Source organism: Sciurus vulgaris (genome assembly GCF_902686455.1).
Source record: "Sciurus vulgaris genome assembly, chromosome: 12".
NCBI lineage: Eukaryota > Metazoa > Chordata > Mammalia > Rodentia > Sciuridae > Sciurus > Sciurus vulgaris.
This window is the reverse complement of record NC_136473.1, coordinates 19399534-19543712: the sequence shown is the minus strand read 5'-3', so window position 1 is coordinate 19543712 and position 144179 is coordinate 19399534. Positions and strand designations below refer to the sequence as shown.

The 144179-nt window shown below is 41.4% G+C and overlaps 1 protein-coding gene, 1 long non-coding RNA gene and 1 pseudogene across 4 annotated transcripts in view; 2 read left to right on the top strand and 1 right to left on the bottom strand.

The window, feature by feature from the left end:
• LOC306642273 overlaps window positions 1-1693 on the top strand; it is a 20425-nt gene extending 18732 nt beyond the window's left edge. Inside the window, exons 2-3 of the long non-coding RNA XR_013758463.1 lie at window positions 415-530; window positions 1422-1693. This is a non-coding gene — a long non-coding RNA (uncharacterized lncRNA). The remainder of the gene's footprint in view (window positions 1-414; window positions 531-1421) is intronic.
• A 31033-nt stretch (window positions 1694-32726) lies between these two features.
• On the top strand, window positions 32727-134171 carry CCDC3 (coiled-coil domain containing 3). 2 transcript variants are annotated; one of them, XM_079107047.1, is made up of 3 exons: window positions 32727-33402; window positions 35745-35919; window positions 109260-110163. In XM_079107047.1, the coding sequence occupies exons 1-3, from the start codon at window positions 33029-33031 to the stop codon at window positions 109443-109445; spliced, it is 735 nt and encodes a 244-aa protein (XP_078963173.1). In that variant the 5' UTR covers window positions 32727-33028; the 3' UTR covers window positions 109446-110163. The 2 variants fall into 2 exon arrangements, with proteins under 2 accessions (XP_078963173.1, XP_078963172.1); XM_079107046.1 differs by lacking the exon at window positions 109260-110163 and adding an exon at window positions 132122-134171 and having other exon boundaries at window positions 32768-33402.
• On the bottom strand, window positions 115255-116313 carry LOC306641337 (E3 ubiquitin-protein ligase RNF5-like; annotated as a pseudogene). The gene has a single exon. The product of its transcript is annotated as an E3 ubiquitin-protein ligase RNF5-like (transcript).
• Window positions 134172-144179: the final 10008 nt, after the last annotated feature.

Sequence of the window (144179 nt, the reverse complement as noted above, 5' to 3'; positions counted from 1 at the left end):
TGTGTGTGTGTGTGTGTGTGTGTTGTGGTAATAACCTTTACTCTACAAAATTTTAAGTGCACAATTCAGTATAGTCATTTATAAGCACAGTATTTTATAGCAGATCTCTTTGTGCTTGTTTTATAATTTAAGCCACACACGGAATATATTATTAGTATTTATTAATAAATTATAAATAGGCACACATATGGTAGGTACTTGATTCAATCAGCTAAGCAATAGACAAAGTTTGGAGAACATATTCTCCAGCAGTCTGCACCTCCAGGACCATCCTGAAGTCCCCTGAGGGCCACCCTCCTATCTTCATCCATAGCTCCATATATAGCATCCACCGGAGGTACCAGGGACATGGTTCCTCTACCCTGCCCCAGCAGGTTCCTTGGTTTCAGTCCATCTCTGCTTTGACTTGTCCAGGCAGAACTGTGGAGTCCTGAAGACTGTTCCCTTTCCTGCTGAGAGATGGCCCTCCCATCTGGTGGCTTCACCATGACACGTGGACTGTCCTCACTCCTTCATTTTCTGGCTCTGGGGTACCGATGCTCAGCACCTCTACCCCTCTCTCTAGCTGTCTTCCACAGACTTATGCACAGGGAACTTTAGTGGACAAGTGCTCCACCCAGTGACAGTGTTACCTTGACTGAAGGAAAATAATAGTACAATAATAATGTAGTGATGGCTGCCATTTTTTCTACCTAGATGTTCTATACTTTGGAAGATAACCTCCAGTTACATAACAACTTTATGAGTGACCTCCTAGGGACAAGACATTTGAGGCTGAGAACAAAAGCCCAGTATCTGATCTGGAATTGCCACAAATAGCCCACCTGTCACCAAAGCCCAAATCTTTCTGGCACACTCCTTTTTTAAAACTCCACTGCAGGACACAGGGTGGTGGATATTAGTTTATTTTAATGCCAAATTTGCACTGGAATGGCCTTGCTGGGTAAGAGGTCACACTCCACCTTCCCACAGCAAGCAAAAGGACAGACTGTGACTAAAATAGATAATACAATAAAACAGAGTAAAGTAAGAAGCTTGGAAATACTTGAGGCTTGATTGGGGCATAATAGGAATAATAAATTCAAAGAATCCCAACATTGTCTAACCCACTGATTACTGTGATCACTTTTCTCAAAGCCCAGAGGCCAGCAGTGACCCACACATTCAACCCTTGAAGAGACTTGGCTTCTTTAAGCATTTAAATACCAGCACCCTGCCCCCATGATTTGATTTCCTGCAGTCTGACAGCTTCACAGACTAACAGGGAGAAGGCATTGAGACTTCTGTCCACACAGACACATTCACAGGCTGAAAAACAGAAACCCGCGAATCTGTACCTGTAGCCATGACAAAGGATGCATATCTGCACACCACCACAAACACAGGCAAACACGGGGCTCTTTTACTTTTCCTCTTTTCAGGGTCCGCGATGTCTCCTATGAAATTATGATGACAGATTGATGCCACACTATGCCTTTGGGTCAGAAAGTGCTGGGAGAAACACTCCTGCTTCTCCTGCTTCTCCCCACCTTTAGCTGTTCCTTGGTAGGACTGGTGGAGAAGGAAACATGATTTCTTTTTCCTGCTGGCAATCAGTTTTAGCAATTGTTCTCACCTCGGGTAAGTTTTCCATGTGAACGTAGCGCACCAGCCCTCACAAACAGGGAACCAGTGGTGGCCCTGGTGGTGTGTATTTGGGGCCTTTTGGGGACAGCTTTCTCTGTGACCTGAGTGCTAAGACATTTTGGTCCCCTTTTACCTACCAAACTCTCCCTTCAACTGTAAGGAAAGTCCTGTTCCCATGAACAGGACTTTTAAAAGGTATAATTCTCCAAGAAATCTCAAGTCATCTTAAAATAAAAAGCTAGATTTGATTATCTCATTTCTTCCATCTAGTTTCTGTTTTGTTCTCTTTGGCTTCTGGAGGCTTATGGAAATTGGTTAGTTGTTTTTGAACTTTACAGGCAAAGATGGAGGTATCCAAAGAGCAAACTGGATTCTGGTGAGTCAGAGCCTGTAATCCACATCGTTAGCCTTTGACTCCATCAGTTTGCTTGCTCTGGATGGGTGAAAAGAATTAAGACACACAGGCAGAGGTCTCAGGGATTATGTATTGCAAGACGTTCTCCACGTTCTCTCCACAGCCTTTTCCAGCAGACACTGACTGATGATTTGTTTGAATTTTGAGCTCCGGTGGAGGATAGAGAGTCGGATTGCATCTCCATGCTACTCCAAATGTTCATGGCTAGTGCATGGACTGCTGACTCATTTCTAACCTCCAGTCTTCCCGGTGAATGAAGGGAAAGGATAACAGGAGCTGATTTACGTGTATCTTCGGGGATTAGAGACAGCAGAGGATGCCTAAGATGTCCTAAACTACATACTAAGTCAGGCGACCGGACCCTCATTCTATGCAATAAACAACTTAGGAGGTCTCTCTCCCCACCTGTGACCCTTGAAATTTGTATGCTCATCTTCATCATTTTTTATATAGCTGGCTCCTCATGTTCTACAATGAGAAATGGATGATTAAAACCAGATGATTAAAAAAAAAAAATGTGGCCTTGAGTGTAATGAAAGACAGGCCTATACTCTCTGACATAATTCCCTGCACCCCTGTAGAGGCACACACATATGGGACTCTATATATGTTTGTATTTTTACTCTATTCTTATTTAATTACAATTCCTCTTGGCAGGAAACTCATAAATGTATCCAGGGAATCACCACATTGACCATCCTCTTGTAGCTATTTGGTAACTGACAATAAGGCTTAGGAAGCACCTTCGAGTTCAAGGTTGCACAGAACCCTTCCTTTTACACTAGAACCTCCATCTGAAAATGGATGACATCAGTAGGAAAGCAAGAGCAGAAGGTAATGTCTTCTTTTTAATTTAATTTTTAATTAATTTTTTTTTTTTTTTGGCAGTGCTGGGGATTGAACCCAAGGCCTCACACATGCTAGGCATGCACTGAGCTATACCCCAGTCTTTTTTATCTTGAGACAGTCTTGCTAGGTTGCCCCTGCTAGCCTCGAACTTGGCAATTCTCCTGCCTCAGCTTCCTGAGTAACTGGAATTTGGAGGGTGTACCACCATGCCCAGCATGGTGTTTTCTGAGTATGTAATGGCCCATGGGGTGAAAAGCAAGGAAACACACACACATCAGATCTTAGTGTCTCAGGAGAGTTTGAGAGAGACCCAATTTTGCCATGAATAGCATTGTTCAAGGCACAGGAGATTTACCTTGAAACACTTGGGACCAAACCAGACTCTAGATCAGATGACAGCTGTTGCGTTATACTAAGTATTCTGCAGGGGAAAGGGAGAGAGGGACCGAGTAAATTTGTTAAATTTTGCATTAAACAAAATTTTTAACCTTTAATATGCAGATTTTACTGTGAATCTCTAAAGGGGGTGGGAAATAATAGGGCGTGTTTCTTAAATCCTTTTGTTCTAAGAGTTCCTTTCACTGGAAACCTCTAGCATTTCTCAGCTCACTAGGACCCGCACAACCCAGTGTAGAGAACACCACTCAGAGACAAGAGGGAAGCTCCAGCTGTCCTGTCGCCCAGCTCCATTGAGAATGAGTTTAGTGGGGACATTCCCACTCACAGTTTAGTGGGGACATTCCAAACCAGGGAGCCTCAATTTTGAGTACTGACACCCTTAGGCGTGCATAGAGACTTTCTAAGGGCACACAAGTACGTGGATTTTTAAATGAAATTCAATTAATTTACTTTGAGATGGGGTACCTCTGTTATCCAGGTTGGTCCTGAGCTCCTGGGCTTAAGTGATCTTGTCACTTCAGCCTCCAGAATGGCCAGCATGACAAACATCCACCACTGCACCTGGTTTGGATTTTTAGAAATATTCTAGGTACACTACTTTCTTGTGTACTCTTTTGCCACATTGTCCAGCTGAGAATGGGGTGGCAGTGAGGAGCCCAGTGGAATGCAGCCTCTCCTTCCTGACCTCCCCCTTTTAATAGCCACTTCTTTTTTTAAATTTATTTTTTATTTTTTACAGACTGCATTTTGATTCATTGTACACAAATGGGGTACAACTTTCCGTTTCTATGGTTGTGCACGATGTAGATTCATACCATTTGGGTAATCATACATGTCCATAGGGTAATGATGTCTGTCTCATTCCACCACTTCTTAGACACAAGAAAGCCCCTCGCTCTCCCTCAGCTTGCCAGCACGCGTGGTCCCTGGGTGGACCAAACTCTGGATGCCAGATAAATGCTACTTTTTTTTTTTTTTTTGAGTAAGTCAATTATTTCTATTGATGGAATAATAAATATCTTTTAAACTCAAATGATTCCTAATTCTTTGCTTTAATGAAAACTGAGAGAAGACCTAATTGAGTTGTCAGGGAATTAGATCATTATATAACTTTGGTGACAGATCATCACATCAGAAGGAGCTTGAATAATTATCATTGCTATGAAAAAATCTTTTCCATTATCATTTACTTATTTAGATGAAGGAGTTTTCATGGACTTGTAATAATAGCAGCAGTGACAATTGCGAAATAGGAATAATATTGGTGAAGAACCTTGTCTAATTTTGGTAAGAAATCTGATGAAGAGTGATTTTTCCAATAACATTCCACTTTTTGTGTTTAATCATTTGTTAAAAACCATACATTTCTATTGCTTTGATAAATTGTATGTTAGGACTACTTATAAAGATAATTCAGTCCAGAAGTATCTCTTTGCTATCTTGAAGTTCAAGGTCATAAGAAATTTTAAAAATTAATTTCAATTTATATTCATATTTTTATTTGTGTGATCAATAAAAGAATTTCAGTCATAAAATATAACCTATTAACACAAAATTACATAGTAGAAAGTAGAATGGAAATTAATTTTAAGCAACAATAATATATTTTAAGAATGAGCCCGTTCATGTATATTTAAATGAATTAGATCAATATCAAATTGTGCAAGTGCCGCTGAGTGCTATGTCCCCTGAACTGGGACCATCCAGGGTCACCCATCAGCATTCAAGTTCTGTAGATCCAAAGCAACCACTGATGGAGACTGTTTGTGGGTTCTTCATCTTAAAACATGTCTCCAGCTACAACAATGTCCCATTCATCTTGTTCCAAATTTGAAATATATTTTGCTAAAGTGGGAAAAGTGTTCAGAGGGTTTGACTCACAATTTAGCGTACTCCCCAATCCTGCAGAAGGGTCTGTCCTGAGCCAAGACCCTTGATGTTCCACTCTTCTGAGCAGCAGTTCTTTATGTTCCACAACCACTTCCAAGTTCTTATACAGCTCTTCCTTCAACAACATTGGATAATCCAAAAGATAAGTCGCAAGTTGTCCTGGCTAGAATGAGAAGAGGTGGGCTGGCAGAGGTGGCAGTAGAGAGAACATCATTGTCTGATCTTTCTCTTCAGCAAGTGTGAAGAAAAGTTTCACATAACAAACTAAGCATGCTCTTCAAGTCAACTAGACAGCCTCCTGACCAGTAGATGGCTCAGTAAGGATCACTGTGTGGCCGCTGGTCAGCTCTTTCCCACCAGGACTTGTATCTGAGGGTCAAAAGCCACAACTGGATTCAGCAAGTGAGGTGACTTCAGTGTTCTCCTCCAAGAAAGTTTTCATCACAGGTTCCAAAAAGCTTCCTGCTCCTCTCCAGGGATGGTGGCCCCTCGGAAATGGGAAACCACTGCTTCTTACAGCCTTCAGAAGGAGACCCCAGTGATTCCTGAGATCTTTCTAACCCACGCTCTAAGTCAAGAGTCCTTTTCCAAAATACAGGTCCTATCAGTGTGGCTGTTGCTAAGGGCTGCTCCTCATGGAGAGAGAACAGTGGTCTGTCTCCTCACCTGTTCCCACTGGAACCTCTGGATCTCTGACTTTGCTCTTGCCACAACCAGCAGGAAAGCTCACAGCATGAATGTCAATCACCCTTCTGACCCTTCACTCCACAGTACAACTGGGCATCTGAGTCTGGGTCCTGGGCTAAAGTGGAGGGCACAAGAGACCCATTGCAGGGAGGATGGTGGGACCATGTAGCCCTGCCCTCCATGCTTGCTGTGGTGTTCAGGTTCTGTAAGTCTTTGAGCTGTTCCTTCATTTCTTTCATATTTGATAACCATCCTTATTGACTTGACTGTAGGACAATTCTCTGCTTCACTTGTGTCCCCTGAAAAGCAAGTATTGGAAACTTAATCCCTAAGGCAATCAGACTGGGAGGTGTGTCCTGCTGAGAGGTGATTAGGGCACAAGTGCACTGCCCTCGTGGATGATTCATGCCACCAGTGTGGGAGTGGGCTCGTTACAGTGGGAGAGGGTTCCTTACAAAAGGAAGGTTCAGTCGCCTTTCATCTCTTACTCTGCGTTTCTGACGTGAGATGATTCAGCAAGCAGATCCACACTATATGCCAGCCCCTTGATTTTGGACTTCTCAGTGTCCTGAACCATGAGTCAGTGTTTCTTTTCATTATAAATTTCTCAGTCTCAGGCATTTTATTATAGCAGCACAAATAGAGTAAGACAGAACACTGCATGAAAACTGTCCTAGAGTGCAGGGTTCCCTGCCCCACACTTCCTACCTCTTTCTTGCCTTAAATCCTAGAAAGCCTCAGCCAGTAGGGAGCCCCATATTGATCCCAATTCCCAAACCCTAGTCTATTCATTGCCATCTCAGCAGTTAGCAGTAATCTGTAGATTGCAGTTTTCGACGTGCTTCCCTCTCTATTATCCCATTTATTCCTCACCAGAGTCTGCTGTGATAAATGGAGAAATTGGAGCTCAGGGGAGGTAAGTGATTTGCCTGAAATTACACGGCAGGAAATGGCAAAATTAATATTTGGATCCAGGCCATTGGTCTTCAAATTCTGTTTTGTCTATGACATCTTGCTTCTGGGGAGTCTTTTTTGGTCTAAAGCCAAAGCCTAACAATTAGGATCTCCTAGTCTTGGTGGCCCCCTCAGTGCCCTTACTAGCTCAGCTTCTGGAGATGGTGGTAGGTGATCCTAGAATTTTTGGCAGATGGCCAGGCCACTCTTGGGCATCCTCCATCAATTCTCTGGCAGACACTTGGATGGACTTATGGACAGCAAGAAAGAAATCAACTACAGACATATAATGTGAAACAAGATAGTATGGTGTGGAGCCAAGACAAAAAGAGTATAAATAAACATTCCCATAAAAATGTGCAAGATATGCCATAAGTGGTGTTTCAGTCTGTCATAGTTGTACCAGAAATAAGACTTGGTCAGATGTCAAAATACCAATCATCCAGCATTTGTTTGTATTTTTAATTGAAGACAAAGGCTTTTTAAAACCAAGAGAAGTGCTGAATCTGTTTCTGCTTACCTTAAAGTGTCCAGTTGAATAGGCCCTTCTGATTGAATCGGTCAACTATATACTTTCTGTATGTGAAAATTTTTGAGAATTTTTTTTATTGTATTCACTGGGAAGGCTGCAAGACATCCATGTTGGAAAAAATGATTACCAGTCTTTGGGGCTTGATATTTTGTTTCTTAGAGTGAGGTGTATCATTTGAGGCTGAGCCCTTAAGAACATTGTAAAGTCAACTGGGATTTCTAAAAAGGACTGCTTCTCCAGGCCTTAAAGGAATATATCTGTAGGTAAGAGGCACAGTAAATAATTTTCATTAACTTAATGCATGCATGAAATAATTTACTGAAGAAAAGACTACAGTTTTGTACCCGGTAGAAGGTCACCCTCAAAGTCTCACCCTCAAAGTTTGGGCTTGAAGATAGTCAGGAGTTTAATAACCTGGAACTTATCTCACTTGTCCTCACTGATTATTTACTTCTGAGCACAACCCACCCTGAGAGTTAGTCAGCCTCAATTTCTAGCTAGCACCACTTTCTTGGGTCAGAGTCTGACTTGGACTGGTGAACATATTCACATAAACATAGTATTACAAATATACAAAATGCTTCTCAACTTATGATGGGGTAATGTCCCAAGAAATCCATAATCAGTTGAAACTACCATAAGTTGAAAGTGCATTTACTCCAGGTAATCCACCAAATAGCATAGCTTCATGACATGGTACACTGGAAGGTATCCCTTGTGCTGTCTCATGATCGGGTGACTGATGGGGAGCTGTGACAGGCAGCTGGTGCCCAGCATCGTGAGAGGGTGTGGTAGGGCATAGAGTGAGCCTGGGAGAATATCAAAAGTCCAGGTTTAGTTTCTAATAAATGCAGACCCACCTTCACACCACTGTAAAGTCGCAGATTGTAAGTTGAACAGTAGTAAGTTGGGGACCACCTTTTAAATCCCATATTGTACTTGAAAGTAAATCTGGGGTGAAAAAGAGGGGTCTTTCCCAAGTGAAATCTGGGTAACCTGAAAAACTTGCAAATGGTAACTGCATCTCAATTTTCTGTTCACCTCCAGCTTTGAAATGTCTTCCTCATACCCATCACAGGCAACCGGAACTCAGAACTTAATCTCAGTGACTGGACTCTGTAGGCACCGAAAGACTGTCCAGTTGAGAAGACATTAGCGATCGTTTACCAGTGTCAGAATTCAGATCTACTTATTCATTTACTATACGTGGCTAGTGTTCGTGAAATTTAAAGTCTGAGAAAAAAGATACTAAACTATCCCAAATTATTTATCATTTGTTTATAGCTCAAGGCACAACTGATATGAGTAATTAATAATTTAGGTTGTAATCTACCTGGAAGTACTTTTTAAAAAAAGATAGATCAGGGATGGCTGAAGGAACACAGCTGTGCTCCTGACTGAAAGTTTCTAGAAGTCAGGTTGTGGTGCATTCTCTCTGTGTACCCAGCAGGCCCAGCACCGGCAGGGCCAGTGTATGTGCATCTGAACTGAAGCATGTGCATGTTGACCTTTGTGCTGTTTACCCAGATGTTTGGCCAAATGGCTTCTCTTGGGGCTTCACTTTTAACTACTCCAGGGACTCTATTTCAGGGTCTTCTGAATAGAGGTGGGAAACTAGGCCTTCATAAGTAGCCCAAAGACAGGGCACAATGGCACACACCTGTTATCCTGGTGACTTGGAGAGCTGAGGCAGGAGGATCACAAGTTTGAGGCCAGGCTGGACAACTTAGCAAGACACCGTCTCATAAAAAATAGTATGGGGGGGGTGCCTCAGAGTGCCCCTGAGTTCTTTCCCCTATAGAGGGGGGAAAACTAGTATCCCAGAACTGAATCAGGTTAAAGAGCCACCTTGCACAGGTGTGGCCGCCATGGGGCCTAGAGCTGCTGGGCCAGGTGGTGTAGTCAGAGCCTCTGCCTGCCAGTCTCCCCATCCCAGGAGCCCTAGCAGTGCCAGTGAGATGCTGCCTGCTAAGCGCCCTGAGCTGCCTGGGACAAGGGGCTGCACAAACATCCTCCTCATTATGGCTTCTAATCTGCAGATTCTGGGCTCTCTGTCTGTAAACAAAGAAAGGAATGGGGCTGGGTAGGGAGAAAGCTGTGCTTTGAGCACCCCAGGCTGCTTCTTGCTGTGTACCTTTCCAATGAGAAGCACTACGCCTCTTGCCTCTTGGTAAGCCTCAACAAGTCCTGTGTGTTTGTGGTAGGAGCTTCCTCTTCTGGAACTGAAATGCTTTTTATTTATTTATTTTTTTCACCCTTAAACAATCAGCTTTTGTTCTTTCCCAGCAAAGCTCCTCCATAGCCTACTAGGCATCCCCTTCTCTTTGCTGAGCTGTGGAGCTCTCTCTGGGTCCTCTAGCTCTCCTTTGAAATCTGTTGGACACTTCCCCTCGCGGGACACTCTCTCCTGCGGATCTAAGCCCTTGGCTCCGTTCCTTTAGGGTGATCCCAGGGAGGAGTGGGGCAGGGCACACACTCAGGTTACATGCTCTCCAGTGGCACTCTGAGGCAGCACTGAGTTCCACAGCATCAAAAGGTGCTTCTCTGCAAATTTTAAGTGACCAGAGTATTCAAAACTTAAGGAATGACTTTGTGGTCAAATTCAGAGTGTGGTGAGTTCTCAACAAATTTGGTTCTCTCAGTTACCCAGGGACATGGGAAGAAAGGGAGAGGTGAATGTGCTAGTGATTCTAGTGAGAAAGAAGTATAAAGGAGACTTAAGAGACATAATAACTGCATAGAATGTTTCAAATAAACTTAGGGCAAAGATTATTTTAGACATTTGGGGAACTTTTCATGAAGGATCTAGTATCAGTTGATTAATTTTGTTAGGTGGGTTAATGACATTATGATTTTATACTAAAAATATTCCCTTCTTTTGAGATGACTAATAAAATATTTAGTGGTAAAACGGCTTGAAAACTTAGATTTGCTTAAAAATGTTCCAGCTTCAAAGATGCGAATGCAAAAAAAAAAACAAACGTGAATGCAGATGAAACAATATGACAAAATGTTGGTGGCTATTGAAACTGGCTAATTGGTACCTTGGAGTTTGTTGTATTCTATTTTGGGGAATGTTTGGAGATTGCTACTAAAAACATTAACAAGAAAGGAAATTATACTTTTTAATTAGAAAATGTAGGAATTAGTTAGCTATATGATATAGGTACTCTGAGAACATAAGTCCTTCCCTCTCTGTTTAGCCTAGCAAGAGCATGGTCTAGAAGTTGTCTGATTTAAGCTTTTTGGGAAAAAGATTTCCATTTTCAAAGTTTGGGGTGGTTTGCCTGAAGTTTAAAATATATATGCTTTATGGATTTTTTAATAGATTTTGGGAAAATTGCTGAATTTCAGTGATGTCAACTGGTTAAAAGAAAGAGGGTGGAATTTACTACAATATTTTTTACTCCCTGCCCAAGCAATGTTTCTCCCATGTCCTCCTTTTTCTTCTTACTTCAGATTGATGGACAATTAAGCTTTTGCAGTATTAAACCCTTGAGCTCCTTTCAGCTTCTTTTCCTAGAGGAAGGATTTGGTTTGTTGTTTTGCCTATCCAATTCCATTTTCTGAAATGTCTATCCAAGTAGTGCCAATTCCAGGGCATCTTAAGTCAAAGAACCATGAATTGTATATGAACAGTAACCACAAGACCTGGATGTTCCTGGTATTTTAAAAAATGCCTTGGGATAATGTAGTCCTTTCTCTAACATGAATCAAACAAGCAGAGCATGCTTGGTTCAATAGAACATATATAAACATGATATGGTTCTTGTCTTTAACTGGTTGACAGATGTAACCAAAAAGACCATGAAAAGACACAGGAAAACTTCTGCAAGGGCCATGTGCAGGGTAGGAGAGCTGTCCTGGCAGTGTTTCGGAAGGATGTTGTCATTCCTTCCAGAACCAAGTTGAGACTTATCTTGGTTATTACATAGTGTTTGTTTAGTTTTGTTTTTGTCTCTGGTATCTATTGTCTAACCGCAGAGCTGCAAGATCCATTATTGTGGTTACACCAAAAAGTGAGAAGTTTTTTGTATAGCCTTCAGGAAGTGAGCAGAAAAAATAATGTAAGACATGCTAGAGCAAATACAGCAGAAAAGGAAGGGGTCACTGCGACCCAGCATGCCTCAGTCTGGAAGATTGCTACCCAGAAATACAGAAACTAGCTGGGCATGCTGAAAGGATGCCAAGACTGGCTTTCACAGTGATTTCCTCCAGTTCCTTTTCTACCCAAATTGGATAAGAAGAAATGGTCCCTGAGGCAGTGTTGAAACAGCTTTCCTAGGAACCAGAAAGTTTGGGAGTTGGAGTTGAACTCAGAGAGGTCACCACATGAGCACCCAAGGCAGAGGCCACGAACCTTTCTCTTGCATGCTGATCACGCCCACACATCCTGGTTAGCTGTGGAATGGGCGGCTGTCAGAAAATTTCACACACTGCTAAACCTTTCAGTGAGCCAATCCATCTTGTTGAGAGCTGATGATCCAGTTGGCATGTGGCAGGTGCTGTGGTATGGCAGGTTGCAGACACCATGCTTCTTGTCCTGCAAATGTCTGGACCAATTCCTTATTTTTCTCTTGTTTTCTTTGGTTTTTTTTTTTTTTTTTTTTTTTTTTTTGGTGCTGGAAATGGAACCCAGGCCCTTGCACATGCTGGGCAAACACTGTACCACTGAGTGACACTCCTGGTCCTAGAGCAATTTCTTACTTTTCAGGAGGCTGAATGTTGGTCTTGGTGACACAGACAGTGCCCTTTGACTTAGCCACCACAGCCCTCTGTTCCTAAATATTTATTCCTGTAAGCCATTAATTCATCCTCCTAGGACTGCAACCCACACCAGTTATATAGTGTTTGGGGCTACGGGACTAGCAATAGTCTACGAATTCACAGCAATATCATTTTTCTGGAGATATAGGATAATCCACTTAAAACCCTGAAATTTTGGTTCTGCCCTATCATCTGTGGGTGCTCCATGAATTGAGAACTGAGTAGTTCTTACATAAAAAAGAATGAACTTGAAAGCCCAGTGAGGTTGTTCAACTCTCTCAGTGATCTGGTTCTCTCATGTTCTAGATTCTGTTCTAGTTACATTGCTGATTTTGGCATTGAAATATTATATAGGGTGTTGGCCTGGCCATTGTAACCAAAGGGACCTGATTACACGTGTTAAACACACTACTGTGGAGTAATGACACCCCCCAAGAAGAGCATTAACATTGGTATCCAGCATTAATTGAGAAGATTGTACATGGGTTTATACATTGGCTCCAGTATTCTATGTGTAGCCATGAGATTTGGGCAAATTGATATAACTTCTCTAAATTATGACTTTGGTTCATTATCAATAAAATGGGATTGATAACAATTACCTTGTAAGGTTTTAGGGATTAAATGAGCTAACATACAGTAAGTACTCAGGGGATTGTTGTTTTACAATGTGGCCATTGGTGGATGCTCAGTAAATGATGGTTATTCATGAATTAATGGTTAGTGTCTTCACTAATGTCTTAGCACAGCAATAATTCAGAGAGAAAGGGATGAAGGGGAAGACTTTGTATTTGGGGATTGTACAAGAATTCCTGATAAATCTTGGCAAATGGGAATCATTTCTGATGGATGTTATTGAATCTCTTTATCATTCAACTCTTCAGAATGAGGCAGCATACATTTTTGGGAAGAGTTTGGTATAGAACCTGGAGTTTCTGAAGCGTGTCTTGCATTCTGGGAAACATCTCTTAGCAGAGGAATTGATGAACCTGCCCATGACCCTTCTCCTAAGCTCATTCCTCATTACAGTCTCAACTTCCAGCTTGCTGATAAACAACTCACTGATCTCACTCACTTTTGTTTTTAAGATTGACAGAAACAGAGCTAATTCTATAGCAGCACATATACGTTCTTTAGTTCTCTACAAGTTACTGAGATTGCCATGGAAACGAAAGACAAAATGACAAAACTCCAAGAGGAAGTATCCATTGCTTAATTGCTTATGAAGATATGTGAAAGGAAAGGAAATCTCAGGTCTGGTAAAGTAATAGATCTCATCAAGAAGAGGAAATGGAAGAATAGGTAACAACACCCCTGGGGAGGCCCCCATACAGCACTGCTGAAATCACCAGCTCTGTGGAAGCATTTTGATTAGAGTTGTACTTCAACTACCTCAGATTCATGATGGAGTTGGGGAGAAGCTTGCGTTACATTGACTATTATGAGATGAATCTCTCGGGGGAGAAAACAAAATAGGCAGTAAATATACTTCTTGGCTGGATTTTAAATCCCTTTAAAAACATTACTTACAGTTTCATTTAGGATTAGATAAGAATATAGAGAGTTTCCTAAGTTTTAGCAAATTCAATCCTTCAGGGTTTGTTCCTACGGCAATGTGTCAGGTGTTCAGTGCTAGGTGCAGAGCCCGCATTATAAAACATGAAGTACTCTTATTTTTAAAATTTGTTTCCTTAATGTTGTTATTTATTTATTTTTCTCATTTAATTTTATTTTTTTAATTTTTTATTTTAGATTTGTTCTAATTGGTCATACATGACAGTAGTATCCATTTTGAGTACTCTTATTTTTTAAAACTTTCACTTTAGGTTACATAGTAGAGCACAAAATTAAACCCCTGTTAAAAACTATACATTTGTTTAAAATCTTCTGTGTAAAAATCATAGGCCTTTTAGAATTCATTTTCGTAGAACTTTCATACTAAAGTAGTTTATAAAAGCTGCCGTTTTTAAGGCATGGCAAGGAAAGAGTTTGGATATAATTTCTAGTCAAACCTAATTGCCAGTGTCTAGTTATAAAGCTGGTGGGAAAGTGTCCATTTAGATCTTCTTAAAGAGTAAAGTTAAAACAAACAAAAAGATATTCATCAGGATGAGGGCTGGTATTTGGTGCTGTTACGATGGTGTTTTTTCCAGGGGCCAGCAATGTCCAGATTCTGTTTTATGACTCATTCCTCCTCTCCAGAGGATTCTTGACCCAACAGTGAGACTCAAGGTGCAGAAGCTAAATGGAAAACAAAATGTGGGACCTCTTTCTATCTGAGGATAACTGATCTAGAAAAGGACCACTCAAATGGAATACACTTAAAATCTTATAGCAGACATTTAATTTAGGTATATTTTCTGAAAAATAAAATGAAAATTTATAAAAAGTGTTTGTCTTAAAATTAAGAAAATGGTTTAAATGACAATTATCCCCAAATCATTTGTTCAACCAGAAATAAAGCAAGGGTTGATTTGAAGGAAGTGATAGACTGTGGCTTTGGTGACCCTTAATGAACCATGCTCCTTAGTTTTTGCACACTTATAAGTTCCCTCACTTACTGATTCTGTGTTCAGCCATGTGACTAGTATTGACCAATGGGGTACTAGTTAGAGTGGTGCAAGAGTAGGCTTGATAAATTCTTGCTCATTGAGGCTTGTCCTTTCAGAATGTTTCTTCTTGGAACCCATCTGCCATGTTGTGGGAAAGCCCAGGTAGTGGTTTGGAGAACTGAGGCCCCTCATCAACTTTACTTGAGTTTCAAGGCAGCAGGTAGCACCAATATCCAGCCAGGTATGTGAGGCCATTTGAGACCTTCTAGAAGTCCCAGCTCCAAGTCAATAATATGTGAAGCACAATCACCTTCTGGTCAATCCCAAGCCATTATAAGCAGTCATAAATTGTTACAAACCATTGTATTTGGGGGTGCTCAGTTTTGCAGCAATAGATATAACTAAAACAGAAGCTTAACTAAAAGTGGGATCCTGTCATAATATGGGGCATTGATTTTGAGTCTGACAGAGAAATGGAGACATTTGGAAGAATAAGAAGGAGACTGTTAGGGAGGGCTGGAAGGATGAGGACATTCCTATTGAGAGCTGGAGAAAGGAGAATCAGAGTTATTCAGTGGAAGAAAAATTATCAGAACTGTCGCCTGTGGTAATGTGGAAAATAGGAAGCATAGCTGGTGAACTTGTGGGTCTGGCCAAGGAGGTTGCCAAGCAGAATGCTGAAAGTGCCATCTGCTTCCTTTTAGCTGCCTGTGAGGAACACAGTGAGCTGAAGAAGGAACTCTTCAGAGTTCACACAGACCCGAAATGAAAGAGGAGCTAGGATGTGCTGGGTCTCATAATAAAACTGTTTCTCATTCCTAGTTTTTCCCAGAAAAGAAATTTCAAAATAAGACAGGGCATTGGTTGGAAGATGAAACACAGATACTGATGGTAAAATCTAACCTCTGGGTCAAGATCTCAGAAAGAGTTAAGGAATATCTTCAAGATCCTCTCAGAGATGCAAAAGACTTGTAAGAACCTTAGGGCTGTTCACTCTGATTTGCAGCCCCAGAAAAGAGGGTAGTCTTGGAGAGATCTGTGAATGCTGCTTCATTGCATGTAGTACACTACAATTAGATACACAGGAAACTACAAAGGAAAATCAAGTAAACTGTATCTGCCTGGACTAAAAAGGCAGAGAAAGTTTAAAATGAAAAGATGCCTCAAGACCTCCAAATTTCTCTGGGGAGGAGGCTAGTCATGAAAGAAATCAAATGTTCCTGGAGACCCTCCTTAGCTGGCACCCTCCAACTGTCCCAGTGATGAACTGCTATGAAGCTTTCAATGATCAAACTTAAACCTTCAACTTCTTGGGGGTGAAAAATCATTCACTGTTCACCTTACTGACAGAACTTAAATCCAGAAAATGTTTCCTTTGCTGTTTCAGGGTCCCTAAGGCAGGTGGGTGGTGACAGCACATAAATAGAAGTGACCTCACACTCCCAAGTGCTGTGTCCTCATTTGTTAATAGTGGGATATGTCTGCAATGGTACTCTCATCAACTTTATAAAAACTTTTTCCTTTTGCAATATATTTACAATTTCAGAGTAGGTTTCCACTATACTTGAATTTTTTTTTTTTTCTGTTATTAAGCTGGTGAATAGATACCAATATTTTGAGAGGAGGGATATTTGGTTGGGGATTAACATTATAAATGACCAGTTTATTAACAGATGGTTTTGATTTATCATGACTTTGTTTCTATTGAACTATCCAGATAGTGGATTCTCAGAGTCAGGGGTCCTTGCACTATTCAGTATATGACTGAACAGGGCCTAGTACCAACTGATGCTGGGCTTTTTGGAAAAGTCGAGATGAAGCATGTGACTTAGGCTCATGGTCTAAGAGAGACTTCCTTCTTTTCACCTTGGATTTAAATCTTGTCAACAAACCACTTGGGTGTAAGTTTGAGGAGGGAAAGTGTCAGAGAAGTCTGGATTCTTAGATCAGGTACTGGCCTGTTTTTATGCACGCTGTTACAGGTGTGGACAATGTGGAAAAGAGAGAGGGAAACTGACCCTGAGAAGAGAGCTTCTGCAGTCTCAGGAGGAGGCTGAGGAGAGAGAATGGCTCGCCTGTTGTCTGTAATGGAACCATGAGCCTGTTCACTTGTAGAGATGAAGTAGTGAATGCCCTAAGCTGTTATCAATAACCATGGTCATTCTTCATCTCTTGTGGCAGGATGGGGGAAGGAAAGTGCTAGAGAAGTGGAAAAGCAGGAAAAAACTCAATATTCCACCCCTCTGCAATATCCATCTTCTTGGAGAGAACCTACCCATTGGATGGTGGTAGTTTGGGAAGCTACAAAGAGAAAGGAGGAAAGGGTCATGTTCTGAGGGCTGATCACTCTCCATTGCTCACTTTGTTCTACCCTGTGGAAAAGAGGAAAGAGAACTGAACACAGGAAACCACACCTCTGGGCAGAATTATTTTAGCAACAGACTAAGAGCAGCTAGTCACAGGACTGAGCTCTTATTTGAGTAAAACTCTCAGAACTTATTGCTGAAAAAAACTGCAAGTATTTTTTGAAGCCAACTTTGCCTAAAGCCTGATACTGGAACTAGGAGAGAGTTGACTTCAAGAGAAGACCAAAGTGGAGAGAAAAGCTTTGAAGTGAAAATCTGGAGCGTGCTGTAGGATTAAGTTGTGACTGATAAGACAAAAAAAAAAAAAAAAAAGGAAAGGAAAGGAAATGATGATATTACTCTGGATGGATTAATTTTAAAAAGGGTTTCCACAAACACATCTACTTTGATTGGTAAATATTAAACTTTGTTATTTCCCAAAGAACTACATTTTGCAAATGATGAGTGAAACATTTATAGCTATATAGCTATATAGTCTACCCTCCATTTTTTAGCCTACATTTTTTTAGTTTGAACACACAAAGTGCATGATAAAATGTACTAAGGTCACCTGTACTAAAATGACAGGACAGAATTATCATGGGCTCAGTCCTGGAAGGATCACTTAAGCTAAACTAGATGTATTTAGAATTATTATAGACAATGGCTCATGCACTGAAATTACCTCTTAAAAATATGTATTAGTGTGCAGAGAACATTTAAGGTAAATAAACTGTTTTAGTGCCAAATGAACCTCCAATGGCACATTTATAGTTAGTTACAGGACATGTCCATTCAACAAACATTCAAATGCCTTGTTCAGGGTCAATTATCATATCTAGTGTTCATATTATGAATGCAGATTTGGGAAACTTAGTTTTAAAAGCAATACTGTGTGAAGTGCAATCACCAATACTAAGTTATGATAGTTTTAAATGGACCAAAGTCAGTAACGGAAAATTTTGACAAAGTAAATATCCTTCCACAAAGAAACTTTCCTTAGAAGTACAAGTTGCTTAAAATCCTGATCTCAATGCGCCTCTGTAATGGCAGCACAGATGACAGGCCAACACCTGCTGAGAGCAAGTGAAGAATCACTCAGGGAAAAGTGCTCTAATCGTGACAGCTTGGGGCCTTGTGAATGAACCAGTTGGACTTTTTCTTGAGGCCAAAAGAAGGCTGAAGTCTAGTTTTATTTCTATTTCAGAGCAATCTTTATTGACCCCTTTAATGCACTGTTTTTCCAGTCAATGTAAGAATACCAAACTTCATCCATACTTTCTATTCATTTCTCAACAGTCCATCAAGATGTCCTACCAAGCTGAAAATCCTGTGAGATCCTTCCCGGGAATGAGAAACTGTCCCTCCAGTAAGCTTTTCAACAGGATCTTGAGACTTTTGGGCAGCTTGCAGACACATTGAACAAGCACATTGAAATACACAGTGGTATGCATGTGGGGAGTCTTTATAAACTTTCCCATGTATGCTCTTCTACCAGCTTCACATATTCCCGGAGCAGATTGTGATGTACTGCGATGTCAGGCAATCCATCAGAGGGGACAATGTGGTCAGCAGCAGTTGCGTGGGGCAGCTGCAGGTCTTCCCTTCAGCAGGAAGACTTTCCCCTTTTAAGAACTTTGCTCCATTCTTCTACTCATCAAGACTTCTGCCACATCCCCAAGAGACTTCACTTCCTCTGGGAAAGAAGTCCTTGCTGGCAGCACATCAGGAAAGCCCAGAGCAGCTTTATGATAGTAACTACATACCTTTCTAGTCCTCTTGAACTTGGATTATTTTTTTTTTTTCATTTCATTCCAAGATGTGAAAGGAAGGTCAAGGAGCCCCTCCTCACTGTCAGTTAGAAGGTTTGTTTTGCTCTGATGTATGAAGGGAAGTTCTGCTTTGGACAGACTCACCTGGACTCTGGCATGCTTGTTCTTAGCCTTGTCGGTGCTGTGGACATTTGAATGAAGGCATTTCCTAAGATGTTGAATGAGATTTTCAAATCATTCTTTCCCAGGTGAAGGCCATATCTTCAGAGCTTAATCTTGTTCTCCTTACCTTATTGATCACACCAGTTTGACTACTGATGGCTGTGTGTGCAAAGCAGGCAGCTTTGGGTCTCATTCATTACTGTAACCCATTCCTGGAATCTTGACTGACATGTATTAGTTGACAGGTAAGTATTGAAAGCTATTTGTTGAAATATAAATGTTTAATGATTAACATCAAGGTCAAAATGCTCAGGTGATGCCTACTGTTTCCATTTGATATCTGAAAATTTGAACAAGAAGATGTTGGGAATTGGGTTTGATGGACTTAAAGCAGGAGCTCTTAAACTTCACATCACTTCCCTGAAAAAGTCAGCGAGTTCATTGTTTTCATTTTGTCACCATGAAAGGGCCTTTGGCAATGCTTCTACATGACCATAGAGTGTGGGGCAAGCGTGTTGCTTGGCTGAAATGCTTACAGCAGTTGACAAGGAGCAATGTATTTATGTGGATGCCTGTCACCTCCAAACCTAGTCCCTTCTTTTTCAGAAATGTAGATACTTAAAATGCAAAGATTATGATGTCTGTCAAGGATTTAATTCTTTTTTTCTTATCCTGCCCTGAGAGGACAGAGTTATCATGGACTCAGTCCTATAAGGATCACTTAAACTAAATTGAATGAATTTGGAATTATTATAGACAATGGCTCATGTACTAAAATTGCCTCCTAAGTACACACCATATATTAATGTGCAGAGAAGGAAAATGTGCATTTTGTCTCCATGTTCCCATAACAGTCCTTTTATAGAACAAGATTCCTTTGGAGGCTTAACTACTAAGTTATCTCTTAGAAAAGAAGCCCCATTAGGGAGCCAGGGGACCCCAGGCAGGAAGTCCTAAACTTAAGCCCATTCTCAGCACCCCCAACTGCCTATAGTTATGTGACCCCGGGCAAGGCATTCAACTTCTGGGGACACCAACTTCTTTATCTATGAAATAACATTGGTTTCCTGCTTCCCAAGGATATCATAAGGAAGAATGAGTTCACATTTACATTACACGTTGGGAACCTCCAAGAAAGGCCCCACAGGACTAGGAAATATGATCTATTTAATAGGAAGAGTGTCTTTTGTTTTTGATTTCATCTCTGTTTAGGCCTTCTGGGTCCATTCCCTATACACAGTATTTAAATAGCAGTCAACTAGAAAAGAAAATTCGGAACTCAAGTAGGATAACTGACTCATAGCTTCTGGGGGTTCTGCTTGTTTGGTCTATTGTTAACTTTGGGGGCAGGACACCGTGGGAGAGATAACTAGGCTGCTACCGCTGCTATCTGACTTTGGACCATGTTTAGATAATAGCAGAACAGCTTCTCTATTGAAGAACAATGGTAGCCAGAGATGGAGTGGCCTAAACTTGGAGTTCTTCAGGACGTTAAGCTCTGAGGGGATGGGAACAGCACGTCTTGTGTGTCATATCTCTAGAATCTTCTCAGTGCCTGCCATACAGCTGATACTGAGTTTGGTTTATTTATTTATTTATTGAATTATATTTAATTATTTATCTAGAAAAATATTGTACATTACAAAATATAATAGAAACTAAATAATTCTTTCCTTATATAGACAAAGAGTACTATATCTACCTAAGATATTAACTTGCCCAAGATCATATGCAAACTTTCCAGGATTTTAACTGCTTGAAGACATTCACTTTGTATTAATTTCTACTCTTTGTCCTATATTCAGATAGTTCTAAGCATCTAATAAATTCAATGAACAATTTAGTCAAAATGTCTCACTCTTCAAGCTCTTTTAATCATAAAAAGAACTCTAGAGTTATTATTATTACCCACTCACATACAATAATACAAACAGAATCCACGTTTATTATATTGCAAACACAATTTTAAATTGAAAAATTGCAAAGGTGTGATTATTCCTCTCTCATATGCTCAGACACCCTATTGACTGCAAGAAGTCAGAAGTGCTAACTTGTATCACTTCCCCATTAGTGACATGGAGGATAACACATATTTTTTCAGAAGAAGTAGCATTTAACTTAACAAATAGCTTGATTAAATGATTAGAGAATAGCATAGCCTGTAGTTAAATCTTGAAGTCCACAGGGTTTAACTTGTGACTGCTACATAGTACCTATGTGACAAGAGTTTGGTCTATTTAAATGAGAGAATTAACCAGACTGGCAATTGCAGCCTCATTTCTCACCGATTCTGCATCCCTTTTCCTTCACTGTAAATCGGAGGTAAGAACACCATCCAGGCTGCCGTCTGGGTTCAGCAGTGATATGTATAAAGTTCCCAGCACCTGGACACCCAGTCACAGTGACTGTTGCGATGATTGTTAGCTCTTGCATCACTAAAGCCAGGGGACTGTTAGTCAGTTTTGCATCACTGTGACCAATATATCTGACAAGAAAAACTTAGCAGGAAAAGTTTATTTTGGCTCACAGTTTCCGAAGTCTCAGTCTGTGGCCAACTGAGTCCATTGTTCTGGGCCTGAGGTAAGGCAGAACCTCTGGCAGAGGAAAGTTGCTTAGCTTATGGCAGTCAGGGAGCAGATGGGAGTCTTTGAAGAGGCCAAGGACAGATATAGTCCAAGATACACCCCCATAATTAACTCCCTGATGAGGTCAGAACCCTAATCATTGCCTGAAAGCCCCACTTCTAAACCTTGCTCTATTTGGGATCATGAGATTTTAGGAAAATATTCTAGATCCAAACTGTAAGAGGGGCCCAGGACAGTACTGAGGCAAGAGCATGGATAGGCATACATCCTGGCCTATTATTTTTCAGCTCCCAGAGAGCAATGAGGTCACCTTTCAGAATTTGGTTCTGCATCTATATAAACCAGCTCAACTGCTAGAATATAGTCCAGAAAGCTAGTCTTTTATGACCTTTAAAACTCTTTTATTATAGCTATATCAAGAAAATACATATATTATCTTTATGAAGCAAAATTAATAACCATGTAACTATCACCAAGATCAAGTCATGGAATATTGCCAGAAGCCCACCATGGGCCCACAGATTATTTGTACTCCACTTTCACTTGTATCACATGCCTGTCATTTATAATTTTTTTAAAAAATGTGATATGCCATTTGAATACATGAATGTGCTACAATTTATATACCACTCCCTGAATGCTGGCAATTCAAGCTGTTCCTACAAACTATATTAAGTTCTTATGAACTATGGTCTATTTTGTTCTCCTGATATTACTGTTGGATTTGCGCCAGTTACCATTTTCTTTAAAGTATTATAGCTGTACAGTCTATTTTAATGCCTGAACAGGCAAGTTATTCCTATCGATTTTCTTAAAAACTTCTTAGCTATTCCATTTATTTATTAATTTCTCTTTTCTTTCTTATTTTGAAATACACTTAAACTTATATTAAAGTTGAAAGTCCAAAATTTTTCTTCCCGTACTATTTGAGAGTAAGTTACTACTACATGATGCCCCATCACTGGTAATACTTTGTGTGTGTTGGGGGGTGGGTACTGGGGCTTGAACCCAGGGCCTCACATGCTAGGCAGCTACATTTCTACAACCAGTGACATTTCCCAGCCCTTTTAAATTTTATTTTGAGACTGGATCTCTCTAAGTTTCCCAGGCTGGTCTTGAACTTAGGATCCTCCTGCCTCACCTCCCAAGTAGCTGGGAATTATAGGTGCGCACTATATTTATAACTCTGCCTGTAATTATAGGTATACATAGCAATGGATTATAGGCATGTGCCACTGTACCTCATGGAGTATGACTTCTTTATTTAGCATTATTATTTTGAAATTCATCTGTGTTCTGATGTGTATGAATAGTTCATCGCTTTATTGCTGAGTAGTATTTCATTGTAACTCACAGTTTATTTATCCATTTATCTGCAGATGGACTTTTGGGCTGTTTCCAGGTTTTGGATATTATAAATAAAGCTTCTATGGACATTCATATACAAAGTCTTTTGTGTGAAATACGCTTCAGTTCCCTTGAATAAATACATAGGAGTGGAATGGCTCTCTCAGCTGTTTATTTTTTTATGCAACTGTCACGTTGTTTTGCAAAGTGGTTGTACCGTGTTCCCACTAGCTGTGAATGAGAGTTCTGATTCCTCCGGTTCTCAGCAATACCTCTTATGGTTCTCAGTCTCTTTAATTTTTGCCATTCTAATAGGTGCTTACCTAAAAAATGATTTAAATTTGCATTTCCCTAATAACTGATGACATTGAGTCTCTATTTATGTACTTATTTGACAACCCTACATCTTTTTGGTAAATTGTCTGTTCAAATCTTGCCTATTTCTATTAGGTTGTTTTCTTACCATTGAGTTTCAAAAGTTCTTTATATATTCTGGATATGCCTTCTTTATCACATATATGCTTTGCAAATATTTTCTTTTTCTTTATTTTCTTTGTGGTACTATTGGTTGAACTGAGCAGTTCTCTATCACTAAGCTACATCCCCCCAAAATTCCCCTCTCATTTTTTATTTTGAGATGGGGGTCTCACCAAGTTACCCAGGATCGACTTGAATTTGTGGTCCTCCTGCCTCAGCCTCCTGAGTAGCTGGGATTATAGGTATGAACCATCATGCCCACCATTTTCAAGTATTTTCTTCCTGTATATGACCTGGCATTTAATTCTCTTAACACTCTTTTGAAAGAGCAGAAGTTTTACTTTTTAATGAAATCCAATTTTTATCTAACTCAAGTTAGTGGAGGTTTTCTCTTAGAAATTTTGTAGTCTTTGTGCCATTTGTTTAAGTGACTGTCCTTTTACAATGAACAGTTTCATAGAAAATCAGTTCTTTACACATAAAGGTTATTTCTAGGCTTCCTTGTCCTGTTGGCATATTTGTTTGTGTTTTTACCAAATATAATAATATGTCTTGAAATCAGATTATGTTTAGCCTTCTAATTCTGTTCTCTATTTTCTAAGTTGTTTTGGATATTTTAAGTTCTTTGTATTCTTTATAAAATTTGGATATGCATGTCACTTTCTACCAAGATGTCCACTGCAGTTTTGTTTGAGGTTGCATCAATGTGGTAAGAACTGACACTTTAACAATATTGTATATCTTTACCTATGAAAAAATGTATATGTGTATATATACATATCTATAAATATATGTATTTTTCAGTCTGTAATTTAATTTCAGTAATGTTTAAAGTTTCCAGTGTACGTGTCTTTCAGATTTTTTATCAGATGTGTTCCTGACTTAAATATATTTTGATGCCATTGTAGTGATATTTTTTTAACCAACAAACTGATTTCCAATGTTTTTTCTTAGTGTATAGAATACAACTGACTTTTTACATATTGATCTTATATTCTGTACTTTATTAAACTTGCTCATTATTTCTAGTAGCATTTTTGTAGATTCATTTGATTTTTTCTAGAAAAATGATCTCATCACCTGAAAATAGAGTTTTACATCTTCTATTTCAATCTGCATGCTTTTCTTTATTATTATTATTTTTTTTTTTTTTACTTATTGCTCTGGCTAGAACCTTTAGTACTATGTTGCATAGAAGTGATAAGAGTTGACATCCTTGTCTTTCCTCATTTTAAGGAAAAGCTCTTAGTGTCTCATATTAAGTGTAATATTCTCAATAGACTATTCAGAGACATTCTCAGGCTGAAGAAATTCTATTCTATTGCTGGTTTTCTGAGAATTTTTATCAGGAATCTCTCGCTACATATATATATATATATATATATATATATATATTTACACACACACACACACACACACATATACATATTTTTGAAGCATACATTCTTGAGTATAGTAAATCTTGAAATTGCATTCAAGCTTTTTGGAACAATAATGTAAATTTATATACAAGTTTACACACAGCAACATTTATTTCTATGTCTACTTATTAATATTAAAAAGCATGATTTCGTATTTTAGTCCCACAAAGTCAAACTCTCTTCCTTACATATAATTCCCTTCTTTAATACTGGGAATGCTGGGGTCTGTTATCCTTAATATATTTATTGGACCCTTTATTTTGTGTGCCCATTCTCTCATCCCTGCCACCAACCCACAGCTCCTGCAGATGCCTCCACATCATACCTGGGCTTTGACAGTCACTGTCCTGCTAGTGCCTGGCCTGCCATTAACATTCTCCTTACTCTGCTTGCCTGTCAGCTCCCTGGTCTGGCTGCCCTTCTGTTGGACAGCCATGTCACCCCAGCCATGCTCTGACATCTGGCGCTGGAGTATCCCCTTCCACATAGAAGCCCTTCCACTTGTTCATGTACTGACATCCCATGTGGATGGCTTCTTCACCCCCGCTGCCTTCTGATGCTCATGTTAGACTGCGCCCTGGGAAGCCCCTCTTTACCCTACTTAGACACTGACTGAATCAATGCAAAGCCTGCCATCCCACTTGGTTGTCCTCCTCACCTTCTGGACTTGAAACCCTCATGTCAAGCTATTCCTATGCAGCCAGTCCCTCCTAACCCTGTTTGGACTCTAACATCTTGCGCTGGCTCACTCCTCTGCGTTGATGTCCTCCTCACCCCTCGCAGCTCATTCCTGCAGTGGGTAGTCCTGTGCAGAGGCTCCCCTTTTCTCGTCTGGACCCTCCATCCCTCCTCTTGCCCCAACTTGGAGACTTCATTTGCCAGCTCCTAACTAAAGACTTTTAGGACCAAGGTTTTTAGGAAAGGAAATGAAGAGGAGAAGGAAAAGGAAGAAATTACTCATTTATTTGCCACAACTAACTTTGACTAATTTTAAAATCAAACTCAAGAAAATTCCATGGCCTTTTGACATGGATTTTTAAAAGCTACATCAGGAGGAAATGACGTATGGACAGTACCAGATCTATTATTTTTCCTTCTGATTCAGGGTCTCTGGTTCCCTGGTTGGTCTTGAACTCATCTCTTCCAGTTTAAGCCTCCTGTGTAGCTGGGATTACAAGGCTTGCACCACTTCACCCTGATCCTTAGGTCTATCTTTAGAAGGTTCAGCTCCATCATTGTAGAAATGTCTCTCACGAGGCAAACGTGACCATAATTAAGGTCAATTAGTATAATTATTAACATCAGAGCTCAGTCCAGTGTCCAGAGAAGGCAGTGAAAACTGTGTTAGAGAGGAGAAGAACCTGCATCCTGGAAAATCTCTGTGATTGGTCCTCTTTTGAGGCAAGGTATGACTGTAGAAGATGCCATCCCTGAAGTGGGTTCCCTGATTTCAAAGGAATCAGTGGGATTCTGAAGTAGCAGGGGCCAAGTGGCAGTACTTAACTGCTGAAGGAGTGAAGTCTACCATAAAGAGTGGGAGAGTCATGTTAGTATTCAGAAGGTTTTGACTGGCAGACATCTTTGCCAGTGGTCATGATGTCCTCTAAACTAAATATATGAACATTCCTGGAGGAATGCCCGATCTGTATATTATAGGAAAAACTAAGTCTGGGAGCTGAAAAGCTGATCTAAGTTGCCACAAAGGAGGGTTAAAACCTCTTATTGGGTTTTCAAACTTAAGTAAATTCACAGACACAGAGCCATTTAGACAAAAGGGAAGGTCAGGTATCCTTGAGAAAGGACGTGCACCATCACCACATCATGAATCTTCCTTCAAGACTTCTCCAAAGGGTCCTGAGTTGATTGACTAAAAGTCCTATGTGTTGTAAAATGGGAATACCCAGGAGGCCCTTTGAGGATTATTAGATACTGGCTCTGAATTGATACTAATTTCCAGAAGGACCCAAGTACCACTGTGGCCCAAAAGTCAAAGTAAGATCTTATCATATTCAGATAAAATATGTATTAAGTACAAATCAGACCCATGTTGGAGTAAGTTTGTCCAGAAATTCTCCTAGTGGTTATTTCTCCAGCTTATGAAGGTGTAATTGGAATAGACACAATTGACAAGTAACAAATCTTGGCATTTGCTGTCTGACTCATAGGTGGTGGCTATTACTATAGAAAGGGCTAAGTGGAAATCTCTACAACTTTCATTCCTACCAAGAGAGTAAATCATAAGCAATTCTTTATCTCTGTGGGGGACAGCAAAAATTAATGCTGACATCAAAGATATGAAAGAAATGCAGGTGGTAAAGTCACATGCCCTCATTAATCTCCTTGGATTTCCAAGTTTGGCCCATGCAAGAGTCACATGCCTCTTAAAGAACAAATGAGGTTTACTGTAACCTTGATGACATGGAGACTAAAATTTTACAAACTGTCCCAGATGAAGTGTCTTTCCTGGGAAATCAGTGTGTCCCTTTGTACATGCCTTGCAGTTACCTACTGGACTTTCCCTCATACTGATGTGTAAAGACTACCAGAAATAGTTTGCTCTTACTTGTCAGGGTTAACAATATACTTTCATACGCTTGCACCAGGCTCCTGCTCTCTGCCACATTTATTCTGAAGAGATCTTGAATACCTTGATACTTCACAAAACATACATGGGGCCCCCACATCGATGACACTGGTGAATGGATGTGAAGTTCATAAAGTATCCGGTACTTTAGAGGTCTTAGTAAGATATGTGTGGAATAGAAGAAGGAAGGGAGATAAGCCCCATAAAAACTCAAGGACCTGGCACATCAATGAAGCTTCTCAGCGTTCAATTGTCACTTCTCCAAAGTGAAAGTAAACTGGTTGCTCCTGGGGACCAATTGCAATGGAAAAAGAGGAAAAATTTGGGGTCAGCCTTTTTGTCCTGTGGGGCAACATATATCACATTTGAATATGCTACTTGGATGCATCTATAACGTTACCTATAAAGCTGATTTCAAGTAGAAATGAGCAACAGACGGGTCTGCAGCATAAGACACTGCATCACTGGAGTATTGTCATTCATCAAGTCTGATGACACTTGAAGTGTCTATGCAAAATAGGAACACCATGTGAAGTCTCTTGTAAGCAACAATTGGATAAGCATCAACCTCTAGGATCAAACCCAGGTCCTCAACATTCTAAGTGCTTTCCCACTGAACCATACCCCAGGCCCCCATTTTTCCCAAAGGCATAGACAGGTTAGACCTTTAAAATTTTTATTTTGAGACAGGGTTTCACTAAGTTGCCCAGACTGGTCTTGAGCCTGCAACCCTCCTGCCTCAGTCTCCCAAGTGGCTGAGATTATAAGCATACATTACCATGTCTGGCTGAACCTGAAAAATCTATGTGTTATTATTGACATGAATATTTTCCTTTGGAAAAATAGCTTCTCTCTTGATATCAGCCCTGGTAGAGATTGAATACCATGGTAGGTTGGTGAACATGTGAACTGAACTTCTCATCATGAACTAGATTTTACCTGACCTACTGTGAGTGTAACAGTAGTCTATCATCAAACAGAAATGATATATTAGGGACTGGGCTTGGGTAGGTCCAGAAGGTACAAGTTAGTTTCCCATACAAGTGACTTATATTGTTTGATTCTGAAGATACATTGCCCCTTCTTCCTCCTTTGGTTGATGGACTTTTGGAGATGTTCCTTATGACAATGGATTAAATCTTTTCTGTTGATACAACAGAGGCTAAGAATTTTATGAAGAAAAGAGAAGGATACTTAGTTTACAGTTTTGGAGGCTAAAAGTTTAAGAGTGGGTGGCCCTATCAGTTCAGTGCCTGGTGAGGGTCTAATAACAGATGGCACTGTGGAAGGAGCATGTGGGAAAGGTAAAAAAATCACATGGTGAGGTGAGGCCAGAGAGCAAGGTGGGGGGAAAGTCTGGCTCTTTTAGTATAACTCACTCTCACAAAAACTAACTTGGTCCACAAGACTAACATACATCCCTTCCAAAGAGTAGTATCTTCAATGACCTAGTTACTTCCCACTAGGCCCCAGCTCTTAAAGTGTCCACCACCTCTTAATACTAGGGAACCATTGGGGACCAGAACATGTATCCTTGGTTACACACTAAATCCAAACCATTGAAGACCAATCGGCTAAGTTAGAATTAGCTCAAGTCTACTTTACTGTCCATTCTAATTTTATATGGTCCTGTTCGGTCTCACTCAGGGATGATCCTGAAGGACATTGGTGAAGGAAAATCCTCTATGGGTAGAACTCTGAGGAGTACATTTAGTTATCCATCTCATAGTCAGAATAAATGAGTCTTGGAATCAAGGAGTGTAAAGACCATGAGAAAATTGGTGACAAGGACATATGGGGAGGAGGGATATAAATAGACCTCTCAGAATGGTCTGATTGTGAAGACACTTGTGTCTCATGTGAATGATGACCAAACAGCATTCAGTGAAGAGGAGGTTTTTAGTATCTGGGTGGGAGAACCATGCACTCTGTGGGTGCCAGTCAGTCACGAGTGCTTGTTCAGTGAACCCATGAGCAGAGGCCATGGTGGGAGGAAGACAGGCTATTTATTGGCAACCACATGGGCTTCCCCTTTCCACAGCTGGCCTGTCTAACACTACTGCTGAGGGCCTACCAAGCATCAACAAGAAATCAATATTGACTTCCTAATATGGTCCCATTTACCCAAGTCACCTAGTCACCAGCAAGTCACCTAGTGGCAGGTTGATTATATCAAACCACTTTTATCTTGGAAGAGGTAGAGATTTTTACTGACTGGACTAGACACTTTCTGTATCTAGGTTTGCTTCCTTGCCCATAATGCTGCTTTTAGTAGTGCCATCTGTAGATTCACTGAACACATTATCCACCATCATGGAATTTCCTGTGGCATCACTTCTGATCAATAATTCCCATAGCATCACTTCTTTCAAGGCAACGAAGTACAAACTGAGGGCTTGTGGCCCAGAATGAACTGGTCTTACACCACATGGTACATCACATGGAAGCAATTAGAAAATTTTGGGAACGTGTAATGGCTTAGGAAAGACTCAGTTATAGTGCCACTCAGCAGTCAACACCCTGAAATCATGGGGTGCTGTCTTAAAGGATACTGTATATTCTTTGCAACAGAGAACAATGTATGATATTATGTATCTCATAACGAGAGTAGATGAGTCTTGGAATCAAGGGGCGGATGTGGCTTGATTCATGACTAAGTCCAATAATTCATTCATGGATTTTTTGTTTCCTATTCTGGCTACCTTGAGTTCTGTTTATTTGAAGGTCTTAGTCTTGGAAGAGGAACTGCTCACCAGGGACACACCAATGGCTCCACCAGGAAAAGCACCCTACTCAGTGAAGCCCTCTGCCTGCTCTTACAGAGAAGGAAGATATGACTGATGTCTCCTCAGAATCCACAAACAGGACAATCTCGAGAAAGGGCTTTTGGAAAATACATTCTGGACAGTACTGGAAGAGTTCTGATTCTGGTAAGTTTATGCAAGAAGAGGAAACACAGCACATGTACTGCTCTTTATTTATTTGCTTGTCTGAATGGAAAGAGAGGTTGAGGTTTTAAGGTTAGTAAGTAGACAAATCTTTTCCAGACCTCTGAGTCCCTTGAAGATGCAATTAAAAAGAAGAACTTTTCTTCCCCCTGTCCTGTCTCTCGTATAATGCAGGACTGAAGTAGAGCAGGGCTCATGGAATATAACATTAATATTATTAGGTCAGTCACTCACTTGTCCAGGTACCCCTAGGGAATGTGCCAAGTCTCTTACTAACCATATACTCTATAAGCATCCTAAACAAAGAGCCAACTTGTGCCTCTAAGACATTTCCTATCTTTACCCCTATTCTCATGTTGGAGTTAAGTTTTTGGACTATAGAATCTGATGGCTGGGGTTTGAATTCTGGCTCACTTTCTAGCTTTGTGATCTTGGGTAATCGTTTAAACTCTGTGCCGGTTCCTTTATCTGCAAAATGAACATAATAGTACTATTTACTTTGGAATTGTTTGGAGACTTAATTAAGGTAACATATGTAAAGTCCTTGCAACTGTCCTTGGCCCGTAGCAAGCTATGAATAAACATTAGCATTTGTTAATGGTATGATTTCACAATGCTTACTCTAAGTCTGCTCTCCAGAAAAACAAATCATTTTACATCCCCTTTCTATAGCAAACCTGCAGAACACCTGCTGAACAACTATTATGGGCTGCATTGTGTCCCTTGCTTCCCAGTTCATATGTTAAAGTTCTAACCCTCACTCCAACTGAATATATTTGGAAATAAGACCTTCAGGGAGATAATTGAAGTTAAATGAGTTCATAAAAGTGGAACCCTAATCCACTGGACTGGTGACCTTATCAGAAGAGGAAGAGGCACCAGAGATCTGACTCTGCATAGCACACAAAAGAAAGGCTACTTCTTGCTGTGAGAACCTGCAAGAAGATGGCCATCTACATGCCAGAAAGGAAGCCTCTTGGACACCAGTCTTGACTTCTTGAACTTTTAGCCTCCAGAATAGGAAGAAATAAACATCTGTTGCGTTAGCCACACCGTGTGTGGTATTTAGTTATGGCAACCCTAGGCGACTAATATAATAATATTATGAAATTTTATAATTTAAATATTCAGTAAGAGACAGATTAACATTCCAGAAAAAGTCTCTGGTATTATCCTTGGATACCATTTGCCTGTTTTGTGATAGTCTACCAAGGCAGGTTACAGCAAGAGAATCATACACCCTTGGTAATTCTGTCCCCTGGGTTACTTTTGACTAAGTTTTGCCTACAAAACTTCTAGGGATTCATGGTCTTTGAGGAGTTCACTCTTTCTTGTGCTTTTGGGTCCATCACAGCATGGGTGAGAATAAGAACTTGGTTGGCTGAGTCACTGACCAGTGACTAGGGTGCCCCTGGGGTTCCTTAATAGTGGTGTCTAGAGTCTTGACCCTTTCCTTGTCTGAGGACACCCAAAGCTTTCCCCTGGTTCCTTCCGCTCCCTCTTCTTTCTGAGTCCCTGCAGCCCCTCCTACTCTAGAGCATTTTTACCCCAAGGCTTGCTTTTCAAAACCTGTGTCAACAACAACTATTCACAAGTGGAATCATTCTAACTGCAGGTATAAGACTCCCAGGAAGAAGATTGGGGTCCTGGGGAAGTGAGACCAGCCTTGGAATTTTTGCTCCCATTTCTATATCCTCTCTCTCCTTCCAGATCTTCCTGGGAACTCTCTTTCCTCCAAGTCACAGAAGAATGTGACTAGGGTTCAAAGCTGGAACACACAGAAATCTAAATTAATATGTCGCTTGCAGAACAGAGTCCTCCACTTTAAAACAAATTTGCTTATGAATCTAATGTAAACATATAATAGGTATGATGGATGTATGATGATGTGAATATACATATATATGTGATATGCATGATAAAAGAATACAAGATTTAGTATTCATGTTTCTATCAATAAGCACTATTGTTTCCTCTTACTACATTAGTTATAATAAAGACAGTTTAGGGAGCATGTTGTTGAGTTTGGGTCTCCTCCAGATCACTCATTGACTCACAAAATGCTGTTTCGAATTTACTCTAGAATTTATTTCTCAGGTGTAGGGTATTCAGAATCTCTTATCAAGGCTTTCTGAAGCTCATCATTAAAACATAATCAGACTCAGAGACAGAACGAGAATGAATCTTTTAAGAAGTTTATTAGCCCACACTAAAAACTCGGATGATAAAATCAGATTCGATTTCTACGCATTTTGACTCTAATGAACTGTATAAAAACCGTACTGATGCAGAGGAAGCATGTAAATAGAGAGCAATTATTTGAAGTGCCGCGTTTGGAACTCGTGATACCTGGCCAGCCCTGACCCGGCGGGGCGCTAGAGGAGGGCTGCGGGGTCCCGACCCGTCCCGGGGCCACCCGAGCTCCCGGGTCCCCGCCAGCCCCTCCCCCCGCGGCCGCCGCCCCCTCCCCCGCCTCCGCCGCAGGGGGCAGGGCAGGAGGCGGGCGCGAGTCCCGCCCGGCCCCGCGACCCTTTTAAAGCGTGGCGGGCGCTGGCGGGGCAGGGCGAGCCCGGCGGCAGGGAGAGCGGCGCCCGAGCTCCCCCGAGCAGCCGCGAGCCAGGCCGCCCCGCCGGGGCCGCGCCGCGGCTCCCCGCCGCCCCTGCGCCCGGAGGGTCGGGCCATGCGCCCCGGCTAGCGCGCCCGCCCGCCCGCCAGCATGCTGCGCCCGCTGCTGCTCGCCGCTCTCTGGCTGGCCGGCCGCCCCGCGCCCGCCCGCGCCTGCCAGCTGCCCTCGGACTGGAGGCCCCTGAGCGAGGGCTGCCGCGCGGAGCTGGCCGAGACCATCGTGTACGCCAAGGTGCTGGCGCTGCACCCCGAGGAGCCCGGCCTGTACAACTACCTGCCCTGGCAGTACCACGCCGGCCAGGGGGGGCTTTTCTACTCGGCCGAGGTCGAGATGCTGTGCGACCAGGCGTGGGGCAGCATGCTGGAGGTGCCCGCCGGCTCCAGGCTCAACCTCACGGGCCTGGGCTACTTCTCCTGCCACTCCCACACCGTGGTCCAGGACTACTCCTATTTCTTCTTCCTCAGGTGAGCCCGGCACCGCCGTCGCCACCGCCTGCTCTGCCTATTGGCCCGACCTTACGGGCTGGGGTTTCCTGCAGCCAGGTGGGGAACTCCCAGGGGTCTTGTCCGAGCCAGAGTAGAACGTGCCTTAGGACGTTCCTCTTAGGCTTCTTTATTCCCTCCTGCTCCGTCAGACTTCTCTGCAAAGATCCTGGCACCCCCTGGCTAAGGCCCTTTTTTAAAACGCAGAGGATTTCCGTGTTAAGATACACAGCAGTGTTTCAGGTACAGGGTCAAAATGCTCTCCAACAATCCACTTGACTCATCTTCTTTTCAACTGGCTTCAAGTGGGAGTAGATTGGAATGGGCAGAAAAACAGTCTTTGCACTCAATCTGTCATTGGGATCTGGGCTCCACCCTTCTGCCTAACTGATACTTAAGATGTAGTTATTTCCCAAGAACTTTTGAAACTTCACTTGCATAGAGTGAGAATCAAGGCTGGTTAATGCTAAAACACACTAATGACTGCAAGGCACCTGGGACAGAGAAGTTGCTTAACCCATATTCATTCTCCTCACTTCTACCCACCTCAGTGCAGGAATGTAGCTCAGGTATCCTCTTGTTCCACTGTCTTCCATCAGCTACCTGGTTATTCAAAATAGCAAAGTTTTGAGGAGAGCCTGCTGGGTTCCAGACCCTGGATCACAATGTTTTGAAGAGTATAGAGGTGGAGGCTACAGATAAGTTTTTACTGATTCTAGACCAGCTTAGTCTTTGACAGTCCATGAAATTGACCTGTGGTCAGGATGGAAGCTCTGCCCAAGAGTTCAGTCAAGTTTTACTGACTATGAATGCTACAGAAATTTGAAATGCAGAACAGCAGATGGACCCCTAAATCCACTGGTTAACTGCGATTGAACTAAGAGTGATATAGACCATCTGAGAGAAACATCCAAATGAAATTTACTCTGTACTTCAAGATGGTGAATTAATCCAAAGTTGTCCTGATCAATGATAGTTCCAGACTTCCCAGTCTGAGGTGGCACTATGGATAGTTGGAATGACTCTGCCTGGGTTTGCAGATTCATTTTTAACTCACATTCTTTCTCAGAAAGAAAACAGTTCCACAGAGGGATGTTCATAAGCTCATGGCAACACGTGTTTTCCATATTGAAGCCAGAATATCTAAGTTTAGAATACATGTCCTGCTTTGTGTTGGCTTGAGTGGTTTAGCTAGATTAGGTTTTTTGTTTTTATAATTGCCAGGAAAGTATAGTTTCTAAATAAAGTCTGCCAGGACTGAGAGAATGCCCTTTCTGATACAGAGAAACTTAGGTTTTTTTTTTTTGTTTTTTTTCATGTTTTTATTTAGGAAAAATACTGAGAACCCAGCTCTAAAACCATTCAACTCTGTTTTTCAAGGGTGGGGATGAGCCCAAGTACTTGAGCAGACATTATTATTTTCAGTTTTTTAAATCATGAAATACAATTTTGTCCACTGGCTCTGGTGGCCAGCCAACTCTTTCATCTTTTGCTCTTACATATTTAAAAAAAGTTAGGGCAGACATACAAATGGTAGTCTGACAGATTCTCATTTCACAGGGCTGTCTTGCCCTGAAGCGTGTTGACAACAGCATACAAATCTTTCCTCCTTTGTTATTCTGGGATCCACTAGATGAGAACAGACTGGTCAGGCAGAGTGGCAGCACAGGCTCACTGGGGAGTCTATCATGCTCCCTTTTACTCAGATTGTAATTCACATCTCCCTTTTCTTTTTCATGACTTAATCTTTCCATCAAGTGCTCTACACTAGGTTCTGTAAAATTAGCCATTGTTTATAAACATAATCATACACACACACACACACACACACACACACACACACACACACACGCTACCCTCACTCTGCTCAGTTTTATTATATTTTCTAGTGCAATTCTTGCCACATCACCAAGAAAGTAGGCACTATTATAATCTTCTTTGAACAAATCAGAGGCTTAGAGAAATTGAAACATGTGTCAGGTCTTGAGCCTGTGTCATTAGGACTGGCCTATCTTTCACCAGGAAAGGAGATCTAGGAGAAGGAAGGCCCCTGGGACACACAAAGAGACAACCAGGCATATGCACACACTTCCCCCCACTTCTTTGGCCAGACACATTCTTTTGAAAACCTTAAGAATAAACCTAAGTAGTGAGAGGCAGAAAAACAATTAGAAGTAATAATTGAAGCAGCTCTTTCACAATAGCCATGCCAGGCATCATAATGAAACTGGCAAGACCCTTGCACCCTAGATGATTCTTGATGGAAGCTGGTCGGTCCCCAGAGATCATGTGTATATCTCTGACTTTCTCCTCTTCTCTATTAGGATGGATGAAAATTATAACCTCTTGCCTCATGGAGTCAATTTCCAAGATGCCATCTTTCCAGATACACAAGAAAACAGAAGGATGTTTTCCAGCCTTTTCCAGTTTTCTAACTGTTCCCAAGGGCAGCAGCTGGCGACTTTCTCCAGTGACTGGGAGATCCAGGAAGACAATAGGGTAAGAATTGACTGGACCCTGTGCCATAGAGCAAAACAGTAGGACAGCCCCATCTTGTATGAATTTTGTGACCAAAGGAGTTAAGGGTACTGTTCGAAAATCCAGACCAAAGCCTCAGTCCTCTTCTGTCTCCTTCCCACGTGGTAGAAAACACTGCTGTGAACTTTGAATTCCTAAGGCTTTGCTGTTTGATAAGGGACTCTTCACAAAGTGTGGAAACAAGATGGAAGGAAGGGTGGCACGCCATGCCTCAGTTTCCCCTTCTGCAACAGGGAGACAATGGTAGCATTTACATCATAGCATTATATGATTTATATACATAAAGTGTAAATGTGTAAATCCTTTGGCATTGTGCTTAAAGAGTAAGTGCTCAGTACCCATAAGTCATGATGACCGTTGTTATTGATAGTCGGGTTCTAAAGAGTTTTCTTTGGGGAATAAAAAGTCTTTAAGGAATTGAAACAAAACAACAATCATAGCTCACGCTTCTGTGACTTTTTTTAAAAATGATGCTTGCCAAGACTTATAGGGTGACCATTGTGGTTGTATAACATAAGGATCAGGATTATTTGTGGTATAAAAATATAAAAGGATCTTACAGTTGCCAAATACAAGTGTGGGGACAATTTGAGAATTCTTATTTTTCCAAAATTAGGAATTCCCACAGCAGAGTTGAGTGGAGAGTGGGTGAGATCAGTCTAGCTTATGGGGTGGTGACCCATCACTTCCAATCCCCCATCAAAGGTGATTCTAGGGTATTGTGAAGACTGCTGGAGAAAGTTCTGATATGGGCCATGCCTGGAATAAGGAGCTTTTTTTCACAGGTTAGAAATCACCTTGCACACATGAGGTGGCATCCTTCTTTCCATCTATGTGGGAAGTGACTTTTCTTGTCTGATGGTTTGGCCTGGGTAGCTGCCTTGTTCTGCAAAACCTCCTTACCTCCTGCCCAGGCTCCCTGGTCCCAGAGGTCTTCTTTATACTCTAGAACAGGAGCTGCTATTGTGATGGACAGTGTAGATGGAAGATATTTGTTCTTTCACATTATCAAGTGGTTCTTTCCTCAATTCTACCCTATTGACAGCAATCTAGATTCTTCTAACACCTCCTCCAGGCTTTGCCTGACTTTTCTGAAAGCCTATCCTTTATTTTGGCCCCAGCATGGTTCCAACCACCTGTTTTGGTTTTTCCCTTCTTTTAAACTTGACTGTTGGCCACTCCATAGTGAATTGCATGTACCAAGGCTAAGCCTGAGTATACCAAGCCCGAGTCACACCTAGTATGTTCCAAACGCAATCATTTTAGGCCTGGCCCTTTGACTCTGCATCGCGTGGGAGCTTTGCTTATATAACTAGACCCTTGATAACAATAGATCTGTCAAGAGAGCAGATATTATTCTAAAAATACTTGATTAGCCCCAAAACTCTCGCAGCATAACTTGTTAGCCTTATGGTCACATAATGAAGCCATTAACATTTCTTTGGAATTAGATTTTTCCATCATTCGGGGAGCGGGGAGGAGCAATGGGACTATGGAGAATTGCTTCGGTGTGAAGGCAGAGCTATTTCTGCTGATTGGATGTTATGTTGGGGAGAATTCCTTTCCTTTCCCTTTCCCTTTAGTGGCCCTGGCCTCTTCAATAACTAAGTGTGGGAGAGCTACATACATGGAGGAAGAGTCAAAGCCTCAGGGGAGGAAAGTAATTGTTCCAGAGTGCTATGCTGCTGGGCAGTTGAATCGAAGGCACCCTGAACTTTTCCAGACCTTTGGCTTCTTCCATTTTTATTTTTTGCCCATATCGAAAGGGACCACATACAAGTTAATGCAATTAGCTCATTTTAAAATTTAACTTGAAGCTAAAATTAAATACTTTAAAGAATTTTGTGATGTTCCTGGGGATATTTTTGCACAGTCTGGAGTGATTAACTGTTGTGATGCTTGCAGAGTTAGATGAAGAATTACTGATAATTACTTGCTCCTTTCATTTAAAAAAAAAAAAAAAAGTGAAAAAAAGATAAAATGTCTGTCTTTTTCCTTGGGAAGGTTAGCATCAAGTTATCTTTCCTACTCAGGCTGAATGCATCATGCAATCTTGGGAACAATCTCTGTTTTTCCCTGAAGCTTAGAAGGGATCAAAACTGCTGCTCAGTTCCTTTTTATTCCAAAGGGAATTGGTGTTGGGAGACTTGTTAATCAGCACGCTAAGCCTTCACGTGTTCTGAGAGCAGTTTTGAATGGTCCTGAACTCTGCACCCATGCCCTTCTTGCAGCAGATCTGGGACTGCAAATCCTGCAGGAATCTAGCAAGCTCTGAGCTTCCCATTGTTAATGACATTGTTAACTAAGCTTCTGTTCAGCCTCGACAGTGGATCCAGACTCCAGCCGCAAAGGACACATTTTATTCTCTTTGCTAATAGTTCTATCTTTATCTTGGAGCGTCACATGAATCTGGGGCTGTAGAGTAGATCTGGAGGTGAAGACATGGAACAGGAGGAAAATCTTACATAGGGAAGATTTTGTGTTGCACACCCAGGGTGCTGTACAACTCAGTCCTCGGGAGCAAATCCTTCCCACACTCTGGTTCCTTTCCAGTGCCTCTCCATCTTCACATATCCCACCCACCCCTCAGTTAATAGAAACACAATCTTGCTTTCAAAAGTTGCCAAGAAGTCAATAGTGTTACCAAGTGCTCAGTGGCTCTCGGATTCAGTGTCATGGTGTTAATGGGGCTTGGGGGATGTCCTTGGCACAAGGGAGTGTTTCCTGGCAGGATTCTCTCCACGCTAGCCAAGGACATTTTTCCTTCCTCTTTTCTCCTGCTGGTTGAGTCTAACAGTCAAAACAGAAGTTGGGATATTTTTCTTTCTCTGCCAGCGCTGTCCCCTAGGACCAAGACCTAGCTGACCCTTACTTACATAGTCTCTCATAAAATGCCATGAGATCGAAATAAAATCGGTGAAGGTTATGCTGCCATCATGTCCTCTTTTCCTTTTTTGGAGCTGGGAAGCACGTTGGAGGAGCTGCCTTAGAAGGAATGCAAACTCTTAATCAGAAGATCTAGATTGACTTCGCTGTCTCTGTGGAATGACCTTAGGCAGGTCTCTTCGCTTCTCAACTTCAGTTTTCTTATCTACGGAATGGGACTCGTTATACAAACGATCTAAGATTGCTCTGTCTAATCAGGACACACATTTGAAAGCACTTTTTTTAAACTCTGAAGAGTGATATGCAGTTTATTACTATACACAGATCATTTAAAAATGTTCCTTTAAAAAATGACATTTAAAAAATTTAAAAAGCTTTCTGCTTTAAGCGGTCCTAAAACCTGTGGTTCCTTGTGAGAACAAGGAGAGGGATACGTATGGGAGATAGGAATAGATAAGGTCTTCATGCCTAGTTTCTTTTATTTAGCAGCATTTAATGGTTTCTGGTCAGGAGCACTTTTTAAAGAAACAGATAACAGTCACAAGGGTTCAAATCTGAAAGTATAAAATGTCAGGCAGTAGAGTTTCTCTGCCTCCTTCCAGATGAGTAGCTAGCATTGCTAGTTTCTTATGTAAACAGTCAATGTTCTTGTCCAACATATAAGCCAGACACATTATTCACTGTTGTCTTGACATACATGGCTGCACCCCAGGCACACTTCACTATTCCTTCCTTTACTCAAATAGACATTGAAGATTTTTTTTGTATTGATACATATGAAGTTGCCTTAAATGTCTGCATAGTATTCCATTATATGCATATGGAAACATATGTAACCAAGTCCCCTACTGATGGGTTGTCAGATCGGTCCCAATATGTCACTATTATGAATAGTGCTGACATGTGGCATTGTTCCTGTGTTTTGTAGAATTGCTCAGTCTACTCTCTGGCACCCACTTGAGTATCTACTCAGAGGCAGCTACTGTGTAAGACCCTAGAGTTTCAGTGTTTAACAGACTACAAAGGCCCTGGGGATAGAGCTCATTATTCTAATGTTGGTGATTGGTAATGACTATATAATTTTAAGTGGTCAGTGCTCCAAGGAAAGAAAGAAAATAAGCAGAGGATCTGGTCTGGACTTGAAGGTGAAGAAATCTTTTTCTAATGAACTGATACTTAAGATCTGATGGGTAAAGAGGCAGCCCAGTTAAAGTGGGGGTAGGAGATAGCAATCCAGAGGAGGAGAGGAATCTGTGCAAAGGGTCTGGGGTGGCAGGGTACCTGGGGCCTTTGAAGAAGCAAAGAAGAGCCTATGTCTGGAGCAGAGGGGGAAAGTGGGAAGGAAGGACAGGTGTATTGGCAAGGAGCCTGGCCATGCAGGGCTTGATAGAACCTGGTGAGGAGCTAGTCTTTGTCCTAACAGCAGTAGGGAAATCTTTGACCTTTTGAAAGAATCAAGTTTGCATGTTGAAGAGATAAAACTGATAATCTGGGAAACTGGGATGGAGGAAATCCATGCAGGGCAGTGAGAAGACCTAGTGGTAGTTTGGAGCAAGCAGGCACAAGTTCTGGGGAGGTGGCTGTGACTGAGAGTAGAACATTCCTCACCGAAGCCCATGAGGCACGTAGGGGGAATCAAGTAGGTTGTATCTGGCTGTCCCCTAGGGAAAGTGGCCACCAGGAGGCAGGGGAATAAGTCAGGTAACTGGATTGACCACATGAAGGAACTGGAGGAGATGGAGAACTAGAAACCACATCAAGGGTGACTAAGCCCCGCTTGTGGCATAAGAAAGTTCAGCACGTATTGCTCAGCATCCATTTTGAATATAAAATCCCAGGTAACAGTCGATAGGTGTTAATGGTGGTTTGGTCTTTGATAATAAAGAAGGAGAGGTGGTCAGAGGTTATGCCTATATTTCTGGCAATGTAGACCACCTGTCAGCACCAAAACTAAAAACCTGTGTGGGACAGTGTGGTAGGGGAATTTGAGTCTTGTTTTGGACATATTGAGTTGAGGTTCTTTAGGCCATCCAGGGGTGATCTTGAATCCATTGTTGGGTCTATAGGTTGGGAGACTTGAGCTGATCTCTGAGTATACAATTTGGGAGCTCACCACCAATCAGACGCCAGTTAAAACTGGATAAGACTGAGATTTCCAAGAGAAAGGGTTTAGAGAAAAAAGTAGAGGTTCATGGGTTGGTAACATTGGTCAAGAAGGAGCAGTGAGAGAGATTGAAGGAAAACCAGGAGCATCAGGGATCCGTGTTTGAAGGAGGATAAGAAGAATGAGTGATCAACAGAACCCAAAGCTATTGAGCAGTCTGTAAGAGGAGGGCTGAGAAGTAACCGTTCAACTTTGGCAACATAGAGGGAGGACACTCCCTACAGAGGAAGAAGAATCTAGATGGCGGTGTGAGGACTGAGTGGGACCAGAGGCTGTGGAGTGCTGTGAGAATGTCCCTTCCTTTCAGGCAGTTTGGCTGTGGATGGTCAAATACAGATCAGGCTGTTGGGGAGGGGTATATATAAGGGTTGGGGGAGGGGATTCGAACCATCTTGGTTCTCATTTCTCTCCTCAGACTCTCCCTATCCAAGCAGGCAAAACTAACCACGGGCAGGAATACGTGTTCATTTACTATTGTACCTTTGGTGCATTTGTGTCTTACACATTTGTTACACGAATGGCCTATGTTCTGGTTTGGATGTGTGTGTTCCCCCAAAGGCTCCTGTGTTAATGCAGGAACATTCAGAGGTAAAATGAGTAGATTATGAGGACTATAACCTAATCAGCCCATTCTAGCCTGAATGGACTGACCGGGAGGTAACTGTAGGCAGGTGGGGTGGACTAGAGGAGGTGGGTCACAGATGCACCCAAGAGACAGAAAACCTCCATCAGAAGAAACCTTTGTACTGTCTTTGGAAATCAACCCAACCAACCCTTCTTAGCCCAAGCTCCTGGCAACTGCTACCTCTTCATCGATACAGTTTTGTGTGATATGAATGAAATCCTCAGTGGGCTGCATTTTTTAGTTCAGCTTCTCTACTGAGCATAATGCACTTGAACCTCATCCATCTTGTATATGTGGATAGTTCACTCCTTTTATTGCTGAGAAGTATTCGTGTGCATGAACCTTGGTTTCAGTTATCCATTCACCAGTTGGAAGACATTTAGGTTGTTTCTAGTGTTTGGTTACTACAGCTGCTATAAACATGCACATACAGGCTTTTCCTATGAACATAACCTTTCTTTTCTCTTGGGTAATTGCCTAGGGATGGGATTGCTGGATGGTAAGTGTATGTTTAACATTATAAGAAGCTGCCAACCTGTTTTCCAGAGTGACCATCATCTGGCATTTATATCAGCAATGTGTGGGAGTTCCAGTTGCTCTGCATCCTCATCAGTAATTGGTATCTTCAGTTATTTAAAAAATCCTAATAGGTATATACTGGTCTTTCATGGTAGTTTTAATATGCAGTTGACTAATGGTATCGAGCGTCTTTTTATTTGCCATCTCTGTATGTTCTTTGGTGAAGTGTCTACTCAAATCTTTTACCCATTGTTAAGTTGGGATTTTGGTTTTCTTGATCCTAAATGGAAGTCGTATGTCGGGAATGTGCTCTTCATATATTTTCTTCCAGTCTGTGGCCTGTCTTTTCATTCTCCTGTTCACACCAGGGAGTTTGGAAATTATGTGAAGTCTAATGTATTCATTATTTTTCTTTTCTGGATGGACTCTTGCTCAAACCCTACAAAGATTTTATTTTTTTCTTAAAAATTTATATTTTTATATTATGTGTATATATAGTGAGTTAAAGTTTGCACAAGTTGTGAGGTATAGGTTGACTTTTTATGTTGTTGCATATATCTATATACAATTTTTTTGTGTGTGGTACTAGGTGTCTTAGCTTTTTCTCTGCTGTGACTAAAAGATCTGACAAGACCAATTTTAGGGAGGAAGAGTTTATTTAAGGGCTCACAGTTTCAGAGGTCTCAGTCCATGGACAGTTGGCTCCATTTCTTGGGGCTCTAGGTGAGGCAGAACATCATGGCAGAAGGGTGCTGTGTGTCTATCCTTTTATCAATTTCACAACCATCTTGGTTGTTGGAATTTTATAGTGAATCTTATGATCAAGTAGTGTACAATCTTCCAATTATGTCATTCAAAACCATTTAGTCTAATTTCTTTGCTTTTCCAAAGAAATTTTAGAAATAGCTTGTTGATGACTATGAAAAAAATCCTAGTATTTTGAATGTTACTGCATTGAATCTGCAGGTCAATGGTACACCACATGCTTACAGAATAAGCCCTAGTTTTTATTCAGAAGGAACTGACACATTAACAGCATCAAATTATTCAATCCATGGACTTCATATCTCTTATTTGTTTAGACCTCCTTTGATTTCTTTAATCAATGTTTTGTAATTTTCAGCATATATCTCCTACACATATTTTTAGATTTGTATTCCATTTTTGCTGCCATTATCAATGGTATGGTATATATTTTCATTTAAATTTTTATTGTTAGCCTATAGAAATAGTTGATTTTTGTATATTAATCTCAGAATCCACAACTTGCTAAAGCCACTTATTAGCTCCAAAGGCTTTTGTATATTTCATGGCATTTTCTTTTCTTTTTTTTAAAACTGGTAATTGAACCCAGGTGTGCTTTATCACTGAGCCACATCCCCAGTCCTTTTAAAAAAATCTTTTATTTTGAGAGAGGATCTCACTAAATTGCTGAAACTGGTCTCACACTTGGCAATCCTCCTGCTTCAGCCTCCTGAGTGGCTGGGATTGTAGTCATTTTCCATGTGAATGATCGTGTCAGTGGACATGGCTTGACTTTTGCCTTTCCAGATCACGTGCCTTCTCTTTCTTTCTTGTTGCATAGACCAGGATCCTCAGTATGAGGTTGCATAGGAGTGGTGAGAGTGGACTACCTATTCTAAACGTGTCAACTATAGATTTTTATAGATACCTTTCTTGAGATTAAGGGAAGTTGCCATCTCTGAGTTTGTGGAGACTTTTGCCATTATATTACTGCTGGGTTCCATTTGCTAATATTTTGTTGAAGACTTTCTTATCCCCATGTTTATAAGGAATATGGGTCTGTAGTTTAACTTTCCTGTAATTCAGAAAAGTAATACTGGCCTCACAAAATGAATTGTGAGGTGTTCCTTCTATTTTCTGGATGAGATTTTGTAGAATTTTCTTTTCGCTGTTTATGTATTCATCTGCTAGAGCTGCCATAGCAAAGCACCACAGAATGGGAGGTAAAGAGAAACTTATTTCCCATAGTTCTGAGACTGGAAGTCCAAGATCAAGGTGCCAGCAGGGTCAGGTTTCTTTGAGAACTCTCTCTTTAGCTTGCTGATGATCAATCTCCTTCACAGGATTGTCCTTGAGCATGTGCAACTGGTGTGTCTCTGGGTGTGTCCTGGGAGGGCACCAGTCAGATTGGATTAAGGACATACAAGGATTGATTAGGGCCACCCTAAAGGTCATTTTAACATAATTACTTCTTCAAAGAATAGTCACATTCTGAGGTATCAGGGGTTAGAGCGTCAGCGTATGAATTTTATGGGAACAAATTCAATCCATAATAGTTTGGTAGAATTCACCAGTGAATAATCTGGACTTGAAGTTTTCTTTCATTGGAAGATTTTAAATTACTAATTTTAATTTTTTTCTTTATGTTCTTTTTCATACAGTACCAGGAATCAAACCCAGGGCCTTATACCTGCTAGGCAGGTACTCTATAATTGACCTACATCTCCAGCCCCTAATTCCATTTCTTTAATAGATTTAGGATGATTCAGATTATCTGTTCTTGCCTGTGCCATGGTGGCAGTGCAGATGGAGACTGTGTTGACCTTAGGGCTACGTTGGATGAGAAAAGAGATGAAATAAGAGACAAAACCGAAGGACTTTCTCCATACTCTCTGGTACACGGGGCCCCTTTACTGTGTATCCTGGATAGAAATAAGAGCTTTCTCCTGGAGATGTTACTGAATAGTTCCATGATTCACCCTCCTTTGGGTCAGGTCCTCATTGCCTCTAATTAATTTTTTCCTAAAGTTTAGCTTTTGTATTAGTTTTGTTCCTAGAGTTTTGCTTTTCGTATTATATGCAGAGATTTTTAGTTGTAATTAGAAGGAGTTATGGGCTATGGTCAGCTTACTTCATTTTGACTGGTACCAGAAGTTCATGCTTCTGACTGGGTCCATTAAGAACATCTGGTCAAGCTTGGTTAGAATGTCAACAGGGCAGGAAAGAACAGTATTTTCTGATGATCTCAAGCAAATAGTAATGGGAAGTAGGATCTGTAGCTTCAAAAATGAGGTTTGAACTGAAAGTAGACCAAGAAAGTCAAAGCTCAGTTCATGTGGATCTTCCCTAAAGAGCCCTGGAGCAGTCTGATTCAAAGGTATGTCTGCAAGTGTGCCCAGGTGGTCAGACACAACAGACCATTTGATCAGAAGCAAAGGGGTTAATTCTTCTGGGAGTATTTGAGCACCAGCTAAGTATCCCCTTTTCTTTATTCTTCTTTGATATCCCAACTCAATAAAGTAATTTCTTAAAAGTGAGTTGCAATGTAGAATCTAAGACTTTTCAGTGAAACTTTTCATATTCCTGTATGAAAATCATCCATCTTGTGCCTTTTAATGAATTTTTTACATATGATTTTATAACATGATGCATGGACCATTCAGAAAACATTAGTTAAGTGCATAATTCAGATATTCAGACACTGGATTGTGCAATATAAAAAGAAAACTTCATTAACATCACCATTGATCTCATCAGGAAAGTCTTTAAATATTGAAAACTGTCAAACCCAGCAACAACTTTCCTAAAATTCCAATTTTTGCTTGACAACTCAAATTTTATCATTGGGAGAAAATAATTGTTTTCTTTGAAGTGACATGGTTATTATATTTATTTTTCAAGGAATTAACGATCAGATACTCAAACTTGAATAAATATAGTTTGCCATTCATCCTTTTAAGTAGAAATAATGTTTGCTGGTGGAAGCCTCTAGTTTGGCTGAGTACTTCACTAATGGGTCCTGTCCTTAACACAGCTGTGCACAGAAGGGCTTTATGTGCACATTTCACTTTTTGAAAGTATTAAAAATGTGCATTCAAGAGTCAAGAATTAATCAGTTTATTTTACTGCTTCATCAAGGACATTGCTAAATTTCCTGCCAGCCCACATGCTGAAGAAGACCATGATCATGAGTGTCTTTTGGTGCCACTGCCTCGGCACTAGGGAGCCAGGAGTTTAATACCTTTGCTTGTGCACCAGCAGTGTACATGTCAACACGGTGGAAAGGAAACATGGTACCTTGGTATTATTCAGAAAATAGTTTTGATCTCCTGGACCACCTGGAAGAATCACTGGGTCCCCTAGGACTTTGTAGACTTTGAGAACTGCTGCTCTGGACTAACGTGGAGGATGGTAAGAGAAGAAGCATTGACTTGAACTGAGTATTTAAGATTGGGGGGCATGTAATGGTCTAAGCAAATGGAGGTGTGACCTCTGTGTGGGACCCAGAATTTCAGAAGACCTGGAGTAAATCTTAAGCTTGGAATGCTTTCAGAAGCTGGACTTATAGCACTGAAAAAAGTGGGGAGTTGCGTAGGTAGGATTGGGTTCAATTGTGGAGGGCAGCAAATACCTTTGAGAAAGATCCAGACAATCAGAAGAACTGAGTTCCAATCTGGACCATGCTCATTAACTCATGGTGATCTTGGGAAAATGAGTTCACTTTTCTGAAACTTTTTACTCTTCACATAATTAGTACATGCTTAATACATAATTTATTCACTGAAATTAAATAGTTTCCACCTCTGGAAGTCAGAGGGGGGTCATGCTTTGTTTTCCTGAGGGCTCTGTACACACTAGATGTCGATTCTGTTCTTCACATCACGGTTGAGTTAACTGAGATCTGGCCAGGTTAAGTGAGATATGGGTCAGTGATGACCAAGCAGGAAGTGAAATGGGGTCTCCTGACTTCAAGTTCATGGATCTGTACAGGGTCTCTGCCTCCCCAAACTGAGAGGCTTTTGTCTCACAACACAATTGTTCCTTCCCTGACCCCCTCCCCACCTGCTTCCCTTCCTTTGCCCTACTGGTCTGGTTTTATCTTCCAGTGATCCATTAGTGCACACGCATTCTTCTTTGCGTCTCTTATCACAGCTGTAATTAAGTGATGGTTTGTGAGCATATTGGTTTCATGTCTTTGTCCCCCATAGTTTATAGGATGTAAACTCCTCCTTCACCATTATGTCCCCAGGACCTCACATGGTCCCACACACTAAGTAGGCATTCATGTAGTTGAGTGACAGTATTGAAATGAAGACAGGGACTATCATGAATGCTGTTGACAAGAGAAGCTTGAGAAAGTTGGAAAGCCGCTCCAGGGGATGATGTTTGAAGTATTCCAGGAAGCCCTAGGAAGTGGGTGGTCCTTGCTGCAGAACTTATAGAAAGATCATGCTGTTTTCCAAGTGCTTTCGAGGCATGTAGGGTTGGATCATGCTGCTCCCTGCCCTCTGCATGAAGGCTGTTCTCATATTCCCACATCACCATTCATTTGGCCAGATGTAGCCACATCTGTGAGGCAGGTAGTCAGTGGCCTTTCTCATTCATTCATACTTTCTTTCTACATATACACACTACGTACTTATTATGTGTCTGGCACTGAGAATACAAAAAGGAATAAGAAAAAATGAGCTTCCTGTCTTCCTGGAGCTTACATTGGGGGAGTGGGGGAGATAAAGTAACTTCATCAGTCTCAGTCACTAGATTAGTCACTACCTCAGGCTACATCAGTCACCCCAGAAAACCTGCTCTATCAATTGCTTCAAATAATAATATCCAACAATGATAGATTTTTGGCTAAGAATTAAGAGGATAATATGGTAGAGAGGAACTGGCAGCTCCCTTAGGTTGAGGAAATGCCTTTAACTCAAAATCTGATGACCCAGGCCCAGCTGTGCCAAGATCAGGTAGGAAAGCATTTCAGGTAGAAGGAAAAGCCAGAGCAGTTGCCCTGAGGTCAAGAGCTCTGGGAACTTGAGGGATGGAGAGTGGGGACGGAGCATCGTTGGTAAGGGAAGAAGGGGACAACTCAGTTAGGAGAGGTGAGCAAAGGCCAGCCCATTTGGAACTTTCCAAGCAAGGATGAGAAGTTTAGATCCTTGTGCCTCAGGGAGCCATTGAATGGAGTGATGTGGTTAACGTGTCAGAGAATTAACACTATGGCTGCCAAGTGAGCCATAGGTAGTTGGGGTGGGGGAGCAGAAGCAGGAAGACCAATTAGGAAGCTACTGGAATAATCCAGGTCAGAACGAGGAAGCCTTAGCTTAGGGTCTAGCAGTGGGCACTGAAGAGAAATGGAGGATTCAGAATGTTTTCAAAGAGGGGCTTTCCTGTGTTTCCTATTTTGACTTTCATCACAAGCCACTCCTCCGTCTCCACTTTCTTTGAGGTCTGTGTCCTCTTACAGGGCCTCAGCCACCTCTAGGGTACGGCCAGTGACATATTTTGTGCTGTAAGATGTTACACTGCCTTTGGGAATATTTGTATCTTAATAAAATGCCTTGTTGAACATAAAGTTTTAAGGCAGCAATTTGTGTCTTGATAGGGCCTTAGAATGGAGTTCTGGGTTCTCACTCTGACTCACCACTAACCTTGTGACTTTGGATATCATTTGACCATTTGAAACTCAGTTTCTTTATCTGTAAAATGGGTCTAATTGTACCTACCAATTAGAAAAACAGAAACATACTAAAAAGTATGAAATATGGATGCCTCCAATTACTCCATCCTCTGTTGAAAATATCCCAAGTCAAAAATGCATCTAACACACCTGAAGTGCTGAACAGCACACCTTAGTCACACAGCGTGAGGTAGAGCAGCAGATATTCCCCTTGTGACCATGTGGATGACTGGCAGCTACAGCATCACAAGAGGATCAAACCACATGTCACTAGCCTGGGGAAGAACAGAATTCCAATACAGTTTCTACTTTATCCGTGACACATAGGCACTGTTGTAAAATCAAAAAGTCATCAGGTGAACTGTCATTAGGTTGGGGACCGTGCATACTGGTTACACGTCTCACTGGTATCTTACTGGTGCGTCTCACATGACCCCATCAACATCCATGGGATCTTGAGGCAGATGGACTTTGCCCCACCCAAGAGAATTTTCGAGTACTTCCCTTCCTTCTTATCACTGTGTCGTGGATTGGGGAGAATATAGCAGTAGGCTCAGACCTGGTCTCTGAATTCAAGTGACAGGGTACAATTAACCCATGTGGAAAGATGATATTCCTGCTGGGCCTCGTGAGATGGGAAGGAGTTGGTGGAGAGAGGGATTCAGACAGGAAGGCGAATGCAGGGCAGGGAAGGTCCATGCTGGGGAATGGCAGGTAAACCAGGTGCGCAGGAAAGCCGGATGAGTTGTTCTGGAGTGTAGGCTGTTCACACAAGGAGGTGGGTGCCCCCAACATGTGAAGGCACGGGTGTGATTTCATAACCTGTGACTGTGCTGCGCAGGCTGTCCCCCACTCTCATCGGAACGAGTTTCATTGTCATGCAGCGGTTACTTCTGAACACTGACCCATGCTCTCGCTGCTTACTGAAAAGAACTGTTTTGGAATACTTGGAGATTCACAGGCAGTTTCAAAAACAGGTCCCAGGTACCCCTCAGTCATGCTGCTCACTGTTGACGAACGTCTTGTGTGACTGCTGTATGTTATTAAGAACAGGCCATATGTTGGTCAAATCCAGAACTTTTCCGATTTTGTGTGTGTGTGAGTGTGTGTGTGTGTGAGACTATACAATTCTGTCACCTGTGTAGCTTCCTGTACCAGGACCACAGTCAAGCTGCACAACTTTCCATTACCACGCGGCTCCTATCCATACCTCCCTTCTTGCCCATCACTATACCCTGGTGACCACTGACCTGTTCATACCTGCATCCCTATTCCATGTGTTATGTAACTGTAAATATATAGCATAGGACTTTTGAGATTGTCTTTTCACTGTGTCCTTGAGGCTCCATCCACATATGACAGGTGACTACATTGCTGCTCTTTTTACCTTCTAAGTGCAGAATTATATCATGTGATGACTGTCCCTTCTTATTAGTACTATTGACATTTCTCCTTATGGTATGTTGAATTTTGATAGATTTTGATCCATGCTAGGTCAACTGTCTTTTTTGACTCGTTGACAATCATGTGACCTCACCAGCATGATCACTCTAAGAAAGGCTATAAGCTAATTTTTAGACTGGAAAAACAGTGCAGTGATTATGTGGTGGTGATGATTATGCAGTGAAATACGGGACATCTTGTGCCCCAGATTTCTAGAATATGTTTATTTGCTATTATTGAAACTCTCTGCCCATAAACAGCAACTTCCTTTTTCTTCTCTCCACTCCAAGCCTATCCCTCCAGCTCCTGGCAACCAGAATTCTGCTTTATGCTTCTGGGAGTTTATGTTTGATGTTTATATAAGCAGAATCAGGCAGTATGTGTCTTTCTGTGTGGCTGTTTTACTTAGCATAATGTCCTCAAGTTCCCTCCATGTCATAGTATGTGACCATAGCTATAAATTTTGATTCATGCCAAGTCAGCCCTCATTTTTTGTCAGGGGGGGTACCAGGGAACTCAGGGGCACCCAACCACTGAGCCACATCCCCAGCCCTATTTTGTATTTTATTTAGAGACAGGATCTCATTGAGTTGCTTAGTGGCTCGCCTTTGTTGAGACTGGCTTTGAACTCACAATCCTCCTCATGATCCTCCTGTCCTAGCCTCCAAAACCCACTGGGTTGCAATCCCAGTGTGCTATTGTGCTTAGCCCCTGTCCTCATTTTAATGATTGGTAATCGTGTGATTGCACCATGACTCAGTTACTCCATCAACAAAATAGATAATAGTAAGCCATAAACCTGGGAGTAACTAAAATCAGAGCTTTGTAAATAGTTGGTACTCTAGTCCTGGGCACCGCCTCCAAAATGCCCTCAGTTCTAGCACTGGTGCCAGAAAGTCTGAGGTCAGCAGGGAAAGCTCCTACCCTGGCTGCCTGAAGAGGCTCCTCTGGGTGACTTTGTCTTTTCCTTAATTTGTATTCTATTCTTGTATAATGAAATCCACTCTTCAGTCCCTCAGGCCTTTCCAGAGAGCCTCAGATTATGATATCCTCAGGAGGAAAGGGAGGGAACCAGGAAGGAGAGTGGTCCTTCACAGAGGGTCTTCTCTACACCCAAAGAGGAGACTCCTGGAGCCAGTCTCCACCTGGCCCCCTGAGCACCCTGTTCTGGGTTTGTTACTAAGGAAATGTGGTAAGGGACTAGAAGCAAAACTTGAGAGACAGAAATAAGCATCCTGGGAGTCTCACGGGTAGTAAATGGAAGTTCTGACTGCTGCTCCCAAAGTCTCCTGCAGTTGCTGACTTCATTAAATTCTCTCTCAATGTCTCATGGTCCCCACGGGGACACAGGTGTTCAATGTGTTCACCGTCTTTACAGGGGCGGTGCAAGGAGGGATAGGAGCCTCCTTGGTTCTCTTGCCATTAAGTTGTGGCTTTAAATCAGAAATGATCATTCATCTCCCCTTTGTCTCAGAAGCAGAGTTTGAACTCTCCCTGTGGACATCTCAGCTCATGCCAGTTTCTCTGGGGAAGAGGACAAGCATCTGCTTTGTCCTTGCCTCTTCCCATGCCCTCTTCTCCTGAGAGCCCTGTGCTTCTGCATCCTCTCACCTAGGACTTGGCAGTGGCTTCAGCTCTTCCTTTTCTCAGCGTGCTCGGGAGTTTCCTCAACCTGTAGGGACATTCTGGGTTTGAGTGCACTGGCTAGAACAAATGCTGCCTGTGAGTCTTGGGCCAGGGGAGATGTCCTCATGTTTCCTCATACTACTTTTGCTCTTTCTGGAAGAACCTGAGGGATGCTGTCAGACTCCAGTCCCCCTGGCTGGTTCTTACCTTCCTTTGGTAAATGAGCTGTGACATTTGGCAGATCCATGCATTCTCCAGGGCTCTAAACAAACCCTAGATACTTCCAGCATGTTCCAGGGGCTCAGGGCCCCAGACATTACCCAGCACACATGAGGCCAGTCTGTTAATTTTGCAAAGACACATGGTGAAGAACGTCTGGGCTCCAAGGGACCTGAGAGATTGTCTAATCCAAACCCTGAACATCACATCACAAAGACAAAGGCCCAGCGTGGCTACTCCTGTTACCATGTCACCTAGTGATGCTGATTTGGATGTTACATGCAATGATTATAATTTCAATGATAAAACTTAAGAATAATTGTAGACTCACATAGGTTTCAAAAGTGCACAGGCCTTTGTCACAGCTTTGCAGTAGAGCAAAACAGTCATTGAAAGTCCAGCAAAGTATCTGGGTATGGTGGTGCATGCCTGTAATCCCAGTGACCCTGGAGGCCGAGGCAGGAGGATCACAAATTCAAGGCCAGCGTCAGCAATTTAGCAAGGCCCTAAGAAACTTAGCAAAAACCTGTTTCAAAAAGGGCTGAGGATGTGGGTTGGTGGTTAAGTGCTCCTGGGTTTAATCCCTGGAACCGAAAAAAAAAAAAAAAAATAGTCAAGTGAACCCAAATATATACATATATACATAAGCAAAGGAAGAACAGTTTTGTACAGTAAAATAGTTTTGCACAGGTGATAACTCTGTAGAGGCTTTCTAAGTTCTTTCTGATTATCTGTTCAAAGGGACTTCTTTCCATTTCCTTATTCTGAGCTGGAAAGAAGAGTGGATTTTCCAGTTTTCAGGGAAGGGATTGGAGCTAGGCCTGGACACCAGGCTGGCTTCTGTCTGCTGTCTGACTTCCTTTCCATCAGTCTCCTCTCTGGTTCTCCCTGCAGACCCCAGATTGGCCACCTGCCTTTCTGGCCTCCCTCCCAATTCCTAGGCATACAGTTCTTCTGCTCCCCCAAATACTTTCCTGACTGTGGCATGTAACCCCAAGTCTCTGCTAGACACTGATTCCATAAAATAATTCAAGTGAAAGTGTGAAAAAGTAGAGCTAAAATTTATTGTGCCCCATGAACACTGGCATTTGAAAACTTTGATCCCTTGACCCTAAAAATATAAATGGAGCAGACACTTCAGCAAGAGGGCAAAATAGTCATTCCTTCCTAGATGACATGTCGTGCCCCTTAAACGGCAGAGTTGACGTCATCCACACATCCTCTGTGCACAAAGCCAGGCCTGGGTTATTCCTCGGCCCTGTTATTCCAGAGGAAGATTAAGCCTGTGGTTATTCCCAGCATGACTTTTATGAATATTTATCTGAAACTATTAGCAGGTTCTTCTTTTAGCCCCAGTTCTTTTTATGAACTCAATATGTGTCTGTGTATGATGAAATACTGTTGATGGAGTCGGCAATAAATCTTCCTAGTGTTTGGAAAACTTGTGAAGATTTAGGAAAGGCTCAGTCAGGGCTTGGATTTTATCTTATATGAAATGCTAATGAAGGAAATCCTCTGTGCGGGTCATTTCTTTAGCCTGTAGCCAATCCATGCTGCAAGGATGTTTCTCTCGCGCTGGGGGTTTGGTGCTTTCTGGAGAGACCTGAGAAAATTGGTTGTAGATGCTGTGGTTGTCAGCACTGCAGTCGGCAGCCACCTCCATGGGGCAAGTTTTGCTCTCTTCCTTTTAGCAGCTGAAAGGACTCTGGTATGGGCAGGCATTTAGGGACATCAAAGAAAAACTTAGAAGTTACAGCTTTCTCTCACATGGATGCTTACAAGTGGTGGGTTCCTCCTCAAACTTTGGACTGGGGCAGACTGGGGTGGACTCTGCAGTCCACCTATTAGTCCATGCTATTAGGCGTCTCTGAGCCTCAGCTGCTTTAGCTGTAAATCTAGGATAACGAGCCATTTTCCTGGGTTATCTTGAGATGTAAAATGAGATTTTTCCTCATTTCTTGGTATGGACAAGAGAAGGGCCAGCAGGCGAATGAGAGCACTTAGGGTTGGTAAATACCAAATGTGGCTGACCTTGGGGCCCATCTCAGAAGGATGTTCAGGGTACAGTGTGCAGACTGAGGGATTTGGGCCTCTAAGAGCATGTCTCTTTAAATCTTGGATCCCAGTAGGTAGGCACCGAGGCTGGCATGCTGTGCAGCGGCATGTGGGATTCTCTGCCTCGGTCCAAGTGTGGGTTTGACAGGGGATGTGGAGAGGACTCAGTTTTGAGAGCACACTTGGGCGTGTGGGCTGGCTGGGAACCTGAAACTCTGGTCAGTTCCTTGATTAAGTGGGATTATGGGATTTTTGAGACATAGATTGTATTTTTAAAAACAGTTTTAAGTTCATAGAAAAATTGAACCAAAGACAGAGATCCCTTTTACCTCCTGTCCCCACATATACACAGCCTTCCCCACTATCCAGACCAGCTGGAAACCGCCAGTGTTCATTCATCATCTCCCGGAATCCATAGGTTACATTTGGGTTCACTTTTGGTATTGTGTATTTTATGAATATGGACAAATGTATAATGACATGTATCCTCCCTTATAGAATCTTAGAGAATAGTCCCAGTCTTAAGAATCTCCTGTATTCCACCAATTCCTTCCTCTAACCTAGTCTTACTGGGTTTTCAGCAAGAATTGAATGATTTTGCATGTTAGGGTGAAGTTAGAGGGCTGCATATCTATTTCATCTATCTGTGTTGTCAAAAAGTAGGCTCATGGATCAGAGGTTGAAAAGCAAATCCCATGAGATACCCTACTTCATGACTGGATTCTTAAGAGTAGGGACAAATGTACATGACACGTGTCCTTGACCATTCAGCTTTGCGTGGTGGAATTCTTCGTCCTAAAATTCTTGACCACTACTTTCCCCATTCCTGTCACCTCTACCCACAAGCCACATATTCTCCCTGTTATTCTGGGTACTCTTTGAAGGTGGGGGTGTGTTTTCTCCGGCTGTGCATCTGCAGCCTAGCACATAGAAAGTAGCAAATGCTGGGTAAATGTTGAGCCACCAGCTCCTGAACCCCCACTTCTCTCTTTCATGCTGTCCTGGGATCATCTCTTGACTGCAGGCCACCCCTCCCTCCTGCTGCTGCTCCTTCCACTTGCCGCCAGAGGGGAAACAGAGCAGAGGCCAGGTCTCTGGAGATGTGCAGACATTTCTTCCCAGCTGAGCCTCATGTGGCAGAGAGAGCTAGGACTTGAGCAGGTTGAGATGGCGTTTCTCTAGTGTCTGGTGTCTGGTTCCAGTCTGGGGAGATATGGGGTACAGAGGCAGATAGACACCCTACCTGCACAGGGATTTCACCTCCTGTCCTGAGGACAGTACGATGTAGTGTAGAAGGGTATGTCATGGCGGCCCAGTTTCATGATGGGGCTGGGTCCTGATTTCCAGCCTGGCTCATTTCAACTCACTAAAACCAGGGGAAACTAAATTTCCAACCTGCAAATTGGAATTGAACCCACTGTCGCCCTTGCTAACATGGATAAAGAATGAAGTGCTTTGGGGCCTTTCTCTAAAAATTGCTGGGTAATTGTACAACATGTACATTTCTTCTGTCAACTGTCAGGAGTTCCCCTTTGTGTAGGAGAAGGTTCTGGCAACAGTGATTGTCAGCAGAACTCATCTACCTGATTCCTGGCAGGTAGGCACCAGCCTGTTGAGAGCTACTCCTGTAGGCCTGGCCATTTGCACAAAGGGACCCTTGCGCATTCTGAGACCACCGGAGGGGTGGTTCCAAAGTCACGTGCCCATCCTTCCTCTGGTTGAAAAATAGCCAGGGCTGAATTGAGCTGGTGGATTTGTTTTCTCTTCAAAAGGCTTTTCTTCTACAAAGGTGCTGAAACTTATGTTCTTTTCCTTTAAAAAGCTGAACAAATGCTCAGCAGGTAGATTAAAGGTTGAGCAGAACTCCAGAAAGCTCAAGTCTACTGAGAGCTTGGTCTTGGGGCAAGGGCTCCAGTGAACCATGGTTTGTTTCCATTGGAGGGCTGTGGGGAGGCCTGGAGTTGCCTGCAACAGGTGCGGGGGGTCTTAATGGGTGGGTGGGGTGGGAAGGGCAGTGAGTTCATTCCTTGTGAAGTGCTCCAAGATGGGCAGAGGCCAAAGACCCTGCACAGAGGGCATTTATGAGGGAGCCTGGCCCCTGGACCCTGCTCTTTGCTGGATCAGGGCCTTGGCTTCAAAGAGGGTATGAACAGTGGGATCCAAACCACAACACTAATTTAAACCTAGGAAAGGGGCTGACCAGAAAACCCCACATAGGGACTGGAGCAGAGGTAGCTAGGTGTAAACTAGACTCCATGCTTCAACAGGTGTTTGACCTTTGGAAATTCCTCAGAGCCTTCATTAGTTATGTGACATGCAAGGTAAGCACATAATACCTACCTCTAAGGGGCTCTGATTTCATGAAACAATGTCTATAAAATACCAGAAACTGTAAGTCTCTAATGTGTAGTAGGTGTTCTAAAATTATGGACAATCAGTTATGAAACTGAGGGAACATGTTATTAGGGAGACCGAGCTGTATGTAGTGAAATCCTAAGGAGATGCAAATCTGGTCATTAGATCTTCATCTGTAAATGGGATTCAAGAATTTAGTTGCACCTGTGCTAAAAGAAGACCCATCAAAGAATCCAGGAGGTTGAAAGTCCAAAGGCTCCCAGAAAACCCTCTGCTCAGGCAATGATCTGGCCTGAAGGCACCTGCCACGTAGCAGGCAGCAGAGACCCAGGTGGTCAGCACTGAGTGATGGTTCTTTTCCATACACTTTCACAAAAGCTCCCGTCAACAGGTTACCAAACTCCTATTTATTTTTATTTTTTTAAAATATTTTTTTAGATGTTGGTAGACCTTTATTTTATTCACTTATTTATGTGTGGTGCTGAGGATTGAACCCAGTGCCTCACACATGCTAGGTAAGCGCTCTACCACTGAGCCACAACCCCAGCCCTATTTTTTACTTTTAATTATGGTAAAAACTCATGCCATAAAATTTACCACTGGAATTGTTTTCAGGTAGATGGTTCCGTAGTGTTAAGTATATTCACATTTTTGGGTGTCAGACCTTACCTTTGCATTTTGCAAAACTGAAACTGTCTACCCACTAACTAAAACTCCTCATCTCTCCCTATAACCACTATTTTCTGCTTCTGTGAATTTAACTACTCTAGGTATAATATTTAAGTAGAATTATACATTATTTGTCTTTTGTGACCGGCTTATTTTGCTAAGCATAATGTCCTCAAGGTTCATCCGTAGTGTAGCATATGACAGGATTTCCTTTTTCTTAACTTTGAAGGATATTCCATTGTATGCATGGACCACATTTTCTTTATCTCTAGATGAACATTTGGGTCACTTCTACCTCTTGGCTATTGTGAATAATAGCCTCCATGGAGATGCTGGTACAAATATATTTTTGAGACTCTACTTTTAATCCTTTTGGGCATATTCCCAGAAATGGAATTGGTGGATCTGAGAATGATTCTACTTTTTAATTTTTTGAGGATCTACCATACTATTTACCACAGCAACTGCAGTTTTCCATTCCCACCAACAGTACATGAGGTCTCAGTTTTTCTACATCCTTGCAACATTTTTTATTTATTTTATTGTTGTTGTTATTTTTTGTTTTTGATCTTAGCCATCCCAGCGGCTGTAAAGTGAAATCTCATTGTGGTTTTGGTTTGCATTTCTCTAGTGATGAGTAATGTTGAGTGTCTTTTCATATATATATATTTTTTTTTTCTTTTTTTTTTTTTTGTCATCTGTCGGGCACTTGTTTTACAGCACAGCATCGCATTTCACAGATGTGCTGAATTTTTCAACCTGTGTCCTGTAGATGGGCATTAACTCTTTTGGAGGCTTGGAGGCCTTCCCCAAGTTCCAGGCATGAATGTTGTGAAGCATCGTGCCAGCTATGGGCTAGTTTCTTCATCTAAAAAAATGAAATAATAGTAGAACCTACCTCATAGGGTAGTTAGGAGGGTCAAATGTATGAACTCATGTTAATATAGCAAGGACTTAATACATGGTGGCTTTGATTATTATTAATGTGATTATCCTACCTTCTGTCTTCTTGTTGTCCTACTACTCCATCTTCTTCTTCCATCCCCTACCTTGGACTTGGGTTCCAGGAAGTTTCCTTAACCCTGGGAAGAGGAGGGGTTATTGGCTCTGTGTTCTGGGGCTGTATTCATGCTACCCTAGTTGCCTCCCACCCGCCTCCATTCTAATGCCTCAAACTAGTCCTGCTGTCTTCTGTTGTGCCTGGTAGAAATCAGGTCTTGCTGTCCATGAGGTTATCATTTCAGGAGGGGGCAAGAGGGGACTTGCCAGTGGGCCTTGAGGAGATGGGCCTCTGGGGCAAGGAGGAAGGGAGCCACACCCTGACCCTGGGCATACATGGGGCTTCTCTGGGCTGCCAGGGAGAACTGCTAAAAATCACTCTTCCCATTTCCTTTTTGGGATTCAGAGGAGAGAGCCTCTGGCTAGGAAGAACTTAACCCTGTTCTTGACCCTCTAATCCCTCCTCCTTTCTCTCTATAAATATGGGGGTGCCATTTTGGCCGGGGGGCTTCAACCATGGGGAAGGCCATGGGTCTTCCCAGTTGTAAGCTCAGCTCCCAGTTCCATTGTGATTCATAACTTGAGCTCAGTCTTCTGCCCCACGCCCTCTGCTTCCTAGCACATTATGATCCTGCTGGGCAGTATTCCATTTCACTTCACTCCACCCATCCCCTGCCTTCTGAGGGACATGACGAGATCGAGTTTAGGTGGATAAAGTGACCACACATGATTTCCAAATTCTGCATAATAAGTGTTTCTCCAATATATCCATCACCCTCAGCTCCATCCCCTCTGCTCTTGGAGATAACAAGGGCTGTGAAAACACACTTTGAGAGAAAAACCGGAGGAGAGGAAAGTGGGCAGCCCTGCCAGCTGGACTGTGGAAACCTCTGGCCTGTGCCCAGCTGCCCTGTGCTTGTGCTTTGTTGATGGCGCCTTGCATGGAACATGCTGACCAGCTTGGCGAGGTTTGGAAAGCGGCCTGTCTCACAAATGGAAACTCCAGTCAGGGAGCTTGCAGATTTGGTCCTGCTTTCTATATGAGATGAGCATTTCCTAACCATGGTCTGCGTGACTTTCCTATCCAGCATCTTTCATTATGGCGGCCTCCATTATTTCAGGTTTGGGGATGCCATGTTCATCACCCCTTATCTTCCACCAAGAAAGGGGCTGCTAATCACATCCTTTGACTACCTTAGGCCTTTCTAGAAGGCTTCCCAATTCTTGAGGCTCTTTGCGGCTGTACTCATTGGACCTTGACAAGCAGAGAAGTCATGATCCCCTTTTGATGGATGAACATGGAAATCAGAGACCCTCTCAGGATCATGGAGAGTCTCAGTGGTTATGAAAAAAAAAAAAAAAAAATCCCAGGTTTCTTAATACTTGCTCTGGAACCTTTGTACCTTATGACACTATTGGGGACAAAGGCTGGGGTCACGTAAGAGTCCTTGGGAATATGACACCTAGCTCAGATTTACCTGGAAGCTCAAATCAGTGAAAACTAAGTAACACATACAGTGAGGTACGTGAGGTGAAAAGGTAACTTATACCTTATCATTGATGTGAGGACAGAAACGCCAAATAATTGCTGCCTGTGACCTTTTGAAGGAGACTGACATATTGGAAGAACTTGGTTGCTCCCACCCCGCCTGCCACTACTACCTATGCCCAAACACACAGGACTGATCCAGATGGGCCAGAAACAGTGACACCTCCCCTGGGAGCCCCTTCAGGGCTCAGGGATTAGGTCAGTACATCTGTTGTCGCCTGTCCCCATCCATTTCCATTGCTCACACCTTCCCCTGTTGGGTGGCCTCTGTAGAGCTTCCTTGTCCTCTACTCAGGCTTGTGACTTATCCTGTGGGTTGGACTGCTGTCCTTGGCAGACTAGGACATGTGGCTGGCGGCAGGGCCTTGTACTGTGTTATGATAAAATTGTCTTCCTGCTCTGAGGATGGGGCCCATCTGGTCTCTTTTCCCCTATGATCCATCAGACTATCTTTTGGCAAGAGATCCCATCCATCTTTGAGAAATAAAACAAGCCAAGGGAGGCTTTGCTCCCTTGGACCCTAGAGAGCACCTGTCACAAAGGACTGAATCAATGATAGTGGCTGCCATTGTTCTTATTGTCACTTTTATTCCTCACAATTCCAAAAGCAAGGTGATGTTGTCCTGTTTTTATAGATGAGGAACCAGGCTTAGAACAGAAGCCTACCCGGTCCTGTGGTTGGTGAACGGCAGCAATGGAATTCAAACCCAATTGTCCAGATCCGAAGTCAGGGTTATTCTATCGCCCTACTTCCCCCAAATGAGAAACCAAACCAAGCTGGTTTGAGATTCCTCATTTTAAAAGGCATCTGGAATGTGATCCAGAGTCTCTTAGTGGCTGTGGGATAGGTTTCTCACTCACCCTGGGGGAAGGAAGGGGCCTTAACAAGGACTAGGCTGGTGTTAGGACTCCAGCTAAGAATGGGAGGTGGCTCGGGGTAGGGACTCAGACCCACCGGGAACAGGGATTGTGTATGGTGAGAGCTGGTTTCACTGTGAGGTCTGAGTGTTTCCACCCTGCTGGTAGAGGTGGAGGGAAGTTGAGGATCCCAGCTTGGGAGGCCACTCTGAAGCAGTGAGGTGGAGTGAGGTCACCTGGAGAGGGACAGGGGAGAACAGAGGGAAGGCACAAACCTTGGGGGCTTGGCTGCAGTTGCAGGTAGGAGAAGGGACAAGAATCAGCCCAGGAGACAGAAGAAGCTGTTGCAAACATGGGTGGGAGATCGGAGGCATGTAGCAGAGGGCCCCAGGCCCAGAGCTCCCAGGAAGACAGAGCAGCAGTGCCAGAAGCTGAGATTGAAGGCACGGGAAGGACACGGGACCTGGCAACAAGGTCACGTATGCCCAGGTGCAGTTTCCCGCCTTCCTCTGGTCTCTGTAGTCTCCACAAGAGAAGCCATGCTCAGAGTGAGTCATCTAAGGTCCTCAAAGACCAAGGGATGTTCAGTCTGCAGGATCTGTTAATGCAAGAAAAAGTCCTCATTCAGCTTGGAAAGGACAGAAGCCATGTTCATTTTCTGCCCAGGCTTGGTTCAGATGCTCAGAATAGCCCCTTTCCTACTGACCCCAGCCAGAGTTTTACTCCCTGGTGTAAATACAGTGTATGAGGCCCCCGGGGACAGCCAGGGAAGCGGAAATCTGCGCACACCAGTGGGCACGAGGTCTGCCTTAATACCAGTACAGGACTTTTCTTCCCCTCAAAATACTATGACTCTGTTGATCTCTATATTAATTAGCCTTGACATCACACCTCTAAGTAGATGGCTTCCCAGTTTGAATGATGAACACTGAGAAGTAGAAGAATTTAATGATAAATTGTCAAGGGCTTTAGGAAAATGTACATGGGACTATTTTTTTTTTTGACAAGCACAAATTGTATATATTTATTATATACAATATGTCTTAATATATACACATGTGGAATGGCTAAATTATGCTAATTAACATATGTGTTGCCTCCCAAGCTTGGTTTTATGGTGAGAAAACTTAAAATCTACCCTTTTAGCAATTTGCAGATATACATTAACTATAGCCACCATGATGTGGAATAGATCACTTTAAATCATTCCTTTTAACTGAAAATGTGTACCTGATGACAAACATATTCTCAGTCTCGCTAAGCCTCAGGCTTTGGCAGCTACCATTGTACTCTCTTTCCAGAGTGTGACTTTTTCACATTCCATATATAAATGAATTCATGTAGCATTTGTCTTTTTGTGACTGGCTTCTTTCACTCAGTGTCCTCCAGTTTCATCCGTGTCATCACAGGTGACAGGATTTACTTTTTTTTTTTTTTTAATTAGAAAAAATTTTTAAATTTTTTACAGACTGCATTTTGATTCATTGTACACAAATGGGGTAGATCATTTCCTTTCTATGGTCGTACATGATGTAGATTCACACCATGCGTGTAATCACACATGTACATAGGGTAATGATGTCTGTCTCATTCCACCATTTTTCATACCCTGTCTCTCTCTCATTCCCTCTAAGTAATCTAAAGTTCCTCCATTCTTCTCTCACCCCCCCACCCCTATTATATATCATCATCCACTTATCAGGGAAAACATTCGGCCTTTGGTTTTTAGGGATTGGCTTATTTCACTTAGTGTGATATTCTCCAATTCTATCCATTTATTTGCAAATGCCATACTATTCTTTATGGCTGAATAATATTCCATTGTGTATATATACCACAGTTTCTTTATCCATTCTTCTGTTGAAGGGCATCTAGGTTGGTTCCACAAAGGACTTAAAATTAGCATACTATAGTAACACAGCCACATCAATGTTTATAGCAGCTTAATTCACAATAGGATTTACTTTTCGAAGGCTAAATAGTCCTGTATGTGTGTGTGAGAGAGATAGATATATCAGTATCTGTCCATTCATCCACTGATGGACAATTGAGCTAATTCTAGGTCTTGGTTATTGTAAATAATATTGTAACGAACACGAGTGAAGATATTTTTTTGAGATACTGATTTAATTTTCTTTGGATTTGTACACAGTATTGGAACTGCTGGATCATACAGTGATTTGAATCATCATTTTGTAGGGAACCTTCATACTGGTTCCCACAATGGCTCTGCCAGTTCACATTCCCACCAACAGTGTACAAGGCTCTCTCTGCACATCTCTCCATTACTTACTCCTTCTTTATTTTATAAGTCATTCTAACAGGTGTGAGGAGATGTTTAATGGTTTTAATTTGCATTTCCCTGATTGGTGATGTTGAACATTTTTTCTTAAACCTGTTGGCCATTTGTCTGTCTTTTCTTGAGAATTGTCTATTCAGCTCCTTTGGGCACCCCCATCCCCATCCTTTTATTGGGTTGCTTTCTACTTACATTTAGATGTTTGAGCTCCTTATATATTTTGGATATTAACTCCTTATCAAACGAATGGTTTGCAGATCCATCCTTCTTTCTCTGCTATTTCCTGTGCCATGTGGACGCTTTCCAGTTTGATATGGTCCCATTTGTCTGTACTATTGGGTTCATATCAAAGACCTTTCTATCCAGATCACTGTCCTTGAACTTTCCCATGCTTTTGGAGTTTTACAGTTTCAGGTCTTCTGTTTAAGTCTTTAATCCATTTTGAGTTTATTATTTTTTAATGGTGTAAGACGAGGGTCTAATTTAATTTTTCTGCATGTGGATGGCTAGTTTTCCCAGCACCATTTGCTGAAGAGACTTTCCTTTCCCTACATTGTATGTTTGTGGCATCTTTGTACAAAATCAACTGACACCAAATGCATGGACTTGTTTCCAGGCTCTCTATTTTGTACTGTTGGTCAAAGCACCTGTTTTTATGCCGGTACCATACTGTTTTGATTACTGTAGCTTTGTAGTGGATTTTCAAATCAAGTCATGTGAATGGGATGCCTCCAGTTTTGTTACTTTTGCTCAGGATTACTTTGGCTATTCAGAGTCTTTTGTGGTTCCATATTTTCTATTTCTGTATATACGTATGTGTGTATGTATATATATATATATATATATACATACACGCATACACACACACACACACATACACACACACATACACACACACACACACACACACACATATATATATCACTGGAATTTTGATAGGAATTGTGTTGTGTCTTTGGCTTTGGGTAGTTTTGGTAGTATGGACAGAAGCTCATTTTGTGCTACTGTAACAGAATACCCGAGATTGGGTGATTCATAGAGAGCAGAGATTTATTTCTTAGCATTCTGGAGGCGGGACAGTCTAAGGACCATCTGGGGAGTGACTTCTTACTGTGTTATCCCATGGTGGAAGGCAGATGGGTTTGAGAGACAGAGCTCCAGACTCACTTTGATAGCAATCCAGTCCACATTAATCTATTTATGAGGGCAAGCCTTCCTAAATTTGTGTGTGTGTGTGTGTGTGTGTGTGTGTTACTGAGGATTGAACCCAGGGGAGGACTCTACCACTGATCTATATTACACCAGCCCATTTTCAACCTTTTTTCTTTAGTTTTGAGACAGGGTCTTGCTCAGTTACCAAGTCTGGTCTCAAACTTGTGATCCTCCTGCCTCAGCCTCCCAAGCTGCTGGAATTCTAGGCATACCCTACTGCACCCTGCTTGATATATGACTTTATCATTGATTCATTCTTATTCCTGATTATAATTCTGTTCAGATTTTGCTTCTCATGATTTAGCCTTGGTAGGTTGTATGGTTTAGCAATGTATCAGTTTCTCCTAGTTTATCCACTTTGTTGGCATGTAATGTTCATGATAGTCTCTTATCCTTTGTATTTCTATCCTATCAGTAGAAATGTCTCCTTTTCATGTCTGGTTTTGTTTGCACCTTCTCTCTCTTTATTTTTATATTTTTTAGTTTATCTAAAGATTTTAAAAACTTAGTTTTATTTGTTTTTTAATTTTCTTAGTCTCATTCATTTTTTTTTTCTGTTTTGATCTTTATTATTTCCTTTCTTTTACAAACTTTGGGATTAGATTGTTCTTTTTATAATTCCTTGAGGTAAATTGTGAGATTTATTTGGAATCTTCTTTTTGATGTAGGCATTTATTGCTATAAAATTCTGTGTTAGAACTGACTGCTTTTGCCGTATCCCATAAGTTTTGGTATGTTATGTTTCCATATTTGTTTGTCTCAAGATATTTTTTAATTTCCTTTTTAATCTTTTAGCCACTGACTATTCAGGAGCATGTTGTTTAAATTCCACACATTTGTGATTTTTTTAAGATTCCTCCTATTATGAACTTCTAGCCTCATACCATTGTGGTTAGAAAATATACTCAATATAATTTGTCTTCTTAAATTTAAAACTTTTTTTCTGGATGGATTAACATATCATGTATCCTGAAGAATGAACCATGTGCTCTTAAAAAAGGATGTATATCCTGCTGCCTTTGGATGGAATGTTCTGTATGTGTCTGTTAGGTAAATGTGGTCTAAAGTGTAAAGTCTGCTTCCTGAGTGATTTTAGGACTGGATGATCTGTCCGTGGTTGAAAGTGGGTATGATTATATTGTAGTCTCTCTTTCATCAGCTCTATTATTATTTGCTTTATATGTTTAGGTGCTAAGATGTTGGGTGCATACATATTAACAATTGTCCTATCTTCTTTAAGAGTTGATCCCTCTATCATTCTGTAACAACCATCTTGTTTTATAGGTTTGACTTAACTTCTGTTTTATCTGATATGAGCATGGCTGTCCCTGCTCTTAGTCCATTGCATTGGCGTGGAATATCTTCTGCCATGCTTTCCCTTTCAATCTATGTCTTGAGGCTGCCTAGGGTTAGGTCTTGGTGTTTTATATTTTTACTGCTCCATATCTTTTTTGTTGGCACTTATTTACCTTTCTTTTCGTTGATGATGATGTAGTTTTTCTTTTACAGATCATTATATTTTCAAATGCTTCTATAGAATCATTTTTTATTTTTACAGATACAATTGCACATATTTCTTGTGTACATGATTTGAAGTACATATACATTGGCAAATGACTAAATGTTGCTGATTAACATCTGCATTACCTTACATAGTTATTTTTTGTAATGAGAAGACATCTATTCTGTCAATGCGTTTGAGAGTATATTAACTATCATCACCATGTTATACAATAGATCTCTTGAACCTGCTTTTCCTGTCTAACTGAAATTTGGTATCCTTTGAGCAATACCTCCTTGCCCACCTTCCCTGAACCACCCCAGTCACTGGTAACTACCATTCTACTCTCAACTTTTATATCAACCTGTTTAGATTCCACATTAGTGAAACTGTGATATTAGTCCATTGATTCTGGATTTATCGGATGCAATGTCCTCCATATTCAATTTTGTTGTTGTAATGACATGATTTTCTTTTTATGGCCAAATAATATTCCACTGTGTGTATCTACCGTAGTTTCTTCATCTGTCTTCTGATTCATATATTGGCTAATGTGAATATTACTCCAGTAAACATGGGATTACAGATGTTTCTTTGACACAGATTTCATTTTCTTTGGATATATATTTATTAGTGGGGTTGCTGGATTATACAGTAGTTTGATTTTTAAGTTTTTGAGTGAACCTCTATGCTGTTTTCCATGATGGCTGTGTTAATTTACATTTCCACTGACAGTGTACAGAGTTTCTGTTTTTTCACGTCCTCACCAACCTTTGTGTCTTGTGTCTTTTTTATAACAGTAATTGTAGCAGGTGCCAGGTAATATCTCATTGTGGTTTTAACATGTATTTCCCTCATGATTAGTGATCTTCAGCATTTTTCATACCCATTGGACATTGATATGGCTATAGTTTTTGAGAAATGTCTGTATATGTCTAAACTCAATTTTTAAATCAGGTTGTTTTCTTGTTACTGAGTTGAGTTTCTCATATATTTTGACGATTAAACCATAATCAGATACATAATTTGCCACTGTTTTTTTATTGATATTTAATCTTTTTATGTTCAAGGTACTTCTGATAGGTAGGGATGTACTACTACCAATTTTAATTATTTTTTGGCCATTTTTTTTTTTTTTTAAGATCCTTCCTTCCTTCCTTCCTTGTCCTCTTCATGATTTTGTGATAGTCTCCAGTGGCATGCTTTGGTTCCTTTTTTTTTTTTTTTTTTTTGCAGTGCTGGGGGTTGAACCCAGGGCCTTGTGCAAGGCAAGCACTCTACCAACTGAGCTATATCCCCAGCCCTGGTTCCTCTCTCTTTTTATCTTTTGTGTAGCTACCAAAGATTTTTGTTTTGCAATTACCATAAGGACCACATAATGCATCTTACAGTTAAAATAGGTCATTTTAAGATGCTAGCAAGTTAACTTCAATTGCATAAAAACAGTCTACACTTTTATTCCACCCGCAACATTTTAATTTTGGTGTCATAATTTACATCCTTTTATCGTGTATCCTTTACTAGATTATTCTAGCTATTATTCTAATGCTTTGATCTTTAACTTTCATACTAAAGATATGCATGATCTACACACTTCCTAAAACTTCCTTCTGAATTTAAGTGTGTACTTACTTTTACCAGTGAGTTTTATAATTACGTGGTTTTTTTTTTTTGTTACTAACAATGGCCCTTTCAACCTAAGAAAATCCTTTTTGCATTTCTTGAAAGACAAGTCTGGTGGTGAACTCCTTCAGCTCTTGTCTAAGAATGTCTTTCTTATTTCTGATAGACAACTTTGCCTATCAAGTAAAGTATGCTAGGTTAGCAATGTTTTTCCTTCAGGATTTTGAATATATCATCCTATTCTCTTCTGATCTGTAAGTGTTCTGCTGAAAAATGTGCTGCTAACTTTATTGAAACTCCCTTATATGTGACATAATTCTTTAATTTTGCTGCTTTCAGGATCTTACTTTCTTTCATTTTTGACAGTTTGATTATGATATTTTTTGGCATAATCTACATTTATTGGATCTGACTGGAAACTTTTGAACTTCCTGCATCTGAATATTCACACCTTTCCCCAGATTTGGAAAGTTTTCTGCTATTTCTCTGAATAAACTTCCTCATCCTCTTTCCTTAATTAACTCTTAAAATTTGAACATTTGCTTTTTTTCATTCCCATAAGATTTATTTATTTTTAAATCTTCTTTTTCTCCTGACTATATATTTTCTAGTAATCTGTCTTTGAATTCAAATCGATTTGTTTTATTTTTAATTTTTTTATTAAAGGTTATTTCAGTTTTATAGACTACATTTTGATTCATTGTACATAAATGGGGTACAACTTTTCATTTCTATGGTGTACTGGTGCTGATAATATTGATCTCCCCCTTAAAGAAGAAATTGTTTTGCTTTGTAAACCGTGTTGTTGATAGTTTCATTTTTCATTTTATTCATTATATTTTTCAGCTTCAGAATGTTACTGAAGATATATAACTTTTTGTCAATCTGTTAAACTTATTTTTTTTGCTGATTCATTGAATGATTTCTTTGTATTTTCCTAGAGTTCACTGAACTTCTTTAAAACATGTCTGTAGGGCCTGATGTTCTATAATTTTCTACTTTGAGAAGACTAGACTGGTTGTTTCCTATGGTTAGCTGACTTCCAAGAAGAAAAGGGGAGAGGGTAGGACTAAAGTCTGCATGCTTTGTTCCTGTTTCCAGATGCATCAATCACAATTCATTCCCATTCCCAGGGAACATGAATGAGAGACTGGGGAGGGGCCAGGGTGTGCTTCCAATGGAAGACCCTTTACATGGAAACTAGAGGCCTGGTAAAGAGATCTTCCCTCCAGCAGATGTTACTATTTGGAAATAACTCAGTGCCCAATGATGAGAAGCTGGAGCAGAAGCAGTTCACCCAGTTTACATTACTCCCAGGTGTTTCTTGTCTACAGACTGTAACACACATAGCAAGGTCTGGCCTTGGTATTATCCGTTGAATGGCTTGTAAAGGGGACCTAAATAAGATACTTGGACTGCAGGATCCACTTTCTGTGCTGAGACATTTAATGATTTGTTATCATTAAAATGAACTCTTTTCACTTTCATAGAACTCTATGATTTATTGAATTACAAGTGAATTACATCTTTGGGTGCCACCTGTCTCTTCCATCTGTCATTTTATAGTTTTTATGTGTAATGAAGTCTTCTCATTAGGGGCGAATCATCTCAGGGTTCTGTTTTACATGATGTCTCTTTATAGCTAAAATTTCTAAACTGCTGGCCTCTAAAAGTTAATGACTCGTGATTACGTGGGAAAAGAAGCCTTGACATTTAAGAACAAATCACTGTATTGTTTATACTTTGAATGTCATGGCAAATCACTTAGTTTGCCTTAGATGTGCTGTTATAGTCAAAACCATGAGCACTAAATAAATAATATATTTGCCTTTTCGTGTGCCCTGTGACAATGTGACTTGCACCTGTAGTCACCAACACATGCATGCGTGCCCAAACACTCAAAATCTAACAAATGTGGCAGTAGGAATTAGCAATCTATAGTCAACTATTGATGAACTTGCTAAGCATATTTCCAAGCTTACTTGTATGTGTATGTGTGGTTAAGATAATATAGGTACATATAATGTATAAAATTGGTGTTTGGATCTCCTTGGCTCTACTTTGTAGATGAAGAAAGGGACAAAGTCATCTAAAACCACACTGCTATGCTAGTAAACGTATGAAGAATATGCAGGCATTTGAGATTCAAGTGTTGATGGGGTGAGCAGGAGATTTTCCTATACCCTCTGAGATCAAAACTGGGTCTGTGAAATAAACCAACAGACTGGTTAATGGGAGAGAAGCCATATATTTTACATAACTTTTATATAGCCTAATATAAAATATATTACTATTTCATATTACATGCATTGGGACATCACCCCGGAAAAAATGAATACTCTCAAAGCAGATTTAGAAACTAGCATACCTCTATGCAGGAGAGAGGGGAAAAGAACTGTTGCCAATTTAAGGGCGAGTAAGTGGTTGGTGGGGGAGAGAAAGGGGCTGGTAGGGGCATAGATAGGAGATGTGACAGTTTGTGATGTCCTGTCTGTGTGTGGTGTCAGCTTCCCGTCTCTCCTGTGATGAGTTAACTTTCTCTAGTTGATAAGCCCCTGGAAGAGATTGACTGATTCTGGAGCTCTTTCCGGAGGATCAGTCTTTGGGCAGATGAAGGAAATTTAGAGAAAACCTCTGGTTGCTTTCCTCTTTCAAATGCTTTCAACTAGAGGAAACCAATAGGCCAAAACCTTCTTCACCTCCCTTTTAAAATTCATGTACAAACCTTAGTCTCCAATGCCCACAAGTTCTTAGTGTCTTTACTAACAAAACAGTGTGGACTTTAGGTTCGGTCAGTAGCCTTCTTAATCTCTCTATCTGTAAAGTAGAGCTGATTCTATCATTAATGATTACCTTTAGCTACAAGTAAGAAATTTGGACTCAACTGCTTTTTTTTTTGATGTCCAGTCTTTTATTTTTTATTGGTGCCTTATAATTATGCACAGTAGTGGGATTCATTGTGACACATTTGCTTATGCATGTAACATAATTTAGTCAGTTTCATTCCCCAGAATCTCCTCTTTCGTCCCAGAGTTCCTTTCCTCTACTCTGCTGGCCTCCTTTCTGACTTGATGTGGACTCAACTAATTTAAAACAATGAGGAAATATTATTGCATGAGGCAAAATGCAAAAGCTATAGCAGTACCAGATGCAGGATAATCTGTGCTCTGGATCCTACGTTGGTGTCTCTGGGCCTGGCATTCTTGGTGGTATTTTGTTCTCAAGCTATCCCTTATAACTACAAAAAGGCTGCAGCAATTCCAGGCATCAACTCTAGAACCTACAGGATCCAAACAAGGAAGACATTCTGTGTTTCTGTGTGGCTTTTGTTAACAGCAACAAAATTGTTCTTATGCACAACTTCTTTCCTCACAGCCAGCAAAATTTTTCCCCATATATCGTTGTGTAGAAATGTGTCGACTTCCTGACCGTAAATGGCTTCCTTAGTTTTCTTAGACCAATAGGGACCCTCTTTCAGGGACAGCCCACCCTGAGGTAATGGCCACGTGAAAGAGAATGGAACTTAACAATGTTGGGTTTCTATAAGAGGACACAGATTTAGGCAACCAACATAAAAAGTCCCCTAACTTATTAAATCCCATAGGACTATCATGAGGAAAAGATGACAGAGTCACTGGAAAAGAGATGTCTCCAGAACAGGGTCTGGAGGAGGTCCCAGAGAGTGGGGAACTCGACTCGGGATCAGTGGGGTCCTTGACTTATGCAACAGAGAAGACCTTCAGAGAGTATCAGTAGAGGCACAGGGTGGAGATTTATGTAGGAAATCATAAACACATTCAAGGGAGGATGCCAGCTATCTCAAAAAGGAGAGGTGCTGTGGGGTTCCAGGCTCTCCTCTTAAAGGAAACTCGGTGAAGGTGGGTGTGGAAGAGTATGTAGGGAGGAGATCAGTCTGGGGATCACCGGACAGTTTATGATGGTCTGGTCATTTTCAGGAGCCTTTAGTTCACTCGGTCTTCATTATCTGATCAACAGACAATGCTGGAAAGTCCCCTAAATGATAGGTTTCTTAAAATATTGCATCTCCCTTTGCTTAATGTATTTATTGGTGCACAAGGCAATTAACATAAGTGAGTGAATTTATGGTTAAGATTTACACATTTCCTAGAAACTTGGGAGTTATAGGCCTGAGACTGGCTTGCAGAGTGACAGACCTGGAAAAGTGTGTGGAACTTCTAAATTCAAATTTTATTTCCTTGTCTTTCATTTATGTCTCCCTTCTGCCCATTTCTGTTATCTCCTCTATCCCAACATAACCCACGATTTAATGAGTTAACATGTGAAACTCTTGCAATAGTGCCCAAGACATGGAAAATACTGTATGTATATATACATGCTTGCTAAGGCTACTATTATGATTAACATATGGATTGGGTAAGTCTCAGGGAGCCATACCAATGAAAAGCCTAATTATGAATGGTGGCATTTGATTAGTGATAAAGCAATGAAGATGGAACTGCAGATAAACGAGGGAGATCTAGTTGATACTTAGAGGCTAGGTGGAGATGGATGAGCAGCTGGCCTGTGTTTGGTCACAGTTTGTAATCAGGAGGGGTTAGAGGGAGCCTTCTAACTAATAGGGAAATGCCAGGCCCAGTGTGTTAATGAAATCCAGTCTCAGAAGCCTCTTCTTTCTCACAGCTATTTTCTTTCACTAGTTGAAAGCAGTGGTTTACTGCAGAAGTATTTTTAAAGCAGCCAAGGCCTCTTAACCAAATAAAAAGTTTAGATTTCATTACTTTGGGCAAGGGAAGAATGGAGGTAGAAAATAGCATGTTGTATATATAGGTATGTAAATTTAAGTGTCCCTTTCTGAAAAGCACACACATAACACTTGCAAAAAACCATATAAAAGCACTAGCAATCCTAGCCAAAAAAGGGAAAGACGAAAACTGACTTCTTAAGCTTTGAGCTGTAACTAAAAATAATCATCTTAGTCTATGTGTGATACATTACTCAGGAAAAACTTTACTCTGTGTATCCTGAATGATTTTTAAGTTTTCTTTTTTCCCTCCATACTTTTTCTGACTTAAAGTGGGTCCCTGTTATATCTGATGGCATTTTATACCATTTGCGACTTAGTGTTCTGTTCTGGCCACTTGATGTGGTGTTTCAGATGTAACAGTGGTGACTATAAAACTACCATTCACGTCCGTAAGAGAAAGCAGTTCTAAATGTAAAAACCCATTTCACATGAATGCATCAAGTCCTATTCTTGCAGCCTGAAAGATATTTCAGGGGTTGCTGCTTGTAATATTTTTCGAAGCAGATGGCTTGAAAGGGAAGGTGTCTATCCGATATTCTGTACAATGTGTCACATCAACTCCTTCCACTTCAGGGAAATCAAGGAAGGCATGGAGAAATTTTGGAGCTCTTACTCTGGCATGGAAAATGGCAGTTTGTTTTCATTCTTCTTGGCCTTTTTTCAGATCTTGCTTTCAATCTTCTCAGAGCAGTGTTCCATTATTTATAATCAACTTTATGAAAGTCCATGTTTGCCAATCTCTGTGACATTTAGTATATCCAAGTCCAAATAATCATTTCTTCCTTTATGGAAGGTTTACACTTCCTCCCACACCTACCCCTCGAAAATGACTCAGAGGGGCTTTCTCTACATTTCCAGTGTATTTTCTTTGAAGTTTAGGCAGCAGGGAGCTTCTTGGAAGCTTCCTGAGGGGCTGAGGAGCACACACCTGGAGAGGGATGCAGTGGAAATGGTGATTTCATTTGATTACTTGAGGTGGGAAGGCCTTTGCTTCCACCTTGAGATGACCTTGAACTCCATCAGCTTTCTCCTGCTTGCATAGGCTTCCTTTGGAAACCAGAATAATGCACCTCAAGTTCCCAGGTTGTTCAGGCTTAAGAGAACAACAGGACAGGGAACTAGGATACATCCATACAGTGGTCCCAGAGAAGAAGCCACAGAAAAAACACTCCAAATTGTTTATGCAAAAATCCTTCCAAGGACTCACAATGGCCATTTTTATGAATAGATTTGCTATATTAGACTGTGGCTGGGATAATTTAAGACTCATGGAACCTTTTTTTTTCTTTTTCCTCCACTCTTTGGGCTATTTGGATCCCACTATTATTTAGACTTTCAGGAAATACTGGTATTGAGTTATGAGTTGACCTACCTACCTTTTCCTTTCCTGAAACAATCTTGGGAATATTGCATTTAGTGGTAGGTAGCAGTCACTTGTGATGCTAGATTTCCACAATCACCCTGTGATCCACATCCCATTAGGAGCTTCACCTCTCAGATAAGGGAACTGAGACTTGGTGGGGTTAAGCCACTCACCCAAACCACCGGGCTTGGGCCATACAGAGCTATTTCTGGATGGAAGTTCTCCCTGACAACACCTGGGAGACAGTCTGCATTGCTAAGAAGAAGGTCTATTTCTAGGCATCTTACCTGTTGTGGGATACATCTGTTCTACCTCATGCTCCTTTATCTCCCACTGACATTTTTTAAATTAAAATTTTTGTTTTATAGTTGTTAACGGATGTTTTAATTTTATTTATTTATATGTGGTGCTTGCCAGGCAAGCACCCTACCACTGAGTCACAACCCTAGCCCCCCACTGACATACTTTATTCTAAGAATACCAACCCAGACTGCAAAGGGAAGCAAAGTCTGAAGGTTACCATGAAGTCCCTGTGTTTGTGCAGAGCCTGTATCATCTACAAGATGCTTTTCCATTTATCTACCTGCTTGGTTTGGTCAGGATGGCTTGCTGTGGGTGTCGGGGCAGAATCCTCAGCTTGTGATCTGGTGGGTGAAGCTTGGGCAGCAGTTCTTCTGAATCTGTGTCGACGTGTCTAAACCACTGGCACTGGGGAGACGCCCTGGCCCATCTCCACACTTCTCCCCTCACCCACCATAGACTGCACCCTGCTCCACCTCATGTTTTGTTTCTGCCTAATCTGTCATTTTGGCAGGAAAGCTTCTTGAGCCTAGTACAAAAACCCTGGAGGCAGGTTGAGTGTGGAGAGCTTTGGTCTGTGTATTCAACATAGATCAGGGCTGGAATGTCACATCAATCTCCCAGCCTAGCAGCTGCCTTCTGTGGACCTATAAGCAGATAAGCCTTGAACACAGGGATGGGGAATTTCCATCCCTGAGGCACCAGGACCTTGCCCATCTTAGAATCCCAGCCCTCTCTCTCCTACCTCCGTCTTTATTCTCAATCTTCGTCCCACCTGCTTCCCAAACACATACAAAAGAAACCCTAAAAAGCAATCAAATAATTCCAAAGTCTGTAGAGCTGAGGGGTAAACACAAAAGATGTTCAAAGTTCCTCTGTCTCCGCTTTTCATTACTCTGCCCTCAAAGACAGAAGTACACTTAATGCTGAGAAAACCATTCAGAATGGAGAGAAGGTTCTGATTCCTTGGGTCACACATGTAAGTTTTCTGGATGCCACATGACATGAGGTGTGCCCACCAAATCTCAGGTTTAAACAATGCAGGAGTGTTCAGAGTGAAATAAGGTTTTGAGAGCTGTAACCTAATGATCAATCCATTTGATGAATTAATAATTCGAATGGATTACTAGGTTGCATGATTGGAAAACGGAGGTCATTGGGGCTGTGCCCTTGTGGATTGTACATTTCCCCTGGCTCCTCACACTCTGCTTCCTGCCAAGAGCTAAGCAGGTCACCTCTGCCTTCTCCTTCCACCATGATTGACATTCTGCCTCACCTCAGAACCCAAGTAATAGAGCTGGCTGTCCATGGTCTTAAACTGAAACCATAATTAAACTTTTCCTCCTCCATGTTCTTGTCAGGTATTTTGTTCATAACAACAAAGAGCTGACTAACAGACCTGATAACCCCTGGCCTGGGGGGAGGTCCTGGCACTGGCCCTAACCAGCTGTGAGGATCTAGATCAGACCATTTATCCCCTTTGGACTTCCCATTGTTTGACAGTAAACCAGAGCATAGATTGGATGATTCGTAAGGTCCCTTTCAGCCCTGACATTGTATTGTTGGGGCAGAAGAGGGTACTGTGTTCAAAATAATGGTTTCCCACAATCAATTTTGATTCCTGAAGAAGTAACTGGGTATTTTGAAGGGAACACGAGGGGGGAGGTTGGTACACATGATTAATCCTTCTGGGTTTGCTACCTGGAGCTTATGGAAGTTAGGCTCCTCCCCTCTCAGAGACGGGAGAGAGTGCATCCTTCCTGAAGATTACTTTCAAAGGATGGCTTCCATATCCTTGAGAATGACAGTTTTGAGTTGCAGGATACATATACATATCAAAGGAACAGAGAAAGTATCATTTTTAAAAAATGCTATAAGGAAAGTGAGGTCTGTTGTTGGCTGTAATAAATTCTGGCTGCCTTGAGTTCTCTCAGATGGGAACTCAAGGGTAGGTGGGTCATCTGAGGGATGTAACCCCAGGCTGCTGGAAGTCATGTTAGAGTTTGTTCAAGTCTTTGGATTGGAGGTAGGAGATGGTAGATGAAATGTGTGTGTTAAATTTGCAGCCAAAGTTCATTGAGGCCTAGTTGAGGGTGTATAAGAGCTTGACTAAAGTTGAAGGAGAGAGTCTTTGTCATTTCCTTGACCAGAATTGTGATACCTATCCTTGAAGAAACTCCAGATGTAAGAATGTCCTTTCCATTATTAGTGAACAGTAACTTTAGACTGAGCAAGATTCATCTCCTGGAGTGGAGAAGGACCTCTGAGCACAAGACCAGGAGGAAGGTAAACAGAGTCAAGGTTCCAAAGCAGGGAGTGGCCCCCAGGGCCCCGTGTCCTCTTTCCCAACTGGAAGAAGACCCTGAATTTCTATCTCAACCATATTCCTACTCCATAGACATCCTAGGTAGAGTATAATTGACTTAATGGTCTCAGGGACAATACACCATACTTTGAAAGGTATAGTATGATGGGATAAGAAAATTTTCTTTTTTTTTTTCCAGTTTTTTCAACCCTGGGAATGGTAGTCTGGCAGAGCAGCGGTGCGGTGGTCACAAGTTATTGAAACAGGGATAAAGTGCATCGGGTTTTGGTTATAAACCTGATGATCCATGGGGCTCACTTTGAATTCAGCTTCTTTTCCTCACTCCCAACACCCTGCCCTGTAATAATGGTAGAAAGGTCTGGAAATAATTTGACTTTGCTTCAGAAAATTTGTACTTTCAGCCATCAATCCAAATTGGAAGGCTTAGAGTAGAAGGAGGAGTAGCATCATAATTGGAGAATGAGGAGTAAGATTTTCTAAAGGGAAATACTACCGGTTGCCTAACTTAGATATGTCCTTGAAAAGTTAAATCACTTCATTTGCATTAGGAAAGCTTGGGACTCAAAGGAATCTTCGAGTGAATCTTTATAAAGATGGAAGTAAACAATTTTGAGACTCATAACTCCATTTGGTATCCCAATGTGTCTAAGTACCAGACACATCTGAACATTAGAATTGCTCTGAGTACTTCAAAAATAAACAACTACTTGTGTTAAAAAACAAAATAGAAACTCATCCTGAAGAACAGTTTGCTCTCGTGGGTAGTGTGTGGTGACTATGTGTAGTATAGGACTGTGAATGACAACTGGTGATGTCTAGGTGCACCAGTCCATAGGCTAAAAACAAGAGGCAGATGGTAGTTGTTTACTATCATGGTAGTCTTATGGGTGACCCATGCATCATGATTGTCTGGGTCTCTTCTATGTTTTCATTGATAAATCATTTTGAATTACTGGATTGTAATTGGGCAAATGTTTATATTGCATTCAATATTGTCCCTACCCTGGAAAGGAAATCCAGGGTAATAACCTCAAAATTGAAACTGTTTGAGCTGAATAAAATCTTTTATGAATGTCATGTTTGTTTGGATTTAAAACTCTGGAAATGTCAATAATTTGGAATGGTTCAGATAATGAGCATTCTGGGTAAACTACTTGAGTATTTTCTGAGTGAAGATTTTCAGACAGTACACAGCATGATTTCCCCATGCTAGATCAGAGGCCAGTAACAACACCCTAGGACCCAGATTTGGTCAGCTGGTCAAATATAGCCATTTGCCTATTTTTTTTTTTTTTTTTTTTTTTTTGGGCATGGTCCCGAGTTAAATGTGGTTTTTACATTTTTTTAAATGGTTAAAAAAATTTGTGATAGGTGAAAAATTAGGATTTCACTGTCCACAAATGAAGCTTCCTGGCTCTCAGCCACACACTGTCATTTGCTAATTGTGACTGCTTTTGTGCTACTATGCCATTGTACCACAAAACTGAAAACGTCTCTGGCTTGTTCCTGAAAAAATTGCTGACCAGTTTACCAGACCCTTCCAAAGACTTCTGGTATTGTGTTCTCCCCACCAAAAAAAAAAAAAAGAAATTTCTTCTCAGGATTAAGGTTTCTGAGTATTGGGGAGGGGTGCTTTCATGGAACTTGATGTGACTCTTCATACGTCACAGTTCCAAGTCAGTAAAGTTGAGTGGCTGTCCTTTCAGCCTGTTGTCCAGTAGTAAGTGAACACTAAGATTCTGGGTAGAATTTTCTCTGCCCACATTTCTACAGTTTGTACTTGAGGATATTCGTAACTTCTACATGGTACACCTGCTAAAGCATGGTTGACTCCTTACCTCCAGTTTCCTTTTTGCTTCAAACCATATCAGAATTTTATTTGCATGTATATTTTAATTTCTCAGCACTGCTTAAAGATAGGTTATGGGGACATAAGATGGGTTAAAGGTAGGAGAAGGTCTATTTCCTGGATTATTCATTCATACCACCAATGAAGATTTATTAAGATTAATCATAACCCCCAAGGAGATTAAAATCCACTTGGTGAGTAAAACATAACAGATAAACTACAGCAGGATGTTCCAGCACAACAATGGACACATACACACACACACACACACACACACACACACGTCACATGAACAGGATTTACTCTGAGAGGCTGCGGTTAGGGGGATGTGGTCAGGGAAGGTTTTGAGGTGGTCACATCTAACCTGGAGCTTAAAGGCAGATGGTAACAAATCACTGTGCTCCCAAAGATGGTTGGAAGTCCTGGCAGAGAATGCGGAACTGCACTGTCAGCAAGTCTCGAAACAGCCATGTGCAATTGGAGAATTTGAGTTAGTTCATTATTGCTAATGACGAAGTTTAAAATGGGGTAAGAAGGAAGCAGCAGTCATTAGAAAGGTAGGCGGGAACTCTGATATGAAGAGATGTCATGGGCCTGTCTAGTGTTTGTTTCATATATGATACATCATAAACATTTTAAGCTAGAGGTAATATATCCTTGGTTATGTTTGTAAATGATTCTGTAAATGAAGCTGAATATATATATATTGCACCTCACCGAAACATTCCTTGTTGGGTTAATATATTGTTCACGTCTGTAAATAGTCACATGCTGTGTGGTGATGCTTAGGTCAGTGACTGACACGTGTGTGATGACATACACCAGCTATCCTGGGTGTATAGAAGGTGTGCGTAAGTCCATTCTGATATTCGCACAACAATGAAATTACCTAACAACACATTTTTCAGAATTTACCTCCATTTTTAAGTGACACGTGACTAATTGTTTTAAAGTTTAGGACTTGTCCTAATTCATTCCTTCACAAAATTACTCATTCATTTCACATGTATTGAGGGCTGAGTTTGTGCCAGGGGTTATCCAGGATCTGAAGATGGGACAGTTAAACAAATCCCAACTTCTTCCTTGTGAGCTCACACTCGGGCTGGAGACTCCTCGATCTCTATGGCTGTTCGTTGTTTGCAACGCGGGTGGTTTGAGGAAGCCATGCATGCCTGTCTTGTGGCCTTACTGATTTGGGCCTAATCATTTCAGCTCTGGTTTCTGTGTGGCAACAATAAGTCACTTCTGCTCCACACCTTTATTTCCTTTCCTGTCAAAAGGATACAATCATGGCCATCATTGGTGTAAATACCAGAAGAAGAAAGTAGACATTGTACAGATGGGGGCCGAGTTCCGTGGAAGATGAATGTGTGTGAGACGTAAAAGGAAGGGTTCCCGTGAGAATATGAGCTAGCCATGGTCAGTGACTTCCAAACATTTTTGGCTGTGGCCCACACGAAGAACATTTCATAACAAGTGACACAAGATTATGAAAGTTGATACCTGATGCTTTGTTCAATCCTGCTTTAGTGGGAGAGACCCACTGAATAGATCTCATAGCCTCCTGCTACTGGATTAGGACTTCAGATTAAACACTCCATTTAAATTGAATGTATTTAGTTGGCTGGGACAGGTTTTTAAAAAAATTTTTAGTTGTCAATAGACCTTTATTCATTTACATGTAGTGCTAAGAATTGAACCCAGGGCCTCACACATGCTAGGCAAGTGCTCTACCACTGAGCCACAACCCCAGCCCCGGAACAGGGTTTTAAACTTCCTTTTATTTCTCAATGCTCACTAAATTTTTGTTCATGGATGGTTTCCACCCAATTGGCCTTTTATAACCCAAGCAACTGTGCACAAACTGAGCCACAGAGAACTTAAGGAAACCGAGTTCCACCTGCCCTACTATGTACTCCGCCACCTTTGAGGTGGTCCAGGCTGACCTGTCCCCTCCTCCCCATCACAAGTTGGGCACTACATGGAGCCAGGTATGACAGACAGAAGCCACTTCCTCTGCCTTTCTTACAGAGAGCTCTGCTGTCGGTGCTGAATCATCAATTGGCTCACACCCCTTTCTCAGAAGAGGGCCACAGGTCTGAGCATGTGAGGTGCATGGGTTCTTCTGTTTCTTCCATGGACAAGAAGGTGGAACATTGAGAAATGTTTGTTTTCTTTATTCATTTGTCTATGGGAGATTTAGTCAGAAAATCCAGGATAGAGAAAAAAAAAAATGATAAGCACAGGTATTTCTGGAGTCCACAGCCCCATATCATGTGAAAACATGTTATGCTGTTTGAATAGAGAACATCTTATCTCCTCCTGCTCTTTGCACCTGTGCTCATCTCAGCCATGATGGCTAGAAGCTGCCCCTCTAGCATGGAGAATGACTTCCTTTCTCTAGATCTAGATTACCATTCCAGCAGGGATGTGCCCCTTCATTTTTAACTGAAATAAGCCCTTGAGCAGAGCTCCCTGGTGGCCCTCAGCTCGACTCTTCTCCTCTGAAATATCCACTGCTTTCTGGCTCCTAAGGTGCTTTGGAGAAAGTGTTTTGTTATCTTGAATGCTCAGACCCACAGCGCTATTGATCATTTTTAGTTTATTAAGTACCTACTAAGCTTCATTCACATTAGATGGTGCAAAACTTCTGTACCAGACCAGATGAGAAAAGGACCAATATGGTCTGGACTGAGAGAGGAAGGCTTCCAGGAGGAGCTGAGGCTGGCGCTGTGTTTTCAGGAGAATAGCAGATGTGGGGAAGAAGGAGAAGCCAGGCAAAGGCACAGAAATGAGCCAGCAGAGGTGAGCACAGGAGGTTATGGCATGCTTGGATGTGACAAGTGGTGTCAGCCTGGAGAGAATGTAGGTGTGTGTACAGTAGAGCAATAACTTCTCATGTTCAGGTGTGCACCCAAGAAAGCTCATAGAGCTGGGTATAAAAATGACTCCTAGTCATTATGGTCTCCAACTATACATGACTTCAACATAATTTCACCACCTAATTTCTGGATGGTCTCTGCACCCACAGTGATCTCCCTGCATAGAGTTCATTATAATACTTTCTACTGGCCAGAAAATCCAGAATGGTGATATTCAGGGAATAGTCTTTTGTCCCAGGATCCAATGTGACTGCCTCAATCATCAGGCCAGGTTGTTACTCTATTGATTTAGAACAGTAAGTCTGTGATTATAAATTTTCTCTCAGTAAGCAAGCACCCCATTTGTGTGCTGTTGGGGAAATTGGTATATATTCTTTAGAACCAGATTTAGCTTAAGGATCACAAATCCCAAGTACAGTGACTCTCACTTTGGGGGTAAAGAGAAGGAGATCAGCTACTCCAGAAAAAGTCCTGGAAGTAGAGAAAAGAGTTTGAGGTGAAGGTATCTCCTCCCTCTGAGGCAGATGCAGTTCCCTCCTCCCTCCAGCCACACTGAATTCTTCCCTATGGAATCTAGCATGCCTGTGTGAAACCCTGGTCTCCCCCAAGCCCTGAAAACCAGGATAGCACAGTGGCCAAGAGCGGGACTCTAAAGTCAGGCTTCATGTGTTGAAAGCCTGGATCTGCTACTTAGTAGTTGAACAGCTTTTGCCTGTCTTCTGAGCCTCTGCTTTCTCATTTAATGCTATCCATGGAATAATGCTATCCATGATGTATTTTTGTCCTTTGTGGCTGAATAAAACTCAGTTGTATAGATATACCATATTTTCTTTACCCATTCATCCACTGATGGGAACCTAGGCTGGTTCCATAATGTGGCTATTGCACTGCTGTATCCATGGGCCTATGTGTATTGCTATAGTATAATGTTTGGTTCTTTAGGATAAATACCAAGGAGTAGTACAGTTGTGTTGTATCATGGCTCTATTCCTGGTCTTTTGAGGAAACACCATACTGATTTCCCCAGTGGTTGTACTGATTTGCAATCCCTCCAACAGTGTATAAATGTTCCCTTTCCCTGTATCCTCACCAGCATTTATTATTTGTAGTCTTGATGATTGCCATTCTAACTCTAGTGAGAGAAAATCTGTGTAGTATTACAGTTCCCTGATTGCTAAAAATGTTGAATATTTTTATAAATATGTGTTGGCCATTCGTATTTCCTCTTTTAAGCTGTTTAGCTCATCTGCCCATTTATTGATTGGGTTATTTGGGTTTTAGTGATTGTTTTATTGAACTCTATACATTCTGCATATTACTACTACCAGAAGAGTCACAGCCAAAGATTTTCTCCCATTCTGTAGGTTCCTCTGTCTTCATGCTCTTGTTTCCTTTGCTGTGTAGAAGTTTTTCAATTTGATGCCATCCCATTTACTAATTCTTGATATTATTTCCTAAGCTTTATGAGTCCTGTTGAGGTCATTTTTTCTGCCTATATATTAGAGTGTTGACCCTACATTTTCTTAAGCAGTTGCAAGATTTCTGTTCCAAGTCCTAGGTCTTTGGTCCATTTTTAGTTGCCTCATTGTGTCAAATGATGGGGATCTAGTCTCATTCTTCTACAGACATGTATCCAGTACTCCCAGCACCCTTGGATAAAAAAGCTGTCTTTTCTCCAACTGGGTTTTGGTGCCTTTTTTTTTTTTTTTAAGAACCAGATCACTTTAGCTGTGTGGGTTTGTCTGTGTCCTCTATTCTGTACCATTGGACTGTCTCTTTTGATGCCACTACCACACTGTGTGTGTCACCATAGCTTCGTAGTATAATTTGAAGTTGGGTATTGTGATGCTTTCAACATTGCTTTCTCAGCTTAGAATTTGTCTATTCTGGGGCTTTTATTCTATATGAATTTTAAGACCATTTCTTCTAGTTCTGTGAAGAATGTCATTGGTACTTTGAATATTGCATTGAATCTGTGGATCACTTTTATTAATATGGCCATTTTAATATTGAGGCATTTATTGTATTGATTAGCCCAAATCTTAGTGATCTAATCAGTCATGTCCAAGTACCTCCTATTTGCTAAGCTCCTGTTGTATAGCACAAAGCAAACTTAAGTTTTAGGTTCTTGCCTACAAGGGACTAAGCCTATTTGAGAACATAAAATACTGTAGGTGACAGGTGGCCTGTAGCTTAGGTGATAGTATGTAGTAGGAAAGTCAGGCATAATTCTATCAGCACTTTGTTATTTCTAGCACCCAACACTTGGGCACATGGTAGATGCTCATAAATAAATGAAGGTGGGAAATCTTTGCCTACCCAGGCATAAACTTGAGAGCATTATATCCTCTGGTTCCTGGAGACTCATTCCAAATCATTTACCCAGCACTTGATAGGTAGCACAGGCTACCCTCCAACCCCCATCTAAACCACCTTCTTTCCTTAGGTGGCCTTGGAAGAGGAATGTGGCATTTATTTAAGGCTACATTGGGCATATCAGAAACTGGACATGAGGCAGAGCTGTTCTTTTGGAAACTCAGGGGTCAGAATTTTTGATTGACAGAGTAGAAACAGGAGTGAAAAGCACCAGGAAGAGAGCTGGCTTCTATCTTTCGCTCTTTTGTTTGATTTCTGCCTTCCCCAATCCTGCTAAAGGAAGAGACAGAACTGGTAGTAGTGGGTTCATGGTGGGGACCATAGGAAAGACTGATGTTTTGTGGTAGCCTAGGATGAGATGAAGCAAACTGAATCATTCCTAGATTGTGAATGTGCTGATGGAAAGACTGAAACCAGATTGGAGCAGGAAGGCTTTATCCTGCCACACTAGCAAATTGGAGTGTTCGTCTTGGGGCTGTAGTGAAAAATCATATCTGGAAAAAGAACTGTCGGACTATTTTGACAGTTCATTTGAGCAAAGAACAATGCATGGATCTGGCAGGACTCACAACAAGAGAAGATTCAGAGAGTTCTGCCCAGAAGTATGAACAATGAGCTTTTACAACTGGCACAGGAAACAAAGTAGGAAAGTTGCTTGACTATAGTTAGGAGCTTGTCTGATTTGGGCTGATCAGTTGGCTACCTGTGATTGGCTGAAACTATTTGTTATAAAAATACACTCCAAAGTTAGGTTTTGGCTTACTACTAAGTTAGGAGCTAAAGTACAGAAACAGCCTTGGGCTAATGGGCTTTGGCTTATTTAACAATTCCCACTTTTTGGTCAGACTCTCGACCTTGAGAGATTAATTGAAACCTTGGACATGGACACCCCTCCATGTCCCCATTATAATGGACTTGTTTGAACCTGGTATGGAATTTATAATTCATGAATCAGTGAGATCTGTTAACGGATTTGTTCATGTTTTGGTTGCTCCAACTGGAATGAGATCATTTGGCGCACGGTGGTGGCTGCATAAGGTGCTTGAGAGAATACAGTGTTCTGGGGAGATTACTATGGTATCAGGAGGGTAATACCCAAAGGCTAAGATGTGCCCCCCAACAAGGTCTCCACAAACCAAGCCAATTAAAATCAAATAAAGAGTGATTCAGAAGAAGACTATTTTTTTTAAAGTAGCCTGTTTGTTGATTTCTTGTGCCAGAATTTCTACAATACCAGACATGTTTTCCCAAGTGTAACAGGAGGTAGTAGCTGTTGGGCATACTCCCCCATGGTCAGCCAAGAGTCCGAGGTGATCTTGTTATCTAGAACAACTTGAATCAAGAGTTCACAGAAGTTTATTTGGCAACAATGGCCTTTACAGTAGAGTCAGCTACAATAATTTTATGTTTGAGAGATTTCTAATCATAACCTCATTTCCGACAAGGGAGGGAAGGAACATTCTACCGAAAGAATCAGTTAGATAGATGTGCACCTGCTGGAAAAAAATTTTTTGATGGTGCAAGCTAAAAGGTACACATCAATTGTTCAGTTATGGAGTGACAGTGGTACCGTTAAAATCCCTCACCCACACCGACCTCATTTCCCCCTTACTGGGTCATGGAGTTGCCAGCACATATGGGGTTGATGGATAAAATATCCCGGAGACAGGATACTGTCCAACAGACAATTCTCCAAGGGATGTCTTGTGCATTAGGGGCTCACAGTAGGTAAGACTACCAGTATTTATACAAAGCTCCACTATTAAATTATTGCATGGATGGGGGCTACTAACAACTGGAGAATCAGGGTTATGAATTTGTCTACAAACTGTTGGATTATCTTTTTTTTGTAGATATATGGCATAATTTAACTGCAGGATCTTCAAGGAATCTGAGTATGTGAATCTGAAAACCTAACCCTGTTATAAAGGGGACCAAATAAACAACTTGAATAGGCGACCACCCGTGGAATATCAGTGAAATTTGTCACAGAGTGAACTAGAGGATCTCTGGATCATGTATGGATTTAGGTTTAGTGCAGCATATCCAATGTTTGGTTAAGTTTGCTGCAGAAGCTGTCAATTATAAAATCTTAACCATAGTATTATCTTGGCATGCATAAACAAATATGGCACAGGGACGAGAGGAAAAAGAACCAAGGTTTCATGTTAGAGAATTCTTGATCTTTCATCTTGGGAATCTAGGATGCTGTCTGTTTCCATCCTGGTCAGATTTACCTTGCAGTTTTCCAAGGATATTTAGTCCCACAGTCTGGAGGCTCCTTGTTTGGAGATGTGACCCAAGACTTGGAGTTCTGAAGTTTTTTCACAGTGTATTTGTGAGAACTCAGTATAGTCCTTCCCAACAGGGTTCAAGGACAGTGTTTGTCTGGTGTGGTTTCCAAGAGACCCAATCTCCAGGTTCTGTGTTACAGAAGGTCTGGCTCTCATCACTTGGTGGATGATGTTGGACTTCTTTTATCAGGAAAAAATATACTTTGAAATAATGCATTAAAACTTTCCAATATCCATATTATAGTTTTCATAAGAGTAGAGATACATGAGTCCTATCACTAGGGACATTAGTGTTCTAATGGTTATTTCATGAAGGGTAAATCTGTGTTTTCCAGTGGGATCTGATTGCCATCAGCTAATGGACTAGGCAGTTCAGGTGATTATTTTATATTTGCTGAATTCCAATGTATTGCTGACACCTTATTTAACTATCAAATAATTTGTCCAATGAAATAAGTTGATCAGTTTCTGGAGATTCTCCTGTAATATCTCATAGGGAAACACATTTTTCTAATAACATTTTAGTTCCTATTATGGTACTGGTGTTCCATGTGGGAAAGCTTTTATCCAACCAGAGAATATAAAGAATATTACAAGAACATTTTTATCTCATTGAAGGCCATCTATAAGTACTCAAATATTCTAGCAGGTGGTAAAAATGTACCACCTGAATTTTTGTCTTACCATTTTAGAGGTTTTGGAATAGTCACCATACCAATAATTTTGTATAGTCTGTATCATTTTATTTACTCATCTATATTTGAGTCATAGCAGCCAAAGAGGCAGGGAGAGGCACTGGGGATTGAATCCTGGGGTGCTCTACCACTGAGCTATGTCACCAGCCCCTTTTATTTTTGTGTCTTGCTAACTTGCCTGGACTGGCCTTGAACTTGCAATCCTCCTGCTTTAGCCTCGCGAATTGCTGGGATTACAGTCTGTATACCTGAATGATGGCAGATTTTTTAGTAATGGAAGCTTTAAGGACTCAGGAAGGACTAGCTGGCCATCCAGGCTCTCCATGAATCCATGCTTAACATTGAACTTGCATCCTTTCTAAGTTGGTACTTAGAATTGCTTCTCTAATTCAGGTGAATAGCATTGTTTGTCATAGGTAACTTGACTTGATCAGTCTTCTGGAGTTCATTTGAATTGCATGTCTTCACAGTTTTAGAACTGATTTAGGATGAAAATGTACCAAGGCATTTCCTTGATATTCAAGTCTTCTGCTTGATTACTACATGGGTTAGCAGTTTTATGAGCCCACTAGTTTCATGAAAGTTCTGGCAATTCTTACCTAGTCTAATGGTCTGAGCTTAAGGTTTTCTGAAACTTGTTCTTATCAGAGTTCTTTCCATGAATTTCCTCAAAGATGACATGCTTTAGGTTTATAGTTGTTTGTAATATCTGTCAAGAAAGTGCCAGAGTAAAACTGTAGATCCTAAGACATAAAATGGTCATGGTTTAAGATCTGATGAGAGTGCATTATAATGCAATTGACAATAAAATTTCATTTCTGTAATATGTAACAGCTAATACCTCAAACTATGACAGATAGCTTTATACCAGGACTATCAGATTTCTAGGACTTTCATGCAATTACAGGTAGACATTAACTATATACACAGTGATTCAACATCAGCATCACATATTATTTGATAATCCTCTCATGAATTCTAACATATCAAATAAGTGATTCAACATTCCTGTTCTTGTAAAAAGAAAGAACAGTCTTTTGAGCTATTCCAGTGGTCCAGAAACTCTCAAAATTAGTTTGAGGTTAAATGGTCTTAATTTATAATTTGATTTTAGAAATTGTCAAAATGCCAAAAGGTTTAAAAACGCTTGATTAAAATAGGATCATAGGCTACTGTGAAAAAATACTTATTCATTTAACCTGAGTAATAATTAAATGTCTTCAAAGGCAAATATAACCAGCCATGCAGTTGAAGAAAAAAGTAGATCTTTTATTCGAGCCGAGTTTCCTTAAATAATCAAAGACCTAATAATCTTGATAATTTTCCTAGGCTAATTATTTAAAAGGTAAAGAACCTTCTATAATTTTTTAAGAGCAGAGGGATGCTCTAAGAAAACATGTTGTTTTAATAGAGGACCAAAGTCTAGTTTCATATCATAGTGCTGTTAATATTAAGGCTCATTTTTTAAAAACTTATAAATCCCTTCATACCTCAGCTAGCTTGATCACATATAAAATTCCTTCCCCAAGAGTCCTTTTCCACAACCCTTCTACAGCATTCTTGTATTTATTCATTTTTTTGTCATGTATTTTTCCTCTTTCTCATTGTGGAATAATAGCCATTCTCCTTCGTGACAAGTATTCTTTTTCTCTTGACAGGACATATGTTCATACCTTACAGCTTTCTTTATCAAAAATACATTTTACCTTCTCGCATACTTGCATATGGAACTGTTGCCTTTATTTTTCCTGGCAATTTTTAGTTACATATATTAATAAGGTTACCAATGGTTATGAATCTTTAATTCCTTTGGTTTTGTAGTGACGATCAAAAGTAAACTTAATTTCTAGAGAAAACTGGGAAGCAAATCTATGAATTATAATTTCTAGATGTATGTGTTTTCTTGAATTTTTCAGTGTTACCCAGGTTTACTAAGAGACCCAACTATCTTTAGTTTCTGTAATAAATTTGCCTCCCCTGTAGCTTTTTATCTATATCCTTTTTTTTTTTTGCGAGGCTCAGCCTAAAAATTAAATTGTTTATAGATGCCCCTTGGCCTTAATTTTACTCCTTCATGATAAGAATGTTAAAAACGTTCTGGTATATGGGGAACCTCTCTCACAGGAGAATATTATCTTACATCCACTTAACTCACATGTTTTTGAAAGTTATGCTTGGATTAACTCATGAAAATGAGACATTGAACAACACCCAAAATCTTTTCTTGCTGGCATTTTGTAATAAAGTTAACATGACCTTATTTTACTAATAAAATGTGATGCTGACAACTTGAAGACACCTGTCTTAATCAAACTGACAAACTTTGACCAGCTTTTATTTACCAAAGATTAGCCCAGATCCCATTAACTGGAACACATTTGGGGTTAGTTTTATTGCTCTAAGAGCTTATAGAATAAGTGCCTTTTTTGTTGTTGTTGTTGTTCTTACTATGGTGGTTGAACCCAGGGACACTCTACCTCTGAGCTACATCTCCAGACCTTTTTATTTTGAGACAAGTTCTCACCAAGTTGCCTAGTTTGGACTTGAAATTGAGATTGTCCCACATCGGCCTCCTGAATACCTAGGATTATATGCATGTGCTACCATGCCTGGCTCCATACTCATTTTTAAAAGTCCATTAAAAAGAGCTCTTTCACCATTCCCCCCCCCCAAATTTGTTATTGATGAATTATAATGGTGGAGTTTGTTGTTACATTCATATATACACACGATATAATTTCCAATATCTTTAACACTCAAGTCATACTTCACACAACTTATATATATAAGGCAGAGGGCAGATAGGAATGGGAAGAGTCAGTGTAGGTGGTTAGATAAGATTACAAACCAGTCAAAGAACTTGTTCAGGGCACAGAGCTGTCAAAATACAGGAACTTATTCTAGGCCAAGGTCCAGATGGATGGCAGTGTCACAGTGTCAGCTGGAAGTGGTACTTACCTGGTCATCTCGGGTAGAAGGAAGTGTACTATACTAAAGACTGAGGACAGAGGCTGATCTCTGTGGCGATTTTCTTGGGTAAATCTGGTGACAGGGTTGGGTTGCTCAGCCTCAAGTGGGGATGTTGTATCCTTCATAACCTGGTGGACCAGGTTTTTCCAATATGAGTGTGATATTCCCATGCATCCATGAGTTTCTGATTAAATTGATAAGTTCACAGCATGATTAATTCATCAGTTTGTGCCTTATGGTTGTGCCTGGCAGATGGTGGTTATTTACTTGTACAAACAAGGTATAGAGGCATCCCACCTCAGCACTTAAACAGAGTAGCTTCGAGAAAACTGCTTTACACAATGGAATGACCCAGGTTCAGACACAGCCTGAAAGCTTCAGTTCTATATCTCAAAAAGTAACTCTCCACACCAACATTGATGATACTAACCAAAGACAGAAAAATATCACACACATGCACACATTGAATGTTATAAACCACAGACAAAAGCATATCGTATGGTTTTCATTCTGAAATTTTGACCATGTGCCAGATAAAATAAGACAAAATTCATTCATGTCTACGAATCTTAAGTATGTTTCTGGCAGATAGAACAAGTTGAGATTACTTGCTCAGGTTACGAAAGCTTTTTATACTAATACTTGTGGAAATTAGTTCCCAAATCTTTTTCTTCTTATAGTAAGGAGTCATCTACCCTAAATTTACATTTTAAAGGAATAGCTCTCAAGTCCTAGAGAAGACTGGATAGAAAACTGACATCTCAGAAGACACAGAGCTTAGACTTCAGGGTTAAATACCAAGATCAACAGCTCGGTCTCATTTCTCCCCAAGGAGGAGTTTGGGGCAATCATAATAGCAATAAGAAAAGGGTGCACAGAGTTGGTGGAACAATCAGCTGTTTTAGAAAGACTGTTGTGGGAGAAGCAGGACTGAATAGAGAAAGAAACCAGTTCTTGAAAAATACTTTTTTGAAAATGGTCCAAGAATCGATTGGACAGGTACAAATACAGGGACCTTTGCACTTGATTTGAAACCTACACCACAGAATTTTTTTTTTTTTCCTCTAGGGGATTGGCTGGTGATTATGCTAGGAGTCAAGCCCTTGGTCTACTCCACTAGTGGGAAAACAGTCTAGGCCAAACCAGTAGGTCCTTCAGATGGCTGGTGTAGAAGTAGACAGTTTCGTTACCAGCAGCCTGGCTGTTGGCTATAAAAGCAGACCTCTCAATGCATAGAGTTCTTTAGTTTGATGCACCTTGGTTTTGGTTTTAAATACATATGAAGGAGTTCCTATAGCTAAAAAGACATGAACCTGTTTGCCTTTTGTAAGGAGTGACCCTTTTACCTTTGCGATGTCAGGTCCTTGGTGTCCTGAAGAATTGAACAAGACACACAGAAGTAACAGTACAGATTTATTGAAGGTGAAGATAGCACTGTGTTAGGTAGAACGGAGTAGACTGAGTAAGAGAGAGGCTCAAGGCCCCAGTGTCTGAAAGTTAGGAACTTTTACATCCTGAACTATGGGGCGTTCTCTTCCATATGCAAACCTGATTGAAGACCTTACCCGATTTTCTCCCATTGGTTATCTCAAGATACCTGATGAGAATTTTTTCCAATCCCCCACCCCCATCGGCTACTTTAGAAAACCTAATTAGAATACTGCTCACTTTACTTCCATTGGTTATTTTAAAATTTGAACCTGTGACAAGAGTTGTCATGGTAATGGGATTTATTGTATATAGGGACAGGACTTGTCTCCTTGTCATCTTCCAGCAGCTTCTTTTTAATAATACCCTGTTCCCACCATCTTGGTGTCCCTGACCTCCTACCTAAAAAATCCTGTAATAATTCTAAGTTATCTTTGGGTAAGATCATTCGTTTTTCTAGAAAAGCACAGGTTCTGTGACCATGCATGAAACTGGTAGAGTTCCAGATAGATTCCCCGGATCTAAATGAACTCATGATTCTCCATTTTCTAGTAAAAGTGGAAGAGAAATGGCCCACTTTTACACCAACCATCTGATGAACCCACACCATCTGGACTCCTACTGGGTCCAGTCCAGACAAAGAATTGCTCAAATGAAGTCGGCTCAAAACACACTTGTAGAACTCATAGCTAAGAAGAAACTTGCCCACAACCTCCAACTGTGACCAGAGTGCAGGGGGCCCAGCAGGTGCCTGGGCTTGGTCTCCTTGCGCTCTCTTGCGCACTGTCAATATCCTTATCCCACTTCTGATGCCAAAAGTTGTTTAAAACAATTGACAGTTCATCTGAGCAAAGGATGATCCATGAACTAGACAACTCAGAATTGGAGGAGATTCAGAGAATTCCATCAAACTGTTTTTATAGGCTGCATACAAAAGTCACCTTGTTAAAGAGTAAGGGCCTACAACAGAGTTAAGGCTGCCATGGTAGTCCTCCCTTACTGGTTCTTGTGATCACACCAGAAAGGTTTTAGGCGTGTTTAGCAGGCCTGAGTTTATTAGAAGGGTTAGGAAAAGGGAAAAAGGGAACTCTCTCAGAGGAAGAAAGAGGGGGAGTGTATCACACTCTCTAGTTTTATTGTGTGTGTGTGTGGGGGGGGGGGGGGGCCCAGGGAACTTTCCAGAGTCTCATCCCTTGACTAACAGGATTTAGTCATCAGACTTTCAAGTAGCCACTGTGCACAGTCTTACCCCATGGAGGGGCAATTTTACTATAACATGCTAAAGATCCAAGGTCACTCTGGCCTATCCTGACTGGTTCTAATTTGAATTTGTTCTTACAGATTTTATGGTTGGAAGAATTATCCTATCTCCCGCATTCTGGAGTCTGGTCTGTGTAAGGGTCACAAAAGTACCCTGGCCCCCAGGTTAATTTGGATTCTTGTTATCAGCAGGAAGGAGCCTTTTCCTCAGCAAAAAACCTATTAAGTCAGGCAGGGCTGCAGGTAAATTTAAAAGAAAGCATGTGGGGGTCAGCACGGTAGGCCCGGCTTACAGAATTCTTCCCTTAACCTCCTGTTTCCACCACTCATGTCTGTCAGTTACCCATCAACCTGCCTGGCTACCGCGAAGCCTCTTCCTTATTTGAACATGATGTAGTAAGTAAGGCATGTCCTTTATTTGGAAATAATTTCAACAGTTGACTGCCTGCAATTGACTGAAACTTGGGTATTTGTTAAAAGCAAAAACACCTTGGTTAGGTTTTTAGTTTGTTTACATGCTAAATTGTTTCTTAACATAGGAATTCAAATTGTAGAGACAACCTCAGGTAAATGGGATTCTGCTTATTTAACATTCCTTAGCTGTCTTTCTATGTCTGGCGTAGAGGTCCAAACACTTTCTAGGTCAGTTTCTTTTCCGTGAACCCTTTTCCAGAAAAATGCACTGATATATGTGCTGTACTTCAGTTCACTGTCAAGGTGCCTCTGTGGCCCTTTGAAGCCCACAGAACACCAGAGGTTCAGAGGTCAGCAACTCATGCTCAGGGCTCTCAATTCAGCATCTCCCTTTCCTCCCGTTGGACTGTGCAGGATAAACCATGTCGAGGCCACGGTCTGCTTCCAGTCACTTCCCCAGGCTGATCCCTGTTGCTAATTAGTTCTTTCTCATTTAATTCTGCCATGTTTTGATTGGTTGGCAGAAAGCAAGAAAGAGCAGTAAATTGTCCACCTCAGATGTGCACTTGACTTACTATTTAGGTTACTGCTCACCACTGGTGTAGGAAGTAGATATGATCACCAAGGTAAGGTTCTATGAGGTTGATTGAACAGTTATACAGCTAGTGATTAGTCAGATTCACATGTGTCTGACACCAGGCCCTATTTTATTTCTACTATATCAAATACCTCTGGTATGGAACCACCCTAATCTTTAGGACAACTTCTGCAGCCATCTAAGTTCATCCATTATGTGGACTGCATGAGACTTTACAATGGAAAGATCTGCAAGGACCTCCACCCCCTGTACACAATAATATATTTGCAATGCAATAGCTATCCCCACATCTTATATTCCAGCTATAAAGAGTAAACTTGGTGTAGGGAGAAAAAAAAATTCAATTTTTCTTTTTCCAGATGTCTTATTTTTCTTTTGGTTTTGCTTCTGTAACTAAAATCGTCTGATACATTTTGAGCCATTTTCTATATAAAACATCTTCAAGGTTCCAGCATGTTTCTGACATTTACATCCAATTGTTCACAAAGAAGTAAAATTAGAGATGGCAAAGGCTGTGGAATGGGCATTTAATCCATCTCGACCAGCTCTACCCTATTTCTAAAGGCCTCCAACCTTTAAAACAATTCAAGTTTATCAATTCAATCATGTGTCCGGGAAATTCTTAGAATAAGCTGAATAGTTAATGCTATTATTAAATAATTGGCTGTTAGGGTTTCATTTGTTTTTGCTGGGTTACTTAATGGAATTGGCCAGGTTTTGCTTTCATCACCCTTCTACATAATTATTATGATTTGATCAGAATCTATCATGCAATCATTCTTTGGTATGATCCCATGTGAGAGAAACTGACCTTCCCAGAGTGTCTAATGTATTCCTAGGTTGTCAGCTGATATCTGGACAGAATTGATCTACCATCAACTAGTAATTACATCTGCTATAAAATGTAAATATTCTTTCTCATGTTACTTCATGTCCGATGGATTGGAAGAAGTTAGGGAAGCAATTTACATAACTCAAAAGTGGGACTCTTCCATTGGAATGGAAAGATTAGAGGATGAAGAAATGTTTATGGAATAGAGAAGAAAGATGACGTTCCTACCTAAGAGCCTTCCCCCACCCCCCGACCCCCCATGGAATAAGAAGCAAGGTCATCGGCTAAGGTTGAGAAAAGGTGGTAGGAGGAGAGAGGATTTGTGGAGAGTGTTAAAGGACAGAGTCACTGTCACCAGGAATGGCCAAGCAGAGCTGATGTCAGAAATTCTGAATTTATAGTGGAAGCAGTTAACAACTCAGGAGAAGAGACAGATCTGTGGTTAGATCGGGTTGGTGTGTTACTGGTTGTCTTTATTAAGGTTTTACATCAATCCATTCATTAAATGTTACATACCATGAGAGACAGTGTAGCTAGATAGGGAATGAATGAAGACCAGGGCACACAGACTGAGAGCGAAGAAGAGATCAGGAGGCCACAAGATTCAGGAGGTCAAGGAACAAAGGAAGCAAGAGGATAAGGGATCTGGAAGGATGGTAACTGAAGTCAGTACTTCTATAGCTCTGACTAGATGCAGAGCATTGTGCTGGACTTTTAGCACCCATTAGCTGATGGTTATTAGATGATTATGATTTCCAAGGTACAAGCATTGGTCCAGAGTTTCCCAGAGAGTCCATGGCAGAGCTAGGATACGAACACAGACAGCCTAGCCTCAAAGCTCACCCTCCTCACACTGTACTACATTCTCTGCCTCCAGAAGGGTGTGGTTAGAATGGGATGCAGAGTTTTGAAGGTGGACTAGTTCCAGGTGATTGCATGGATTACGAATATTGGATATATCCGCAGGAGAAAGGAGCCTAAGCTAGGTGTGAGTGAAAGACACTGCAGGCAGGATTGCTGGATGCACTGTCCACATGATTACTGATGTTGCTGCTGGGATGATGACAGAACTTGTGAGTATTTTTGTTACCTGGTCCCCAGCCTTTGGTCCCCAAGTGTGGACTGGTAATCCAAAGGCCAGTCAGGTGACAATATAAAGAGGGGTAGATAGCAATACCATAAGATGATCTGGATACTGAAGCTCAAGGGTTCTTTATGTGGGTGGAGGAGGAATAATTTGGAAATGCCATTGTTGGGGAAGAAAAATTGGATCTCTTTCTCCCAGACTGAGGGAGTGAGAAGCTGTATTTTGGGGAAAGAGCCAGGCTTCACCAAAGCAGGAAGAAGCAAGAGAAGACTCCTTGGGAACTTATTCTCTATACTCCACCCAGAGTTTTAGGAATTTGGGAGGAAAAGGACCCAACTTTGTGCTGGGTCAAAGGCATAACACAGATAAGACTGGAATAAGAATAGGGCACAGGATAGGAGCCTGAAGGAGTCAATATTGTGGTCTCCTTAAATTCCTCTCCCTCTGCAATCATGAGGATAAACAATGGGTACTCCACAGTATATTGTATTGCCAACATTTTTTGAAATTGTGTTGTATGTGTTCACATCCCATCATGTCTACAAAACATATTAAATACATTTTCAACTTACTATGGGGTTATATCCTGATAAACCACCAAGGCGTGCTTCCAGATGTCTGGTTTCTAATCTAACACGTCAAGAGAGCTCAGAAGTCACAACTCCATCCTAATAAAGATGGAAAAACCAAAAACAATTACTCTTGTAAGATTTGACAGAGAAATGAGGTCACAAGACAAATTGCTGCCTCCAAAATTGGAGGTGCAAGTTGGATACAGGGAATTACAACTCACTGGAGCAGAAACTCCCAAGAGAGCCAGTACCAGGGTAAGACAAGCCTGAACTATAATTGACGAGTTGCTGGAGGCTCAGAGTAGACAGGTCTGAGAGTTAAGAACTCCAGGTGGCCCAGTCACAAGGTCTCCAGGCGTTTGTGCGTTTTATCTTCAGGAACTCTACCAGGTCCTCACAGGGAACACTGAAGGAAAACTCCCTGTGCTTCTGGCAGGAGGAGAGAGAGAGGAGCCCTTTTGAAAGATGCCAGAGCCCTCTGTTTTTAGCAGTCTGCCCTCAGAGAAGGTATTTAACCAGAGCCTCACCTGCTGGGGAAGGGAAATTCGCAGTTCCATCTGGCCTCTAGGCTTCCCTGGGATAGAAGAAAAATATCCCGTTTCAGTCTGCTTAAGCTGGCCTATCCCAAGGGGAGGAGACACTAGGAAGTGTGTGGGACTGTCACAGGCTCACTTAATCCTAAGACTAAACAACACTTCCCCTTCACACACACCTGACCACTACATTACTAAAAGCCCATCTACCATGGTTGGTTTTTTGCTTTTTGTATTTTGCTTTCAGTAATGGGGATTGAACCCAGGGCGCTGTACAACTGAGTTACATCCTGGCCTATTTTTTATTTTGAGACAGGGTCTCACTAAGTTGTCCACACTGGCCTTGAATTTGGGGTTACAGGTGTGTGCCACCACACCTGATACTATCACAGCTTCTTTATGTTTTGCTCATTCTTCACCAGAAATGTATGTAGCATACTGAAGGCAAAAAAAAAAAAAAGGTTTAAAGAGGGGGAGAAGCGTCAAAGTGAGAATCAAACATGGCAGGAATGTTGGATTTAGAAGACCAGGAATTTTTTTAAATAAACATAATATGCTTTAATGGAAAACTGAATGATATACAAGAGCAGATGAATAATGTAGGCAGAAACGTTGACCCTAAAGAATCAAAAAGACATGGTAGAAATCAAAATCACTAATGGAAATAAAGAAGGCCTTTAATGGGTTCATCAGTGCTATGGTCATGGCTGAACAAGGAACGACAATAAAAGTTTCCAAAACCGAAGAGCAAAGGAAAAAACAAAGACTGGCGGTGGTTGGTGGCAGGGGAGAAATAATATCCAAGAATTTTAACCTATATGTGATGGGAATACCAGAAGAAACAGAGAAAGGACTACAAGCAATATTTGAAGCAATAATGACTAAAAACTTCTCCAAGTTAATGTCAGATGCCAAATCACAGACTCAGAGAAGTTTGGGGAACACCAGGCAGGGTAAATGTCAAACTATTCCTGGGCATATCATATTTGAACTTCAGAAAGTAAAAAAAAAAAAAAAATATTTTGAAGTGAAAATGAAACAACACCTTACCTTTAGAACAGCAAAGATAATAAATCAGACTTCTCATAAACCACACCAACAAGAAGAGGGTGGTGTGAAATATTTAAAGTGATGAAAAAGCCACAAATCTTGAATTCTATGGAATTATCAAGTCAAAAGTAGAGGAGAAATAGGCTTTTGCAAGTTAACAAAGTTTTTTTTTTTGGGGGGCGTGTATCTTATAAGAAATGTTAGAAGAACTTTGGAGGGAGGGAAAACTGTATAGCTCAGAAACTTGGATCAACATGAAGAAAGGATGCACAGCAGAGAATAAAGGTAAAATTTAAATGGCCTAGTTCAAAATTATAACAATATGTTGAATTACAGATGCCTCTGTGTCCAGATAAGCTTATTAAGTGAAATGAACAACAGCAATGATACAAGAGATGGGCTTAGTAATATTTTGTTATAAGGTACTAATACTTGTCAATCAGTATAATGGACCTGCGTTACTTGTAAATGTATAGTGAAAACTCTAGGGCAATCAATAAAGTAAAGTATAATTGGTATGCTAAGATAGAAAGTAAAATCATATAAAATGCTCAATTAAAGTCAAAAGGCAGAAAATGCATGGAAGATAAAAATAGGAAGAACTATACCTCACAGAAAATATTAGCAAATATGATATTCTAACTAAAAGAGATTGTATAATCTGCTATTTTGATCCACTTTGACATTCTTCTCAAGCCCACGTGTAACATTTATCAAGATTGACCCAGAATGTGCTCTGAAACACACATTTGCAAGTGTAGTAAAGGAATGGAAATACAATGTCTGTTCTCATACCAAAATAGCTTGTTGTTAAGCTAGAAACAACAAATATGTAAAAAATTTCCAAATACCTGGAGATTAAACAACATAGTTCAAAATAACAGGGCAAAGAAGAACTCTCAACAGAAATTTAATACTCTGTTATATTGTATTTTAATTTGTTGGATGCAGTGAAAACAATACTTAGAGGGAAGTGAATAGCTTTAATGCGTACATTAGAAAAGAAATGTCTAAAATAGTAACATAAATTCCACCTTTAGGAACTAGAAAAACGAAGGGCATATTAAATCCAAAGTCAGCAGAAAATAAATAATGAAAATTGAAGCAGAAATCAATCAATGTAATTGGAAACAAAACCTGGTTCTTTGAAAAAAACTAGCAAGCCCCTAGCCTGGTAATTAAGGAAAAAGAGTGAGGACATAAATCAATACTATCAGGAGTAAAAGAGGGGCATCATTCCTATGATCCAGATCCTATGGATATAAAAGGATAATGAAGTAATATTATGAACCATCTATGCCCACAAATTCATAACCTCAGTGAAATGGATCAATTCTTGAAAGACAAAATTTGCCAAAAGTCACAGGAAGAATAAATACTATTATATCTATTAAGGAAACTGAGTAAATTAATAACCTTCCAAAATACAAAGCATGAGGTCCAGATGTGTTCACTGGAAAATTCAAATTTAAGGATGAAATTATATCAACTCTATACAACCTCTTCTAGAAAACAGAAGCAGAGAAAACACTTCCTAAGTCATTCTGCAAGACCAGTATTACACTAATACTAAATCCAGTCAAGTACATTACAAGAAAACTACAGACCACCATAGAAATCAAAAATCAACATCATTCTCTTACAGATGATGTAGAAAAAGTTATACACCACAATCAAGTGAGATTTATACAAGGCATGTAGAGCTGGTTTAACATTTCAGAAAATAGACTAATGTCATATCAACAGGCTGAAGAAAGAAAAGTCACATGATTGAAGCAATAGATGCAGAAAAAGCATGTGAAAAAATTTCCACACCCATTAATGATAAAAAGTCATAGCAAACTTGGAACAGAGGGAGAAGTCTTTATCTTGATAAAGAACATCAATAAAAAACCATTAACTGACATCAAATTTAATGGCGACAAGCTGAAAGCTTTCCTTCTAAGAATGGGAACGAGAGGAGGCTGCCCCGTTACCACTGCTTTTCAGCATGTTGGAAGTCCTGGCTAATCCATAAGACATGCAAAGGAAACCAAAGGCAAACAGACTGAGAAGGAAAATAGAAGCTTGCAAATGACGAGATTTATGTAGAGAATTTTAAAGGAACAGACCAAAAAAAGTCCTAAAATTAGTGATTATAGCAAGATTGCAGAATAGTTGATATATAAAAAAAAGTCGATCACTTCCCTATATACTAGCAAGGAATAAGTAGGGTATAAAATTAAAACATATTGTCATTTAAATTAACATTCCCCCCAAATGAAATACATAGATATAATCTAACAAAATATGTACAAGGTCTATATGAGGAATACTACAAAACTGACATCCTTCATCAAAGAAATAAATGGAAAGATATTTCATGTTCATAGATGGACTCAATATTGTTGGGATGCTGGTTTTTTTCTAACTTGATCTATAGGTTCAATGGAATTGTAGTAAGGCAAAGTTATTTTGTGGGTATTGACAAACTGATTTCTATAGGTTATATAGAGAGGCAGAAGACCCAGAATAGCCAATACAATATTGAAGGAGAACAACAAAATTAGAAGACTTACATTAAGTCTTGAAGTTCAGGTAGCATCAGTCAACAGTAATCAAGAGTGTGTGGTATTGGCCAAAAAAGGAAAAAAAAAAAAAAAAAAGGCAATTCCTTTGACAAAGGAATAAAAGCACTTCACCGCAACAAAAATAATCATTTCAACAAATGGCATTGGAACAACTGGACATCCACATGCAAAAAGTAAATTCTAGACAGACCTTACACCTTTACAAAATTTAACTCCTAGAACTAAATGTAAAACACACAACTATGAAACTTCTAAAAGATGACAGAGGATAAAATCTAAGTGACCTTAGGGATAGCAATGACTTTTTAGATGCTAAACTAAAGGCATAACCCATGAAATAAGCAAGCTGTACTACATTAAAATTTTAAAAATCTGCTCTGCAAAAGGTAATGTCAAGAGAATGAGAACGCAATTCACATTACAAAACACATCTGAAAAAGAATTGCTATCCTTAAAACTCTACCATAGGAAAATGGGCAACCTGGTTTTAAAATGGGCAAAAGTCCTGACTAGAAAACTCAAAGATATGTTATTAGTAAATACTTTATGAAAAGATGTTCAACCTCCTGTGTCATCAGGGAAGCCAAGTATAGCAACACAATGCTGCCACAACACCACTTAGGATGGCCAAAATCCAAAACATACCACCACATGCAGATGAGGTTCTGGAGTAGCAAGAACTCCAATTCATTGCTGGTGGGAATGCAAAATGGTATTTCGGAAGACCCTCTGGCAGTTTTTTTTAACATACCATATAATCCAACAATCAGGCTCCTTGGTATTTACTTAAATTGAAATTTTTCATGTTCACATAAAAATGAACACATAGGTGTTTATAGCAGATTTTTTTCTTAATTGATAAAATTTGGAAACCACTGAGATATCCTTCAGTGGACAAATGGCATCTATGTGACATTCTGGAAAAAGCAAAGCTGTAGGTACAGTAATAAGATTAGTGGTTTCCAGGGTTAGTGGGGAGGGAGGAATGAATGGGTAGAGCATAGAATTTTTAGGTCAGTGAAAATACTGACACTATACAAATGTATAGTCAAAAACCCAAATGTATAGTCAAAAACCACCATGAGTGAGTCCTAATGTAACTATGGACCCTAGGTGATAACGATGCGTCAATATCAGTTTCATCAACCGTAACTAATGGGGTATCCATAGTGGGGAAGCTTGTGCACACACAGGGACAGGGTATATGGGAATTCTCTATTTTCTGTTTACTTTTACTGTGACCCTAAAACTGCTCTTGAAAATAAGTCATACTTTTTTTTTTTTTTTTTTTTTTTTTGTATGTAACATTTTCCTACCCAACGACACTGTCTCTGAATTCTCATGGATCCTCTGGGTGGTGAGGATCCCAGTTAAGAACTCCTGCAGAGATAAACACACAGGCCACCATTCCTCATGGTCTGTAACTGCCCCACACTTGTGAGAGCTTTACACCAATTTCTGCTCATCACTGTGAAGAGCGAGGCTGGGCCCAGAGCTTGGGATGAACATGTTTCGCAGATTCCCTGTTCTTGCAAGTCCCTCTTGCTTCCGATACCCTCAGGGCACAGATTTCTCAACCTCAGCATTATGGACATTTGGGGATGGACAATTCTTTTTTATAGGAGGCTGTCTGGGGCATTGAAATGTTTAGCAGCAACCCTGGTCTTTACCCTCCAACGCCAAGAGCATAATTCCCTAAGTCATTACAACTGAAAAGATTTCCGAACACTGTTAAACATTCCCGGGGGTTGAGAACCATCGCTCTAGAACATGGTGTCAGCTGTTAACCCAGTGATAGTAAGCACAGTCCAACCACTGTCCAGTGCACAAGGAAAATTTTCTACCAAACTTTTCAAAATAATATCCCCTCGATGTCTTTACCCTCTGACTAATACCACAGAAATGTTAATGAATCAAGGGCAATTTTTATTCCAATCATGGAAAGGGAATGTTTTCCATAGTCCACAATATTAGTCAACAGAAATTAATTTTTTAAAAATTTTTAAATTTTATTTATTCTAATTAGTTGTACATGACAGAATGCATTTATACATTTTGCTAGATCATACATAAATAGAGTATAATCTCTCATTTTTTCTGATTATACTTTTTTTGTTTTGGAACTGAGCAGCTAGTTTTATTTTTTAATCTCATCACTTTTTTGGAAGGAAATGAAAAAGTAAATCTACTCCCACACACCTTAGTTACCACCAAATTAATCTTTCTGTAATTACAATGATGCAAACACAAATATATATTATATGCATAGTCACATATATTTTAACTAAAGTGCAGCTGTGCTGCATCATTCTGCAATTTGCTGTTTTGTCACTTAATATTTAACCCTTACTGTGGCTCCCTTCCAAGTCAGTGCCTTGGGAACCTCCCTGCCTGGTTCAAATACCAACTCTGATTTCTTGCAGCTGTGTGACCTTGGGCAGGTTAATGGCCTTTCTGGGTCTCTTCTTTAACATGTGGATGCCAACATTGCCTACTTTGTAAAGATGTTGAGAGGGTTAAATAAGGTCACACATATGGCACATTGGAGAAGGTGATTAAGATTGCCAGCTCCACTAATAACTCAAGATATTTAAAAGAAAACAATAGCATGGCATTTTTTTTTATTTTTTCCCTACCCAATAAAAAAGAACCATACCTTGCAACATTGGTGAGTGAAGAAATGAGCAGAGTGTGGTGTTGGCAGGAAATATAGAGCCATAGGACCTTTGGAATGTTTGGTGATCGATGTCTGAACTTGAAATGTGTTTACTAAATAACTCAGTTATTTCTCCTTTAGGAATTTATCCTCCAAAAATCAGAGCATAAATGTGTAAATATATATGGACAAGGGCATTCATTTGCTTATGAGACCAAACTTTGTAGAAGTTTCAATTTCCATCAAAGAACATAGGTTAAATAAATTAAGGTCTATCTATGTAATAGAATTGCATTCAACTATTTTTAAAAAAACAAGGTAGAGTTGGAAAATAAGAGCTAACGTTTGTTTTTACGTATTGCAGGATCACATCGGTCATGCAGTCATACATGTACATGAGGTCCTTGTGTTTCACTCTACTATCGTTCCTTCCTGCTCAAACCCCTTCCCAGAAATTAATTTTTTAAAAATGCTATCTATTGCCCTGTTTAACACCTGTAAATTGCTTTTGTGACAGATATATAAGATTTGATCAAAATGTATAAATGCATTCTACTGTCATGTACAGTGAATTAGAACAAATAAAAAATTTTAAAAAGAAAACAGGGCTGGGGAGATAGCTCAGTCGGTAGAGTGCTTGCCTTGCAAGTACAAGGCCCTGGGTTCAATCCCCAGCACCTCCAAAAAAAAGAAAAGAAAACAAAGATTTGAGGCCTGCCTGTGGCCAGTCAATGACCTATTATCACCAAATAGAAAAGAACTGAAAAGTGTTACCCAATTTCCTGCGGAAACGATTTTATACTCTTGTCCTGGATAGCTTTTTGAGAAGATTAGAGACCTATCTGATGAAAATGGATTGGCAGAAATTGAATGTAGCGCGTGGGCTGGCGGATATCAGGACTTCTGTTCTGACTCTGCAGTGACGGAGAACCAAGGAAATTCCAACTCCTCATCTCTCATCATCATATAGAAGCTCTTGTACTATGTATTTTTTTTTCTTTGCAGTCTGCTTTTTAATGTCTTTCACCCTCATCTAATTACAAAAGGAAATTTAGTGACCAGATCAGAAACAGATTGTCATTCTGGCTTCTCTCTTCTGGTGTCCTCCAGAATATCACCTTGGCCCACGGCCACTGCATTCTCAACTTGCCTTTGTTTCGTTTTCACGTATGCTTTGCATTTTCACGTTTGACATCCCCCGGTTCCATCAGACTGGCATCATTACTCCCATTTTAAACAAAAAGGATCTCAAGAATCTTAGATGAACTTGACCTTGAGGTATGATGGACCCTGATGGAGCTTAGAGAAAGGATAGAAACTGGTCCTGGGAAGCCACTAACAGTGAGGGAATCATCTCACCTTCTAATGGTCCAGAGAGGCAGAGTGGGCTCTGTTCCCCAAGCACTTGGGCTTCACAGGGGAGGTGACGGCCTCTCAGACAAAGGTAGCCATTTCATGACCAGACCTCACAGCCCTTGAGAGAAGGCAGCTCTGCCCCTTTAAGGTCGTTTTTAGTAAGAAAGGAGAGATGCTCTAACATGACAGGCACAAAAGATAGAACTTGGAGGGGAGCAGTGGTCCATTTTCATGTTGAATTTTAACTTTGTTCAGTCCGTTGGCTCCAGTTGGCCTGGATCCTCACCCATAGTTGAGGTCATCAAACTGCTCCTGGGGCCAGGGGCACATCTTTCACAGTGATGATGCTGTGATAGAGACCTGTCTATCCCCTCACTTTGGATGCTGGACTGTGACCCCTTCAGTGGAACACGAGCCCCTTGCAACCTCAGCTGGCTTGGCGGGAAGACCGACAGTTCACAGTTATGCTCCAGGGCTGGAAGATGAGAACTGAGGATACAGGCACCTCACACTGTACCCCACCAGGGCTCCTATGCAAAATCCCTTCCTGCAGGGAGGCTGCGCCGGCAAGGCTGGCCAATCAGCGAACCTGGATGAAATGACAGCTCGGCTGTCACTATTAAACATTCCCCTCTGGGAGGGATTCTAGAAGGAGATCACTCTAAGTATTGAACCTCTTATGAAAGAGACAACTTTTGGGGCCAAATACAGTCCTGCCAGGGCAAGAAGATGGTTCACTTCATCTCACTGATCTTCCTACCAAGGGCGGCAAGGATCATCATTCTGACGAAGACTGGAGGAAAATTGAACAGAAAACTGAGAAATGAAATCATCACAAACTTCCTCTTTTTCTTTTGCTGTTCTCTCCAGTGCCTGGGCCTTTGTGAATTTTTTTTTTTCTTTGTAAGATTTTGGTTTCCCAGCCTCTCAGAGAACAAAGATTGGATTTGGTGTAGTCAAACGCTTGAACGGCTCACTGTGGCACTGGCTCACTTGTCTCACTTGTCTTGGGCCCTGGTTGTCACTGCGACTCCTCTGAGCCCTGAGTACGTCTGTATTCAGTTTTATTTGGACAGCGTGGCTATGCCATTTCCTTGGCTGTGTCTTAACATGCCGAGGCCCTGGGTGTGCACACCTGCATTCCTTGACATCTCCCATATGCCCCAGCATCGCCTTGAGGTTAGAAGAAAATTAGAGAGTTGTTTATGACTTGGCAACGTTCGTCTCTTACAGACCTTGCTCTACTGTGGTTCCTGTTCTGATTTTGAGATTGATAGGACTTCTACATCTTGTTTGGGCTTTTCAGATGCAGATTGAATTTCACTTGTATTGGAAAAAGTTTCTGTTCCAGATGATTCTAATGGGGTCCTTGGGAGTCTAATATGGTTCAAATTGGCTTAAGCAGATTCAGTGTATTCATTAGGAAATGAGCCACGATCCCTCTGGAGTGTTTTGAAACAGAATTCCCTCCGAAGGTTTGTCATTATGGTTCTTTACGTATGTGGTGGTCATGATCATTTGTAGAGATCTTTGTTAAGTCAAAAAGGAGACTCCTTTTCTTGTCATCTTGTAGTGTAAATGACCCAGTTTCTCTTAAGAAATCAAAGTTTTGTTTTTTTTTTAAGAAAAAGGAAAGAGGTCTGTTATAACACGAAAGAGACTCAGGAGCTCAAACACTCATTGAATTACATGGGCCTTATATGAATCTCAATTTAAACAAACCAAATGCAGTCAGACATCCATGTCCTCAAGTTCCATACATCTGCAAATTTAACCAATCACAGATCAAGAGCACTGGGAAAAAAACTGTAGCTGTACCAAACAGATGCAGATTATTAAAAAAAAAAAAAAAGCATTCCCTCAACAATAGAGCATTTACATTGTTTTAGGTAGGATAAGTGATCTAGAGATGGTTTAAAATACACAGGAGAATGTGCATGGTTATATGCCAGCCTTAAGCATCTCCAGGGGACTGGCTCCCAAATCCCCTTAAATACCAACAAATCCCTGATACACTTATATGAGTATTAGCTAATATTGATCAGTTATTTTAAGTGTGAAAATAGTGTAGTGGTTCTGCTTTTTTTAATGTCCTTATCAGCTATAGATGCCTGTTAAAGTACTTACAGATGAGATATGGGATTTCCTTAAAAATATTTGGCAAAAAATAGTTAAGGAAGAGCCAGTGGATAGATGAAACAAGGCAAAAATGCTAGGAATTACTGAAGGCAGATAACTACTATATGGAAGTTGACTGTACTAATCTTTTTACTTTTATGTTTTTCTGGAAATTTCCTTAATAAAAATATTTTTTAAAAGAGACCTTTGTTGGTGGAAATGGAAAATAGGAGTGGACAAATTTCATATCAGCAGATGTGAAGGGGAATAGAATCTTGGGACCCCTTGCTTTGCTACTAAAAATCTTAAAACAGTACCCTGAAACAACTTCCATACTGTTAAAAAAAAAAAAATGCATTTTATTTATTACAGTGTTCCCTAAATTTTCTCTATGTATTTTTATCTTTAAGAGTATTATTGCTAATAAGTGGAGGATGACACATAATGGGGGGGAGGGAAGGGTTAGTGTTAGGGTTAGAGTTAGGGTTAGGGAGGGGGGCAAGTATGGAGGAAGGAAGTACTGTATAGAGGGTAAAGAGGGGTGGGAGGGGTGGGGGGAAGGGAAAAAATAACACAATGAATCAAACAACATTACTCTACGTAAATTTATGATTACACAAATAGTATGCCTTTGCGCCATGTACAAACAGAGAAACAACATGTATCCCATTTGTTTACAATAAAAATAAATAAATAAATAGATAGATAGATAAATAAAAAGAAATTTTGGTTAAAGAAAAAAAAAAAAAAGAATATGAACACTTATGTCCTTATAAGTTGACCTTTGATAAAACGTCCTATGATCTTCAGTAATACTCCATGTCCTGAAGTCTACGCTGCCTGTTGTGAGCTTTCTTCTGCTCAGAGTTTACATCATCTTTTTTGTCATTCTTTTGCTTTCAACCTTTCATATCTTTGTAAAGTCCCGTTCTTGAAAACAGATTTTGTATTCAGTTTGATGATCTGTTTATTGTTTAGCCCACTCAGATGTAATGGTTGGGTCAAGTCCACCATTTTGCTCTTTGCTGTTTTCCATTTCTCAATTGTTATTTGACCTCTATTTTGCCTTGATGGAAAAACAGGATATACAGCAAGGAAAGGAAGCCCTCTCAGTGTGGATAGATGCAGAATTCTGGGAAGCATAGTTACGCCACATTCTTTGAACATAGTGCTTCCCCAGGACACAAATCCAATACATCCTGAATAAGGTTCCCTAGAGCAGGTATCAATGTCACTTTCCCAGCCCAGGTTCTGATGATTACAACCAGTTACACACCACCCACTGCATGGAGCAGGGACCAACTGGTGACCTCAAAAATCACAGCTGTCTTCACACTCCACCTGTATGTCCAGGCCATGCCATGGATTAGTGCTATTTTTTCTTTGCACTCTCCTAAATGTGGAGCTGTTTCTGCCTTGCCCAGTACCTAGTCCCCGTCCAGTCCTGGAGCACTGTCCTGCACTCGAGCTGAGTCATCAGGTGGCCAGCTGAACTCTGCTGAGGCCCAGCCTCTTCTTTTGGGTCTAGCTCCTGAAATACCCCACTGCACCTACAGCTTCTGATTCTACAGCCAATTAAGTTCTTCGAGGCCTGTCCCACCTAGCAAGCTGACCATGGGGGAGTTTATAGTTTTGTCCTGCATGGCTTTTCTGGCCTCTTATGTAAAGTTTGAGCTATAGCATCCCAGTTCAACTATCCCTTGAGCACAGTACTTAACTCTGGCCATAATAATAGTAAGGACGGGAGAATTTGAGATGTGGATTCAGACCATAAAGTTTTCGGGAAGATGTGAGCAATGGTCCAGGAGTGTTTGCCCTGGGACAGATGGGGTGGCTGTGTACAAACCTTTGACTGTTACTTTGAAAAAGAAATAGATTTATTCTGTGTAACTCCAGAGGCAAGAGTTAAAACCATACTTGTTACATTGCCGTATAAAGTACACAGATGGGTTTACCTCTGGGATAGGCAAACCCACCTATCTCAAAGCACAGTGTGCTCAAGAACCAAAGGCAAGGAAATAGAGTGGATGTCAGGTATGGTCAGAGTAACATACCACAGGGGTGTTCATGGGAAAGCAGACGTGAACTTGCTGGAGAATTTGCTCAGGGTCTGCCTTCATGGGTGACAGGTACCTACAGGGCCTCAGAAAAGGTGACTTGGCAGATCTGAATTTTTATTTTTTTCCCTTTGTGGTGTTTGGTTTGAACCCAGGGCCTTGTGCATGCTAGGAAAACACTCCGCCAACTAAACTATATCCCTGACTCCTGAATTTTGAAATTGTTCTTGATGAGTAGGCTACAAAGGATTTTAAAGAGGGAGAAGGACATTTTCTTTTTTAAACTAAGATTGGCGACCTATTGAATATAAGCCAAAAAGGCGCAAAGTACAGGCCAGTTGGGGCCTCTGACAGCTCTCCCAGTGCCTGGATTCTGAGCCCCTCTGCTCCATGTCCCTCTGGAATCCAGGGCTTCTGCTCCTCAGTTGGATTCTCCTGCTACTGTGCGCTTCCCTTAGAACATCTCTGCCTCCCAAGCTTGCCTTCACCCTTGAATAGTATCGGTGGCCCCCTTGTGTTCAACACACAGAAGTTTCTGAAGCTTCAGGCTAAATCCACTGTCTCTACATGCTTAGTATTACCTGAGGGCTTCTCACCCCTGCCACGTCCATCTCCATCTTACAGAACTGCCAAGTCTTCACTGAAAATCTCTAGCTGCTCTCACTTGATCCTCTTAGATTCTTCACCACTGTCTCCCACACTCGAGACCCAAGGTGGCCACCTATTTTAGAGAGTCTCATACATATTCATGCACAGGACAGAAGAGTAGAAGTTGCAGTGTGGATACTCCAGTCTCAAAGCCCACATCTCCATTACGACATTTAGAATGAGAAGTCAGGGATTTGTAGAGATCCATGGGAAGGCAGTGGATTAAGAATAGGAAGAGAGATTTCAACCCCAGGCCCCTTGTGGAGTGTGCACCTGGCTGTTCCACTTAGGCTATTCTCAGAATCATCAGGGTTTAGATATTCTTAGGCTAAGTGAAACGTGACAGATTGGCTGCCATGGCAACCAGTTATAAATTCTGTTTTGGCAGTGAGTTTTCACTTCGGAAGGCATTCTAGGATTTCTCCTTCAACCCACAGGCATAGGGTTTCCTAAAGCATAACGGAGCTCATTTCTGCTCAGAAGTGGTTGCAGCCTACCAGCTATCCTGTGTCTTCAACAACACTCTCTGGCAAGGTGGCCGAAAGGCAGATTGGAAATATGAAATGTCCTGATTTTTGTCTCCTTTACCACTTTCTGGGAGATTCAGATGGGTCCTAAGAACTGAGAGTTTCATTTAGACGTTGGCATAGCCTATGCCAATGAAAGCAGAAATTGAGGTCAAGAGGGTTCTAGAGCATCTGAAACCAGGCTCCTTCAAGGCGCAAAACTGAGCTCACAGATGAATCTCACACTGCTCCAATAATCCACTCTCTACTGCTTTCCCTACAAAATGTACCCATTCCACAGGAGTTAGGGGTGTGAATTGCTGAGTTCAGGTACCCTTATCAACATTGGCAAATTTACACATGGCAGAGGCGGCTGTGTCCAAAGACTAAAAGCTCAGAGCAGTGTTTTTGACTTATAAAACAGACTGGGTTCAGCCAAAGGGAAGAGTTTTGATAGAAACCAAAGCTCCTTAGGATTCAGACAACAGCAAGCCTGACTGTTCCTCTGTACCACATCCTGGAACCTAACAAGTTCCAGACATGGGGCCAGGGTGGTGAGTGAGAAAGATGAGCTTCAAATGCAAGCTTGTCCTGGTACACAGTACACACACAACTGATATATATATATATATATATATATATATATATATATATATATGAATATATATATGAATATATATATTCATTCCAGAGGTGAATCCATCTATGTACCCCATAAAAAATATAATTGGCTTTCATTCTTGCATCTACAGGATAAATGCAAAAAGAGAGGTTCCCAGAGACATGGGAGGCAAGAAGTGGTGAATTACCTGGCCGAGGGATCCAGGAGTGGCTTGGTGAAGGTGGCATTAAAGATCGGCCCTGGAGAGGGGAGCATTGCAGCTGGTGGGAAGGAGGACATGCCAGGAGGAAGCATCAGAATAAAGATTCAGAAGTGAAGTCTGGAGTAGCTCAGGGAACAGCGAGATGAGTTCAGTGTGCCTGTAATTTAGGTGCTTGTGACTGAGTACCTATGCGAAGCAGCACAGCCGAGGAGGACTCTCTTGGTGGCCTCCAGTTGCCTTTGGAGGTTTTGAGCAGAGACACGACATGATGCAAGTGTACCAGCATGTGTTCCCCAAGCAGGGGACATCACCCAGAGCTTACTTTCCCTTCCAGAAGATTAAACGTACAGACGGTGGGCCCGTGGGGAGTCTGTGGGACTTTCTTCCAATCTGGTTTTGTCTACCCAGTTCCTTTCCTGTGTTCTGAGGCTTTCAAAGCATCCAGATGGTCTGCTTCCCCCAAATGACTTTTAAAAAGAAGTGATTTATTCTTCAAATCCAGCAAGGGATTGTCTTTCTTATCTCACTCGGGCGAGGGGGCAGGGAAGGAAAGGATGTCGTAAGTTTGTATACTGAACATTTGGCAAGAATCAGCACAGGAGGATGTTTTCCTGAGACCAGAAGGCCCCGGGATCCCTTTCTAGGCTGTCAATTGGCATTTGGGGAAGTGTCTCTTTCTTCACATTCCAAACGATGAGACATGACATCTAAGTCGGCATTTTTTGCCAGATTCAGCCAAAGGGAAGAGTTTTGATAGAAACCAAAGCTCCTTAGGATTCAGACAACAGAAAGCCTGACTGTTCCTCTGTACCACATCCTGGGACAACTTGAGCTCCCTGGATTCCCACCAGCAGGCTAGTACCTGAAAGTGGGGTCGGGTGGGGGGCTGAAGGTGGAAGAGGATGTTGTGGAGAGAAGGAAGTGAGAAAGAGGGGGCCTGGCAGGGAAGGTTGCAGGTCAGGACAGCTCCTGGAACAGAGGGCCAGAGCATGCAACATGGCCTTCGGGGGCCGAGCCCTTGCACGCCTCTCAGTCCTCAGAGCGGCTCTAACAGACATTAGTGACCCCCTTTTGTGGCATGGGAAATAGGCCCCATGAGGTTTGTCAAGGACACATAGCTGCTAAGGAAGGCAGTGGGCAAGTCCGTGGCCAGCACACCTGACTCCAAAGCATCTCCAGATGCAGAGAAGCTGGGACCAGGACTGGCAGGAGGCCCAGGAGCCTGTGCTCCATAGGTAGGTCATCTACAGGCTGTATTCACAAGCCCAGCACCTTTGTGAGAAAGCAAAGAATCATCTGGAAGAAAAAAAAAAAAAAACTGATTTGTAAGGAAGCAGAAGCCAGGCAGATGCTAGAAGGAATTAGTGTGGGATGGAAAATCTTAGGGAGTCAAAGAGGAGGCCTAGGAGGTGGATGGTGGTGGTGATTGCATACCAGCTGAGTGTACTTCATGTCAATCAGTTGTGCTCCTACCAGCCATTAAGACAGTACATTTTATGGTCTCTATATAATTGTTATATTTTTGCATGATTAAAAAAGTTTTGGAGGCTGGTTGTACCACAGTGTGAATGTATTTAACACTGCTGAACTGTACACTTTTATGGTCAAATACTATGTGTATTTTATCACAGTAAAAATATTTTTTTAAAAAAGATAAGGCCAGCTTTTCACTAGTTAGTGAAGCCTGACAGTGGGCAGGGCTACCCAGTTCAAGTTCAGTCAGAGGCCTCTGGCCCTTGGCTGACCCTTAAGGCAGACATCCACGGGCAGCCTTGGGGACAGGATCACAGGACAGAAGGACTCCAGCCCCAGAGGATGTATAAAGTTTATAAGTCCAAAGGTCACCTTCTCTCAGACTACAGTGGAATTTGACAGTCATTAAAAACTCAGACTGACGTCCTTCCTCACTCAAGCTGTGTCCTTAATTTGTTTTAAAATGAATGCTCAGACTACTTGCAGTGGGATTATGGAAGGAGATGAGAAGACCATCATCTGTGGTGGCGGTTTTAAGTTTTATTGTTTGGTGACTAAAGTCACCATGTCCCAGGCAAATATCTTAACATGTAGTTTGCCCATGTTTTTCTTGAGAGTAATTGGGAGGTGGTTGATAACTGAGGAGAATGCTCTTGGATATGCTTTTAGTCTCTGGTTTGCAAATTAACTATCCTTATTTTAAGACCTCAAGTGTTCCCACTAGTAGTTGGTTTGTCGTGGAGCTACGAGCTCCACGGGACACAACCTTTTTAAGACAGATGGTCTGATTTCAAGTTCAAGCTCATGTGGTCTGAGGCAAGTGACTCTTAGAGCTTCAGTTTTATAATCTATAAAACAGTGATAAAAGCAAAAACTACCATAGGGTTGAACATCAGAATTTAATAAGGGAATATGTCCCAAACTACTAGCCTGGTACATAATAAATGCTCAATAAATGATACCTTACACCAGGCAGTCATGAAGCAAAGGTCCCAAGTCTAGTGAACTTTCTGCCTAAATAGGTAGTCACTCCCTCTCCCAGCTGGAGTCCATGCTGAACTGTCCACATTTGATGTCCCAATGCCTCAGCATGCTTGGCAACTGCTCCTTTTCACTCGACAGGACGTACTGGTGGGAATCCTTCCTGACTCACTGCATAGAATTTGTGATTTGTGATTGGTCAGCCTCAATTCCACTCATGACCAGGCTCCTGGACACTGCCTGTCTCTTGTCTAGCCCTTCTTACCTAAAATTGCAACTGCAAAGTCTTTGTGATCCATACAGGGTGAGGACAGCCACAACACATGTCCCCAGGAGATAATGCCCTGGCTCTCTGTGGGGCAACAAGTATATAATGAGTGTTTTACACACAGAACTGCGAGGGCCCAAGATGACCACAAAAGAATACAACCCAGGAGCTGACAGTCCCTCCAAAGACGTAGGCACTTAATTTGTATACTTAGGAATGAGTAGTATTTTAAGCATGTGTGAATACACCGTCTGTGCAAATGTGTTACAAGTAGAAGCACAGCTTCCTTTACACTCCGAGTCCTGGAATCCTCCTGTTTAAGTCAGCTTTCTCTGCTGTGACTAAAAGATCTGACCAGAACAACTTTAGGAGGAAAAGTTTTGAGGGATTATGGTTTCAGAGGTCTGAGTCCATAGAAGGTTGACTGCATTCCTTGGGACCCAAGGCGGGGCTGAACATCATGGTGGAAGAGTGTGGCAGAGGGAAGAGGCTCACATCAGGAAGCAGAGAGTCCACTTGCCAGATTGAAATATATACCCAAAGCCACGCCCCAATTCCCACTCCTCCAGCCACGCCCACCACCTCAGTTACCAGTTAATCCTTATCAGAGGAGTAAATCACTGATTGGGTTAAGACTCTCACAACCCAATCATTTCTCCTCTGAACCCTCCAGCATTGTCTCACATGTGAGCTCACATCCAAACCATAACACCTCCCCAGAGACAACCATGTTGCTAATGTCTTGGATCTGAAATGTCCCCCAAAAGCCACGTGCTGAAGTCTCAGACACCAGCCCATGGTGCTACTGGGAGGTGGTGGAACTTTTAGGAGATGGGACCTCCTGAGAGGAAGTAGAAAATTGTAGACACGCCCTTGGGGAGTGTCTTGGGACCCTTGGGCCTCCCTCTCAGCTTCCCACCATAACTGAGTGGCTCTGCTAGATGCTCCCCATCGTGATGCTCCTCTTCACCACAGGCCCCCAGCAACCATGGACTGAAACCCCCCAAACTAAGCCAAAATCTCCTCCTTTATGTTCCCATGTATTTTGTCACAGTGACAGAAAACTGACAAACTCATATAGTAAAGACCCTTCCAGACCTCCAACTAGGACTTTACACACATATGGACACCTTTCAACCTTGGTTTTGTGTTTTGTGTTTTTTTTTTTTTTTCCCCATGAATGGTATTTATATGACTAGTTAAAAACTTGGTAGGTTTTGTTGCAGATCTTTCCCTTTTCATCGTTTCAATTGCAGACAGTATTAACTGTTCCCTTACTGAGAGGCATTAAAGTTGTTCTTCCTTTTTCAATCTGCAGTGATCAGCCTTGTCTGTTCCCCTTATAAACATCTGCGCATATTTTTCTACACAGATAATGAGAGGAAAATGCTACTTTTATAGGTGAAATCCGTAATGAAACAAAATGTCATGGCTTTATTCTCTAGGAACAAAAGATAAAATCAAGAGCGTATTTAAGAAAAAATAATGGGCAGGGAAGCTGATCACAGAAGCACATACTTTGAATTAATTTTTAAAGGTTAACTTTTTAATAATTAAATAGATGTGGTTTTTAATCCATTTAAAATATGTATGGCATGATATAGGTTTCATACTATATTTTAAGATTTTTATGGAATCCTTCTGTATTTTAAGAATTTTAGCCAAGACATTTTTTGGGAAAAAAAATCCTATCACATGTTATATAACTAATAAAAGCCATATGGTGTTGGTATATTAACCCATAGCTAACTAGGACAAAGTTGGCCATTTCAGACCTTATTCTGATTCCTAAAGGCAGAGGCAATAGGAGTGAGTGTGAAGGGGAAGAGTATTTGCTAAAATAGGGGTAAACAATAGATTTTCTGTTCAGAGGAGTTTTACTTACATGCTCACTTCATGCCTACACCCAATTAGAGGCAATTCAAAGATATAAATATGAAAAATAAAACTTAAGTCAGCATGAAAGTTTTAGAAAAAAATTTGGTGACAAAGCAAAATTCTAAGAAATTTTCTTTCCTTTAGTAATTTTGCTTTCAAGTATCAGTCCTAAAGAAATACTTCTGATACAGAAAAATGTGGTGTTTTAAAATCTTTACTTAAAATAGTACAAAATTTAAGAACAGCTTGAGAGTCCTATATAAAGTGTATGGTTAAGTAAATTAAGAAATAATCTTAGGGGCTGGGGTTGTGACTCAGTGGTGGAGAGCTTGCCTAGCATGTGCGAGGCACTGGCTTCAACTCTCAGCACCACATAAAAATAAATAATAAAGGTCTATCAACATCTAAAATTTTTTTTAAGAAATCATCTTAAATGAAATAGTTGTAGCCATTAGACTAAGAAACTCCTGGATTCCTGGGCTGTTTTTATGCAATGGAAGTTTGTTTTGTTTTTTACATTTTTCTTTTTTAGTTGAATTTGTAATAATGGAGGTAGTGGTGGGGGGAGTATTTAGAGTCAGAACTCATGTTAGGCACTGGGGAGAGAAAAATTAAATCAACAAGAGGAGAAACTGAGGAAAGGCAGAGGGGAACCTTGCCTATCTTTCAACATCAAATCAAGAAATCAGGGGAAGCAAAAGATTAGGGGAGAGATTGTGGAGCCAACCTAGATGTCCTTCAATTGATGAATGGATAAAGAAACTGTGGCATATATACACAATGGAATATTACTCCGCCATAAGAATGATAAAATTATGGCATTTGCAGGCAAATGGATGAAATTGGAGAATATCATGCTAAGTGAGATAAGCCAATCTCAAAAAACTAAAGGACGAATGATCTCACTGATAAGCGGATGATGACATATAATGGGGGGTGGGAGGGGTTAGTGTTAGGGTTAGGGTTAGGTTTAGGGTTAGGGTTAAGGAGGGGGCCAAGAATGGAGGAAGGAAGGACTGTACAGAGGGAAAAGAGGGGTGGGAGGGGTGGGGGGGAAGGAAAAAAAATAACAGAATGAATCAAACAACATTACCCTATGTAAATTTATGACTACACAAATGGTATGCCTTGACTCCATGTACAAACAGAGAAACAACATGTATCCCATTTGTTTACAATAAAAAAAATTAAAATTAAAAATTAAAAAAATTATAAATCCAATTTAAAAAACTTTTGTATTCTAATTAGCTGTATATGATAGTAGTATGCATTTATGCAGTTTGATAAATCATCTATAAATGGAGTATAATTTCTCATTTTTCTGATTGTACATACTGTAGGATCACATCGGTCATGCAGTCATACACATACGAGGCAATAATGTCTGTTTCACTCTGCTATCCTTCCTACCTCCCTCCCCTCCCTTCACTCCCCTCTACCTAAAGTAACTCTATCCTTCCCTATCACTGCCCTTTATTGTGAATTAGCATCCACATATCAGAGAAAACATTCAGCCTTTGGCTTTTTGGGTTTGGCTTATTTTGCTTCAATCTGCCCTCCTTCCCCAGGCCTGGGAGTTACTTGCCAGCAAGGGAGTGAGTGGGAGTTCGGAGGTGGGTCTCTCATCCTATGCACAGATGTCACTGTGCTGCTCCTTCCCATGTCCTCCTGGAGAGGGGCCAACAGAAATGGAGGGGTTAGGGAATGCGGTTCCAGAAGTAAGGAAAGGTCAGCAGGGGCCCCGATACCAATTCTCCTCTGGCTGGAGGTGGGCAGGAAGGAGACATCTCAAATACCCAGTAGCCAGAAAAAGAAGATGGTGAGGAACAGAAGAGGGATCCTGCCATCTGGAGGCCAGGCGACCCTCCCAGTCCCTGATCCGCACCTGCACCCCTGCGAAAAGGTCATGAGCATTGAAGACAGGTGAAAAAGCCAAAGGGAAAAGCACCAACGCCAGACGAGAGGTGAAACCCGCCCCTCCTGCCGTGTCACCAAATGCCTGGAATCCCCCCTGCTCTCTGGAGTGGGTCCCTGGCCCTGGGGGCCGGGTGCAGTTTTCAATCTGGGATCCTGGGGCTTCTGGCTCCCTCGCCCATAAAGCTGGACAAATTCTCTGCTGATGCCAGCTGTACACACTGGCCATGTCTCCAGCCACTGATGAAGACAGGGCCAACAGCACAGGTGGCCACATGCACTGACCACATCTTCCCGAGCAGTTTCCAAACACACATTACATCCAAAGGTGGCATGTGCCCTGCCCCGCTCACATTTTGGCCCTTTGCGGGGCAGAGGGGGGCCCGTCCTCCTCTGCTGGTACCACAGCCAGTTCTGTTTCACCCACACGTACTCCAGCTGTGGAAGTTTTAAACCAGAATTCACAAAAAGAAACACACAACCGTGTTTTAAGAAACAAACATCAGCAAATCACAGGACTCTCCAGTATTCATCTCACTCAGAAACATCAGTTTGAACTATTCTCCACGAACAAAAACAACTTCGAAAGTGTAGCGAAGAAATGAAAAGATAGTTTCACATTCCAAACATCACCCTTCCACCAACTCCTGGCAGCATGGTGTAGATACACCTTTCTACCCGGGGGAAGGTAAGGGAAATGAGTACCAAGTTTTGCCTCCGACTGCAACACCAGGCCCACCCCAGTAAAATCCAGTGCCATGAGACCCTCATAACTCCAACTGCAGACCAGTACCCTTGGACTAAGCTTCTAAGGATTCCCTGGTGCTGGTGGGCCAGCACCAGGCAGGCCCTCACAGACCTTGTCAATGTCTGGTACCTACAGCCCTGGTGCACCCACTGGCAGGCCATTCCTGGTGACCCCAGAGCAGACCTGAGCCAGGTTGCCCCACTAGCCCCAGGCTTCAGGCCTGCTCTCACACCATGTGTGTGGACACAGGCCTGCCTGATGCTAGGCTGGCCCCTCTAGCCCAACTTCCCAACAGACCTGCAGTTCAGACCCATCTCAGTACACCCCAGAAGGACCCAAGCTCCAAGAATTAGGCCAGTCCTCATAAACCTATATCCCACACCTGCTCCAACACCAGGCCAGTCTCCATGGCTCCGAACTCCAGAGTACCCAAGGTCCAGACTCACTCCACAACTCCAAATATCAGAGACCCTTCAGAAGATTTCATTGCTAAGTTGGCCTTTATAAATGGAAGCTCTAGGACCACCCCATGAAGACCCAGTTTTCATGGTCCCAGAACCCAGGCCTACCTTTGTGGACTGGCTCTAGGTCCATCCCAGAGGGCTCAGGCACCAGACCCATCCCAGCACCTGGCTAGCCCCTGCAGACCCAGGTGCAAGGATTACCACAGTACCAGGTCAGCCACTTTGGACCTATGCCTCAGACTGGCCCCCATGGACCCAGTTAACATCCACTTAGAGGAGCCAAGTGAAGGACTTTCCCAGCCAAACCAGTCTTCAAAGACTGAAATAAGTCCCTACTTCCTCAGCTTTTCAGAGCACTTACCCTATAAAGATCTAGAACAATCAGGAAAGCAGGAAAACACCAGAAAACAAATGAAGCACCCTAAAGAGATGGCACGAACTACCTAACCATTTAAAATAATTGCTTTAAAGAAACTGAACAAACTTCAAGAAAGTATATAAAAGCCAGTGAGCCAGGAAAGCAATAAGTGACCAAAACAAATTAACTGAGAGATTAAAATGATTAAAAATTTCCGGTGATGAAAAATAGTGAATGGAATGAAAAATGCAAGAGAAAATCAAAAGCAGAATTGATCAAGTGAAAGAAAGGAACTGAGCTCAAAGATTTTATTTGAAAATATATAGTCAAGTGAGGAGGGAAAAGATCAAAAAGGAATGAAAAAAGCTTTTGGAACTTATGGGCTCACATCAAGAAAGCAAAATTTCAGTTATAGGAGTTCAAGAAGGAAAAGAGACAAGAATACAAAAGTTATTTAAAGAAATAATAAGAAAATCTGGATAAAGATACAAATATTCAGCTGTAGGAAAGTCAAAGGTCTCCAGTCAGATTCAATCCAAACAAAATTACACTAAGACATTATAATCAAACTGTCAAAAAGCAAAGACAAACAGGATCCTGAGAACAGCAAGAGAAAATAAGAAAATCACAAATTAAGGGACTTCCAATAATGGAACAGATTTCTTGACAGAAACTTCACAATCCAGAAGAAAGTGGAATGATATATTACAACTGCCAAAGCAAAAAAATAAAAACTATCATCAAGAAATATTATGTCCAGCAAAGCTATCCTGCAGAAAAGAAGAAGAGATAAAGACTTTCCCAGGCAAACAAAGTCTGAGGGAGTTCATCAGCAGACCTGTCTTGCAAAAATGCTAAAGGGTATCTTCATGCTACAAGAACAGGACATTAATTAATAATGTGAAAACAAAGATATAAAACTCACTAATAAAAAGTACACAAATTCAGAATACTCTGATATGTAATGGTGGTAGTCACCTACCTACCTTTAGTATGAAGGTTAAAAAAGAAAACTACTAAAAAAAATAGCTACAATAATCTGTTAAGAGATTCACAGTTTTAAAAACAAAATGTGGGGTGGGATAAAACTATAGTTTTTGTTAATGTGATCCGTTGTTAGTGTGAAATAACCTATTATAACTATAGGATATTTGATGTAAGCCTAATGGTAACCACAAAGCAGAAAGCTATCATAGATACACAAAGGAATCAAAAAATACCCTGGAGAAAATTAACCACAAAGGAAATTAGCAAGAGAGGAACAAACAAACAATAATTCCAGAAAACAATGAAGAAATAACAAAATGGAAATGATAAGGTGCCTTACCTATCAATAATTACTTCAAATATAAAGGCATCGAATTCTCTTATCAAAAGACACAGTCATTCCAGTGGTTGAATGGATTGAAATAAGAAAGGACCCAATTATGAGTTGTCTGAAAGAGACTCACTTCACCTGTGAGAACACTTCCCTTTTAAAATTAAAAGTGAAGGAATGAGAGATTATTTTATACAAATGGAAACCAAAACAGAGCAGGGGTAGGTATACCTAATAAAATAGACTAAGTTTAAGAAAAAAAATGCCATTATATAGTGACAAAGGGATCAATTCATCAAAAGGATACACAATTGTAACTACATACATGCCCAACAGAGCACTTAAATATAAAGCAAATATTAATAAATTTGATTTGTATACAATACAATAAAAGATGCAATTCAATATCCTAGTTTCAGCAATGGACACACCATCCAAATAGATAAATCAATAAGAAACATTAGCCTTAACCCGTCTTGTGCCACTGTTCTACATGTGGAACACCTATGAAAACTTAAATATAGTACACACCATAATTATAGCATCAGAATTCATAAGTTATAGGTTATGATTTCCAACCTATTTTAATGCACATGTCTTAATTTCATTGAAATAGTCAGAATTGAAAACTTGGAACTTAACGACCAAATGGAAGGATATCGAAAATTTTATTAAAGAGTAGCAGAATACACATTCTTCAAGCTCATGTGGCATATTCTACAGAATGGGTATGTTAGGCCACAAGTCTTTACAAATTTAGACAATTGAAATCACATCAAGTATCTTTTCCAACCACAATGGTATGAAACTAGAAACAACAGGAGTAATTTCAGAAAAATCACATGCTCCTGAATATACAATAGGTCAAAGAAGAACTTTTAAAGGAAATGAAAAAATATCTTAGGATAAAACAAATATGGAAACAATATATCAAAACTTATGGGATGTAACAAAAGCAGTTCCAAGAGGGACACACTTATGGCAATAAATGCCTACATTTTTAAAAAATCCCAAATAAGCAATCTAACATTACCTTAACAACTAGAAAAAAAAAAAAAAGGAAATAAATATGAGAGAAGAAATACATGAAAGAGATACTAGAAAAATATAAAAGATCAATAAAACAAAGATTTGGTGTATTTTTTTAAAGATGAAAATGATTGATAAACCTTCAGCTAGACTAAGAAAAAAAGACTCAAATAGATAAAATCAGAAATAAAGGAGAAGAAATCACAAGCAACACTACAGAAATACAAAAGATCACAAAAGACTAATATAAACAATTATATGCCAACAAATTGGTTAACTAGAAGAAAGGCACAAATTCCTAAACACATATTGCCTATCAAGACTAAATCATGAAGACAGAAATCTAGGGCACAGGGTGGGAGTGGGTACATTAGGGAGAAAGAAAGAGAAAAGAAGCGAAGGAAGGAAATCCGAACAGATGAGTAACAAGAGCAGAGAATGAGTTAGTAGCAAAAACTCTTCCATCAAAGAAATGCCCAGGACAAATGGTTTCACTACTGAATTCTACCAAACATTTAAAAAAACAAACCTCAGTCCTTCTTAAACTCTTCCAAAAATTGAACAAGAGGGAATAATTCCAAACTCATTTTACAGTATTTCCCGGATATGAACGCTAGACAAGGACACTACAAAAAAAGAATAGTACGTGCCAAAATTTCTGATGAAAATAGATGCAAAGATTCTTAGCAAAAATACTAGCAAACCCATTTCAGCAGCAAGAAGACCAGTCACATGATCAAGTGGGATCCATCCCTGTGTGAGAGCATAGTTCAATGTACACAAACCCTAAAGGAAATACAGCACATGAACAGAGTGGGGGGACAGACACCTCAGATGGTCTCAACTGACCCAGAAAAAGCACTTGACAATTTCAACATCCTTTCACTATTAAAACAACAGCAACAAATTAGGTATAGAAGGAACGTTGCCAATACGATAAAGGCTACATGACCAACCACAGCTAATATCACACTCAATGGTGCAGAAGCGAATGCTTTTCCTCTAAGGTTGTAAACAAGACCAAGACTCTCAAAAGTCTCCCAACTTCCGTTTAGCACAGTGTTGGAAGTCCTGGCCAGAGCAGTTAGACAAGAGAAAGAAAAGTCCTACAAGTTGGTAAAGAAGTAGTTTCATGGTCCTGTTTGCAACAACATGATCTTATTATACATAGAAAACACTAAAGACACCACAAAATAAATGAATTCAGTGAAGTGTCAGGATATAACAGCAACAGGTACAACTCAGGAGTGTTTCTACACACTAACAAATTTTCTGAAAAAAAATCAAGAAAGCAATTCCATTTATAATGGCAATAAGAATAAAATTCTTAGGAGCAGATTTAGCAGAAAAGGTGAAATCTCTCTACAGTGGAAACTATTGGAAATACTGATGAAAGAAACTGAAGATGATACAAATAGATATGTTCGTGCACTAGAAAAAAATAGTTATGATATTCATACTAGCCAAAATGATCTATAGATTTGATGCAATCCTTATTAAAATTCCAGTGACATTTTTTACCATGATAGGAAAAAGAATCCTAAAATGTGTATAGAAGCTTGAAAGATCCCAAATAGCCAAAATTATCCTGAACACAAAAGCACACAACTCAAACCATCACATTATCTGACTTCAAAACATACTACAAAAATGTAGTAATCAAAACAGCATGGAATTAAAAACAGACCCAAGGAAACTGTCTAACAGAAGAGAGTCCAGAAATAAATCCAGGCTAAAGAGGAAGCCTATGGGATTGGAGAAAATATTCACAAACCCTGCATCCCACAGGGGGGTTGACAGAAAAAAAATATATAAGGAATTTAAACTCAATTGCAAAACAACTTCATGAAAATATGACAAAAGACCTGAATCAACATTTCTCCAAAGAAGACACAAATGTCCAGTAGCTGTATTAGCAAAGTCCTCAGGGAAAGGCAAGTTAAAATCATGATTCACCACCTAAACCTGTCAGAATGGCTCTTACTGGGGGTAGAGGAGGGAGGGTGGTATGAGGGGACATGTTGGTCAAAGGACATAAAATTTCAGGTAGGAAGACTAAGCTCAAGAGATCTATTGTACATCATAGATAGTACACAATCCCAGTGTACTATACATGTAAAAATTGCTGAATGAGTTCATGAAAAGAGTAACTTTTGTGTTCTCATTACAAAAAGATAAATGAGGTAATGCACGTTAATTCAATTTAGCCCTTCCACAACATATCCATAATTTCAAAACATGATGGTGCATGTGATATACACAATTTCACTTATCAATTTTAAATTTTAAAAAATTCTTAAAATATTGTTTTTAATAGGCTAAAAAAATCTTGCCGGTTTTGAAAAAAAATGAATAAAAGTCATCTTTGGGGAGATTTTAGGTGACTCTTCTATTTCTTAGTAGCTTCCCATTTTTAAAAGATTAGCATATGATAGTTTTATGATTCATTATTTCATTCAACGGCCCCTCCCTTGAGGACTAACTATGTGTCAGGAGTAGTACTGAGCACGGGGGCCATAACAATAAGACAAAGGCCCTGTTTTACAGTGGAAGAAAGAGACAGTTAACCATTAATAAGTAAGCCCCATAATGCTATTAGGCATACGGGCAGGGTGATGAGAGACTCATTAGGGGGAGCCACTTACAGGGTGCTGAGGAAAGCTATCTAAGGAAGTTACACAGGAACCAGGATGAGAATGAGCCTGCCACACAGAGCATGGAACAGCATTCCAGGAAGATGGAACAGAAAACTGCTTAAGTGGTAGTTAGGAATAACTTAGGATTTTTGCACAGTGGAACAGTAATTATGGTATGTTTAACTTTTCATCTCACAAATAGTGTCCATTTTTTACTTGTCACAGGGTTTGGCCAAAACCACATACTTGGTAGGGTTCTGTAATCTAATATTTTCCACATAGAAATGTTGCAGTGTTGTTAAAATTCTCAAGTTTGCAAGAATTTATGCCAGATACCAAGCCAGGAAAGACAACCTTTGAATTGGCAGAAACACACATCACTGTGCTTCAGTTATCTGTTTGTCAGCTGTTGTTTACAGGTTTTCCAATAATATTTTTACTGAATCAGTATTAACTGAAAATTGATTCTGGGACATAAAATGATTGAGCCTGGCAATACGTAATACTAACCCCAGCCAGTGCTTGGGACTTGAAGTCTTACCGAACACCTTTAGGCCTTCCTCAGCGGTATTAGCAGTGCCTCTACTTTAAGAAAGAAGGAGAATGTGGCCAGCGAGTGGCAGAGCCATGCATAAAGCAAGGTCTTGCTAAATCACACCCGAACGCTTGGCAACCTAAGGACAGCAAGCTCCCGGGTGCCTGGGCTCCAGGGCCACCTGTCAGTCCAGTAGCAGAAAAACCCATGTGCAAGTTTGATAAACTCCCAAATAAACAGTCTGTCAACCGAGTAGGCCCTGGACAGGCTGTGTGGACAAGTCATCAGTCTCTGGGAAGCAAACAGGAGTGGCTCACAGCTCGTAAATTTCCATCTCCATTCCCCTGCAGGGCAGGCGGCCAGAGCCCTGGGGGTTTGTAGCCAGCATTGGTGCCCGGCAAGCCCAGGGGTGCGGCGAGTGGGCCAACCGAGCCTGGCCCTTGCTGCCTTTCTCAGCAGAATAGCTGGAGCTGAACCCTAATCACCCAGTATCCAGGGCTGCCAAAGGTCTCGGTTCAAAGGTGGGTCAGGCGGGCCACCCCAGTGGGACCGGAGCAGGGGCAGAGTCTTCCCGCTTCTGTGATCCCCTCCTCCTTGCACAGAGCGCCGTGGGCGCGTGGTCCGTGGCCCAGCCTGGCTGCTCCCAGCCTTGTTGACATCGGGAGGCGCTGCCTTGAGCTCTTCCTGGATGGAGGGGTCCAGGGACAAAGGATAGGCATTGCTTTGCCCGGTGATGTTCTTCCCTTGGGCAGTGACCAGAGATGGGGAACAAAAGAGCTGGAGCTGGCTGGCGGTTCCCTGCCCTTCACTCAGCCAGGGGCTGCCCACCAAGGGCGGGAGCAGGAACGAACCCGACCTAAGCCCCACGCGGGGCGGGATCAACTCCTGGGGGGCAAGAGGCTCTGCCATCAGTCCCTTGCCGCTCCTCCCCTGCAGCCTGAGTCACCGTGGAGGCTGGGCGTACACACACCAGGTCGATCCAAAGATGACTTCAAAACAATAAACTCTGAGATTCCAGGAACCGTGAATGGCACCCAGCCCTCGCTAGGGAATGCCTCCCTCAGCCAGTCCGCCATGCCGTTTTCATGGGAGAGAAGAGATGAGCGGCCATGGCTGGCTGGCTGAGGACTGAGATGCCCAAGAAGGCTTTAGACAGCCAGAGGCACCAAAGGTTGGAAGCTTTCAGAGGCTGTAACTGAGAGCCATGAATGCCCAAGGTCAAGTAAATGGAAGCCCTGCACCTAGACCAGTGTCCCATCCACTGAGTTTTTGGAGTGAATTTCTGTTAATCTTAAAAATAAATAAATAAATAAATAAAAAGAACCCCTCCCCCTACTCCAGCTGGGAGCCTTTCCTCCACCCACCATGGAACGTGGTCAGCCGAGCTCCGCGCAGCTTCCTATCTGAGGAGCTGCGGTTTCAGCATTCCTCTCTTCTGCAGGTCTAGAAAAGTACTAGGGGTTGAAATCGACAACCCCCATAACCTAGGGATTTCCAGGCTTCTTCACAGAACGTCTGCACAACTCCCTGGGCAAAGGCAGGAGGCTGCGCAGAGCCGAGGGGGCCGGCTGCTCACTCTAGCAGACCACGCTTGCTACGTGTTGGGGAGCTCACGTGAGTCGGGGAGACTCATGATAAAACAGAGAAGTCTGTTTAACCAGTGCCCAAGGCTGTGTCAGTGCATATGATAGCACAGAGGAAGAGGTAACATGCAGTATTCCTTCAACTTTACCAAAAAAATTAATTAATTAATTAAACAAAAACAACAACGACAAACAAAAAACCACCAGATTTTGGTCTCCAGGAAAGCATCCCATGAGTGTTCCATAGACCCCACTCTGTAGTGGATTTATCTGAAGACATGGCTTTGTTCTCTCCCCGAGTTTAAGGGGCTCAAGGTCTGGGAGGGGGGCTAGTCAGAAGATGTCAATGAGATAAACTTGACAATGGAATCAAGGTAAGATTACGGAGCGCTGCTCTTAGCAACCAGGAAGGCCTCCCAGAGAAGAGGATGCCCTGAACCAAGACTTGGAGAACACACAGAATAATGAGGTGAAGGTGTTAGCACTTGTCCAGGTACGAGGAAGAAGACGTGCAGAGGCCTCGATGCTTGAGAGAACCCAGGGTGGTTAGGAAAGAGAAATTCAATAAGCAAGGTCGCACTCATTATGAATAATAAAAAGATCCATGCATTCTTACACTGGGTGCTGTGTGAAATGATTTGTGTACACGGCCTGATTTAATCTTTAAAGCAGTTCCATGAAGAGGCATAATTATTCCCATTTCATATGTGAGGACACCAAGTTAAGGCAGGTTCATAAACTTAAGCAAGACCCACTCTTCAGGCGATGGGGAACAGTGGGCTCCACAGAATCTAACAGGTGTCTGGTACAACCCACGTCAAGTCCTATGAGCTAGGATTGGGACCCGGTTTTGCCCAACTCAAACCCATTCCTACTGGTGATGCTCAGTTGCTTCTTCCCTGGGTAGCAGGGTGGGAGACGTGGGAGAGACAGCTGGGGCTGGGCTCAGCCAGTGGAAAGAACTCTCGCTCCAGGTCTGGCCCCTGACCCCTGCTTGACCCCATCTGCACTCGCCTTCCCTCCAGCCAAGCCTGTCTGGGTCATATGCCTTTCCTTCTCTTGGGCTCCTGGCACAGGGGAGCCAGCTCTTTTGACTTTGGGTGGAGCACAGAACCTGCTGCCAAGTCAAATAGTCATTGGAATCCCAGGTTGTTCCTCCAGAGAGTCCTCAGAAGAACTTCCCTGCTGTCACTTCCGAGATCCGGGAGTGTCTCAGCAGCACTGGGCGTCATCCAGCCTGGTCCCGTTGAATCCCTCAGGAAACCACTCTGGTAGGTGTGGCTCTCCCAACCACCTCCTCACACCGCAAATGCTCAAGGGATTTAAAGGACACTGAAACAAGCTGCATTCCCAGCTTGTTTACCAAAAGGGCCAACAAGAGCTGTGGAGGACCTGGGTTGAGGCCCCACAGAGCCCCTGAATCACAGTGAAGGCATCTTGGCCTCTGCTGTCTACAGTCTCTAGACTTTCTACAGCTGTAAGTTCTAGAAAGCGAATCTTTCCATTTTTGTTGGGGGAAGCATTTTAGAAATAGTTGGTTAGTTATATGGAAAAGAGCTGTTTTGTTAATTTCCATTTGGATGTTTGAAATTGACAGCAGTCCACTGAGATGGAGTCAGAAGGATCCTTGACAAGGATGAGTGAGACCCTGAGCTGTGGCTTGGCATCCCAAGGCACTAATCACAAATCAGTGGGGTCCAAAGCAGTGTAGAAAGGTGGGCGTGTGGACAGGGAGTTCTTGGGAGGCTCTAGGACTAGGTGTGTTCCTGTCCCTCTGCTCCCCCTTCATTCTTTGGCTGTAGACCATCCTCTCTCCAAACCCATCCAGCTGTCAGCTGCTGCATTTGCACCTCCATTTGCCTGGAGGTCAAAGTTCAGATCAGAGTTCAGATATTTTCCCCTCCCTGCAAAGGGCCAGATAGGAAGTATCTTAGGCTGTGAACCACTGGTTTCTATCCCATTTATACAGCCCTACCATTGTAGCACTAAAGTTGCTACTGATGATATGTAAACATCCAAGCGTTACTGTGTTCTAATAAAACTTTATTCACAAAAAGAGGTGATGGGCCAGATTTGGCCACAGGCTGGTCACTACTCTAGACTTTCTTTTTTCTTTCCTTCTCATTTTTGAATCCCAAGAACAGAAATGAAGTGTGAAAAAGACAAGCTCTTTGTCTTTGTTGTTGCTTTTGGACTGCCCTTCCCTTATTTTTTACATTTCAGAAAGTATGCTTTGTCTTGTCTTTGTAGGTGGTTATTTAAATCAAAAGCAGCTGTGAAGACAAGAGCCTTCTCAGGATTTTCCTGCTACCATGAAGCAATTTCTAAATACACTTTTTGTTTAGCTAGATGCAAAGTTTAAGGTATATTGCAGAGTAACCTAGAAAAACCTTTTGCACCATACAGTGTCCAGGCACAGAAAAATGCTTCTTGCTGTAATGGATACATAGAAGTCAAAATGGTCTAGAAATGATTGAGGTGGTTCTAGATAACATGAATACATATCCTTACCCTTTCAAGATCTTGATTGTGAAGCTTTCTCACAGCATCCAGGCTTAGAAATCAAATAGAAAACTTTCAGAAGAAGCTCCAAGTGAGGAACTCACCATGGGTTTGTCCTGTCTTTGAAGACAGGTGAACGGAAGGCCACATTAAGATCATTTGACCATAAGGATGCTCCCCAGAACCTGTCCCTCAGCCACAGGCATCAGGATAGAGGAAAAATAACAACTAATGACTCATGAACCTGCAGGTCATGGTGAAAAGGATGCTCCCTCCTTTGTTTCAGTGTAAGAAGTGTGCAAACCAATGTTTGGAAAATAGCCATGAAAGAGCATCAAGGGGAAAAACTTAAGAACATTTAATAATGGCGTCCTTCCAATTTTGTTTAAAATCTATCTATACCCACAGAGGCAAACTAGGAAAACATTAAAATGTCAACAGTGGCTATCTTTCTGCAATAGAATTACAGATGGTTTTAATTTTTTTTATCTTTAAAAAAAAATTTTCCCCTCTCATCAGCATGTTGCTTTTATAGCTTTAAAACGTGTTATTTTTAAAAGATGAGGAAGAATAGATTTCCCAGCCTAACTTTTGTCTTGTTGAAAGTAAAGAGCAGGCTTCCCCCCATGACAGTCTTTCCATCTGCCCTGAAGCAGGCATCCTGTCACCACATGGAAACTTCCAGAGACAAACCGCGCCATAGGAGAATCAGGAGAACGTTGGAGGTGCTTAAGCATCTGGCAGGCGAATGATTTCTCCACCTCTTCCAGCCATAGGAAGTGGTGGGACGGGTGGAGGAAGGGCTGTGTGGTGGGAATCTGGCTTGGGGGCTGCCCTATAGGACTGTTTTTCCTTTGGTTCTTCTTCAAAGAAAATGCAGTAGTACCTGTTTCAGCCTGGTCTGGCCTTTCCTTTCCTCTTCTTAATTTACCAAAAAATACCACAAAGCTAAATGAGCATATAGCTTTTTTTTTTTAACGGCAGTTTTTAAAGAGATTGATTTCATTTGGAAAACATTTCAGAGAAAGGGAAGTTTCTTAAAGAAACACACATTTAAAATCATAGCTCTCCTCTAGAAGTTCTTGCATCTTTAATCAGAAAGACAGAATTCTCTTTTGGGGTGATGGCCTGGATTCAGGAAGCCTCCTTTACATACTTTTGGCAGTAGGTCCATTATTTTAGGCATTACCTAAATTCCTATTGGCCTACATCCTGGAGACAGAGTCTTCTTTGCTACTGAGATCGAAACCTTCAGCATCATAAGGAATCCTGGGTCATGGTTTGTACCATTAGTGATGTTGGACAGTTACACGTTACTTTGATGGCTTTTTGCTCCTACCTGTGCTAAAGAGAGGCTACAAGGACCAGAGGATGATGTTCACTAAGGAACTCAGTCATCCCATCCATTCTTTCCACACTCAGCTCTGCCATTAATCATTTCCATCTCCATGATTACCCACCCCACACATGCGTCCACACCCACACACTTCAAGGCCTTCCTCTCTTCCCTCTTGATTTCTTCAGGTGATCATGGTGATTGTCAAGTTGTTCTTGGCTCATTAGCGTTGCTGGAGACAATGTTTCTTCTCTTACACTACATTCCCCAGAGTAGGGAAGAGTTGGCCCTTGGGCCAGGGGATGCCTACAAAGCATCAGTGTCTTAGGAAGAGCCCTGTTCACCAGTGCTCACTCGGCCTCGCCATTCCACTGAGTTTAAGATGCAGCTTTTGAAGACTGTCAGAAAAAATGCCTTAAATTTCTCTTTGATGTTTTGTTTCAGTAACACTATTGGATTCTATCCAAGGAGTCAAGTCAAAACCCTGATCTCTTGTTATTTTTTTTTTTCTTTTTTTATTGTAAACAAATGGGATACATGTTGTTTCTGTTTGTACATGGAGTAACAGCATACCATTTGCATATTCATATATTTACATAGAGTAATGATGTTTGATTCATTCCATTATTTTTTTCCTTCCCCCCACCCCTCCCACCTCTCTTTTCCCTCTATACAGTCCCTCCTTCCTCCATTCTGTCCCCCTCCCACCCCCCATTAAGTGTCATCATCCACTTATCAGTGAGATCATTCCTCTTTTGGATTTTTGAGATTGGCTTATCTCACTTAACATGATATTCTCTAATTTCATCCATTTGCCTGCAAATGCCATAATTTTGACCTCTTGTTTTAACAGATTTTGCTAACCCCCTTTTATCCTGTTCTTGGCTTAAGAATCTACCATAACTTATAGAAAGACCATGACAATGAGAGCGGATATGAAGTGTTTTTCCTGGGCACTGACTGGTTATGAAGTATACAGAGACCTCCTCATGTACACAGAAATAATGATTTGTCCAAAGAGTTTCCTGTACCCAGCTTCTCTTTTTAAGGGGTCTTATTTTGGCCAGAGGAGGGCACTGTTGCACATGTGGTCTCCCCTATAATGGTGACAGGAGCCCAAAGCTCTTTATTAAATGGCAGATATTTTGGGAAAATGTCACTTGGCTCAGATTTTTATCATACACTTCTAATGACCAGGGAAACAAAATTACAAAGACCAATGTGAACTGGGTCTTAAAGAGTTTGTGCTCTGTCAAGGGTGTGGAGACCTCTGGTAAATAAGTGTGGGATGCTACATAGACTCCAAAGGAGGAGGCACTAGACAGTGGGGGACACTGTGGGAGGCGTGGCCAAAGCAGGCCCACAGACTGCTTCCAAGACTGCAAGACAGAGCTGGGGGGCGCGGTAACAGCACTCCAGGCAGAAGAAAGTGTGGCAGAGGCCCCCAAGATAAGGGAATGCAAGATATGCAGACAGGAGCAACCAGGAGCCAGTTTGCTTTTGTGCATAAAGTGTGAAACAGAAGTAGGAACAGTAAGAGGAGGGCTGTAGGCCAGCTGCGATCCCGAACGTTAGGAGTTTTAAGAGACTCTTCTATGACAGTGACGGGGGCATGGCTCTGAGCACTTCCGGGTCAAATTCATTCAGTCCTCCAACCATGATGATCCCGTGGTACACATGAGGCAACCAAGTGTTGCCAGCCAAGTTCCCCATGGAGGACGCTGTAAGATGAACGTGCGGGGAGGCTTTCCGAGAATGTCCCTGGGATTAGAGGACACACCTGGGGAGAGACGGCAGGAGAGGAAGCTGGCCTGCAATGTCAACTTCAACAAGGGCCAGCTTACCCTGTGGGGCACTCTGAGGCTGGGACGGCCCTTCAGAGATGTTCCAAGCCAGGATGAGAATTTCTGGCTTTCTTGCCCTTGTGTTGGCCAGTCAGTGTATATAGGTGCCCCAGGGAAGGGGGTGGGATCTTGGGCAGCTCTCATAAATCAGGGGCAGGTTCTGGAGAGACGCTCAGCTGAGGGCAGAGTGTAAGAAACTTGGGGAACAAATCCTTCCATCTCAAAGGCTATCTGGCTGCACTACCCTGGGCTTAAGAAGGTTGCCAAGCTAGTTGCAGTGACACATGCCTATAATCCCAGCAATTCTGCAGGCTGACGCAGGTAGATTACAAGTTTGAGGCCAGCCTTAGCAACGCTGTATCAAAATTTTTAAAAGGGGGTGGGAATGTAGCTCAGTAATATCCCTTGGTTCAATTCATAGCCCCACTTCACCCCCACCACCCAAAAAAAGCCACATGCCCAAGGCCACCACTCAGAAGCAGAAGAGGCAGGGTCTGACCCACTTTTAACCTCATACTATAATGCAATATAGGCAGTAGGGCTTGAAGAATATAGTCTTCCTTCAATATCCAAAGAGGATTGATTCTAGGACACCAAAATCTGCAAATGCACAAGTCCCTTACATAAAATGGCAGTCTATGCAAGTCTCCTGCATGGTTTTGTCATCTCTGGATTACTTGTAATACCTAATGCAATGTGAATGCCGTGTAAATAGTTGTTCTATACTGTATTGCTTAGGGACTAATGATAAAGTCGACACATGTTCAACACAGGTGCAAACCATCCTAGGCCCAACTCCACAGTACACAAACGAGGGGAAAGGCAAACACTCAAGCACCGAGTGTTAGAGATTGGGTACAGCTGGGTATGCCCACACCAGTGTGGGTTCAAGGTAGCACTTGGCATGCAGCAAATTCAAACTGTGCTTTCTGAAACTTTCTGAAATTTTCTTCTGCAAGCATATTCTTTAACTGTGGTTAGTTGCAGCCAGGGATGGAGAACCCACAAATATAAAACCTGCAGATAAGGAGGACTCACTAATTCTAAGCAGAGGAAAGTCAAGGCTTAAGCCTTTGAGAGCACAGCTCTTGATAATGTAGAACATGTGGAGAAGCTGGAGGTGAGAAAACGTGTGTATGTATGTGTATTGTGTGTGTGTGTGTGTGTGTGTGTGTGAGTGTGTGTGTGTAACATTAGCATATAGCACCAAATTCAAATAGTATAAAAGTACACAGTGAAAATAAATCTCACTCTGTCCCCACTCCTCCCTGGATAGTGTATATTTAAGCATAGATAAATATGGACATCAGATTTTATACTCTTGGTATGACATCATCTACACTGTTCTGCACAAGGCTTTGTATTTTAACCCCAAAACTTAAGACTCTGCTACTAAGCATGCAGAAGGAGTTGCCTTACTCTCTGAAAGGTGCAAACTTTTCCATTACATAAAGATTTACTATAATTTGAGCTAGACCTCTCTGCATGGACATATTAGATTGCTTTTAAATAACAATACTGTAATGTTTGTTCATGTGACAGTTTGCACATGTCTTTCTCCTCTGTTTAAATGACAGCTATATTTCCTTTCCTGTGAACCATCCAAATACTTTGAGCTTTGCAGTTTGGGGCTTTGGTCTTTAAGTCCCAGAGAGCTTTCATTTTTGCTGGGATACTATTTAGAATATCTCTTTAAACCCAAATTCATCAAGGAATCCAAATACAGAAAGCAAAGACAGGGTTCTCTATTTTAGGTCAGGGCAGGGTTGGCAGGGTGGAGGGCAAGATCACGGTCAAAGCCATACCACTTTTGTTCTCAGGTTAGGTGGGAGTCATCCGGGCTGTGCGGCTTGCTGGGCGCTTAGCAGCACCTGGGGAAGCTTGAGACTCATGTGCTCTCCCTCCACCATCCTCTGTCCCCAGCTCATGTGTTCCTCGGTGCAGAAAGCGCTGTTTGAGGAGGAGGACCATGTCAAGAAACTGCAGCAGAAGGTGGCCACGCTGGAGAAGCGGAACAGGCAACTCCGCGAACGGGTGAAGAAGGTCAAGAGGTCTTTGCGGCAGGCGCGGAAGAACGGCCGCCACCTGGAGCTGGTGAACCAGAAACTCAGCGAGAAACTGGCGGCTGTAGCGGGCACGCTGCCGCACATCAATGCCCTAGGGCGGGAGCCCGCGCGCGCCCCCTACCTGCGGGGGTAGCGAGGCGCAGAGGGCTGCGGGGACCCTTGCCTTTCTCGGTGGGAATTAGGGATGACGTGCCCCTATTTCAAACCTTATAGGAGATGTTCTGTTCTGCATTTGGTAGAGTCTAACTGGATAAAGTGCTGTTCTTGCTTTCCCCTGGGGTGCTGGCCTGAGCGTCAGATCCCACATGCTGCCCCATCCTAGCGTGATCCCAAATATGGTGTCTGAAGTCCAGAGGCAGCAGGATCCTCAGGGGTTGTGCGCTCCCCTAGAATCAAACCTCAGCTTCTTGGGTGTGTGTTGGAGGGGGCAGTCTGGAAAGTGGCCAGGGTGGAAAGAGAACATTTTAAAATCTAAGTGTATAAGACATCAAGGGGTTCAGCCTTTATTTCAGAAGAGCTCCCAAGAAGGAAACTGAAGCAAGTCCTGGAAGCTTCTGGTGCCTCCTTGTCCCCTTCTTTGGGAACAGGACACCTATATGCAAATGTGCAGGGCACCCCTGCTGCAGGAAGTATTCCCCTCACAGCTGGGGTAGCTTATTAGTAAATGAGCTTATCACAGGTCAGGAAATTGAGTCCAGAGTGAGGTAGCACTTTAAACATCACACAAGATGAATTATACCTGATACCCAACCTGAGCTCCTCAGGATTGACCATAATACTTACAGGTTGCTTGAATCCAGAGGTCAATTGACCTCAGGGGCCCACGTCTTCCATCACACTGCATTCCCAAATCGGAATTTAGCTTGGCCACTGAATTTCCAACTTCTTGTTTGCTCAGTCATTGCTTCTAATGTCTCGGAGTTTTTAAAGTGAGCTGCCCTAGTACACTGTGAACGGTTCTGCCAAGACACCTGTTTACCTATGGAGATTGAGCAACCTTACCTCGTTCCCACACAGGTTCCCAGAGGGCTTTCCGCAGGCATTCCCACTTCTGCTTCTTTCTGAAAATGTACTGTGTCCCCCAACCCCACCACCACAACCCATGAGGCCTGACTATGCCCGGGTAAAAATAGTTGCTCATTAGTGCACTTGTCTTTGTGTCAGTTCCTTAAACAATCAAAACACTTCTTAGGAAAGAAAACTTTTAAAGCAATACAAGAAAAAAAAAAAAAAGAAAAGAAAAGAAAAAAAAGCATTCACTAGTCACTCAAGCACATTTGATCAAGCCCCAGCTGTGTTATTAAGTCAGCTGAGGGGTCATCTCTTGTTTATCTTCCAATTGTAGCCCTGCAAACAACAGGTGCCCTTCCCTGCTATTTCTCCAAAAGAAGCTGTTGGACCATATCAGAGTGCCATCCAGAGACCACCCTGGCCCCTGTGGGGCTCCTGATGCCACCCTCTCCCCTAGAAATGCTGATCACTCTTACACTTCCACTGTTCTGTTGTTAGGAAAGCAAGCACTGCTTGCTATAGCAGCCACTCTAGGAATGTAAACCTTGTGTCGCTTGAGTCTTGGTGTCAGGATGCTGCCCCAGGGGGAGAGGTCTATGCCCTGGACTGGACAGGATGGGAGCTTTTGCCCAGGGGCACTCAACTGCCAAGCTTCTGCCATTAACTTGTTAGTTGTATTCTTCACAGTATGCTGCAATTCAAGGTGTGTTTTCTAGTTTATTCAACCTGGGGACATTTCATTAAGGCAGTTTTGCTCTCACTCAAGGGAATGGTAAGCCTAGAGGTGATTTACAGCCAGGGCTTAGAGAACTGTGGAGCTGGATCCCTACAGATGCCTTATGTTCTGCTTTTCCAATAAATAACAAGCAGTGATTTAAACCACAACAACGAAACAATGAGTGTTTCTTTGGGGCCAGGGAAATTTCAGGATTTGCAGCTTTGATGTGGAAAAGTGATTTCTATCCTCTGGGATACTGCCTTCAAGTAATCCCTGGGGCACTCAGGAGACTGAGTTCAAGCCTGCTGTACCGTCCCATCTGGATATGGCCTAACCCTCTCTCTCCCTGGGTTCCCATCTCTCAATCCACCTGCAGAAAAGCAGTGTTATCCTACTCGCTCCTCACAGGGGACATGCGGTGTCATTTATCAATGTCTTCAGAAACATACTGCAGTCTGTTGCCAAAGGAGACTCCCCAGGTCCCTGTTTTCTGCTCCCTGGTGATCTCACCACAGATCTTGACACCTGTTAATTATACTAGTAGGAATTCTTTGATTCTTATGAAATGCCAACTGCAAGAATACTCAGAACTTGACACATATTAGCTGGCCTGTCCTAGCACCTTACCTGAGATGCAGGTATTGTTTAGTTTCCGTTTTAGGCACTAGGAGGCCAAGTGACTTTTCCAAGATCACACAATGAGCAAAAGGCAGGTGAACTCTTGAATCTTTTAACTGTAGTCCCCAGGAGTCACAAGCTGGCAGCATTTGACCACAGCAAGCTTGGAATGAGCTTTCTTGGGCCTCTCCCATGTGTGGGAATGTGAGTATCTGGCGGGATGAGTGTTCAGCTGCTAATAATGCTTCCTACATTTAAAGAAGGATTTTTTTTTTTTTTTTAAACAGAAGGCATTGCACATTTCTGATACCCACCTGGCAGCAGAAATTACAAGGATCCCCACTTCTGTGGTGGCAGGCATGTCTGTCTTGTAATCAGAAGAGAGAACATGAGCCCAGTGGCCCAAGCATGTAATCCAGGTACTTAGGAGACCGAGGCAGGAGAATCACAGGTTCAAGGTCAGCCTGGGCAACTTAGCAAGACTCTGTCTCAAAAAATTGGAAATTAAAAATAAAGGTCTGGGAATCTATAACTCAGTGGTAGAGTCCTTGCCTAGCCTGAGTTCAATCCCCAATGTAAAAAAAAAAAAAAAAAAAAAAATTAATGAAAAAAAGGAAAGAAAGAAAGAAAATCACAATGACTTTGAATCAAAGTTGACTTAGTAGCAATTCATAATCTATGAGTGCATTAGGTTCTTTCACCCAAATTATCTCAATATGCCTACTAATTTTATAAAATAGAGATCCCATACTGGAGAATGAAATTGACTAAGTTATGTTATGTGCATGTATGAATATGCAACTACAAATCCCACTATTATGTCCAATTTTAATGAACCAATAAAAAATAAGGATTCCAACCCTCATTCATCAAGAGAAATCTGAGGCTTGGAGATATTCAGTAAACTGCCCAAGGTTCACAGGTATACAGGTGGCTAGGCAAGGACTCCACTCCACCTTCATTTCTCTCTGTACTTATTCATCTGTAAAGTGGGGATAGGCATCATTCCTTAGCCCAAAGGCTAAGAGGAGGATTGAGAGAGATGATGAAGTGACATGTGCAGCACAGTGCATGAGACTCTGAAGCACTCAATAGATATTACTTAGATAATTGTTATTATTAACATACACCAGAAAGATACAATGTGTCAGAATGAGTGTCTAGTAGGACTCTGTATAATTTTCTTGTCAATCTTTACCTGAATCTTTGGCCTCTTTTTTTTTTATTCATCATAGAGCTTTTTCATTGTCTTTATTCCTGAGCCATCTCATTTTATTTCACACACAATAGTTAGTAATCCTTCCAAATTTTCCAAGAAAATAGAGCCCATTAGAAATGTGTTCCCTCAACTCCCTGGCCTGCTCACACTTCTGTTTTGACTCCTCTTCTGTCTCCCCACCATGTCAAAGGTGGTCTCCTTGACCACACGCAGGGTCAAAAGGAGGACCTGTTTTTGTTATGAGTTCATATTGTTCTCCTCAAAACTTGGGGCTTTGGTTTGAATGTGTCCTCTAAAAGTTCATGTGCTGGAAATAGTGCTTAAATTCCTATGTTGATGGTATTTGGATTTGGAGCCTTTGAGAGGTAATAATGATTTGGAAGGTCATGAGAGTGGGGATCCCGTGATGGCTTTATAAGAAGAGGAAGACAAGCCAGTAGCCTTGCCCTCTGCCATGTTGTGATGTAGCATGAGGCCCTCACCAGATGCTGAGCTTCTGGAACTTCCTAGCCTCCAGAACTGTGAGCACAAACTTCTATGCTTCATAAATTACCTAATCTCAGGTGTTTTGTTATACCCAAGAAATAGAAAATGGACAAAGACACCTGGCTCCAGTATTTCCCTCTTTTATCACAAATCTTTCCTCTTTAGGGACCCCTGTTCTTATCCTCTAGCCATTCTTAGAGGTACTTATCCCAAGAGAAAAGCCAGAAAGATACTGGCTACAAGTGCAGAGCAGCCCCCATGCCCTGACTCCCTGAGGTCATCACCTTGGCTCTGACCTTCATCTGTGAAGGGGATTTAAAGGAGTCCTCTGCAAGTACTGACTTCCATCTTCCCACTGCCCACTGTGCTCCTGAGCCTGAAAGGACCTGGTGTTGGTCCTACTGCCACTCTCAAGGACTCAGATGGCCACAGCCATTTCTCCCTGATCTTATCAAGTTAAAAATCGGAAACATTTGACCTGATTCACCACTTGTTAACCTCTTTTATATTCCTACTCCTCCTTCCAAATTATTAAATTTTCCAATTATAAAAACAAAAAAAATTAATAATAAAATGTCTACATGTGTAATTATTAGAAGTTGAGACCCATGGTTCCTAATCAAACTTTGAATTTTTACTTAATTTTCAGTAAATTTTTGCAACCACGTAAGGCTAATGGCAATCATATTTGATGTAATCTATCACAGCAGATCTAGAAAATGTCTTAGCATTTTGGGAAAAAAGTTGCTTCCTAGTATCTACTCTCTGTTTCTTTTGTTTGTTTGTTTGTTTTTACTAAAAAAAAAAAAAAAAAAAAAAAAAAAAAAACCTATGTTGTCTTGGTCAGTGTGCCCAATTATAGAGTAGGTTTCCCACCCTACATTTCTGAGCCTTTCACTGGTTGACCAATAAATGTAAGGAAACTTACTGGGTAGAACTTATAGGAAAACCCTTTAAAATGTGCTTATTTAGCTGCAGACACTCCTTCTGCCCTTCCCTCCTTTTCTTTCCCCTCTTTTCTGGAACTTGCACGTGATGGCTAGAGCACTAACAGGCATATTGTGACATGAAGCAACTTTGTGGGCAGGAACCATATACTACCTATGATAGAGAAGAATGATAAAGGAGCTAGGTCCTGATAACAATGTGGAGGGACTCGACTATCCTTGAAATGCTTATCTCCAGGTGCTGGGATGCATGAACCCAAAACCTCTGTCCTAAGTCATTGTTATTTCAGGTGGTGTCACTAGTGATTCATTAATTAGTACCAGAAATTGTTGCAAGTAACATACCCTCAAAACTATTAGAATCTAGAATGGGTTTTGTAACTTGATAGGCTTAGAAAATAGTCAGTTCTGGTTAGTTTTAGAACATGGGATACTAAAAATTCATGGCACACAATGGTGAAATATTACACAAATTGCCCCCTGGGTTTCCTGAGATGAAATGTCTATCAAAGGCAGGGCTTTGGTAGATTGTATCACAGTTCTGATAAACCATTATACAAAGGATGAGAAATATAAGAACCATGATGTTGAAAGATTTCTTCTAACTGTACTAAAGAATTAAACAAAAAACTGGCTCATATTTTTATATTCTTGATCTAAGCCATGACCAAAACCCCCAGAAAGTTCCATGTACTTAATCAAATGCCAACATAGCAAAAAAACCGGATATGGAGTAATTGAAGTTGAAGTCATAGACCTAGCAGAACTCATACAAAAATCTCTGATCTAATTAGGAATGAGGAGGATTCCAAAAGTCTTAATGAAGACATTAAGTCTGATGACAATGAACTCATAAACCCTATTGGGCTTCCCCTGCGAGCAGAAGCAGCAATTCCTTCCCTCTCTGATGAAGCTGATCTTGCTGAAGGACCTCGCCTGACATAGCTAATTTGCATAAAGAGCCTAGTTCTTTTGGTGCTCCACCTCAGAACTAACTACAAAATTTGTAGAACCCCAATGCAAAATGACAATTCAGGGCCCATTGTTAAAAAGAACTTTGAGGTAGTGACAATGCAGCACGAAAACAATTGTGAGACCCTCTGAACAGGAGGTTCTGTGTGGCTGCAATGGTTGTAAACCCAAGAAACTGACCCTGCCCACCATACCAACCCCTTTTATCTCCAAACCTGTAATTAGGGTAACAACATGTGAATGAGGCACATGGCAACATCACACTTGGAAGAAAGTTCTTGTACCAAAACAATTTCAATATTTTCCTAATTTGTATTATTTAAAGCCTAGGGATTATATGGTAGGAATGGATATTTAGTGTCTCTCCTCCTAGATTAGAGAGAAGGAAACCTAATTTTAGATTGCACAGAATTTATTGTGCATTTAACAGAGCTTTCGGATTCAATGTGCCAACTAACTCAGGCAGCTGGGAGCACCTCTAAAAGTTTAATCGGTTACTCAAAATATGGACTCCATAATGTCATGCTGCATTAAATTGAGATGACAAAAATTCCTAGGTGTAATTTAGACACAATATTTCAAGACATCAGTAAGTTAAGTTTCAAACTGTAACCTAGTCCCTAATTTGGCACCTGATAAGATTCTGGAACACATTTCAAAGTGTTGAGAGCATCCTTGAAAAGCACAGAGGTGGGCATGTTCTGAAGACCAGAGATGAATGTGGGAGAGACTCCCATTAAAATGGTACCTAGGGCTGGGGAGATAGCTCAGTTGGTAGAGTGCTTGCCTTGCAAGCACAAGGCCCTGGGTTCCATCCCCAGCACCGCAAAAAAAAAAAAAAAAAAAAAAAAAAAAAAAAAAAAAAATGGTCCCTAATCTCAGTGTGGAAAATGGGTTACTAGGGTACAAAAACCATGTAGCAGTGCTCAATTCCCAAAGACAATGTGGATATGTTAGCTGTTACAAGAAGAAAAACCAGAGACCATCTAAATGATTGGTCATGATTCGCTCAGTACGGAAGACTAGATGAACCTCCTAGTGAACACCAGGCTGATTTGTATCCCTGAAGTCAATCAATCAATCTAGATTTAGCAAACACAAGTCTCATTTGATTCTCCGTTTATGAAAGTCATAACTCTTCAACTGATGCCAAGACCTAAAACAGTTTGCATAGCCCTTTGATTAAAAAGAGGTGAAAAATTGCAAGATGCTAAGAATCTTCCTAGACTTGTACAAAGGGAGCTGCAGGTACTCACTGGTGTAATTGTGCATCAGAGCAAGAGAAATCCTAAAATTCTGTGATATTATCAGTACAGTTGCTGAACTATCACTAAGGCAAGAGTCAGAGGGGATGCTCCTGGAGGTCAGATAGTAAATAGTGTTGTGCCACAAGTCCATCTCATAGTAAGTCTTGCAAGTCTGGGAATCAGTCTGTAGTTACTTACCCCAGCTTCTGAGTAGGTAGTTGGAATAGACATTCTTGGAATTTGGCAGATGTCCACATTGACTTCCTGAATCATGGGGTTTAAGGCCATTATGTAAGGGAAAGTTGAGAGGAAACCTTAGAATTTCTACTCTTTCTCAATGCCAAAGTATGTGCAAAGTAGTATGCAAACAATAGAAATAAGAACAGGGGCTAGAAGCATAGCTCTGTGGTAGAGTCGGTGCTTAGCATGTGTGAGGCCCTGGTTTCAATCCCCAACACCAAGAAAGAAAGAAATCAGGAAAACATCTTATCAGAGGATAGCAACAAATTACTTACTTAAAAGAATAAAATGGATATTTTGGAGTTGAAAAGTACAATAACTGAAATGAAAAATTCACTAGAGAGGTTCAATAACAAATTGATGGGGCAGAATAAAGATCAGTGAAATCAAAGATTATCCACACTGAGACAGAGAGATTTTTTTTTAAATGAAGAAAAACAAACAGGCCCTAGGAGACTTGTAGGACACTGTGAAGCAGACCCACATATTCATAATGGGAGTTCCAGAAGAGAGGAGAAGAAAGGGCCAGGACACAGATTAGTGGTTGCCAGGGATTGAGGGTGGATGGGGAGTGGGTACACAGTTCCTTCTGAAATGATAAATATGTTCTGGAATTAGATGCTAGTGATGTTTGTACAACATTGTAAATGTGAATTAAAACCACTTAGTTGTATATGTTGAGATGGTTAATATGGTGATATTTTGTTCTGTAAACTTCATCTCAATACAAAATAAGCATCTCAGTTCCTCTTTTCTCTCTCATGGTACCTACTCATCCTAAGTCATGCTGGATGCAATTCACCTGGCAACCCAATTCACCTGGCATCCAATGTCCTTGTTTATACTATTCCTTCTGCCCTTTGCCTTGACATCCCTTATCCGAGAAAATCCCACTCAGTTTCAAAATTTTACTCAAAGGCTGTCATGAGTCTCATTGCCCATAGCAATTGTTGTTGTAGTTCTTTAAAACATTATAGTTTTTGAAGCAGTGACTGTTGAGAAACCTGGGCAATTCAGTCTATGTCAACTGGAAAATTTCACTAAATATCATTTTTTAAAAACTGTGGTAAAAGACACAATAAAAAATAGTCAAGATGGTGAGTTTTATAAGCACACGGTACTGTGGTGTTAAATGAATATTCACCTTGCTGTAAAAACAACCAAATATCACTGAAACCTAAATTAGTGAAGACTGACCTAACATCCTTATTGAAACCAAGCGCTCCTTCCTCTGAGATCCTACAGCAATTAGGGGACATTCTCATTCTAGCATTGACCACATTTCTTTCTGGTTAGCTCTTGTGTCTGTCCCATTACTAATTTGTGAGTTCCCTGAGGATAAGGTTTGTGGCTAATGCATTTGAGTCCTCAGTGACCAACACAATGAGACACTAATTAAATGTTTGAGGAGGAAAGAATGTAGGGGTAAGTCGGCAGCCTTGGCATTGGGAGAACTGGAGACATGAAGGGGAGGAGCCAAAGAATGGCTCTTCACCACCCAGATTTCCCCCTCTTCCTTGCTCCCTGGCCTAGCATCTTGCCTCACCGTGGCCGACAGCAGAGACTAGTAGGGTTTCTCCATTGGTTTCAGGGTCCTCTTAGCTGCTGGTCTCAAGGACAATGCCACCTTCAGAACAGTATCTTTCATACTTAAGTCCTACAGCAGCTGGGCTGCCATTATCGGAAGCCATCTGTTCTGTGTAAAGATGCAGACTCTTTCCAGCTCCCAAATTTCCTGGAATCTAGGATCATCTAAGCCATTGTGGAATAGCATAATCAGTCCCCCACCTTTACAACGCAGAGGAGTCCATGTGGCAAGGTCACTGCTTGGTTGCCCAGAGAGCATTTCTCTTGGGAGATGGTTAAAAAGCTTCTCGATTTTCTTCCCCACCCCACCTGTCTGCTGTCCCCACTGCCGGGTGTCTCCAGAGCAGATTGCCTTTGGCACCAGTGGCTGTACATAGCAAAGGGGTAAAACTCTAGTCTGTCTGGGGGGTTCTTTGATTTTGCTAAAGGGTGAGGGAGAATTAGAATGAAACTCGTGGATTATCTGGATACTTTAATTAATCCTGCTTCCCATTAAAGGGTCATGGGTTGGCAGCAACACTCTCCCTGCAAGATGAGTCTCCAGTTGCATGACTGGGCATGAGCCCCATGATCTGGCATTTCATTCCTTCCTGTCCAATAAAATGGGAAAATTTAAACCAGACACAGAAAAGTCCTTTTCTTTTATTGAAAACATTTCTTAATTGTGTATCTGGATACCCTGGGAGTGGACTTCAATATTTCTGAACCTTTGCTGAAATGAAGAGCAAAACTGCCAGCATAAAAGTGCCAGACAATTACATAATCTGACTCTAAGCTAGTGGTTCTCCACCCTGGTTGCCCGTTAGGAATAACTGGGAGCTATAAATAAAAGGGTGCCTGCCAAAGGACCCACCCCTACCTGAATGGTGCTCTAGTGCCTGCATTAAAAGCCAAGCAAAGGCCAGGTGCAGAGTAGTATGCCTATAATCCCAGCTACTCGGAAGGCTGAGGCAGGGGGGTCACAAGTTCAAAGTCAGCCTGGGCAATTTAGTGAGACCCTGTCTCAAAATAAAAATTGAAAAGGGCTTTGGATGTAGCTCAGTGGTGTGGTGTTCACCTAGCCTATGCAAGAACCTAGGTTTAATCCCCAAGCACTGCGCAAAAAAACAAACAAAACAAAAAGCCTTCTGCATGACTGTGATATGCAGCCAGGCGTGAGAAGTCACTGCTATGAGATTATTTATCTTTGCAATAAACACTTCATTCTGCTAGGTATTATTTTGGGGGTCCCCTTGGTGTAAAAGGTAGAAGTTCAGGTATCTACAGTAGCTCTGAATTTTTTCTAACCTGATTCAAATGCAAATACTTCAGGCTGATAGATTATCTATCACTGTGTTAAAAAACTACCATAAACTTGGTGGCTTAAAACAATGCACACTTATTATCTCACAGATGCTATGGGTCAAGATCCAGGTTTGGCTTAGTGGGGTTCTCTACTTCAGGCTCTGTCACTGGCTGCAATCCAGTCATTGGCTAAAGGCATGACCAGGCAGGTCCCATTTTGAAGCCTGTGTGGTTTCTGGTGGTATTTGTTTCTTGCAGGCTGTGGGATTAAAACCCTGCACGTCCTCACTGCCATTTGGAGCTCTCAGCTCCTTGCCAGGTGGGCCTCTCCAACATAGCTGCTTGCTTCACCAAACATGCAAGCCAAGAGGGCAACAGAGAAAGTCTACAAACAAGATGTCAGTTATTATCTGATGTAACCTAATCAAGGAAGTGACTCTTACAATAGGTTTTTAGTTAGAAGCAAGTCACGGGGTCCCCCACACACACCCAAAAGACATGAACACCAGGAGCTGGAAATTTGTGGAGCCAACCGAGAGTCAGCCTGACACTAGGCTTTAATAACTCAATAGTATAAAGGCCTGTCCCGTGGGAAGGTTGGTACATACTCGCAGACACGTGTTGATCACACCTCCACCGCTCCATAACACCACCACTATTGGCTTGGTCTTTGTAGGAAGGACCCTGGAGGGAGCTGAAAATCCAAGGAGGTGAGTCACCCATTGTCTCTTTGATGTAGATCAATATCCAATCAAGGGTACATAAAACCCAACTAAAAGCACACAGAAATCCAGGTTAGAAAGGAACTCTAATGAATAGGTCAACTCCAGTCCATAGTTAAATCCCTTCCTTAAAGAACCCTCTGTTGTCAGTTCAGACTGCTGTAACAGAATACCAGAGGCCTGGTGACACAAACAGCAACCATTTATTTTTCACAATTCTGGAGAAATAAATCAAGGTATTAGCAGCAGATTTGACAACTGGTGAGGACCCACGTCCTGGTTTTAAGACAGTCATCTTTTCATTGCATCCTCACTTTAAAGAGGGGTAGGGAGAGGGAGGGAGGGAGGGAGGGAGAGGGGGAGGGAGAGAGAGAGAGAGAGAGAGAGAGAGAGAGAGAGAGAGAGAGAGAGAGAGAGAGATTGATTATAAAGGTATTAATCTCAACATGGGGATTCCACCCTCATGACCAGGATACCATTCATCCAAATTTCATCACATTGAGGACTAGAGCCTTAATATATGAATTAGGGGGAAATGCAAACAGTGGTCCATAGCATCTTCTCTCTACTGGCTGTCCAAGGTTCTAGGAAGAAATTTCCAAGAATGGAAAGAAATCTCATAAGGAGAAGGCCATCTCTGTGAGAGGCTGTAACAGTGATGAGTTTTATTCTTGTTCCCTGGGAATTTTTTTCTCTATGATGGCATGGAGACCATTTTGCTTTTCTGCACTGGTTTCTTCATCAGTAAATTAAAAAATCAATCGACTGATCATTTTTATATCATATTACTTTCAACATGGCCCCTGAAAATAGATCAAGAACATAGATTCTTTACACTTGCTTAGACCTTTTCCAAAGAAAAGC

Bases quoted from the DNA above. Each gene is read 5' to 3' on its own strand.
- CCDC3 (XM_079107046.1), top strand. From the start codon at position 33,029: ATGCTGCGCCCGCTGCTGCTCGCCGCTCTCTGGCTGGCCGGCCGCCCC. The intron at 33,403-35,744 runs GTGAGCCCGGCA...CTTCTCTATTAG, and splicing joins TCCTATTTCTTCTTCCTCAG to GATGGATGAAAATTATAACC. The intron at 35,920-132,121 runs GTAAGAATTGAC...CTCTGTCCCCAG, and splicing joins AGATCCAGGAAGACAATAGG to CTCATGTGTTCCTCGGTGCA.